The following is a 144,179-nucleotide window of genomic DNA, read 5'->3' as shown; positions in this document are numbered from 1 at the left end:
ACAAATATTGATGGTTTCCTGTGGTGTAATACATCCTTATTCACTGCTTCACAACTCACTTGGAGCTTCATCATTTTCTCTTCACTGCTTCTAAATGGGTGATTTATCCCATACTTCTCGAAATATTAGTCTGTTTACAGTCTTCAGATAGCTAACAGATTGTGCATCATTAAAGCAACAACGTGGAGACTTGCAATGGTAGATTGTTGTGCTATTCACCTTTATTTTCTTTTCTGTGCATCAGAGTTTTAAAGAGGAGAATGAAGGAAACTGCATCAGCTTTGTAGTTAACGGAAACATTTTGACTGTGGATCTCTGTAATGCCTTTTGAATAACTTCAGCATCTCAGAATGCCTCCTACCTTTTGAAAACTATGATTTGTTAGGTGCATAAATCAGAGAAAGAGCACAGGTTTGCAAACCACACGAGGGATGATGGGCCCCAAGTTGTAACCTGAAGTGTAAACCCATATAATGTGGCAACTGTAAAACCGAGTTGCAAGGTTCAAAAGAATGGAGCCCAGTTCAAACGCAGTGAAGCCCAAACACTCCTCACGCTTGATGTATTCAATTCAGAGAACAGCGACACTTTCTCCTATCTTGAGCAGATACCCAAGCCCTACCTCCACACTCCTCAAAGGCAAATACAAAGAGTAATCACCGCAGGAACACTGACTGAAACAGTTACATATGATAAACATTATTTCTAGCCCTTTTCTTTACTCTCAGAATGAGAAACACTCTCATGCATTAAGTATGTAATACTTAGTTTTCATAATGAAATACCTCAAATATTGAAAAATGTAATAAGTATCTTGGCAGAATTTGTAGATGGAATCTTTGTGTATATAAATCGACAGAGTTTCACTATGAACATTCATAAAGTTAGGATCTTATTCATGGGAATTAAATGCCACAGTGGTCACAGTGCAGCTCTGGACTTGCCCAATCCCACAGAAATGGAAACATTCCTAGTTAAGATTTATAACCACTACAAAATGAATTTGAAGATTTTGTACTAATGCTGAGATTTTTTTAAAAACATCTCTCATGTGTTATAGTATTATTAAAATATGAACAAATAAAATGCTAGAATGCTGTAAGTTTTCTGTGCAGAGAGAGTTGTGCTCAAGTAGCACAAGTCTCATGGATTTTGATTACAATTATTTGACAGACTTTATTCCATTGTTTCCACCTTTTTATGTAGAATTGCTTCCAGATTTGAGATTTAATTTCTTGACATTAACACAGAATATAAATTAGAAGTTACTTTATAAAGTAAGCTCAACTGAGAGTTTGGAATCAAACTCTACATGGATCAAAATACTCACAATTTGTTCTGTAGCACTTGAGTTTTACTAAATGGGTTAAATGCTTAAAAAAGTTTCCTCTACCCTTTCAAAACTTAAGACATGAAACCGCCTAATTATCCTAATTATGCTATTTTGTGCTGTATTCTAATACGCCTGTTAAGTTATTCCATGTAACATGTACGATGAATTAAAGGCTGCCGAAAGGTGCAATTTGCTTTTGGGGCATTTTTGGAAGCGATATGTTAGAAAGTGTAATTCACAGTTTGCTTTAAATGAGGGGAAAAAACAGATATATCAATGGAAAGTAAAACTATTCTGCCTAGATTATTGATCAAAGAAAAAGGAACATTTTAATTAAATCTCCCATTTGCAATTTAATACTCCAATTTTGCACGAACAATTACTAGTATGAAATGAAATATGTCTGCAAGAGGCATGCAAATCACACTGCTTGCAAGGGTGGTGCACACATTTGCCTTGTTCACTGTTAATGAAGAAAAGGGCCACTCGTGGCAAAAGGTGGAAGAAACTGGTTCCCTAACGCCTACTTGGAGTTTCATCAGGATTCTCTACCTTGCTTCAAGGGCTGAATGATTTGGTCCACTGAGAAAACTGGAATTAAAGATAGACTTTCTACCCATTATCAACCTTCCCCAAGACAGCAAGGACATCCTCACCAGTATCTCTGCTCTGGCAAGGAGCTCAAAGCACGATTATTTTTCTTCTTCCCTTATTCCAGGTCGCAATAGCTGGTATTTCTGAATGGGTTTCTTGACAGTCCCAGGACATATGTCTTCTGATCCACCCTGAGGAAAACACGTCTCCTGGAATGAGCAATGGGAAGGGAACCTAGCTGCAGTGTTCAGTGTTTTCTGGGTCTGCAGTGGAGACTTGTTGCCAAAACTATAGTACTGTCAAAAGAAAACTGGAGAGCTCTTTTTGTTAATGATATTAATAGCCTGAGGGGAAAATAAAAATTCCCTTACTCATCACTAAAGTAGCCACTGGAGATTGAAGAGCCTTCATGCATTCCCTTATCACGGTGCAAACCCCATTTGTCCCTTTCGGCAGTGCCTGCTGGACTCAGATGCTCCTCTTTGGCTTCGACTTTGGCACCAGTTCGTGCTCCAGCAGCTCTGCTTCTCTGGCAGACATCTCCACAATCACATTGGCAGCTTTCACATCACCTCAGGGCCCGCTGATGGCTTGCTTGGCTGGACAGCATTGCTCTCCTGGATGCCTTTTTAAAATTTTTTGTCAAGAGGAATATTCCAATTTTTATCTATCTGTGACTCTGTGCAAAGCCTTGCTGATACCTCTGATCTCTGTGGAGGTTGTGTTGTAGTAATCCCACATTTCCATGTCTGGTTCAAGCAGAAATCTGCTCTGACGACCTTGAGTCATACACAATATCGTGTGCTGCTTCTGTAAACCAGTTCAGCGGCTTTTTGGCTACTCCTTGACCCGAGGGCCCTTTGCAGTGCGGTTCGACTCGATGGACCATTCTTTCCAATTGCCCAGACTCTCATCTCTAGGAAACCAGACACATTTATATAGCATTGATCTGATCTGTTTTGTGTAGAACTGGGCTCTGGCGTGTCTATCTCAGGTTGACAATTTTATCTTCATCAACATCATAGGCAGGTAAATCTGCTTACAGTAGGTGAATGTCACATGAAAAAGCAATTACTCAGGACACCGAAATTGTATTGAAAAGAAGAAAAATAGCCCAAGAAGCACGTTAAGTGATCAGCAGGGTCATTAGTATTGATATTAGTCATACTCCTAAGTTAACCCAGTGCTGTCTGAAAAGGCAGTGCTCAGGAAATACTGTTTCAGACTTCCTAAAGCCTGGAGAAACTACACAAGCATCTACCCAGATGCATTCTTCATTTGCTTTTTAGAATATGCAGCTAGAGCAGAATTGAGTTGAAACTTGCATTTAAAGCAGTGTGTTTTCATGCTCACATCTACCAAGACTGCATTAATAAATATAATGGGATTGCCAGGAGCCCAAATAACATCCATCAGTGCATCGTCATACCTGCCCTTTGTAAGAGAACCTATTCCCCCCAAATATTTTTGTTGAAGGATTTCTTTACAGCCTTGTTAGCTGACACTCCTGTTGCATGATCTGTTGCAGCAGATTTACTTCAACAAATACCACGTGCCGCCCGAGGAGCACAGTCCATATCCATCGTCTGACCCAGGAATCAATGGACACTTCGGTGTCTGCTTTCACCCTCACCCAGCAAACCACCCAGTACATGAGATGTGGAGGGACAGCTGTACATCATAATAACCAGAAAGTGAACATGCAGTTCAAGCCTTTCCCTGGTCTTCATATCCTGCAGGAAAACCACACAATTCCCGGAAGAGCTGATAACATGAAACTCCTGTGCAATCAAGTTCTTTCTTATTTCACTGAATTATTTCAAGTGGCTGTTCCTCCGTGTGCTTTTCCATTTCTGCATAGCTGTAGATTTCAAGCTTTTCTGTACAGTACTGCAAAACATAATAATCCTACTTCTCTCCATCCAGCATAATAACACCTTGAGATTGGCTAATAAATCTCATTTTTAAAAAATAACACATTCTTGAATCTTTTGATTTGCTTTCTGGTTTTCTAGATTAGATTTCTCCTGCTTTATGCTGCAATTTTTCTTTTCTATATATGGGGGACAGGAAAATAGCTTTTCTCTTTTTTTTTTTTTAATCCAAAACTGAGATTTAGTTGAAAAATCAGGATTTCAATCTTTAAAGAAAAAAATCACTGAAAATCATTAAAGCTATGGTAACATTGCAGTAGTGGATACAGTTTTCAGAAAATCTTTTGATAAAACAGTACTTGAACTCACTTGCAGCATCCATTCAAAGCCCATATCTTTTTTTTCTTCTCTTATCTAAATCATAAACACTTGTGATTAGAATTCATGGATTGAATCTTTGGAAATAAACTATTCAGGTAACTGAGCTCTTTTTCTGCTCATGAATTGCTGTGGTCTGATCAGGACTGGTGCAGATGTATTTATTATGAAATTATATTATTTATTCAATGACGAGTTTGGGCTAGACCTCTCTGCATACGGCTGTTTGCAGCCCATTCACGTCAGTTATTGAATATTCAGTATTTACAGTGTGGAACTGGTCACCTGAGTAACATGGGTTGCTCTTGTTGTCCAATGACAGACACTATAGAAAAATAACTAAACAGTAGGAAACACACTTGTTTACATGGAAACAGAGACATGAAGGAAAAACACCCACACCTCAAAGATGTACAAAAACATATTCACAGAAATGTTTATGAATATGGAATGATTAAAGGACTTCAATATAATCAAAATCAAACTGGTCTCTGGAATTCAAAGGAAGGTGTTCAGAACTTGTTTGCAGCAATCCAAGAGCTACATTAAGAAACTATCTGAGGCTTCTTCAGTGTGTAACATCCCTTGTAAAATTAGTTACCGCATAAGTGTGCTCATGTGCATCCAAAGGAAAGACTGAGTCCTAAGTGAACACCTCTAACTCCCTGATTTACTGTTCTGTGACTTTTGCTAAAGTAATGTCACTTTATCAGCAAGCAACATACCGGTATGAACAAACTCCCACCAACAAGCCCACCGCTTCCCCACTCACCAGCAAGCTCATCCCTGAGCTCTCCTTCTCTCATCTGCTGTGCTGGTGTAAATCAGTGTCATTGCATCTGGCCTCTAGATTTTAAGATTCCACCATATCCCTGTATTTATTGAAAGCTGAACACAGAAATTGCACATCTATTTTGGTCTGATATTACAGCACTGAGCTGGAAGTGAATAGCCTGGAAAGGAGTAAATCTGACCTCAGCTCTGCTGGTATTTTCTCCTGTGGTTGTTTTGGGTCTTCAATACAGTTACACTGCATTAATGCTTGAAAAAACAGATTTGGCTGGGATGTGTTTTCCTCTTTTGGGGAACAGCAGGGAAGCAAGTAAGTGATTATTATAGTAATAGTTGAAAGTTGCTAGAAATTAAAATCGAAAAACTTCCCTCAAAATTGAGGGTTTGAATTTTTCTGAGGTTTACTGGAAGTTCTCATTGACAACAGCGGGTCAGAGGCTGGTTGTGGAAAATGTGTTTTATATCCCCAATGAATAACCGTAGTATCTGGCTCACACTGGGATAAAACCCTAGCAACAGAAGTTGTCAAATATATCTAATCGAAAAGCAGGAAAAACAGTAAATAGCATTCAGGACCTCTGGGAACAATCCCTTCCCATGAACAGCAGAAAAATCTTTACCTAAGCTGCTTTTCAAAAGCAAGTTTTCTGTGGAAACCGATAGGTACAGGAAAATACTACGAGTGCATCTCTGAACCACTGAGCCCAGATCCATACAGCACCTGGGGCTGGGCACTATCACAGGGACAGACCCAAAAGAGTCTGTTACATGGGTGTGACATACCCTACACTTCAATAACTCCAAGCACAGACCTCAACAGTGTTTTTCCATTGATATTTCTTATCAAGATGCTCTATTACTACACAATTCTGCCTTTGTTACATTTCCTACAATACATGTCCTGGGTAGAATGGGAGGAAAAGGGAGGGACAGAATATCGGGTAAAATGGTGCTACTCGTAGCAAAGCTGCGTCCTGCCCATACCCTTCTGCTTAACACTTTATTGGTTTTGACTTGTTTGACATCAAAGTAACACTCAATTTGAAAACCATTATTTATCTAAACTATCACCTCTGTGCAACCCCTCATTGGACTTCAAACTTATCTGATTAGCTGTCTATTTTTTTTTAAATACAGGCCTAAACGTTTCTGGGTCATACACTTGTGTTCATTGACAACACTAAATATGACCTCTATTCTTGAATGCATTTGAATGTGCTAAAATCAATATATCCAAAATCAATACTTTCATTCAAATCTGAGCTTAAGAAATGCAGCTCAAGGTTGTATTAGACCAAAAATTTGTCTGGCTCCTTTTTTAAGTTAGTCCTACCCTGCTGTTATTTTGTTTTGGCTCTGCACAAAAGGCAGATGAACGTCCCAGAGCCCACATCTCACCAGCATCCTTCCACAGCCACGTGCTCCCAAAAAGGATAACAAAATCAGTGGATTTCAGCTTCTAAGAAGTTATATGCAAAAAGTTAAGGGAAACAAATGAATAAAGTGGGTTTTTTCCTCATTCTGAATTACACAGAGCAGAAACAGAGGTGATCCATTTATTATTTTGTGGATGAAATAGAGCTGCCAGCATTATCGAGGCAATACTTAGATAACCCCCATGAGAGATAAGCAATAAAAAGTGCCCTGCAAGCAATATTACCTACTAAAGCACCATGGCCAGATGGATATACAGCTGAATTTCATAGAGCATCAGTGATAAATTACTTCCAATTTCATATGTGATTTATAAATATTCTTTGGAGACCAAAGAAATGTCTTCTCATTTTAATTAACCAGTGTTTCTGTCTTCTCAAAATAAGGTGAAAATCTCAAGTGCATCTGATCCAAACCCTTTCACAAAAATTTTAGCTGTTAGCTCAGAGAAAGTCACAGCTATGCCTCCTTACCTTTCTCAAACTGAATTTGTTCTGGGCAAATTTTTAACAGATGGTTCCCAGTATCTAATGAATACAGCAGACCATTACAAATGGGACATGAGATACACTCAGATAAAGAAAAAGGAGTTTGAAAGAGTGTTTAAAAATACTTCAGAAGTTCAGGAAAATGTAGCTAAATTAGGCTCAGGTGCTTCATAGTAAGTTAATGACTTGAATTAAAACAACAAGACATAAAATGTTTTCCATGTGAAATGAAACCCATTTTGCATACCTAATAAGCCTTCCTCTTGTTTGAGAGCTTTGCTAGGACTCCTGGAGTAACAGAACAGGAGCTAACCCCCTCCCTTCGTTAAATAATTTCTGAAAAACCAGAAGAGTAATTTTTTTTTTTTTTACTAGACTATAAATAGAGGAGAAAAAAGGAAAATTGAGTATTAACATACCATTCTTTAAGAAATACAGAAATAAAAATTTGGGGAAAAAAAAAGTAGCAGAGCTGAGGAGCACTTCACAGTTGCAGAAAAAAAAAGAAGTTTCTGAGCAGATGTTTACAAAATGTCTGTACAGGGCTCCAGGTGCTGATGGTCAAACGTAACAGGACACAAGAGACAAAGGGTGTTCTGGGAAACAGGGAGCTGCTGGCACAGGGTGAAGGGTGGTAACTACTGCTCTGGGAACCTGCTGTTATCATACAGGTAGGGTTTTCTCTAACTTACCCCAAACTCTTTCAATCTCAGCTTAAATATTAGTTGTGAGTACAGCACAAATTAAAAAAAAAAGGCAATTGCAGGTTAAAACTGTGTGTCAAGAGGTTTCTCTTTAGGTACCTTCATAATATGTAGGACTTGCTATTGCAAGGTGACAACAGGATTGCTTGAAAACTCTCTCTTTTTTCACCCTGTGTTAAAAAGACCATTAGAGACTTGATGCTCCCTTACTGTCTTGTGTAATCAGAAAATGGGAAGGAAGCAGAGTTTTGCACCTGCCATAACTAGCACCCTGCTGTGTCCCCTGCAGCTTCAGGGGAGAAACCATTTCTAAGCTAATGACATGTAAACTCCTGAAAGACTTTCCAGCATTTGGAAAGACATCATCAAACTACAGAAACTTCCAAACAGGACTAGTGGATACAGCTCAGTCTCTGTTTGGAGAACACTATGGCAACCTGTGATACACAGAAGAAATCCTTAACATGGTTGGTTGGTTGTTCTGGGGGGATTTGTAAAGCTCTCCTGGTACTGCTGCTAAATGTGGTGGCTCATCAAAGACCAGTCAGCCCTGGGCTGGCCAGACTTGGCTGCTTATTGGGAGCATCAGGTTGAAACTTCAGCAGTGATGCAACCATGGTGATATGAGTACCAAAATCTAAGCAGATAGAAACCCTACTGCTAGGGACTAAACAGGGCTTTGGGAATCAATGTTGCCATATTTAATCATATTGACAATTAACATTGCAAACCTTGATTGATACATCAGGTCTTGGGGAACCACTTCATTTGGTTGGATGAGAAGTTGTTTCCTCGCTCTCATCATAACACAAGGGCTGTGCTGTAAATTGGATCAGCAAATGATCCGAGTTTAAAAAATATAACCTGAAGGTTTGTTGTGCTTGGAGTTTCTTAATCTGGATAATTACATCTGTCCCGCTTACAGCACAGCCCCCGAAACAAGCACGATCTGCACCATGGAGACTGCAAGCTGCAACAGAAGGGTGGGCAGGGAAGGAGACAACGGGGAAAGCTTAAAGCAGCTTTGCTAATGGAGAGAAGCGTTTGTGCAACTTCACCCTGAATTTTGAAGCTACATTAAAGCCCTATGATCAGTGCAATTCTTAATTATTTGCACTTCAGTGCATTATGCATGTAAACTCATCTGCACTTGAGACACTTCTGTCGTCTGCTGACTTGTAAATTTCAGAGTTTTGAAACTGAAGTGGTCTCACACTGAACCCAGTGACTTGTTAACAAGGGGAAGATTTAGTCTCCTCCTAAGGAAATCAGCTGCTATTGTGGTCTTGAATGTTTCTGCAAGTTAGTTGCAAGCTAACTTAAAGTTGCTCAATTCAGATACCCCTTTCCCCATGGGCAGCTTTTCTTTATTTAAAAAAAATAAAACATATGCATCAGTGAAAAATAATATTCCTTAGCAGTCCATGTTATTTCATCAGTAAAATAAGTTCCAGCTTAAGACTTCAGGAAAAAGCAAAAGACTCTCATGATCCTGAAGCTCAATTTTCATCCATACATATGGATTTCAAGTGCCATACAGACTACAGAAGGACACCTTCCCCACTGAATCCTATCCCCCAGAATAACAGAATGGTTAAAGGTTGGAAGGGATCTCTGGAGATCATCTAGTCCAACCCCCTGCCAAAGCAGGTTCACCTAGAGCACATTACACAGGGTCACATCCAGGTGGGTTTTGAATATCTCCAGAGAAGGAGACTCCACAACCTCCCTGGGCAGCCTGTTCCAGTGCTCTAACTTGATCCTCCTCAACCAAGGGAAAGTCTTCCTTTCTCCAGACTTTCTCTTGTACCTCCAGGGTCTGGGATTCTTGAGGGCTGGCCTTAGGAGTAAAGACTGTGGCAAAGAAGGCATTCAGTAACTCCACCTTCTCTGCATCCTCTGTCACCAGGGCACCCTCCTCATTCAGCAGCAGGCCCACATTTTCCCCAGTCTTCCTTTTGCTGCTGATGTACTTGAAGAAGCCCTTCTTGTTGTCTTTGATGTCCCTTGCCAGATTTAATTCCAAGCAGGCCTTGACCTTCCTTGTCACCTCCCTGCATACTCTGACAACCTTCCTATGTTCCTCCCAAGCAGCCTGTCCCTTTTTCCACATTCTATAAATTTCCTTCTTCCATTTCAGTTTTGTCAGAAACTCTTTCTGAGTGGTGTCTTTTAAGGGGTCATGATGCTGATACCACCCGTCTATCTCTGCCTCAGCTCCTCTAATATTGCACAGCCTTCTAACCATTTCCTTCAACTCAGCCACCTCATGTAACAGATCATCAACCCGTGCACACCTTAAGCAGATTCTTACCTTTTTACCAGGGGAAGGGTTGGGGCACCGCCTGTACTGAAGTCTCTTTCCTTCCTGGCTCCTTCTGGGTGAAAGCATCAGACTTCCCAGGGGCCTTCTCTGCAGAAGCGCTGGGTTTGGCTCTGAAATGAGCACACACCGTTGTGGCAGGGGCCTGAAGCACTGCCCGGGATGTGAGCCCACGGGCGGCTTGCAGGGGCCTGAAGCACTGCCCGGGATGGGGGCCCAAGGGCGGCTTGCGGGGCCCACCCTGCCCGTGCGAACTGCCGCCCTCCCCAGGGGCCCTTCAAATCTCCCGCGGTGCCTCCGCCCCCGCCTCGCCTGATTCGTTGCCGGGAACGGCCGGGTCCAGCCGGGAATCGAGGCCGCTGCTCGCAGGGCCTCGGGTATGAAAACCCCCCCCGGTACAGCCCGGCCTCTCCCTCGCCTCGGACCCCCCTCAGTCGCTGTCGCCGCTGCCGCCTCGCCGACTGTAACTCCCACAATAACAAGGTTTGTTAAAACATTTCCTGTAGTGCTGCTCTCTACTGTGGTGTCTCAGGTTACACATGGCCTTGCCCCTTTTCCACTTAAAATCAGCCCAAATGCACCGTCAAAACGAGCCTCTGGTGAAGAAGCGACTCCATCTCGCAGGGTAAAGTGTGGTTATGAACCACATGAAAGTGGTTCTTTTAGGGTTTCTACTAATAGTGCCTGAAATCTTGCAAGACTTCTGCCTACACGGTAATTTTTTGAGAGCTTTTTTGGAATATGCATACTGAGGGGGAGATGAGCAAACCTCGATTTAAAACTGTGATCATGAAGATCACTTTTTATCCCAATTCAGGCAATCGCTGCCAAATAAAAGCTTTCCTATTAGCTCACTGGAAGAGTCCTGTTTAGGAAACATCACTTAAATGTAGCTAGGTAGAAAAGAAAATCTGTCTTAATGGTGATCTACCAGTACTGATCTGGTAGGGTAAGTTGCTTTGTATGAGGATAATTATTTACAATTACAAATAAAAAATAAAAAAAAAGGCAAGACCCATCCTGTACTGTGTTTGTCTCTCTCAACTTATAATTGTTTTTATTGCCAATTTCTTCTTACTTCCCTGGAGTAGCGAGGTTTTTAAGCAAATCTGTCTTTTTTTTTTTTACAAAATGATAATTTAACTGATTAAAACAGTTTCATTGTCAATACACTTTCATCTGAGGTTCTAATCCTACTCACCACACTGGTTTTTTTTTTTCCATCTGAAGACATTTTAGACTGTGTAATGACAAATAGGGCACTATTGGCTTTTTTCCTTTCTTGGATTTCGCAGTCATCTCTTTAGAAAATTACAGCTGTTGTCATTAAAAATGCAATACATCTCCCTCCGATAACTGCTGTCATAATAATAATTTTTCTAAGCAGGTATTATCAGTTTTACAGTATCACTTGCAGATTACACAAACACTTAGTGGTGTATACAGATGGTTTAAGCTCTACCTCAAGCGCTGTATTTAGGGTTTTCCACCAGCTGCCTGGGAGCCCTCAGAGGCACCTCTCCAACATGGTAACACTCCATGCAGGGGCTCGGGCCTTCTGATTTCTCTTACACAAAAAGATTATAATAGAGGGAGAAAGAAGGGGGAAATGCAATGCTCTTCTGCCTTCAGTGGTTGTGTATTGCCTTGCTAGATGCCACCTAAAACCCTTCCTCAACTCTGTCACCAAGACATAGATATTAGGGATAATACTCTTTTGTGTGTGGGGGTTTAGAGTAAAAGAGTAAAATTCCTCAAATATCCAGGTGCTTTCAGACTGAGCCTGTCTTTTAAATGCAATGTGGGTTTTTTGTTTCTAGTTAAGCCTTTCAACACACCTGTGTGCAATGATTCTTAGAGTCCAACTTCTGCCCCTGTGGCAGTAGCAACCTCTGGCAGGATGGAGGAGGGAGTGATGGGTGGGATGGGGGGACCCTTCCTGCTGCACCACAGCCCATATTAAACCAGAATTGGTCCTATGAAAATGTCCTTCTTTTCAGGGCATTCCTGTCATGTGGCTCACAGGAGAGAAAAGCAGCTTTGGATGTCTCTGATTCTTCTGTTTCCAGTTTATTCAAAACCACTGGAGGATTGTTTCAAATAGCTCAGAATGAATAAGTTACCATTCCGGGTGTCTCTTGTTTTTTTGATTACAAATGACTTTGCAGTCCACCTGAAACAGATCAAACATTACTACTGGGAACTGTCAGGGGGGTTTAGGCACTGCTGGAAAACCTGCCACTGTGTGCATAATGAGAGCAAGGTAGCAGAACTGACCTGTGCACTGCAAAACCTGATTGACATTGTTGAACAGAAAGGGAAAAATAGATTATTTTTTAATAAAATTGGAAATGAAAGCTGAAAGAATGCTGCATGTCCCTAGCAGGGAAACAAGCGTGAAGAGAATACCCATAATGACAAAGTATTGAAAGTCCAGAATATTTGCCCTCAAAAATAGAAATGATGAGCTGATTCAAAGACCTGCCTCATCTGGGCTCCCTGTTGATGGATCTGTTTCGTTGCTTTGTTTTACTTTTAACATTTATTATCCCTCTAAATATTGAAGGGGGAGGAGAAATGTTCTGGTGTGTGGTTTGTTTGTGGTTTTTTTTTTAAATTGAAACCTTAGAGTAAGAAGAATGAGTTGTCTTGGCTTGTACAGTTTGGAATAGAGAGTTTCAGAAGACCAAACATGCTTTTTTTTCTGCTATGAAACAACACAAAGATGGAGGAGTTGGGGAAAGAGAAGAGAATTTTCACCACCTCAGTTCTTAATCAAAGCAGCCTCCCCAGCCCCAGTACTGGGACAGTATGTAGTGACACCAGCTTAACCAGTGAAGGGCCTGCCCTTGCTCCCCATCCTCCCAAGTGTCCATCACTGCCACTTCCAAATCTTCCATGCTGCAGCAGTAGTCATTGCTCAACCCAATTCTGTCAAGAAGATCCAGTTAACTTGAGCACTTTTAATAGTAGAGAGTTTTGGTTTCCTTTTTAACCTGGATGATTTTGACAGACTGTGGAAGCGAGTGGGCAGGGGAATGAATTACACTTGGACAGATGGTCCTTTAATTCACTACTTCTATGGCGGTGCTGCGATACTGTAATAAACCTGGTGGCGATCATAGCTCTGTTGCAGTAGGTCCTATACAAACAGAGATGCAAATAAATCCTGACCTGGAAAAACTTACTGCCCTGTCAGATAAATCATCCAGGAGAGGGAGAAGCTGAGGTTACATAGGTGAAATGGTGCATCCCCCTCAGCACCACAAGCAAGTCCAGATCCTGTAGGGAAACCCCAAGGAGAGAAGGAGCTGACAGGTTCTCAGACAGATTCAAGAGATTTATGACCATACTGGCTGCTCTTAAAAGATAATTATAAATTAGGACTCCAGCCACATTCCCGTCTGGGGAGCAATCAGTGCAAACTCAACTTTGGGTGGTAAAACCAGACCAGTCCCATGGTGTGATTCCTTCTCCAAGGGAAGAGAATTACTCAGTGCAGAGTCTGCAGGGTGCAGCAGAGACCCAGCCCGTTGCTTTATGTGCTGTACAGGCACACAGCATGATGAATTACATGGCATGAAGTGCACGCAACCCAAGGAAACAACAAAGGGCTAGAAGGAGGTGTTGTTTTCCCACTTGTACAAAGAGGACAAAAGCACAGGGAAAGAACAAGTTAGATTCTCGCAGGTGAGCGCAACAGGTTGCCAGTTTTAGTTATCTAATAATTAGAGCACCACTGTCTCATGGGAGAATATTTGACAGAATTTTAAATTGACAGAATAAATGCTTCGCAATGCTGTACAGATGACACTTCCCTGAAAACTGGTGAGGGCCGGTTAGTTTTCCCATTATTCTGGAGTATGACAAGGTGCTTTCCCAGGTAATGCTAGGAGACAAGCCTTTTATAGGCTTTCTACATGATGAACCCAAAAAATTGTTCCCTGAATCTCTGCGGTGATGTGTCTATCAGTGGGGGGGGGTATGTTAGGAGGAGAAGTGCTGGGCACTAAAAGTAGTACACCACAGTCTCTGGGCTTTGGAGCCTGCCTCATCCACAGGGCTGGATTGCCCAGTGATTTATCAGACTACAGAATCTACGTGCCATTGAGATACCTTTGGGTTTAAGGATAAAATAATAAGTTTATTTGTAAATAATCATTAGTAGTAATAGAACATTTGCAAAGAGATAGAAAGCCAGCCACGGGAATCAGATAATTTTATGGAAGAGCAACACTAAGCTGTAGCCCCTCTGGTTTCTTCTGCTTTTTGTAGTAGGAACCTGGGGAGCGGCAGCAGGAAGGCTTTTTTGGATGGTTCCCTGTGCTTGTCCCGATGGCAGTGCGGAGGCAGGCACTGCTGATGGGTTCTAGCCTGCAAAACTTAGTCCAGGGCCACATAGTGAACCTCTAACGAGACCAAGGACCGAACTCATTTCTATGTCCATTAACTTAATCACAAAGCCATCGCTTCCTGCAGCCAGCAGAGCTCTTCCAAACCTGGCTAAACTAATTTGATTGTATTAAAGGGATGCAAAAATGTTAATATAATGATAATAATCTAATTATCTTCTTTGTACCACAGAGTTTGTTGGGTTTTTTTTCATTTTCCCCTAGGCTATGTTATCCACTGTATAGAATTACCAGAATGTATAATCCTGTCCTAATTGCTGATTGATCATTTCTTCCTTATTCACAGATTGTCTGACCCTAGAAAATGGCTCTGTGTTATCAGGGGAAGAGGTTAAAACTTTGTTAGATAAGGCCAGGAATTTCTCTGACAAGTACGCGTACCTGGAATACCAATCCAGTCCCATCAATGACTAAAAGGGGAATGGGAATAATCACAACAAATATTGTATCCCAACAGCTTCCTCTGTGTGGTTTCAGCTGTGTTTTTCTTCTTGCACTTATGTTTAATTAAACTAATACTATATGATGCTGTTAGCAGGGTTTCTTATTCTGCCTTTGATAGTCTCAAAGCCAGTAAAATAGGCTGTGGTGGTTGAACAATTATGCAATTAATGGCTCAATGCGGTTGGCAAGTGTGTTGCTAGGGAGATAGTCAAAATGATTTTTTTTTATTAGTGCTGTAATTCAAGGTGGGTCCCAAAGAGTATTGTAGTTTCTGCCTTGTTTGCTGTCATCTCTGCTCTAGATGTCAAAGCAAGAGAGCCTTGTTCGCGTTGTTTTGAGAGCATAAAGGAAGTGGAAGAGAGGACATTTTAGTGTATTGATTTTTCACTTGTTTTTTTTCCATCTTCCTAAAGCATTTTCTGGCCTTTTAAATTTTCTCTATCAATCATGCTCTTTTTCTTATTGTTGGAATTGCAATAAGATGTTCTATATAAATGTCTTTCCCTTATTATATAATGCCCTTACTCAGGCTGTAGTCTATAATTATTTTCTGCTCCTACTTTTGTCTGTAAACCCCAGCATGAGATTTTCTCTTAACTCCTTCACAGTAACATGACTGTGATTTTATTTCCAAGGGGTATCAACTGGGCAGATTTAAACACTCCTACCCAGTATGAGATAGCACTTGTCTGTCCATGACTGTTGGAAAGCTCATCCTTAGGAGAGGTTTAGACACTTGTGGTGGTTCATGCATCAGTGCCTGGTAAAACCAGCAATACCCAGGGCAGCTTTGCTGGTCCTTACCTCCAGGGTTGCAATATCTCTGTGCCCGACAGGCAGATGGACATGCTGCCAGGTCTCTGCACCACAGCCGTGGCCAAACACCTCTCCTTCAGGCAAAGGCTCCACTGACCCCCTCACGCAGCAGAGTGTATGGTTTGAACGGGACAAGTCCAGGGTGTGAATTAAATAAGGCAGGCAAAGACTGTAGATACGTACAGGGGAATACAGGTGATGCCATACTTAAAGGTATCTTAAAACCTGTTCCTACAGCATTGTCCAGGCACTTCTTGGTCAAGATGTACATTGAGGAAGCTGTATCAGGATGCATCTTAAACGTTAACCTTGCAATTTGTGTGCCTTTGTCTTCTGACTGCCGGTATAATAAAAATAGTTAATCCATATGGCTGTAAGAAAAGGTAACAGATATCCTACAAACACTGAGTAATGCCTCTTACACACCCCCCCATCCCAATTAGCACATCATGCTTCACAGCCTCATAAAAATAAACTCTTGGCACCATTATTGGCAAGCCATTTTCGTCTGCAGGGAGATGATGAACACAGGCATGTGGTCCCACAAAAAGATGGTTATCTGCTTGGGTTTCCAGGAAAGGTCTGAAAACTATGGAGGAATCAGCTTCCAAGCAAACAAGTCCCTTTCCATTGACTTGTGCTACATTTGCAATTCCACTCTCAATTAGCAGTGAGCCTCCGGGTGAATGGCATTTATCTTTCAGGCTTTGAGGGACTTGTTTGCTAGACACTGAGGCTCCTGTGCAAGCCATGCTGTGATTCTGTGTTTCAATGACGTGTCAGAGCGATAGCCTGGGGCAAGAGAAATCCATGGACATGGGGATTCTGTGCATTTAATGTTTCCGCAGGATTTAGGGTATTCACAAAGATTTCCTGAAAAATGTGTCATTTTCCAGCATATAAAGTTCTTACTTTTGGAAAATGAAATTTCTGTTCTCCCTCTAGTCCTGGGAGACAGACTAGGAAGTGAAAATGGATGTGTTTGGACTCTGTGACTTGGCAGGATTGAAAAAACAGGTTAATTCCTCAGGAATAATAAAAAAAAAATCAAACCAACATAAATACTATGGGTATGAGCCTGCGGTTTCCCCTCACTCTCTATTCCACAGAAAATGGAAGATGTGGAGGACAACTGGGATTGTTTTGTCAAGGTACCCTGTGAGATCTGTGGCTGTGCTGCCATGCACTCTGACAAACGGATTTATTCTCATTTCAGAGTTTGTACACCCACCAGACCAGCCTCCTGATCCTGCTTTGCTCTTTCCCTGCTTCATCAGTATAAGTTTAAACCTCATCTTTTGGCAAAATCAGTGTGGATGCTGCTGGCCAAAGCACCTCGAGTCCCTGATTTAAAGCACTGCCTGGGGGTCACAGATCTGATGCTGAGCAGATCTTGTGTGATTAAATAGATATTCAGCTGATGAGCAAAACCCTTGTGTGGATGAACATCTCTGTAGGATTGTGTTAATGACGAGTGAGTCATATCATTTAGACTAACCGATCATGCCCTGTGCGTCTGTTTATTAAGCTAAACAGCTTGCTTCTGCTCCTGTGCTGTGTTTGTATAGAAATAAAGTTACAGGAGTTAAAGGAACTGTCTCAATCCACAGAGAAGCGTGGTGGGATAACACCGAAGGGCTAGTCTGGATCTCACGTTTGTTACTTTAAGACAAGCAAACAGCTTGTCTGAGCTACTGAAAAAAGCAGGGCATTATGGCACCTGCTTTTTTTTGCAGGAATTAGGAAGACAATTTTACTGATTGACAGAGATTAATTTGACCAAACTGTACTGGGTAATAACATTGAGGATGCAGTTTGGTTCGACACCTGAATATCCATTGTTGTTCCCCCTCCACTTCAGGGTTTTTCTTTCATTGCTTTTCTTCTTCTAAAGGGATCAGAGAGATCAGACAGAGGAGCATCACTGAAGGACAATTTGGTATTTCACTCACAGGGATCTGGACAATGTGGAGATGACTAATGCAGCTATTTCGGATGTAAGAACATACATCCAGTAGACAGCAAGCAACCTTACCCTTGATTCTTTCTAACAGGGCTCAGTGGAAGCATAGATTGTTGAGTTGTTTGATTTTAAATGGATCTTTTCAAGAGCTGTGAGCAGAACAAGGCCAAATCCTCAGATGATGAACAGAATCCTTGTGTGGATGAGTTTCTCTGCAGCACTGTGTAAATGACAAATGAGTCACATCATTTTGACTAATTGATCTTGTATTGTGTATTTGTTTATTAACATGAAACCACTTACTGCTGTTCCCATTTTGCTTTGGTACAGAAATTAAGGTTGCAAGTAGTTAACAGGTTTCTGTTGAACTATAATGGCAGAGGGTAACCAGGCATTTTCAGGTGGTTTTGTGCTCATCATCTTTCCCAGTGTATGAAATGGTTAAAAAATGTCCACAAGAGGAAAGTAAAATGAAAACTGAGGTGTTCAGCGGTAACTGTAATCCTGTGTGGAGCTCAAGAAGCAGAATGAAGCAATTATATTTAACTGCAGAGGCAGAATTAATCTCAGTACATTTAAACACACATTGACAACTGAATTGGCTATCACAAGCTACTGGAAAAGAAGCTGAGATCAGTTTTCTTTCATGAATTTTTGGACTTTTCTCATCAATTAATAAGTCCAGAGACTTAAAAGCATTACCATAGATTTTGAAGCTAACTGAATTAAAGGGACGTGAACAGTTTGCAAAGAACAAGCTGTACATACTCATTTTCAAATTCATATTTCTTCCATAGATTGTGAATGGGGAAGTGAAATGGACCCTGATGTCAGATCTATAATAAGCCCAGAGAAGAATGCAATGGGAGGAAAGCACAAAGAGCTGTGTCTTGTGCTGATGTGAAATACTGTAGCCCCTGCTCAGGTGGGCTGGTTTGTAACTGGAAAAGGCCAGGCTCGTGAAAGCATTCACAGTGGGTACATGTTGACTGCCAAGGTGTTGCTGTAGCCTTGGAATGGGATCATGCGGCATAAAACAGTATTCAACAGGAAAGGAAATTGTAGAAAAATCTGAGAGAAGTCAGGAAGGCTCAGTCTGAGTCGTTTAAAAATTTAAAGGAGGTATAACATTGAAGAGAATTAGCAGGAACAGAATGTGTCATGTTGCTGATGTAGGACGTAAGAAATGTTTTCACTTTGCTGATTCCTACCTGAGCGCCGCTGTGCTCATTGCCAAGCCCAAGATCAGTTTAAGCACAGGCTCTTTGACACTAACCTTGATTCCTCTTATCACGAAAATGTTCAAAGATATTATTTAACTGAAAAAGGCCAGAGGAATTATTTTCATCTCGATACTCGGTATCACAGGGAACTTTCAATACTAAATGCATTTGAACAGCCTGAGAGGCAGGAGGAGTACGACAGGAGGCAACTATAGTCCATAGCTGTGCTCACGGGGTGATGCTCGCTAATAACTGGAAGATGTACAAAGCTTCTAGTGGAAAACTTCTGTGACACGGCATCTTTGCAGGGGTACGTTATCCACGCTGCCCTTGATGGCCTGCGCTATACCTGGACAGACAACTTACATGATTTTTTTCCCCACTAGTTTTCAATGATTTCTTTGACGCAGAATCCTGGCAGGTGGTTTCCATCCTGCTTCGATATTGGTTTTAGCAACAGCAAGGATTTTACTGTCTAAAATATTAAACAAGTCTTCAAATATTAAACAGTTCACATTCTTCTTTTAGTTGTTGAATTTGTAGTGGAAGCACCTGGAAGCCGTGGTGCAGGCTGTGTACGTGAGCGGGTGCCATCAGAGCTGGCTCTGCCCTGTGGTACATACACAAAAGCAGAACGTGCCTCCTCATCGCTTGCCTCTTACAGCCTCGTGCTCCACACAAAGGGAAGAGTTTTCTTTTCAGAATATGTGACTCTGCTATTGATCTGCTAGCAAACAAATCCATGCCAATGAGCCTAAAGGGCCAGGCTGATCAAAAGAATAATAGGTTGATGCTGAGGGTTTCTTCTTCCCCTTTCTGTTGCAGTTTTAAATAACATGATTCATTAGAATTGGAAGGTAGATAAATGACAAAATCTAGTTTTGGTGATAACTTCTGGGGGCCAAATGCTATCTCTGTTCATCCCCTGTGCTGAAAACAAAGGAGCAAATAAAAGAGCATTGTGAAAGGAGAGCTAATGGTGTTTAGAGGTGAGGTGGCCTCACCCTCCCTCTGTCCCCTCGGCGTTACCCACGTGGGTGTGCAACTGCAATCACTACCACCAGTGAACTGCACGAGCAGTGCAGGATGTCACCCTCCTTCCAGGAAGCGATGGAAAGGGAAGTGTGATGAGTGTTTGCAAACCCAGGCATAGAAATGCTACTGTTTGTCTGAGCCCAGCTGCAGACCCCAGTTTCTCTGGCTCCAGGGCAGTGGTGGTACGGTATGGAAATGCCCCAAAGCTTTGTTGTCAGGCTGCCACCAGGCCACTGAGCTGCAGCAGTTCTGCTGTACTTGGGGTCAAACCTGTCCCCTGAAATGGGATAAGAAAGTAAACACTCAGCTCCAAGTGTCTGTATTTCTAAGGGGGAAATGACATTTCATAAATACTCAACTATGCTGTACTCAACATCTAATTTTCTATATTGGATTCATTTCTCAAATCAGTTCAGAAGACTGAAATGTTCATCTAACAAGTCCTGCAGTTTTATAAGGAGCGTGTAGCTTTTCATTTAATCTGACAGTTGCATTTAAATGACCCTACAGCTTTAGGGCATTGAGGCAACCACCATTTCATTATAACATTTTTGTACAATAATAAATAATTCTATGCATGATAACTCTTGAAAGGAAATAACATGCATATGGTATGGATAGTATCAACTATTGCAAGAATGTGTGCTGCTATGAAAACTTGTCTATGAGCACCACAGGAAACCTCTATTCCCAGAGGCCAGATATCAACTGTGCAGTAAAACTGAGCTGTTCCTCACGATAGTTTACTATTTCCCTCATCCGCAGAGAAGCTGGCTTTTTGACCTCTGCATTGGGACTGCCAGCAAAAAATTCTAGTTAATGACAGTTCTGGTAGATTTTAGCGTTTGCAATTTTGGAGCCAGCTAAGACTTTCTGTTCAGTGCACCGCCGAGCAGTTGTCAGTTGTTAATCAGCCAAAGTCAATTAGTGTTCTTGCTATGGATTTGTTCAGTGTGTGACAGCACTGGATGGCTCTTGGGGACTAGAAAGCAGCTGAAAAATGGAAACGAAACATTTCTGGAAATGGCTTGGTTCTATGCTTCAAATTCAGGACACTTTTGTTAGTTTTCACCACAATTTGTAAATTGAACGTTTTAGCCAGTCTCAATCAGCCACCTTATTGAGCCTGCCAAAGGCACAGGGCAGTTGGTTTGTCCTCAGAACAGTCACCTTTAGTTTGGCGCTCAGGAGTAACCTGCTGGGTAAGGGATCGCCCAGTAGATGAGCACGGGACCACCCCAGTGCTTGCAAAACACCTTTGCCTCAACACACTTTTGGTCTGCTCATCTATTGCCACTGGGCACAGACCAGTCCTGAGTGCTGCTGAGTAACGTGAAGGGAGTCCTGCGTATGGGGAATGGGCAAGAAGGGCAAAAAAAGCCTTCTCTTTGTGAGAACAAAATGCTGTGCAGGGAAGTGTGGGGTAACCTTGCCTGAGCTCTTAGCTGACCTTCTTTGAGCCCAAGGTTGGACTAGAAACCTCCTGGGGTCCCATCCAGCCTCAGTTGTCCTATGCTCCTAAGAAGGTGAGAGGAGAAGGACAACTCATGACTTTGAGACTCTAAGAAGAAACATCGTGTTGAGAGTTAAACAAAATGCAAGTTGTTGTGTTTTGTCATCTCAACTCTCCCCTTCCAGAGCACCACACAACTCAAATCCATTAATTTAATTCCTTCATATTTTTAAGAAATGAGCTTTCATGTTTATAAAAGTTGAAATCTTGGTTTAAAAGTTTTAATTTTGTTTTAAAGTTCAGCCGTGTCTCTCAGGAGATGTATTCCACGGAGCACTGAATATATGCATGTACACGGACAATGGTGATTCATTAACTGGATGAAGTGTGGGATCTTTTGTCTGTTTTGTTGACACTTCCTTTCATATGGAAAATCCAGTGCCGAGTTTTCATCTATTCATGTTGTGTCACCTCTTGTAAAAGTCAATATGTCACTATTTTCTGTATGTCAGCTGAGACTGATGGGAGTGCTGACTTTAAAGACAGGTCAGAAAGGCATTGGGAAAAAAAAGCAACAACCTTTGCTAAAGCAGAGTGATGCTAAATGTCACAGAACAAAGATTTAGATGCAATTTAGAGAGCTGACATGCAAAATGTGTACACTGTGGAGTTCAGGGACTTGGTTAAGATGTAACAAAGTCTGTGATATTATACCCAGATACCTTATTACTTCCTCATTCTCCTCCAAAGCTCCGATATATCTTTTAAGGCACTGAGATCTCCCTTAGCAGTACTGCAGGTCGGCAACACCCAGTGTAACACTCAGTGGCGTTCTGCAGACTGTCGTTCAGCCTTCCCCATCAGTTGGACGTGTCTCTACTTGTATCCATTTTGGGATATTCTTTACTTTTACATTACCCCACTATCCCTGAATGGATTCAGACTAGAAGTTTGGCTTAAAGCTACTTTTGGCTACCCAGACAGTCATCAGAGCAGCCTAAGGAGAGAGCAGAGGCACCAACTGGAAGTGCTTCAGAGCTGGGAACTCTGCGCTGGCGTCAGTCCCATTTCCATTCCCAGTCCCTTGCTATTTCTTAAAATTCATTTCATACACTACCACAGTGGTACAAAGTACTACAGAACTCTGTCCTGCGGCTTGCCTTTAACACGCAAGAAGTTTAGTCTGAGAGCTGAGCTGCAAGAGTCTTATTCATACAAGTAATTGCCATCACAAAGCCCTGTCCTCCCTGCAGTGAATGGGATGGAGGAATTAGGATGCAGATATCTCTGCCTGTCACTCTTTAGAGGTCACTATTTTGGATTGATGAATTGTGAACCAGGGTATCTGTCTGTGTACAGTGAAAGACCTGATTTTTGCCTGTTCTTTCCTGTGACCTCTATTGTTCTGCCCGTATTGTCACTTCAGTGCTGGAAATCAAAGGTAACCACAGACTAAAAATACTGTGAGCAAAAAAAATGAGCTTTAATAACTTGGTCTTGCCTTTGCATTTCAAAGGGTCTGTCACAGCATTCAAAGAGCCACATGTTTTTATAGATAATGCCACCTATACTAGAGACACTATTTTAATCATACCAAAAATTATTGATTCTTTAACTGAATTTGAGTGAAAATACAAGTGAACTAGATATTCTCCATTCCAGTAATGTGCTGCAAAATCCTTCAGTTCCAGGTCACTTGATTTTTTTATATATGTATATATGCATGTATATGCATAAAAGAATACAGCCACGCCTGGAATGACCTAGAAGCATTGCTACCTGGGTGCTCAGTGCCCAGTGTGAAATGAGTTAGCTGCTTTCTGCTGTGCTTGATAGAGACCTGTTCCCATCACAGATCTGTCATCACGAGTGTCGTGAACTGACATCATCTCTGCGGAGAGGCTCGAGGAGAAGACACGCTGGAGCCTCTTGCTTCTCTTGGATGTTCCTCTGGTTTGAACGACTCACACAGAGGACACAAAGCTGGGCTCCCTCCTGGAAACACGCAAGTGGAGATCTTCACCACAGGCCCCAAGGCAGCTGGAGCAGCTTTCTGGGCAGGTATGTCCAGATTTCTCATGCCAAGGTTTCTGACAGATTTTCTTTGCTAACCACTTTCCAGGGCATCTGTTTCTCTGAGTACTCAGGACTTTTCTCAGATTTACTCACATGTTTGTGCGCTCAGAGAGAAAGCGTCATTATTTCACAAAGGTTTCCTGGATATTAATGTACAATTTTATGAGATCTTAAATGAAACAAAAGCAATATTCTGTCATGTCTAGTTCCAAGCTGCACCTTTTTTTTGGAAAGTAAGAAAATAATGTAAACCTGTTAAAACCATTTAAAACTAAAAGATTCTACTTTTAGCTCCTTCTGCTGTTCTAAGCTGCTCCTGGGGAACTTCGAGTATCTTATATTGAAGATTTTAAGGACTTTGATCAGCACAACAGTTTGAATAATTGTGAGTGACAGCCATAATTATTTAAACTATTGCACTGTGTAGCCCCACCTCCCCTTTAATGGTTCAGGGAAGAATATATGTATCATATTAGCATAAATTTAATTTACTGTCTCATATAAAATGCAAATCAATAAGGCTAAACTTTAAGTAGCATTCATTTAGTTTCTAATGCAGGGCAAGGTTTCTTACCAAGGCTGAGGAATAAACAAATCAACATAAATCTACAAGTAATTTGAATTCGTCTGTGAAGATAGAGCACATTCCTTCGAAGTGTCCCCTTTAGGGGTCTGGCTGATGCTGTTTTAGGAATTCTAAACTGCTTGTTCTCTACCTGCTGGTTTTCTCAAATGCGATGTGATGCAGACCCCCTCAAATTCTTTGCTAGAAACCCTTATTCAAATGCATTTCGAGGTCAGCTCTTCAGCAATGCCAGTGAACATTAACTGAGGGTGTGAATTCCCAAAATATTTTCAGTCCAAGACCAAGATCTAGCTCTGCTTTAAGGCTGACTGATATCTTAACTCACCAGTGGATGATCCATTTACTTCCTTGGGACAATAACTCAACAGCAGTTAGCACAGCTCTGGGTGTCAGCAGGCAGCACCATATCAATGTCTCAGAAGTTTGTAGCCTTCCACACTCAAACCACCCCTGTAAAATGCTGTTCACCTGTACACAGAAGCTCCCCTCAGAGCCTTGTTTTCTAGGAAGTGTAGAAAAATAAACAGGCTTTGAAGTATGCCCTGAAAGTCTTTCTAAACTGTAAGTCAAGTGCAACTTTCTACAAGATGACAAGAGTTTAACATGATTCCCATGTTTATATATATATTTTAAGTCAGAGTTCTTTATTTATCATAGGATTTGAGAAACAAAAGTCTCCTGCTTTTGATTGCCTGGGATAAAACATTTTACAGACGCCTCTGTAGAGTTCTAAGGGTTGTTTCAAGTCATCTGCTTTTTTTAAAGATGGAAGTTCAAGGGAAATAGTTTCAAAGAACCTCAGAGGAGAAAAACCGAAGTTGGCAAATCTTTTCATTTGTATATTCTTTAACTCTTATTTGAAAGAAGAAAAAGTCTTGTTGTTTTGTGTAGACAGAAGACCTGAGATGGGAATTGCCAAAAATTTAAATGAGCTCCAAAGGAATGAAGACTTGTTCTATCACCTGCTGAAATCAGTGGCATATTGCCTTTCCTTCATTTCAGAACTGGACCTGGATGTTGATAATGCAAATGAAATTGTAAGCAGAGGTTAAAGGCAGAATATAACGGTTAAACCTCTTAAACCTCATCAGCTCTCTATTAAAGATGCTATTCAAGGCAAGGCATTTGAATAAAATCTCTTTAGGAAACTTCAGCAAGACTAAAATGTTTGTGAAAAAGTGTTCTTTTGTTCATTTTCTTACCAGTTCTAACTACACATTACCATCTGTGTTCAGAGTACCATCCCGTCATTGTTAGCCTTCTTTTGAAGGTGATGTGAATGCCTAATAACAGCCAGGAGATTTTTCTAGAATTGGATGATAATTTCATAGAATCACAGACTGGTTTGGGTTGGAAGGGACCTTAAAGATCATCCAGTTCCAACCCCCCTGCCACGGGCACAGACACTTTCCACTAGACCAGGTTGCTCCAAGCCCCATCCAACCTGGCCTTGAACTCTGCCAGGGAGGGGGCAGCCACAGCTTCTCTGGGCAACCTGGGCCAGTCTTCTCCAGCCTGCACATAAGATCTGTGCTCCTCCATACCTCTTGTCTAACAGCCTGGATCAAGCCAGACCCTCTCTGGATTTAAGTCGTTGAAAGGCAACAGTGGCATGAAGCACCTTTGTCAAACATGCAGTAATTTATTATGATGATTATAATAGCAATTTAAGAATGATACATTTCCAAAGATCATCCTTCATTAGTTTACTGAATAGTATCAGCAGACCAATATCCAAAGAGCATGTTCTTGCTTAGTGTCCTCACTGCTTACTGTCTTTCTGACTCTCGTACTTACCATCTTGCCCTCTTGCATTTGATGTTTGATCAATATTATCAGAAACCTGATCTGGTTGCCATTGAAATGACTGCAAAACTTTCTTTGTTTTGCCTGGAAACATGACCAGGCTCAGATTTTTGTCTTTTAATTAACAAGAGGTTTTAAAGATGAGTCTCATTATATCTGGCTTCATTTGATCTGTGTAGTGACCTTTCCTGGTGCACTCACGGCCACGTTTCAGAGGAGAACACTTTCCATGGGGGCAAAGGGAGCAAAGCAGCAGAAGAATAAAACAGCCAGCTCTGAAAATGTCCAAAGAAGAACAAAGAATATGACTAATTAGATTAGTTTATGGCAGTATTTAATCTTTTCAAATGAACCGAGATCTGTTTTCCATCTCCCTTCCCTGGTGGTTTCTCTGAGCTATACAACATCAGTGTACTCTTTGTAGATGTTGTTCCCAAGACTGAATAAAACCCTGGTGAAAACGTCTAACCGTCAGGCTTTGCTAATCCACTTTTGCAGATTAATGTCGGAACTGAACTGTAGTGTCTGTCCAGCAAGAGGACCTAGCGTTCTCTCTGCTGCTTCCAATACACCTTCATATAATCACCGGTCCCAAAGAAAGGATTAGTCTGTCATTTCTTAAGATTAGTTCATCTTCTTTAAATCCCTTTTCAATAAACCTTTGAAATTAAGACAAATGTTATAAATAAGGGATTTAATCAACAATGTAGTTTTAGTGTTCATTTCCTTTTAGGTTGGCTTTGGTCTCTATGCTTTCTAAAGCCTGTGGAGATTATTCAGTTTCTCTTGCAATCTTTTTATCTCATCTATATGAAATATTTAAACTTTCAGCATTTAATAATGATGACTAAGATCAAGATTGGACCTTACAGCAACTTAAGGAAAAAGCTTTCATTTCAGCCAGTGACGGCCTGAGAGCATTAAAGTTACAAAATCAACATCCTTCTGTTTCCTTTAAGGTGATATTGTTGCTGCCTCTTTATATTGAAATGTAATTTTTTTTATGTTCTTAACATATTACAGACTTGTTGACTAAAAGATCCAAATTTTGCCTGATCAATTTGCATATAAAACATTGTTCTTTAGGTTGTTGTTTCTGAGATCTGAGTTTAGGAGTGACCTCAGGTCTTTTGGCTCCTTAGTTCAGCAGAGGATAGAAGCTCTGTCCTGTTTGCGAGCCCCACGCAGGCTTCCCCATTAAATTATTCAGACGACTACTTAGTGATTGTGAGGAAGGGCTGAACGACAGTGATCAGAGGAAGAACTGAAGTATCTGTCACAAGTGCTTCTCAAATCCTAATCTTTTAAACATATTTTAATGTGCCCAAATCTAAAAGCTTCCTAGTGTCACCATTATTCCTTTTTAGTTTCACCCCTTTCTCCCTGTGACAATTCTGAACTTCCCTAAGACAGGCATACACGTAACTATAAGAAGTGGTGATTCTCTCCTTGTGATTCTTGCATTCAGGTGTATTGTAGTGGATGCTAATAATAGATATTTTAGTTATGGGATGTTCGTTCAAGGTGCATACTTGTCCAAATGACATAAGCAATTTGAAGCTTTCATTTGCTTTCCCCCATACCCCGTACCGAGGATAACACACCCCATCACTCCCAGATGTTTCTGCCTCTTAGGGAAAAATATTAAGTCATCAACAGTTTTAATTTTTGCCCTTTCTTTGACAAAGGCCAGTCCATGGACTTGGTAGTGTTGGACTCGATGATCTTAAGAGTCTTTTCCAACCTAAATGATTCCATGATTCTGTCCCCAGTTTGAAATGGACTAATGGTTGCACCTAACATGAACGGGTTTAAACTCTTCCCTTTTCTCTCTTCTTTCCACTCTTCCTTTCTCCTATTGTCCTGTTGTGCTTGTTCTAGTTCTTCATGAAATACCTGAAAATAGATCGTTATGCCAAGATAAGGCTTCTCTGATTCTTTTTATCACCTCAAAACTTTTTAAACATAAAACACATGTAGGTACTGAAGGTTGTTCCTTTAGAAGAAGCCTTCATGATTTCAGCTCTAAGGCAGAAACATGTCATAGAGTTTACATGCAGTTTTAGTTTCTTGTTTCTTCTGCTTTACTTTCAAATTGGGAATCTAAAAATAGTCAATGTCTTAATTTTGTTTATGCTGATTTCATCATTATGTAGGGCAAACTTCTTCCTGGTTTCATGGCTTCATTTTATATCTTATTCAACATTTTACCATTTGATCTTTTCTGGCCAATAACACAAGTAGCTTTGGTGACAATCTCTCTCTTCCTTACTGTGTGCTATTTGATAGTTGTCATTATGGGGCTTCACTGCAGTTGTCTCTGAAAATATGCCATGGCCAACACACACATCAGAACACCACCACCAAAATGCAGTAATGGGAAGATCCTGGAAGGCATTCCTTGGTGTGGTCCTTGTCCTCCTTCTGCTAAAAGGAGCACAGGAAAAAAAGAAAGACAAAGTGTCTAAAAGTTTCCTTTTTTTTTTCTTTTTTTGGTAAACTTTGTTTCTCCCTGCCTGGCAGGAGGGAGAAGCAGCTAATGTCTCCCTGCTGAAAGCATTAACTGATTGCATTGTTGCTTGAGCACAGCAGCTGTCCTTATACATTTAGACTCCCAGTGACAACAAAATTAAGGCGGCCTCCCCTTCTGTCAGGCAATAAAATGATTTTCTCAACTTCTTTATTTCTTCTGAGAAGTTCTTAGTGCCTGCCTTTCTATGACTGCCGTGAAGCGCTACATTCGAACCGATCATAGTGAAGGGGACCTTTTACTCTGTGTTTTCTGGAAAGGTGAAAGGAAAAACAAAAAATAACCCAGATTCCAGTGTGCCCTGAGGACTGATTACCCCCACTTTCCCATTTGCTTAAGTTCATTAATGTGAGTGGGTGTTTCATCTCATTTACACCACCAATGCTACGCTCAGTAATTGCCCGTTGCTTTCTGGTATCTGATTAAATAGATCTTGCTGTGACACCCATGGTAAAGGAGGAAGGAGGGTGCTCCTGCGTGGCCTTAACTGTTAAATTTTTCAGTCTGTAAGGGACCTAAAGCTTTCTGTTAGATGGTGAAACTAAAGCAATATCCACACATTTCTGGCAAGCTTTCTGTGTGCCAGTGCCTTCAGCCGTACCTTGGCAGGCCAAGGGCTCCCAGTTGAGCGCCGGAGCCAACTGCCATCTGCTCTTACAGTCCTACAGGGCTGCTAACGCCAAGCTGGTAACCACACCTTTGGATGGCCTGCAACCACTGTGCTGGTCTTCTACGGCTGCTCTAGGCGCTGTCAAATCGATCTAATCAGGCAATTCAGGATTCTCTGGTCAGATCTAGAGGAGGCACCTCCCAGCAGCTGCAGTGCCGGCGGTGTCGGGGAGGCAGACCAGGACAGGGCACGTGGGGAGCAGCGCTGGGTGGGCTCAGACTCGTAAGGCAGCTCAACCAGACCCACGGGGCTTTTCTATAATTTTATACCTGTGTTTTTCAAGGCCAAGGGCTCACTCTGCTGACTCACCAGAAGATTTGGGCAATTTTTTTTCCTTTTTGCCCTTTGTATCAGATAATAATGTGACAGTGAGGCCACCTTCAAAAGACACGTAAAAGTCCCACCTAGATTCCCCTGCCAGGATCTTAGGGTGGCATGGAAGCATAACTTACTAAGAAAATAAATTTAAAGTCAGTGTTTTCCTCTTTCAATGGCCTATTTTGGATATTTCTCTTTAAGCAGATATCCCACCTGCAATAAAAGAGCAATAGGAGTTGAAGGTGTATCGCTGCTGCTGAATAGCTGAAGTGTATTTCTATTGTGAAAATACATCTGTATTCTCAGCTTCGGATTTTATATATATTTAAATTTAAATATCTATTGATTTTAATGGGAAAATAACCCTTCAATCTTTTAATAACTTGTTTTGTCCAGTTCTGATTGTGTCTCTTTACGTGCAGTTGCTAGTTCCAGCTCGATACTCTAAAAGCACCAACGCTACTATAACTTATAGATTACAGGGAAAAAAACCCCACAGCACTAGGCTAAATCATCCAAATTTGCCACAGCAGGATCCTTCACCTATTTTCTGAAACATTTAGTTTCATTTTTTCCTCTCAATCTGACCCTTGCAGCGCAGTATTGGTAATTAGCCCCCTGCTTCTTCTGGAGCTACTAAAAACTGGGGAAAAATAAATGTTTCCATTTTAAACCGTTATTGCAAAGGCACAGCCGTGGAACACTGGAGACTCGCTCTTGATGTAAGGGCAATTTTCATAAAATGACACTCAGGCGTTTGGGTTCTAGGCTTCAGAATTAAGAACAGTATATTTTCTTTTTTTGTTTTTAAATGGAAACTTGAGGCAGTGCTATCTCTGTGGTTTCAGAGGATGAACTCGGCTGTTGAAATCTCAGCTTGAGATGCTATTGTCCTAAAATCATCCGATGTGAGATAACAAAAATTAGAATTAATGTAAGCAAAGTGAAAGCCTTTGGGAACGTGATTTCTTCCCCAGTGGCACCCAAAGGAAATGATGTCTATATGGAAGGATGGTGAAGCGATGGATGTTTTTAAAAAAATTGTTATTGCAGGAGATCTGCAAAATGATTTACCATCACACTTAGTCCTAATAGTACTTGAGAGCTTTTCGTAGCAGCTCCCTCAACAAAATATCCTTCCAATTACTGCATCTATGCCACTCAAATCAAAATTAAAGTCAAAAGAATCCAGCAAAAGGTTAGATCAGCTGCTACATGGTTGTGCAGTTCTGAACTTTCTGCAGACAGGTACAATTAGGCAGATATTTCATTAAAGCAGTAAATATCAAAACAAGACAAGAATTTACCAAAACCTCTAAGGAAGTATGGCACCTTGCTAGCTGTGAATCTGCTTCTTGTTCAATCTATGGATTTAAATTTAAATCCTATTTTCCTCTTTCTACAGGGGACGTATTAGGACAGATGTTATTGACTGAGAACCTGATCGTACAATGACACCATGTCCAACTCACCCAATTTTCTTATGAAACTTGATGGTTTTCTTTAAGCTTCAGCTGCTTGTATCAACCGGTTGTGTAAGGAGCTCAGTCTTTCATTCCTTTCAAGAAGTGTATTTCTAACAGGCAGGATTGAGAGTTTGAGGGAGGTTCAGGTTGGACACTAGGAAGAATTTCTTTTCAGAAAGGGTTATTAGACATTGGAAGGGGCTGCCCAGGGAGGTGGTGGAGTCACCATCTCTGGAGGGGTTTAAGAAAAGACTGGACATGGCACTTAGTGCCCTGGTCTAGTTGCCATGGTGGTGTCAGGGCAATGGTTGGACTCGATGATCCCAGAGGCCTCTTCCAACCTGATTGATTCTGTGATTCTGTGAATTCTGTGGAGGCTCAAAAAGCCCCACACATATATCTGTGAAGATTATTGCCTGTTTTGGGTAGCAATTGTGATTTTTTTTAATGCATTCACCCAGAAATAACCAGGTTAATTCAGGGAAGGTGCTGATGCTCGTTGCATGGAGAAACATCCAGAAATAATGTTGCCTTTCTGTGTGTTTTTATTGACTTCCCCTTTTCCTATAAAGGTTTTATCTACTCCACTGTGGACTTGATGCCATTCCGCTTCAGAAATTCTACTCAACTTTGACTTTTCTTGTAGTACAAAGGCAACCTGAGAGCCCTTAAAGACGACATTAAAATTTTTATTGCCAGGCCTTTCAGAGCCCCTGGAAATACATGTTGTATTACATGCCATCATTGTAAACAGCATTTCTCTTAATGCAATAATCTTGCTCTAATCTTCTAGGGGTGTGAATATGCTAGAAGGAAGGCTTAAAGAGGTAGATGCTAAACAAATTAAAATGAGCTAAGGGAAGATGCTTCATAACCCTAGAAATATTGCAAGCATTATTTAAAGTAGTTAATATTTTTACAGCCTGGTGAATGCTAATCTCTGGGAAATCTCATGTAGCAAATATAGTTTTAATTCTCAATTTTAGTTATCACAATCTGGAACTGTAAATTAATTTCAGCACTATAAAAAGTAATAGAGACGTTTATTTTCTTAAGCAATCTGGCTTATTCAACTGCAGACTAAATCTGAATTAACGGTCCTGGTATGCTGAATACAAAATTAGTAAAAATGTGAAATGTACATAATGATAATATCTGCTGGAAGAGTTGTAAGGCCGGGGTCCAACTTTTTCTCATTAAAATATTCCATCCTTACTAAAAAATGATACTGAGCTTTCTATCTGTCACTTGGTGCTTTTCCAGTCACTTCTTTTGCAGTATCACTAGAGCCTGTGTACTTCATTCTTTTGGGGATGCATTAAACGTAGAATTGTGGTGCTTGTTGTATTTGTATAACCAAGAATCAGACTAAGGTAAAACCTTAGAAAAATCACTGGATGTGACATCCAGACTTCAGTTTGATTTAGTCATCAAAAATGGTAACAGTTGGGATCACCAGTGAAACCCCAATGCTAGTCAATAAAAAACCCCTGCTGTTCGAGAGCCATGGGCACTACCCTGTCCCAGAGGAGAAGTTTCTTCGATTATAGATTGAGGGCTTGTGTGGATCTGTGTGTGTGTTTGCAGAAGTGCCGAGAAAAGAGATAAGAAGCAGTCCAGAGGAGTGCATGAGGGGACTGAAAAGATGATCAAGAAAGAAAGTGAAGAGGATCAGAGGCTATACACAGGGAGCTGTGAGAAAAAGTGTCTTCCACTGTTCAATCCTGTTGTGTGCCAGAAACCAGCACTGCTTTTTATATTGTTTTTTTTTTTCTTAAGTGATTGGTTTCTCTCCCTAACAGAAGCACCCCACAAGACTTTCACCGTCCCTTGACTCACTCAGACCAAGTTTATTAATGAAGGAATTTTCCAGCGATAGCCAGACTGTGACGGTGTTCCTCTAAACGTAGCTCTGACAACTGTATTCAACAGAAATCCCCGGGCGCGGTGGGTGGTGTTGGCCCTGTGCAAACCCAGCAGAGGAGGTGGCGTCGGTAGCCCGGTTCCTCTTGCCAAGCCCCCAGAGTGAGCTCAGCCCGTCCGTGCCTCTGCCAGTCCCTTCCTGCTCAAAGGTTATTGGAAAGCCCTTACAACCCAGAGGTGAATCACTCTGTACTTGTGGCATTAAACAAAAGTCAAAGCAAATAGCAAAGCAAGAATGAACTTATTCTCCAGCATTAAAGAGGAACATCTTTGATGTCTGAGCTTGCCAAGAGATCTGTCCTATCCCTGTGGAAGCTCAAGGGCTGTCCTCCTCCCCAAGCCAGACCCTTAATGGAAGGCGCCATCAGAGGGCTGGTGGTTCTTGTTTTGTAACTTGTAAACACGGTGAGAGGGGATGGATTTGCTGCTGATGCATTTGCTCTGGGAGCAGCTGATGCCCCACACGGGTGACCCAGAGCCAGGGAGGGTGCTGGGGGAGGCCGGGCTGGAGGGGAGGGCAGCAGCCGCCTTCTGCTGAGAACATAGCTGCCTCCAAACATCTTTATCCCTCCAGGTGTTTCTGTGGTGAAAGTAAAAGGGTTTGTGTTCAACAGCATTTATTTTGTTTTCTTTACTTTGGGCTAACGAGCCTCAGTCAGGAAACCACGCAGGGAAAATCCGTATGTGTTCCGAATAGTGTGAGCATCAGTTTAAATCTGCAAAGTTGCAGTGGGCTATATAAAGGTTTATTAATCAAAACATTTGCAAAATATTGACTGTGCCCGTATGCTGTTAGGCCTGAGAGATCAGCTGCAAAGCAAAGCTTGAATTAATCACTTCTTCTCATACATTAATCTTTGCAGAATCAAAAGTATGTAGGAGATACTTGTGGATATTTTTCGAGCTGTGTTTTGGTAATTTCATTCCCTAATTTAAAATTATTTCCACTCAACAGTTGTCATGTAGAGGATAGAAACAACAACTCAGGGTAAGCAGCCAAAGTGCTGCTCACAGAACAAATGTTGTTTTGGAGCGAGGCTGGCTGCCGTCCTCTCCCGCCGCCCCCGGGGACGAGCCCCACGCGCGGAGCTCCCGCAGGGGCCAAGCACAGCTGCAGAATAGCACCGAGAGCGTTGTGCTGCCTCTTTTGGCTTAAATAACTCTGGGGAACACAGATCTAGGAAAATCTGGTTAGGAGGATTTGGCAGTGCCTGTTGCCTGTGAAAATAGAGTTGTTTGACAAGAATGAAGCAGAAGAAAATGTCTTACTGATGGAAAAAACCCATATTTTAGTATCCAGCTGAAGAAGTGTTCCATTTTTCTTTTTAAAATTGTGTTTTGTTTAAACAGTCTGTCTTGCATTATCTAAATGCAAAATATTATGCTAAAGCATTAAGTAAAGGTTAAAATAAGAAAACTCTCTTTGCTAAAAAAAAATTAGATTTTTTTTTAGGTCTTGTTCCCAATCATAAACAAAACAAACCTGGAAAGCACCAAAACCCCATTTCTTTGCAGCCCCAATGGGGACTGACATTTTTGACAGCTCTTTAAAACATGAAGGCACCCACATTTCTGTCTGAGAGTCTCTGTAAACTACGTGCAGTGCTTTGGTTACCAGCAAATTGCCTTAATGAAGACTTTGCTTGGACAAGATGTGGGTGTTCTAGTGTACTTCGACCTCAGAAGAAATGCCATAAAAATCAAGTCTCTCTGATAAAGCAGTAGATGATGATGTGTTTCCCAAACTGAAATTCCCAGTTCTGCCAGTGCCTGCTTGGCTGGGAGAGGCTCATGGATAAGCAGACAGCATCCTGGCCACCATGAATGATGATGGAAGCCTTATTAAACACTGGATATTGTACTGATTAAAAACCAAAGGCATCATTTGGCCTGTGCTATTTGATTTTATTAAATGCCAAGGTATGTACCAGCATAGCCCAGAGTGCCTATGAATCAATAAGTGCTGGCAGGCTTATTTTACTTAAAGTTGTGAACTGCCACAAAGCAACAGTACTAGAGTTGATGTCTTTAATTTTAAAAAAAAAGAATTAATTTGTAGGACTGGTGTGATGGTAAGCAAGGACCATGATTTTATTTCATATGTGACTTTTAGTGGTTTTATGAAGATGTTTTATAAACAAAGTTTTAAAGTGCGAGGCATGTTATCGTTTTAGTTTCCCAGAGCAACTAATAAGTGAGAGAGCCAGCAATGTGTTTATAGCAGGATGTATTTATAGAAGAAATCTTCCCGCAGCTGGGCGGTGATGGGGGAGGCACACACGTCCCCTAATGCAGAGAAATGGTTGGGAGCTCAGACTTGTGCCTGTAGTGCCACAGCTAAATTAGACAAATTATTGTGGGCCCTGGATCCCAACGACTGCTGCTATACACCGCCTGCTACTGCAGGACCACTCATGATTTTCCTTCTCAGGGAAAGAGGGAAAATAAAAAATGTATTACTCTTTTCATTACACAGCGCTCTATGTTCTGCTCCTTATATGTGTGTGTGGATATAAAAGCTCACGTAGTTACTTTTATTTCTAATTTTATTTTTGCTAAGTGCACTCAGCTCTGTGCGTGCCAAGGGTGGGTGAGTGCAGCTGCAGGAGATGCTTGTGCTTGTCTTTTGCCAAACAATACAGCAGGCACAGAATACAGTATCTCTCTTCTAAAAGATAATTGTGATAGATACGGGGGAGAGAGGTGTGTGTATGTTAAACAGGAGCAAAAGGATTATTTTATTGTTTAGACTTTAGCAGAAAATTTCAAAATCTTTGCGTGACTCAGTAGCCTGGGAGGATTTCTCTATTAGGGAGTATCTCTGGAACAGTGTTGGTGTTTATAGATGTTCTCTATAGAAGTTATTTCTCAATCTGTAATAATTTTACTTTACATATTTCACTAGATAAAGCATATAGTTAAATATATATTAAAAAATATATATATATAGCAATACTGCCTTGTAAACCTCATACAGAACAGATTACATTAAATAAGAGTAAAAATTTTCCATCCTCTAGAAATTCTGAAATTTCTTACCGCTGTAAATGAGAATGAAAACTGGAACTGTTCAAAAATTTATTCTGAACTGTCCTTTTTGAAAACATTAGAAAGTCCTCTTTAACTACAGTAATGTTGGAGAAAAGTTATTATTTTCTAATGTAACATAAAACTGCGTGTGTTTGTGCTTGTACACATCTGTGCAAGCTGCACTGGGAAGGGGTGTAGTAAACCAGATACATCGGGTTATAAACCAAACAAAACTACTAAGTTTTGTATATAAATATATATACAAAGTATATAAATATAAAAATACTTATATGAAGCAAAACAGTGCATGCATCGTAAGAAAAAAAGTCAGAGAATCAGAGGCATTGAAAAAATGCTCAGTTTAATTCTGAGTCACTGGAAAATATATTTCCTGAAAACATCAAAAATCAGCGTGTTCCTCTTAATGTTTTGCTCTGAAGAAACAGTGTTTTCTGACACGAAGCTGTTTCACAAAATGTTTTCCAACCAGATTTAGCACAAATACTGCCAATTGTCATCATGTGGGAAAGTGAAGGATATATTTTATTTTAGCTTCAATCCCAGCAGTGTGCAGGGAAGCGGCCTCTGAGCCAGAGAAGTGGCGGCGAGGCCTACGGCCCTTAACGAGACAGGAGCCCTGATGGGCCTCTGCCCTTCTCCCGACCCTGAGGAAGCAAAAGTGTTGTCATGAATCCCTGCTCAGTAAAGTGGTGTTTCTTCAGAAAAGCTCATAAAATCAAATAATGATTGAACTGCCAGATTTCTGCATGCTCAGAGCTCATCATTGCTTTCCCATTTTATTTTATTTTCAAAAACAAGCAGGAAAACCTGCCAGCTAGAGCAGAACTTTTCTGCAGCGGCCCACCTTACTCCTTTTCTCTTTTCCTAGGGCTTTAACAATTGCTCTGTCCCACTGATGTTTCTGTATTTTTGCTGTATTTTTCCTGTATTTTTGCTGTATTTTTCCTGTAATTTGGCTGTAATTTGGCTGTAATTTGGCTGTGTCGGCACACCGTTGTTTGAAGTGGCTTCTGGCTCTGAGGGCTCATTGGCAGCTGGCGTGGGGGGAGAGGGACTGTCAAAATTCACGCTGTGTCTTTCACTGCGGAGTTTCAGACAAAGTTTTCTCTTTTTCTTTTCTTATTTATTTCCATATTTTTTCATCTGGCCTTTTGTGGGCCTTTTTTTTCCCCCTGCTCTCTTATGGCTCCCGTGAGCTGCGCAAGATTCTTCAGGAGCGTTAATTCCGTTTGATATTTGTCACCATAAAAGCAGCGTTGAATCCCCAGTGGTGGGCAGGGGAAGTTGCAGTATTTGATGTATGGGTTTGCTTTCTTTGTTTGTTTTAAAATTTTTTAGAAATTCTGCAGGATAGATTGGAATCCTCTTGCTGGAGGAAGGAGGCAGAGATACTAGCACCAGAAACAGCAACAAGCTCTGAAAAAATGCCTTCACCGGTTGAAGTTAGCAGAACAAACTGCAGTTTAATCCTCTTCTTCAAAATTCAAATACCTGCCTGTCTTTTTACCATCCAAGCCTTCCAGCTTGTTGCCTCGCTAAGATTGTGGGCTGGATTTAACCCAACCAAGGTAATATCGTAGGGGTTAAGCCTTGTAACTTGTAACTCCTTTCCTCTGCTCTGCATCAGTGTTTGTCTCCTACTTTTCTCTGCTAGAAGCAGGAATATAAAAAAGTACTTCTAGCTCAGCCAGTGGATGATTTTTATCAGCTCATTTTAGTCAATAAAGAAAGAAGTCAATCACTCCTGGGAAACAGCACTTTCCAGTACTGTATATACCCGGCCAGTACAATCACAGAATAAATCAATAACCACATTAATCAATACGATGTAAACTGCTGATCTCTGTGGATAAATTGTACTGGTATAAGAAGGCTTTCAAATAAATTCTAAACCCACCCAAACTGCACAGGCTTTAAATCTACTAAGGGCAGTGGGACATGTGAAAGATTTGTGCTGTTTCTCTTTAAAAATCTCTGGGATAGCAGGGCTGCAGAATAATGTAATTAAATCAGGCTAGCAGTGCTCACACGCGCTCCCACACAAAGCCTACTTCAACGAGAGCCCCAGAAAATATCACTGAAATCTGCCAGTGATGGGATTTGTGGCATCGTGCAGGAGAAAAGGCCAGGCTGAATAGGAAGGGGAGCACAGAGAAGGGAAGGCTGAGCTGCAGGCTGGTTATTTTACAGCCCCAACAGCTGTAGGAGCATAATAGAGTTACACTGAGCAGGTTTGGGTCATACCAGGCGTTCCTGGCAGAGCAGAAACCAGAGCCATGCGTGGCAGTGTCCAAGCCAGTGCCTTAACTAACCTGGGCCATCTCCCACACCGGCTGTAGGAAGCTGTATTTACTCAAAAATTCTAGAAACTTGAACGTATCTTGTGAAAAACTTGCATGTTATAAGAGGTCTTCTGGTATCCTTTTGTGTTTCAGAATTATTCCAATTCATTCTCTAAGGATGAGAAATATTTGTAGCCATTTTTCAGTACTGAAAGATATTGGCATATATACAATAGGTTAAGTAAAGGAATGATACATAACAGTATTATTAATATGACATTTTAATTGCGACATCAGACATATTTTCAAGCACTAAGTGCTAGGAACTACTAAAAAGAAGTTCATATTTTAAAAAAAAAAAGCTTGAAAGATTGAAGCCATTTAGAGGTCTTTATTGTACCGTGCTGTCAAAATGTCCAACTGACCTTTTCTACATGGTAAATTTCTTCAAGAAGGATTTTATACAAGCTATTTTAATAGCACTGCTTCCACCCCCCCCACCTAATTTTTGGATTAGATAATGGTCAGAGCAAGAGAAATGCCAAATCCTTACACGTAGTCTGAAGATGACCAGGGGCATTATATATATATATTAAGTCTCTGCAACCTTGTTTAAGTTTTTGGATAGACAGATATTTCTGAACGTGTCATTTGCCATTCTTCTGCACTTTCAGTCCGTAACACTCCTGTTAAGGGGCAGCTTGGTAGCAGAAGGCAGCACACAGACGTTGTCCCAGCTCAAGGGCTGCGGTAGGCTGAACCACTCCTCAGCGTAAATAACACAGAATCAATGAGGTTGGAAGAGTCCTCTGGGATCATCGAGTCCAACCATTGCCCTGACACCACCATGTCAACTAGACCATGGCTGCAAGGCGAGGTGTGTTCCCACACTACCTGTGCTTTGAAGAGCTCATCATCCCTGTAGCAATAGCTCAGCAGTCTGCTGCTCGGATTGTCGTACCTCAGGGCACGCTCACTCAAAGGCCATATTATGGCTGCACCTACACAGGCACTTGAAACCTCATGTTTAGGACTGAGATGCAGCAACTCTCTGGCACTTCGAGGGAAATTGTGGGGATGCTGCCTTGGAAATACCAGTGCCGGAGGGGATCGAAGGCATTGGTTTATTCAGAGTAGGACAAGTTCTGCCCTAGCTTTTGCCCAGGGAAAGGCAAAGAGCAGCTGGCCACGTGCTCCCTGAGAAGACAAAAATTTGTGGCGGGGTGTAGGGAGGGAGGCAGGTTCCCCAGACACCGGCCCATGGCAGCCCAGTGCATCCCAAAACCTCGCTGAGCAGGTTGATTCTCTCTTCCACACAGGCTCTGCAAATCATTGGGGGAAATTCTCTGCGACTGCAGTACAGTCAGATATTAATAAAATCTTTTTATGCTTTTACAACATATTTACACATAAGTGTGATTTAGAGCTCTGTGTCAAGTCGTCACCAGGGCTGCATTCCAATGACCTGCAGAAAACACAGGGTGTTTCTGCACTTCAGGATAATGTTGATTTAGGGGCTGGTATAATAGCACACATGGGCTATTTTATTTAGTTTCTTGGCATTCGTATTCAAAAATTGCCCTATAAAGAAGGCAGAAGGCATTAAAAAAGTTTAAATGCTCTTAAATCACAAAGAAGCATTGTGTTTAGAGTGAACGGAAACATTTGAATAGACTCAAAATTGCTTTTTTCATGGAGAAATATTTTGTTGATGTGTTCAATTTAAAATGAAAATCTCTGACTGTGACTGTTCTTCATTTTTTTGGTACTTTGCTTAGGTTATCAAAATAATTGGAATATTACTCTTCCAGCCATTTGAAGACTTTGGCTGGTCTGTGGTTTGATCTGGTGCCTCTCAAATCTGGTAAGACTGGGCCCAAGGTTCCCTGCACTGGGCACCTTTAAGTGGGGTTTTTAATTCAGCTTCCTAGTTGCTAAAAATCAGGAGCATTGCAGAGGTTTTTGTTTTACTTTTTCCATTGTTTTCATTTTGACTTCTGGTTTTAGAGGATTTACACTGTTCCTATTTTCAAACTTCTTCCTGCAACCATGAGTGGCAAAACTAATTTTGGCCCCTTTTTCTTTGATGGAAAGCTGCCAGTCATCCGAACTCTTTCTATTTCACCATCAGGTGCTTTACTAACACTTAGTAGTCTACAGCTACCTGAAGGGAGGTTGTAGCGCAGTGGGAGTCGGCCTCTTCTCCCAGGCAACCAGCGACAGGACAAGAGGACACAGCCTCAAGCTTCGCCAGGGGAGGGTCAGGTTGGACATTAGGAAGCATTTCTTCTCAGCAAGGGTCATTAGACATTGGAAGGGGCTGCCCAGGGAGGTGGTGGAGTCACCATCTCTGGAGGGGTTTAAGAAAAGACTGGACATGGCACTTAGTGCCCTGGTCTAGTTGCCATGGTGGTGTCAGGGCAATGGTTGGACTCGATGATCCCAGTGGGCTCTTCCAACCTGATTGATTCTGTGTGATTCTGTAAGGGAAAAGCTTTACTCATGTTAGTGGTCTTCCTAGGTTGTCCCTGACTTTAAAAGGGGCTGCTCCCATGGGAGCAGAACAGGACTAACGTAGAAATGATGACGTTAAATGCTAGAGACATAAAAAGCCCGATTTTGAAATGTGTCTTCTACAGCAAGAAAAGCACCTTGCAAAGAACATCCCTAATGCATACAGAAATGCAAACAAACCTGAAGCAATGATTCATGTTTAGTTTCACTGCAAAGAAAAATGTTTTTACTTCATTAGGGTATTATCAAGATTTTTAATACCAGATCCACTTCTTTCTAAACAGTTCTCTTCTTTTGAAAGCTGTTTTAGCAACTCTTCCTAATAACTCCTGTGATTAGCATCTTTGTAGAAATCTCAGAAGACAGGCTTCTAAAAGTGGCATTATATTTCTAGAGTCTCCCTGCAATTAAGCACCTATCAGGCCTTCTATTCAGTTGTATAACTGCTCTACAGAAAACCTCTCTTCGCTTGAATAAAAAGAGATGTTTAAACTTAGCAGAAGGATTGCATTTATGTTATGAAATATAAGAATTTTAGATTTATTTTAACTGAAAAAAAAAGTACCCATTGCTCGAAGGACACAAGAAGGTCTGCAAGTGAGCTGCCCTGGCAGAGGGCAGTTCCTGCTGGAGACCTGCTGGGAAGGGATGAAAGCTCTGCCAGAGTTCCACCAAACAGCGGTCAACTCCGTGAAACATTTTGTTGACTTCAGTATGGGGATTGTTAAACATCACCAGGAGTAAGTGATATTTGTTTATCCACAGTAAAGAAAAAAACCCCAAGTTTCTAGAGTCACTTCTCTAGTGAGCCTGCAGCTGCACAGCCGTGAGAACATGAGACACACGCTCTTTTGGCTTTGATAGCGTCAACACAAGATGCAAACATTTAACAGTGAGCACAACCCAAGTGAAACGCCTTGTCCTAGGGACTTCACATCCTTTTCGTCCTCTGAAGTCCTTAGATCAAAGGACATCGCTCTGTAACACGTGCTTTTGCAATGTTTTATTATTTATGATTTGATTTTATGTCAGCGTGTGTGGAGTTCTCCCTGGAAGTCCAGCACGTAAGATCTCTAAGTAATCTCAGTACCAAAGTTTTGGTAGCTTCCTATATGAATTCACAATTTAGACTCTCTTACTGTCAATCTGGCCTCCCAGCCCATGGATAAGAAACGTTTAATATGCTGTTTGAAGGATTATCATGCACAGATGAACCTCTATCCTTTTGCTCATTCATGTGCTTCCACATCACCATCCCCATTTGGACAGGTTTTTTTAAAGTATTGGGGGATATTTGATTCACTTGTAGTTATAAATGGTTACAAAGATGACACAACATGTATTTGACAGTGCTGAAAAGAAAATATACTTGAGAGCAAAGTGGGAAGGATGAAAAGGTCCCCCAGTAATGACTTGAGACCAAAAAAGCCCCCTTTTATCAGATGTTAAAGTTGACACGTGTGACTTCACATTTTGAGCTGTATCTACTGATTGAAAGCCATGCTCACTCTGTTGCTTCATTTGTCATTCTAATAACTCAATAGATTGAAGGGCTTAATTAGATGCTTTTATTTATATCTCAAGATGATGAAAATCAATGTTCTCATTTACCTTCAAACCCAGCCCAAAAATGAATCTACACTTTCAAGCTACAGCAAAGAATAATAATATCAGGTGAGAGCAACCAAACATGCTTGAAGACAGATGTATTTCAATCTCCCTGCAAAAAAGGTATTCAGCATCTCTGCTAGTTTCGTTGATCAGAATAGTCTTTGCATGAAAAAGTCCTTTAAAATGTATTTCAGAATACGTGAGGTATCTCACACTATAAAGGCACTGTCATTCAGATCTGGTTCAAGGCTTGTCAATGCCATTGAAAAGCTTTCTATAGAATTCAGAGGGCTTTGGGTTGGTACATATGAGCCTTTTATTTAAGCTTCCCTTTTCTGAAGAAAATAGTACAGCACACCTCATATAATGCACTGTAACAACACCTGTAATACAAACAAGTGCAAAAAGTAAACAAATAGCTTTTATTTAATTGAAAGTGGGGTTTTTACAGGTTACAGTGAAGGACGTGAGATAAATAAAATCCACATCACAAGCAACTGCAAGTCTCTTCTCTCAGCTATAGCAGCTTGGCACAGGTCTTTCATGTTTGACAAACCATTGGACTGGCTTTTCAGTAACAACTACTGCTTGTAAAAAATTTGAGACCACGCTCCTTACAATCTCATGGTTGGCACCACTCCTTTTAATTAATGCATATACATTTACTCATTAATTTCAAAGCTTATTTTTAAAAATTAATGTAATATTTATACTTAATAGACCACTTCTGCCTCCCTCCCCCATCCCCACTGTTTTTCTTTATCAGGAATGTTGGTCATGGTGAAGTATTAAGATAAAATCTACACATGGTTTGTTTTTAAAAGGCCATGGCTGAGCATTGCTGTAATCATCAGGGAAAAGGGTATATAAGAACAGAACTCAACAGCAGGATCCCAGATGTCAATGTGTGGTTTACCCTTTGGGACAATGTTATTGCTTCAGAGCTTAAACCTGTAAAAATAGAAGCAGACAAAATTTTCTGGCAAAAGTAAATTTGTGTAAGAAAAGAAGTTTTTCTATGCATTCTGGCACGACAGTAATCTTTGTTCTATTCTCAAAAGGAAGCATTATCCACAAATGTTATCTCTATTTATTTATTAAGTTGTAGCAGCAATTCCATGGAGTATGGTTGCAAATCAGCTTCCCACCCTCCCTGTGAATACCTGCTTTTAGGAGGGGTTTGGCTAGTTTGTTGCAAAACTATGCCCCACTTTGCATGAATAATAAGGTACTTATGAGAGCAGAGGCTGGACCCTGGGCAACCCCACCCCAGCCGTGGAGCAGGGCTGAGGTTCTCCGTCGCAGCAGCAGCTCCAGAGCAGATTAAGAGCCGCATTATATGTGAGAGCTGCAGGTCTGACTTTAGCAAGAAAGCTTATTCCTCTGCCCTTCCCTGAGCATTACAGGGCAGGGCTGATGGAGGCCTGCTCTAAAAACAAGGTCACATCTGGGTGTTGTGCAAAACACCTCCTCTGCTAATGAGTGTGAGAGTACCAGAGACTGATCTACCTGCAAAGCGATGGCAGGGAGGCCACCTACGGTAGTGGAAACGTCTGTTAATCTGTTGTACCTCTCAGGGGCACACAGATTTCTTATTATGCAATAACATTCACAGAACAAAAAAAAAATCTCACGTACTTGATATTTTTGGAATCCTAATTTCCTCACTGCTGCTGCCATCCCCTCCGTCACTGACTGTTCTTATTTCTATGAGATAATCTTCTTCAAATGGTACCAGAAGTTCAGCTGAAGTGTTGTTTGTCTCCAGTATATGTGTTTTGCTATGTCTGTTTTGTCTATACAAAATCTAAGTAAAAAGGGATTAGAAAACGAGAGTTATTTATTTTTAAGTTTTAATGGACTTTTTTTTTTTTGGCTGAGAATATCTTCTGTCAAGTGCCAAACTTTTCAGCACACTATCAGCATCCTGCAGAGTATTCAACTCAATTCAAAATGCAGAAATACATTCTGCAGAATTTTGTGATGGAGACCACAGCAGACATCTACTCCAACCTTCAGGAGGGCCTTTGTCTGCCAGAACTCAGCCTCACCTTGAAAGCAGGGTTATGAAATCCTTACCCAACACACTTATGCTCTTCAGTAAATATGGAAGTTAGACACACCTTTAAACAAGACTTCAGCCTGTAACACCTTTTACATCCACAACTAATGTGGCACTTCAGGAACTGAAGTTTTAGGGTTTTTTTTTTAATTTCACCTGTTTGTGGTGAGCATTTATAATCAAATAGAAATATTCATGTTGACTTTCATATAAAATTACCACTTGCTAAAGAAAACACGGGACATTGCATAGCAGTATGGTTTTAAAAAGTTCAAGAAATGGCAGAAATTTGGATAGAAGCATCTGGATTTCCACTTAGGAAGCACATTTCTACAACTAAACATGACAGAGCCAGCGCCTGCTCGCACTTAGGTCCTTTTGCTAATGAATCATTGGGCCAAGGTGCACAGCGGCTTGGGGAAGAACATCTCCCTGCTGAGGAGAGGCTGAGGGAGCTGGGTCTCTTTAGCTTGGAGAAGAGGAGACTGAGGGGTGACCTCATTAATGTTTATAAATATGTAAAGGGCAAGTGTCATGAGGATGGAGCCAGGCTCTTCTCAGTGACATCCCTTGACAGGACAAGGGGCAACGGGTGCAAGCTGGAACACAGGAGGTTCCACATAAATATGAGGAAAAACTTCTTTACAGTGAGCGTGACCGAACACTGGCACAGGCTGCCCAGAGAGGGTGTGGAGTCTCCTTCTCTGGAGACATTCAAAACCCGCCTGGACGCGTTCCTGTGTGATGTGATCTAGGGAATCCTGCTCCGGCAGGGGATTGGACTAGATGATCTTTCGAGGTCCCTTCCAATCCCTGACATTCTGTGATTCTGTAAGTCTAGACAAGGATCCTACAAACTATGATCATTTTTTTTCCTCCAAGAAGCCTTTCTTCCTTGCTAGCACATCAATGACAGTGTCTGACTCCTTTCTCTTGACAATCTTTTGACATATTTATGCTAAGAAAAGCAACTGAAGAGCAAAGGAGAAGGAGAACCAGAGATCATACAATAAATACCGCAGCAAGTACTTGAAGTACTCTTTCCACATCAAAATGTAGGAAGCAGGTGTAGCCTAGAAGCAGCTAGGTTAGACACAAAGGAAAAAAGCTTAATAGTCCAGCGTTAACTTTTCCCCCAGTGTGTGGAGCTACTCAAACCCACTCACCAGGGTGGAAAAGAATATGATCTCAAGAGAGATTGCAAGGTGGGGGGGGGTTGTGTCCTCTGCTCCCTAGGCATAAATAACTCTGTGTAGACACTAAAATGCCTAGCAACATGAGGGTCTTGATCCTGGGAACCTTGCCTCATGTAAGCACGCTCCACCTCGATTTTTACAGTCCTTCAGGAGTAAAAAAGTCTTTCCACAAGTCTTTTGGGGCCAGAGCCGCTGCAAACAAACTTTAAATTTTTCTTTCCTTAAAAAACAGATTTATGGGAGTGCTTTTTTGCTCCATTCACATTGATCTTTAAATGAGTTTCTTCCTGTATCTTCTCAAAGGTACATTTATGAATTGCCAGCCAACCGTCCCAACAACTCCAGAAAAGTCACTGTTCTCCAGGTAATGAACAGTTGCCTTTCAACAAGTCACTGTTTGTACCTCTAATATAAACAACATGTCTAATTAACGAGATAAAGAAATTACTTACTTTGTAGCCTAGCACCTCTGATTCATTCTCCATTGTTTTCACGTGTTCCCAGTTCAAGCAGATTTTGGAATTTGTCAGCTTCCAGGCGATGTTTGCTGGGGGTTGACTCGGTGCTTTAAAAAAAACGGGATGATAATCACAAGATACAACAGAATATTAATTTGCACAGTGTAATTGAATGAGCTGCTGACATGGAAGTAGACAGTGCATGGGTGATTCAAATCTAAAAGAGTAAAAAATATTTTCCAGTCCATCATTGCTCTCGTATTAGTCAGAATAAAGATCTATTCATAGCACAAAACCACTTACCGTGAGAGTTCATTTTCAAAATTAGGAAAAGCCTGACAGTGTCTGACTGTTCAAGTGATATTTGATAGATTTTGTTTAAGACCTGTGTTATTCCTATCTGTATTTTAATGTACTAGCGAATGTTTTGCTGTATGGATTTCACAAAAAGCTAAAACAAGATACAAAAGACAAGATTTTCATCAGCCATGAGGACAGGTTACAAAGAGCCACACATTAAAGTCTCCGTGTGATCCATCATGAAGCATTGTAGGATTTTATAAATTCTCAGCACAATAGGCTGAGAGCAGCTTTTCAAAGGCTTTTTCTGCCTAAGTGCCAGGACTTTGAAAATTTGCCTACAAGTGACTGAAATCGAATCCTGTGTGAACATGTGAAGTTGAAACTGCGCCTTTGAACTGTGTCTCAGTTTCAGAACAACACATTATCTCCTTCTCCATGGTGCATCCTCCTGGACCCTGCCTGGGAGGACGGCACTGGGGTGTTAGAGGAAACAAGGGCTTGAACAGAATTAAGGAAAAGAAGGAGAAATTTGGAGAAATACGTCGTGAGTATCCCAGACCTGACTTTAAAATGCTTAACTTCTGGGATCCTTCTTGTCTCCCTGCAGTTCCTAGATATTGATGATTAATGTAACCTGAAAGGTACTGTTGATTTGATAATACTCCACAATTTCTTTGATTTCCCATGGAGACAGAATAAATTGATGCTGCCTGTCATTTCACATCCATCTGCTTCACGAGTGTGGAGAAGTTTAATCCCTCCCACCAGTAGGGAAAGGAGGTGTTAGTGGACCACCCAGGTGAATATAAGCAGATGTCCTTCCATGAGCCGTACTGTCAGTGCTGGAAAAAGACTCATTTTCTCTTTGAAGGCATTTTACACATTCACATACATAAACCTGCAAATTTACTTAAATGTTGTTTGAACCCTTTTGTTGCTTTCAGCAAATATTTTATATAAGGAATTTGGTAACAAAAAACTCATAAGAGGCAAAGGATGTCAAATACTTCATTGAGTGTGTACTCTGAAAATTCTTGGAAGCACTCAAAAGTGGGCGAATACTGCCTTATTCAAAGCTTTTTAACATAGCGCTTAAAACCATCTTAATTCATAGTCTTTGGGCTGAAAAACCACCCCAGGATGATTTTCAAAACAGAATTATCTAGTTTTGTTCTACAGACAGGAACCAGAGGAGGAGGTAACATAGCACTGCCCAAATCCATAGTAATATCTGCAAGCAAAACCACTGCAAACAGTTCTTCAGATCTAAGATTAGCAGATCATTTTCTCAACTAATTTCTTGCAATAATAGAAATCCCAAGTATATGCTTAAGTTTATTAAGTTAATGATGTTTCTCTCCTGTTTTAGGTAACACTTGGCTTTGTTGCTGTACTAAGTTGTTTATCCTTGCAAAGTATTTCTGATATCTGTATCTGTTGGTGTATATGTTTGTAAAGAAAAATAAAAAGCAAAGAAATTTCTGAAATCTGTGACATGTAAGTGAAGAAACAGAAGAGCTGAGCTCCACAACAGCTCCTAATGGAGCAGTATGTCCATGGAAGGAAGACATCATTGCCACTTTCCTAAGTAGTTTAAACTTAAACCAGGATATCAACTTAGACCTTAAATTGATCTTAGATAAGTATGTTTCAATCAGAATTGCACCTATTTGGCAGAAGGATCATTTCAGTTTTGCTCAGTCTCTACAATAATGGCATGCACAGAACATTGTAGGAATCCTGGACGACAAGGAAGAAGACAGAGCTATTACCTTGAAGCTAAAGCTCCTGATGTAGATGCACATTGTTTATATTCTCTTGACATATTATCTCTACTCATATTGAAAGTGCTTGCATCTTTCAGACACTAGAGCTTAAAAATTTAATACATGTTTTTAAATATTAAAAGGGTTATTTTGACTTTAATTTTTAAATGAACCATTAGCACAATCCTGAATTTGACAGAAGATGAAGTCAATATAAAACAAAAGCAAATTTGTTCCTTATAGGTCGTCACTTGTCTGCCACGTCTTTAACTTGTCTTTCATACGTATGCACCTATGAATATAGAGAATCATTTCCAGAGATGAGCCTCTTTTCCATTAAGATTCACAACCTTGGAGGATGGCCCCATAAAGGCATTGGTTTCACGAAGTTGCTTCTCACCAACAGAATAGCACACGTTTTTGCTTCTACAATTGCAGAAAAATTAAAAAATTAATGACTAAATTGTATTTATATGAATGTATCGCATTTGCTACCTTCTGTAGTGCACAGTTTAGAGGTTTCAACAAAGCAAAGCGCTGCGTTTGGAGCAGTCAACAGTTTTCTTTAAAAAAATAAACTAGTATTTCCACACTCAAATCTATTGTTTGACCCGTGGAACACCTTTCCTTTGTTGCATCTCTTTTGAAATCTCCTGAAAACAAGTGGCATGCTGCTGCAATGCAAAAGGAAATCCTTCCTAACAGCTGCTACACCGTAGGAACACCGATGTTACCTCATTTTGTAGGTGTACAGAATTCCTTTAGCATATAAATAAACAGGGTAAATGAAATAACATGATTTCAGTTGATGAGAATTTTGCCTTCAATTTTATGAAGGAATTTGGGATCCGGTTTTCTTTGACATTGCAGCATTTAGCAGAGCTGGGTCACGGTAAGCTGAAATGTCACTATCACACTTGGGAGTTTGCAACATTTGTTGTACAAATTTGAATACTCACGTGATTTTTTAGTGGTGACATTTACCGGGGTGCTAGAAGGCCCCGTCCCTGCAGTGTTGTAAGCTCGAACTGTTGCGAAATACACTGTGTTAGCTCTTAGTCCTGTGATATTTTTGGCTCTTACATTCCCAGTGACTCTGACTTTACCAGCTGTGCTTTCCTTGGGATCATCAGTCCAATATAAAACCTGAAAAGTGAGAACAAAGACCAGGCAATTCAGTGTTTTCCATCAATTACAGCTGTGTAAGAAGAGGGAGGATCAGCTTTGTTTGTGGAATCAAGCATGAGTCCTTTGATAACAGTCATCACAAATGATTAATCGTGAGGTTTTAATTTACATTACAAAAAGTCTGGGACAGAGCTGCAGTCCTGGTCTGTAAATGCTTGTGTTTATCTCAGGTGAAATGTTGCTAATGAGAGTCGGGTGAAGAGCTCCATTGTCTGTTGACTTGGAGGTAAGGGAGGAGGAACCAGAGTAGAAATGTGGCCAGGACAGGGACATCTGTAAGGTGTCAGGCGCCAGCTGCCTCACCTCGTAGCCCAGCACCCTGCCCGTGTGCCTGTTCCATGCGATGGGCTGCCAGGAGACCTCCACCTCCGCCGCCGAAACGCTCAGTGCCGAAGCCCCCGCTGGTGCGATCTGTGGCTCTGGGTGGTGGGAGAAAACACAGCTGGTGGAACACGTGTGTTACCAAGAGTGTTACGTCAGGAACTGAGGGAGATTCAAGAGGAAAAGATTCTGGGGGGAAGCAGCAGGCAGAGGCTCAGGAAACCTGGCATGAATGGCTAGCTTTGCTACCCAATTGTGGAACATCAGCAAAACCATAAGTTTTCAACATTAGTCATTACCCATAAGCTGGGACAGATTTTCAGAGGGGATCAGCTGCACTGAGTGGTCTGAAAAGCCAGACCTTCTGAGAGCTGCACTTTTGAATGTCTCCTGATTTCCCCAGCCCACCCACTCAGTGGGAGCTCCCTGGGGACAAATAAACATGCTGTCTACCTAAAGCAATTCTGAAAAAGCTGCCCCTTGTTTTTTTTACTTCAATTTCCCATCTTCTTTCTCATGTCTCTTGTCAATCTTCGATGAGCAGCTTTGGGGAGTCTCCTTAGTATCCCTGTGGAGATCTGTCTGGTCATAGCTGCGACCTATTGGTGCTACACAACCATTACTAATAAGAGCAAGAGGCGTTACCGTCTTCTCCCGAGTAGACAATGGATATAGAGCTCAGGGTCCCTTCTCCTTCGTTGTTGTAGACACCAACTTTCACTTCAAAAGGAGAGAGAGGTGTAATGCTTTCGTTCCTATAAACATATTTGCTTGCTTCCACTGAAGCCACCACTGCTTTTGTCCAGGTCGTTGAGCCAAGAGGACGGAGCATAACGATGTAGCCAAAACCTTCCCCATTTTGTAGTTCTTCTGGAACGGGCTGTGGTGACAAGGCAGGCAGTCAATAAGCATCTGCAAGTATACACCGTTTTAATTGAATCTTCATTCTCTGAGTATATTTTAGTGCTATTGATTTAGTTGACTGTGCCTTAGAGAAGATAATAATGTTTGCTCCATCAGTCAATGTAATATTGAAATAACAATCAAAATAATAAATCTATTGAGGCAATCAATTTAGAAACAAAAGATCTGATCAGCTCCATTAAAGTTATTCTCTTTCAGGCACGAAGTTTTCAAAATTAAAAGCATTTTATTCAGCACAGGCTGTAGCTGATTTTTTTTTTCCCAAGGGGTATAGGAATGCTAATTTTAAAGAAATGATTTTTAAAAGGGAAAAAAAAGAGTTGGGAAAGGAGCAAACATATACACAAAAGTGTGCATCAGCTGTACAACTGCCTGCTTATGAATACAGGACTTACAAATTTTTTTTTAGCACAAGTGAAAGTCTCAAGTGCATAAACATATTCAGGTTTGTTCAGAACAGAAATGTTCTTGCAAGTCAACATGGCAAAATTAATGTTTCTATTAATAAAACCTCATGTCAAGATATGTATTAATGGCTCGTACTGAACAGGCAATTACATCAACACTGCATCCAGCATGAACCTTCTTGTTTTCTTGGGATAAAAATACTTCTACGTTGGCTTCTCAAAGCAAGAGAGCGTTTATGAAACAAGAAAAGATCAGTAGTACATGGAGGAAGGAAGCCCTTAAGTGTTTTACAAACATTAATTCTCCAGTATGCCCCCTTCTCTCTCCTACCCAGTCCTGAAAGAGTTAAGTGTGAGGGATGATAGTGCACTGAGGATTTATAAGAGTTCAAGCTACTTTCTAGAGCATTTAATTTGTTTTTGAGGCTTCTGTGACCTCAGATTTAATCAAGATGTTTAGTGAGTTCATCACAGATAGCTGGAGAGCTGTGTTCAGGGTTGTTAGCTTGGCATAATTAGTATGTCTTCTGACTATTTTTCAGGACACACTATGGAGTCCAAGGGATAATTTGATTGAGATCTCTCAGGTTGTTTTCAATTTTCATGTTCTTCTGCTCCCAACGAGTAGATCAGTAGAGAAGATGAAACAAAACAGTGAAAGATGCGTGTGGAGGAAAAGGTAGTTCAGTAAAAGTGAAGTTTCACTCTATTTAGAGCACGGAGAGGGGAAGGTATGGGCAGTATTATTTACCTAGTGAGGATTTTTTTCTTTGACCTCATTTTTTTTTCCTATCACTTCCCTTCCTCCCCCAAAAGGCTGGTGAAATGGCAGAGTTTTTAGCATACAGGAGAACACAGGTAACTCATTCAGCTGATAAATAACATCACTTTTAGTTTAATTTATTCCTTTTCCTTCCTTCAAACTGTATACATCAGCTTGGCTATTTCTTTGGAAGAAGAATGAAGCCAATGGAGAGAGCAGACTGCTTTCCTTGCTTAAGCTGAACTACAAGTCTTTTTTTTTTTTTTCCCCATAAAGAAATGTTTTCCATGACTTACAAAGGGAGCACCAAGTTTTTGGAGGTCCCGTCCCAAATTAGGAACTAACCAGAGGTCATCTTGTCCAGCCTCTGAGCCAGTCACACCTGACAGTAAGATACATGGCAAGGCTGCCTGATGGCATGGGGTAGCTCCTACTTCAGTCAGATGTCCTCAAAGCCAGAGGAAAGATTTTATTAGGCGAGTCACATTAACTTCATAAGTGTTTTTCAGCAGAATGAAAACCCCAGAGGGTGGGAGCTGTGTTTTGGGGAGTTTTTCCACAGGGACTTGAGCCCCAACCAAGCACCTGCCCCATCATCACACGGGCTTTGCAAGATGCTGCCTGCCCTCATCGGGGTGTCCATGGGGAGGCTGCTGGGTGCCGGGAGAAGGACGGCTCCTTCAACCAGCACTTACTTTCTACTCTCTGAAATGACCTGTGCTCACCCGTTGCAACTTGCACTGTGGTATTAACTGTTCTGAAAATGTGTATTCTCTTTTCTCGCTGGAGTGCTGGAGAATTAAAGGGCTCATCTCCTTTAACGCATAATAGGATATGTCTTGTCAGCACAGTGTTCCAGAATGAAAAACATGTAAACAAAAGTATGAAAAATGTTAATGCAGAAAATGGCCAAGCAGATTAGTGTGTTAAGCGCCTCCTGTACAATGCAGATAAGAGGGTTATACAGACTTCCAAACATCTTTATAACATGCCTCTTAAACTGTTTATTTTTATAAATTGTTCGCTATAACACAGAAAACTTGCTGTATATCTTACAGGCTGTTTTCTCTGCAGAGGCAGGATGAAATCCAGGCTCAGCCAAAGCCAATGACCAAAAGCCTTTGGATTTCAGTAGGGCTGTGATTTCACGCGTGGACTCTTCCCCATTAGGCAGCTTAGGTTAATTGAGCTAACAATTACCTCCCATGTGATGACCAGCTCGGAACGGCTCCCTCCTCCTCCGCTGACGTTTGTTGGTGCCACCACAGGAACTGGAGAAGAAAAGATGTTGGTGCTTGCAACTACCCACTGCAACTGCTGGGGGTCTTGTCAACTGGATGATGGAGCTTCTCCGAGCTCACATGCAGCTATTCTGCCTCTCAACACTAGAATAGGGACTATAGTAACAGTACATTTTAAACAAACTGAAATTATGTTTACACATTTTCAAGTTTATAAGGCTGAAGCCACAGATGTATTTGATACACGAGTACCCTGGTTCAAAAAATTAATTAAAGAAGCTGGTAGCATCAAGTATCTGACATTATTATGCCTCATCAACTAATTGGCAAAATGATGTTCCATTCAGACTGTAGCTGCAACACTACTGATTTACTAATTATGCATTTGTTCAGTAAACATGTTGTTGGAGCAATATATTAATTTTTTTAATTGGCTCTATGCTTTTCTTAGGAAATTCAAAACTCTTAATTTGCTTTTCTCCTTCTCCCAACACTGTAAGTGTTCAAAAGTTCTTTGATTAGAGCTTGATGTCCCCAGCGTTGCTCCAGGTGTATGGCACCATAGGTACAGGGTCAAGGCTTTGCAATGTGCTGGTGTTCCAGGCTTAAGGGTCTTCTCATCATTCGAATGGATCTTGGTGGAGAGGCAAGGAAAAGATCAGCATTTCTTGCCTCTTGCTCTGTATTTCCATAAACATGCCCACCCCATTAACCTATGAATATTGACAGTTTTGGGGAACTGGTTTGTGATGCAATGGATGGAATTTAGACAGACCAGCCTTGTTCTTATTGTACAGATCACTATAGATCTACTTGCAAGGATGTCATCATGTTCCTTTTCAGCTGCTGGAGAAGTATCAAAAAGAGGACACTGTGGAACTGACTGAGACAGAAACCCCTATAAAAGGGCATTTGTACTGTTTACCATCTCCAAACCCTTGCTCCTATTTTTAGAAATTTCAAGACTGTTCTGTCCTTCCCTTCATTCAGCTCTCCCTGTCTGATAATTGGATGTCTTCAGACAGGGCTGAGGACAGGGTCAGAAATAGGTGGGACAGATAGATCTCAAGAGCTTTTTCAGAGATTTTGGCAAGTTTTGCTACGTCTGCCTGCCCTTCCCCATGTCTTCTACCCAGCATTAGCCCAGCTCTAGTAAAGGCAATAAAGGCAATAGCCCCTTTAGTTCACAGAAATTTGTGTGAACCCACTATCCCTTCTAGATTCAAGTCCACACATAAATCTCTCTAGAAATGTACAAGTTTCACAGTAATTTTGTTGTGCAGTCATAAAAGTGAGTGCAAGAGCAAACGGACAGGCTCATTTGGAGTTTAGCATAGGTATTCAATTTTGTCACTCACAATCAATGTCTTTGTGCACATCAGAGGCAAATAATTTAAGACTGAAAAGAACTGCATTAAAGGAAAAAAATGACAAAACAGACTCTGAAGCCCAGTGCTTCACTGTTTCATGAACCAGTTGATGCTCAATTAGTTAATGTGTTAAATGTGTTCAGTACTTACTACATTTGCATGGGGAAAAAATTTGTACTACTGCTCAGCAGAGCCTCAACTGGGTCATAGTTGAGAAACAGATGAAAATTTACAGCTGAGTGCACCAACCGAGGCTCAATTAATTCTCAGCTCCATTTTAATGAAATGAACAGTGGCTCATTTGCATCCACAAATCTACTAATGCTCAGATTTCAGCTGGCAAAATAGCTGTTATAACAGCAAAGTCCAAACTCACCCTTTCACGGCCAGCCCTTTGCTGTCCACGCTGTCACACTGTTTTCAGTTTCCTATTCTGATTTAAAAAATAAAGACAAGCTGCTGCTTCTCCCACTGCCCAGCAATGTTTTGAGATAGAATGGTTTACAGCCATGAAAGGGTTAAGCAACTAAAACCTGAAGTGAGTCTTTCTATTCCTTTTGTTAAGCTTCAGACAGTGCTACACTGTGAGGAAATAATGTTCCTTGTTGCCATGATAAATAATATTAATTTGATTGTTTCTTCCTAGCCCTAGCCTTGTGAATCCCTCTAATAAAAACGCTTTAAAAGATGAAAGCTTTCACTGACTGTATAGGTGGTTTTGAATATCACACTTTACAAAGTCCCATGGTGGCAACAGCAAGAAAGACCTCAAGACTAATTTTGACTTCATGATCAATCATGTAATGGAGAACATATATCTGTGATACTCTGCTGGGAGATCTAGAACATCTGGCCTCTTCCTGTCTCCAGCTTTTCTCTAGCCTTCCCTTTTCACATTGCCCCTTACTCCTTGCATGTGAAAGCCTCCTGTGGTTCTTCTGGAGGAAGGGCCACGGACCACTCGGGCATGCATCCCCCAGACAGAATCACAGAATCAACCAGGTTGGAAGAGCCCTCTGGGATCATCGAGTCCAACCATTGCCCTGACACCACCATGTCAACTAGACCAGGGCACTAAGTGCCATGTCCAGGCTTTTCTTAAACCCCTCCAGAGATGGTGACTCCACCACCTCCCTGGGCAGCCCCTTCCAATGGCTAATGACCCTTGCTGAGAAGAAATTCTTCCTAATGTCCAACCTGAACCTCCCCTGAACCTAAGTCCAGGCAGGATCGGTGCATCTTTCCCAGCTGAGGCTCTCGGGCTCTTCCCTTTGCCTGGGAGCAGCCTGCAATCTGCTTTACTCCCACACTGGGCAGGCAGTCCTGACTGCTGCAAAGATTAATTTGATGTCTCTCTGCACCTGGAAAGCTGACAAAATCTATCAAAATTGGTGTTCTAATCATCAAATAGGTTTTTTTTCCTGGCATCAGTACTCAGTATAAACTTTTGCTTCAACAATAGGAAAAAGAACATATTAAACTTAAATCAACTGATTTAATATATTTTAAAGTAATTCTGCCTTGGGACAAATAGTGTAGGTATTCTGATAAACAAAGGGATCCCCTTTCTAAGGATATATGTATTTTCTGCTGTATAATGTTGAATTTTGTCTTGAAATGCAGCTTGCCAAAGTTCAGAGCTTGGCAAATGAGATAAACAGAGAAGAGAAAGTGGACTGTAAAAGCTGCTTCCATTTTCCTGCTTTCTGTCCTATAAATACTGATTTTAGAGGTGGGAGAGAGTTGGTAAGCGGGGGGCTGGGAGAAACATAAAACAAACCAAAGGCTTGGGCTTCAAATAAATTGTACCAAACTGAGTAGGTCAAAGGACTGACGGTGTCAGTTGTCCAAGAATGAGTCTTCTTCCTATGAGGTTCCAAGTCCCAGAAGATAAATGTGTAAAGGTTAGACAGGCAGATAGTAAGGATCCTGTCCTGGAGTCAGTGGAAGCTATTAGTTTCACTGGGCTTTGGATGCTGTAATTTATTTCCTCCAGTTAAAGCCAATATCCTGTCCCCACTGATGCTCAGATATCAAACCTGCTCTGCAGCAAAGGCAGTACACACTTGTGCTAGGATGTGCCAGACAGCTGCTTTATCATTTTCTATGCAAGTCCCTGAGAGGGGTATAAACGCCGTTATAACTGGAAGAAAACAAATGTTGCTCTCCAATTGCTTGAACAAAAGCGTGTGTTCAGGCATGGGGATTAGACATATTTTGGGACATATCAAGGGGAGGAAGCGTGGGCCAGCTCCAGCCTTTATTGCTGGCCCAAGTCATCCCCAAACCAGAGAGCGAAGTGTGTGGTACCTCAACCACGTCCAAGCATCTCTTGTCGGCAGTGCAGGTCTGCTGCCATGAAGCCACAGCAGCCACAGACTGAAGTGCTGGACAGATTTGTAAGTAACTCTGCAGGAGTGAGTGGCTCTGCTGCAGTGAAATTCTCACACTTGGGAGCTGGCAACGTGTCTGTGTGGAAAAAAAAATTGACAGAAACGAGGGACTTACCTGCTGCTTTAGTTTTCAGTAGAGCTGATGGCCTGCTTGGCTCCCCAATTCCGACACTATTGCTGGCGACCACACGAAACTCATACTCAACCCAAGGGCTTAAGTCAATCACTGTTGCCTTGTGAGTCCTACCGTTAACAACTTCAGGAACTAAAGGCAAAATAAACATCTCAATGACAACGTATTTTTGGATTAATTAATGTTATATGCAAAAAACCACAAGGCAACTCTCAAATTGCTCACCTGTTGCAACCGCCTGCCATCCCACTGAGAAAGGAGTTCTCATCTGAATGCTGTAGATCTGGACTGGGCTATTATTATCTGTTCCAGACTTCCAGGATAACACAGCAGTAGTGCTAGAAATATGTTCAACTTTAACATCTTCTGGTGGACCTGGGGGGCCTAATACAATTAGCATTTTCAGATGAAGGTATTAGGAAGAGAATATTCATTGCTGGGTTGGGTTGGGCAGCTCTTACTTTCTCAAGTCAGTGGAATTATTCATGAAGCTGCAGTTTCATAAAAGCAGCACAATCTCTAAATGATGCCTTCATGCCTGTATTACATTTTTCTAATTAATGAGGGGTTTTGAGTCAGGAAAATGAATGTCGTTATGTTACTAATGTGAAAACTACAAACAAGGGAATGATTTTTTTTTTGTCTGACAAAGAAAGTTACCCAATGTGTCATTTATTGAACTATCCAACATTTTCCGAATTCCTGTTGAATTTAATCAAAACTGAGGTTTAGAAACAATGCAAGAAGGTGCATTACACAGATTTCTGATTTCTGCTAGAGTTTAGAGGGTCTGCTCCCACCACAGCATTCCTCTTGCTGCTGGCAGCAAAAAGATTAGTTAGTTGATCATAGAAAATAATTTTTCATATTATCCCCAAATAGTGGAAAGGAACCAGGTCTCTTGGGTTTTTTTCCAGCCTGCAGAGTGACCCAGAGACGCCCAGCAAGGAGCAGGTGACAGCATTCTGCTGAAAGCAGAGGACGTCCCTCTGCCCTGCCATATTGACCTGTGTGGCCAGAAAAGTTTACCTGCCAAAGAGGTACAAGATATATAGCATTTCACTATTGAAATGCTGACTTGATATCCTAGAAATCATTTAAACAACAGCTGATGTTAAGAATTTCTAATTCCTCTAGAAGATATATGTGTCTAGATTCAACAGACATACCTTTCACAATTATATCTACTGTTGCAGACTGACTGTCTAAAGTTGTTTGTACCGTGCACACGTATTTCCCAGAATGATGTAGCTGAATGTTTCTTATCATCAAATCCCCAACAGATTCCTGGAGATACAAAGAAAGTAAACTAATCACTCACAACATGCTTTCCATACTGGACATTTTTATAAATTGCTCAATATTAATAAAAAATTCAGCTTTTAAATTAAAATATTCATAGCTATCATCAGTTTCTTTCATGTGGACATTTTTATTATGGCTTTGAAAATAACTCAAGCGCTTTTATGAAATTTAAGAAAGAAAAACAAATGGCTGCAGCCCTTGTAAAGAAACAGTGATTTGCCATGCATATAAATAGCGATGGAAGAATTATGATAAATATTTGTGTCATCTAAAGACTGTGGCAAATAGTTTCATTAAGCACTAAGGAGTTTAAGAAACTCACTCTCCCAATTCTTTCAAAATTATGTACTCCTCTATTGAAATCAATTCTGCTGCCATTGAATGACCATGTGAACATCACATCAACGGAGGGGTCATGAGACACCTGGCATGGAAGGACTATGCTTTCTCCAACTGTTACATCCATATTAGATGGGGGAATAGTAATTACAGTCCTTTCTGTGGAGACAGGAAAAAAAATCCTTTTTATTCAAATGCTTATAAAAATAGTGGAACTTGAATGAGTTTTGTACCATTTGTGAAATGATTTAAAATGGACCCATATGTTCCATAATAAAGAAAATTATCTCTAATACGGTGATGATTTCAGAACACTCTTACTCTTGTGTAGCCTATTACTTTTGCAGGATCAACGCAACGAGCACGCTGTGTGCTCTGAGAGCGAGCACGTCAGAGGCAACACGCTAAATTACTCATACGTTACTTTGCAAAGCCCATAGTCAACAGAGATGATTTCAGCTCCAAAAGTGCAGACTTCATTATTAAGACTGTTAAAAATAAGCCCACAGTTCTTCAAACATGAATCTCTCTCCTTACAGGAAACTGCAGCACAAGCAGAACTGCTGTTCATCTCCTCTTACTTCATACATTGAGATCCTTAATCTATATTAATGTTAGTGGTGGTTTACTGCACGGTGTTGCTTATGTTACAGCTTCAAAGATACCTTCACAGACAGAGAAACTATTTATGTAATCTTCTTTAACCCCTTACATTGAGAAACAAACTTGCAGCTCTTATTAAGGACATAGCAGCTCGCTGAAGGGGAAAGAAATAGGTTTATATGGCTTCGCTTTTGTTGGTATGACTGGCAGATAGATTAGAGGTAACAACCACTTTGCTGTAAGCAATTCCCTTGAATAAAGCCTTTGTGCACGGAAGTGTTATAAAATGGTGAGAATTTAGAGGCACGTGAATAAAATGAGAGCAGAATCTATTCAACAATATTAATACGTTCTGAAAATAAAGTGAGAGGAGGAGAAGACAATTTGCATGAGCTGTATGAATTCAGGTTCATTCTGGCTTAACCCTACGCGTTAGAAATGTACTTGAAAATTCAGGATTTTGGTTTTACCAAGGCCTTGGTTCCAAAGGGTTGATGCTTGGTAGGGCATCCAGCCCCTCACCTTCAAAAACATTTTCATTCAGGCTGTCGCCATCATTGCAGTAACTGATTAATAGGTAGGTACAGACAGGCAATATGGGCTGGAACTTGAGGGGCTCCTTCCCAGCATCTGAGCCGCACTGGTTGAGGGACTGTTACAGCAGTGGTCAAGCAGAAACAAGGTAGAATGTTGCATTTTTCTGCTAACCTTTTAAAATAAAACTGGATCTCACTAGTTTCAGTGATACACCTGCTGCAGGCATCACGTAACGTTTGCCAAGAGAAAGAACTTGTCTGATTTTTATTGTTATAGACAAATCAGGTGGTTTTTCTTGTATCATTAAGAGCGTCAGAGGTTCTCATCGCGAGTTAGAGCTCAGACTGGGAACACGCTTTCTCAGACTTCTTTGCGTACTCTGATTGCTCTTCACAGCCACGTAAAACTATCACTGTGGCAGCTCCATCAGCTTGGCTGAAGTCAAGGACTGCAAAAATGCGAAGGCCTCAGACGACTGTCTTAGAGATACTCGATCATTAGGTTAGAGAAATCTCTTCCTCTCCCTGGAAGCAGTGTGTCAGATGCAATAAATTCCAGATGATTCAAGGGCCGTATTCTTTGCTGGCACAACTCCACTGATTTCAGCACATGCTGGCAAAGAACTTGGCTCCATAAATCTCAAATGAAGTAATTCCATTGTGAAGTACAGGTAACTTTTATAGAATAACGTTGAAAAGTATCTGGGAACTACAGAGAACCTCCACAAAGTTTTCTTTTCTTGCTTTTCCTCCTGTACTTCTTATTCTCACAGCTGAAATAGAACTGCATGAATAACACTTTGAGGAGAGAAATTTTATTACTTGCAATAATGCTGTATATGTTAAAAGAAGAAAAAAGAAATAATACCCTGGTATACATTAAAAATTGGAAAGTTGCTTTCGTGATAGCTGGAACTTCTCTTTGCCACAGCCACGATCGATCTCAAAGTGGAAATTCTACATTGGTCTGAATTTATGACACACTTTCTCCCTGTTTTTTGTGAAATCTTTAGGCCTCCATCAAAACCAGCTGCTTGTTGGACCGAAAGGGGCCATTAGCTCCAGCTGGTTGTAATGAAACTGGCCAGGAATTTTTTGAAACTTTTCTTTATCAGAAGGTTCCAATAATATTATGGTTGCCTCGTTAGGTCTGTCATGTGATTTTTTGTGTCATTATTTGATCACACTTTCAAAAAGATCAGAAATAAGATGTGCAATTCTGTTACAGAATGTTATTGGAAGGAATAAAAATTCCAGAGATTATTTATCTGTTGAAACATATGGAATGTCTCCTTAGGGAAAAGATAAATATTTGGAAAAAGCAGTATTCCATGGAACCCTCTAGTGAACTGGTGTTTTGGAATATGAGAACATAAAGGTTTCTTCCTGTAACACAACAAATCCCAACAGCTATATGCTGTTAGTATTATAATTAGCCTACTTTCTTGTTGGCATGAACCTATTTGCCTCCACCAAATAAATACTGAAAACTGTCCTTTTGTGGATTATACTGGGTTTGTGTGTGAGGTGTGGTTTTTTAGTACTGTTAGCAAAACACCTCATTTTGTTCTGGTATCACCATCCTCCTGTATCTCTTGTCCTAGTCTGCTCATATCCAGCGACACCACTGAAGTGGTTCACCTGTGTGATATTTTCTGCTTCTTTTATGGGGTTGTCTTTCAGAGTTCCACCTCAAATACTTTTAAAAGCTTCTTAAAAGCTCTTGGTTCTACAGTATCTATCTATCTTGCTTAGCAACTGCAGACATGCATTACATGGCAAATCCCATTCCAGAGGAGAAAACAGATAAGATGTTGTGAATGCTGGAGGTATAATAAAGACTTCTCACACAAAGAATAAACAAGTCAATGAGCAGCAATAAACTTAATTTGCACATTAGATATGCTTTTCCAAGTTCTGACATTTCAGTTGAAAATAATGCTGAAGCAATGAGGCCTATAATTGAACAGCCAAAACTTCTCCAGAGGGGAAACAAAAACAAATGTTCCCTGCAAACAAGATCATTTTTATACCACGTTGTTACTCAGTGTTTTAATAAACTTCATAAATGCCAACAAAATATTTTTTTTCATGTTTTAATGTGATTTTCCCATATTGCTCCATTAGGATATATGTATGCGATGTGTGCAATGGTATATAACCTTAACGAAGTCAGAGCTGCCTGAACCCTCCCATTCTTGGGTTATTCATTGCTAGCTGTGCTGTAACTTCATCTCAGATCACATGTTGCGCTGCATCAATACTAATTGCTCTTTCATAATATGAGGATGAAAAAGATTTTTCCCAGATGCAGTAGGTTAGGGAGGAGGTCATGCCTGCAGGCTACAGTAACTATTCTGAAGTCATTGCAGAAAAAAAGAGAGAGTTACAAATTACATTTAATAATGTGCTCTTCTTGCAACTACAGGCGTTATTACTGTTGGCTGTTTTGCAAAACTGATTAATATACTTACTATAATATCAGAAGTCCCACTTTTTAACTTGTTCTCATTTAAAATCAACAAATACGAATACTTTTATGAGAAAATGTCTGTATTGAAAAGATCGTGGGGGAGTAAAGAGAAAACAACACACTAAGTTTGCCTCAGTTTTCCTTTTTTTTTCTGCCAGTGATCAAAGACCAGAGGATACAGAGCACAGCCATTTCATATGTTGCTCATATGCAATATAGTCTATGCAAAATACCTCTTTTCATCATGCTTAACTAGGTAGTTGCACGATGGCACATCTCATCAGAGCCCATCAGTCATTTTGCCTTAGAGGATGTACGATTTGGCTTCTTACAATGATCCTGATGGGACAAGTTCGTAGTGCCTCTCAAAGAGGCAAGTCACTTTCTTTTTAAGGAGAGAATTAAAATTTTATCTCATATACATAATGGAGAATAAAATAATGGTAATGTGAGAGGAGGATGTTCCTCATTCTCCCTTCAGAAAAAGATCTGTTTAGTTACAGTAACCCGTAGTTAATGGTTGAAATGGTTTAATTAAACCAAAATCTAAGGTAAGAAAAGGTAAGCAAAAAAATCAAATGCTTTCAGACAAAGGTGTGTCCTCTGAAATGAAGTGTCTTAGTATTAATATCCAGGGAAACAAAATAGTCTGAAAGTGTAGAAGATATCCTAACAGATCCCTTGTTTTATTATTAATGCAGCAATTAGACTGGGGGAGGGCTGTGGAGCATGGCCTCTTTAATATTCAGAATCAAAAGGCATGTGAAGGGCCAAAGGAGAGTTTTTACTTGGCTCTGGTTTGTTTTGGCATCTAAATGGCACTGCAGTGCAAATATCAGTATTAATGTTACTACCTGTTTCTGTGGTTATCTTGGGAGGCCTCCCTGACAAACAAATTGATCATCGGAGTGGTGTGGTGATGAGGTTTTCTCTGCTGCAGGCAGTGGAGAGCTCAGTTTCAGCTTTAAACAGCAAGTAGAAACCTGTCAATACCAGCACTAATTGGCACAGACTTGGGCATCCCAATCAAAAAAAAAGCACATACTTCCTAATATTCACAAAGCACAAAAGCAAATACTAAATTACCTTTCACAATCAGGTTCCCTGAATTCCTGGCAACTCCGAACTGATTTGTTGCTATACAAGTGTACACCCCGGCGTCTGATTTGGTGATGTTATAGAGTCTGAGACTGCCATCCTCCAGTAAGATGACCCTGGGGAAAAAATAAACAAATAAAGAAGAAGAAAAAAAGACTGCTGTCACAGGAACTGTAATAGAAATGCAATGTAAAAGAAATTCTAATATTTAAATGCTTCCATTATACTTTTTCTCTTTTACAGCAAGCTGAATATGTATCAACCAATGTTCACCTCTGCTTATTATTGATTTCTCTATTAGGAATGTTATATTGACACACTGGAGCTGACCATTAACTTACCTCGCTTTCTGGCAGCAAAATTTGAAGTCTCAAGAGAAAGAAGGAAGATCCAACTTGTTACCTAATTGTGCTATATTTTACCATGGGGAGCTTTATTTTTCAGATCCCAATGCTCCTATGCCATCCTAATGTTGTGCTTGAGCCCAGCTGCCTGTGCAATTTTGTCAGGATTATTAAAAGATATTAGCAGAGTAGCTGAGATGCTGAAATGCCATCTCACAAGCCAAGGAGCCAAATCAAATACATCGCTGTCTCATAGGGCCCTCAAATCACCTTATTAGTCGCTATGTTGTTTACAACAGTTTGCAGAGTATTGGGTAAATTGCATTTAATAATAATTTCAGGACCGCTCCTGGGTTTTATGGACAAAATTAATTTCTAAGCTTGTTCATATGCTTCTTCGTGTCAATGAGATACTTTAGGATGTAAGTCAGTACAGAGTTTGGCATATGTTCTCCTTAGGTAAGCTGTCACCACATGCCTGGCACCTTTTTGCTGTTACATACAAGGACCGTACTTCAGGGGGTTGGGATTTTCTGCACAAATATACAGAACACATATCTACCAAAGGCAGAGAATTTCAAAATGAAAACTGAGTTAGGTAAGTGGTGGAGGTTTGGACAGAAAATAATATTATCCTCTAACGGTTTGTTAATTTTATGTCAGTTCTTCCATCCGTCTGTTGCACCTGGTAGATGTTGAAGTTCTCAACCAATTTTTTCTGAGTTTAGAAGGACACTGGGCTGAAAGACATGAAGTTCCTGGAAGTTTTATGAAAATGGGGTCAGGGTCTCTATGTGCAGCCCCTCTTGCCAGTAAGGCCACTGCATGAACATGCTCCTTAGTAGGCATCAGAGAATCTGCACCCAACCTGGGAAGAGCTGCACTCAAATGCCACACTTCCTCACCTCTGACAAAACCCACAGGAAACCAGGCTTCATTCATTCCAGCGCTCACAGAAGTACTGTATTATTTTTTTATATTCCTCTTTTAATTGACATTTAAATCTAATACAAAAATCCTTTCATAAAAAGAAAAGATGTAATTCATGCATCACAGCTTGGGTATTTAATATTTATTACTAACAACATAAGATTGGGTGATGTAATGAATTATTAAAGGAAACGAACAATATCAAGAGCCGAAGTTGAAGCTGGCAGTAGTATCATAGCCATTAAACACACAAAAACCATCACAGTGTCTTGCTGCGTTCCGCTCTGGCATTTAGACACTTGTAGCTATATGTGTAACACACATTAGTCCTTGTTCTGCTTCCCCGTACACGCTTCCAGCCTCTCAGTTGATGAAGGCAAGCACTAGACTTGTGTTTCTGGTGGTCTTCTCACTTACATCCCCCCAGTTTCACATCTCCCACTCTTGTCTGACCTTACCCTGCTGAAAGATCTGCCCCCGAGCAGGGCAGGGGGGGATTTAGGAATGAGAAAAGCTGAGATGTCCCTGTGGTGCTGGGCACTCTGTCACTGGGCTGTGGAGCTGAGAGGGGAAGGGATTCAGGCTTGAATGAAAAATCTTTGTTTCCTTGGCAATAATCACCAGGTACTGCAGCAGCTGTTTGCGTGCAATTTGTAGTACGATGAGAAAATAAGTTTGGGTTTAATAATCCATCATGTATCCATATTAAACTGGAGGGAAGCAAAATATGAAGCGACAAAGTACGCTCTTCAATGTAATGATGTATCAACTAAATGGCATTTTTCGGATAAGGAAGGATGAATAAGCGTGAAAGAGCTGAGCCTTTGTGCTGGCTTCAAAATGAGAGGCTACGGGTGCCTCTCCCTCTCAGTATGGGGACACACCTGACAACGGTATTTCAAAGGCAGGTTTAAATATGAAGAAATGTTTGCAAGTATTCCCCTTCTGCCTCTGCAATTTTCTTTGCATTAATGATGCATTTCTTCACATCAGTTTGCGCCAGCCACAAGAAAACACCCTCATTAGAAACTGCTGGTGATAAAATAGTTGATTCGATTGACTGCTTAGCTAACATATGGCAGCTTCATCAAACTGTATCAAAAGAGATTCAAGTGTGAATCAGCAAATGTTCATAAATTGGATACCTGAATAATAAGTTATAACAAGCCACCGTAGCATCTTTCTCACCATCAAATATTGATGCCCTGTTATTTTTACTGCAGTTGCACCTAAAAGCTCTAGGTACAAACTGGAATCCAGAAGCAGGCACGAGGCAAAAAAAGAAAGGCAATCTCAGTCCCCAAAAGCTTCCAGTGTAGGTAAATACACAGGAAAATACAGTCTGTAAAATACAGAATAATAAAGGGGCGAATATTTGACCGCACAGGCTCAGCCCCCCAGGGATTCCTGGCTAGGGCTTTTTCACTGAAGTTTAGTCCCGTCTCGTTAAAATTTTTCTCCTGTGTTCTTCATCAGGAATTGAGGCCTGAATAACTCCCAGCTTCCTGGTTTATCCACTAAGAAGGGTCTGTACCCACTCAAGAGCTGATGAGGTAATGTTTGATCTGAAGAAACGCTGTTCTGAAACAACATTTCAAGGGCTGGGCAGGCTGAGGATGGGACGGCTCTTTCAGCGGATCAAAGCGGAGCTTAGCCAAGAGAAACCATGAGCAAATAAAAGCTTCAGAGCTGTTTGAAACAGAGGTCACACTACCTAAAGACAATTAGGGAGCTAGCAGTAAATAAGATACTTGGGCAGAATTTATGTAAAAGCACAAAGGACTCCAGAGTAATTAGTTAGCGGGGAAGGGAATTAAAGAAAAACCAAAAAGTGAGTAATTTCCAGCTGTACTGAGGTCTGTGTCAGGAGAGGGGTGAGAAAGCAGAGCACAGCAGAAAATCAAGATGATGCATTTCAAATGCAAGGAAAAAAAAAAAGGCAATGTGAAATACTGACCCAGTTGCCACGAACAACAAAGTTGCCATAAACTTCCTCAGAGCCATGACTTTACGCCGTGGGTGGGTTCAGAGGGGCTGCACTATGTCCTCTTCCATTTGTCTTTCAAATAATGGAGCTGTGATTCTGAAGGCAATGGGAATATTTCCTGTAATGGGCTCCAGATGAAGCTCTAACAAACAATTCAAAGAGAAGCTGTGAAACACATCTCACCTGCTGAAAACCGTTACTTTTCACAACATTTTAGACTGTGTGAAGGCTATAGATAATAATTCTTAGCATTTGCATCAGAAGACAAGGTAATTCCAAGTACTGCGACAAGACCGAGAAGTTTAACTTGTCCAATATAATGCAAGTGGAATATTTTGTCTGCCAGGAGAACTGGACTTCTCTCTACAAGCAAATGAGTGCCTGTCGAGGGACAAAAAGCAGAAGATCTGAAGCAGATCTGATAAATTCATCCCTCGAAAGGAGGAGAAGGAAGAATGAAATGAGCTACTCGGGACACAGCTGTTCATAAAGCCCTGTTGTGGCAAGGGATTGCTTAAGCATGAGCCGAACTCTAAACTGGCACCTCTGACTTACAAAATGCTTAAATTCTTCTCAGCCTAGTGCTGACGCCTGTGCTCCTGCCTGAATTACACAGGTGCTACCTCTGGGTAAACAGCTCAATTAAGCAAAGTTGCTATGAGGAAAAGAGATGACATTCCAGTTATATAAATCACACAAAGTTCCTGCGCGCAAGGGCTGATTAGAAATACCCAGAAAGATCGTTCCATATGTAACAAGCCTTGGAACTTACCCTGAAAAAAGATGGATATGTGGGATGCAGTTCATTTCACGTGGATCACAGCAACACAGGACTGCTCTGAAAGCCCAGCTCAGAGACACGTCCAGCCACCTTCCATCCGCAGGGTGCCCGAGGCAGGGGGCGAGGGCAGGGTAAGGATGCAGCAGCAGGTCCCACAGTCCTTTCCCAGCACCAAGTGACCTGTAACCCCAGGTTTGGATGTAGAGACAGTGCCTTTCTATACAGGATGAAACCTGTCTTCAGGAATGAACCCAAAGCCCTTTGAGCCTCTTCAAACTTTTAGTCCCACAACAGTTTGTGGGAAGTTTTGCCCTGGTTTATTTAAGCATAGCATAAGCGACACCCTTTTGTTTGTTCTTAACCTACTCCTTCCTTTGGATTGACCCATGTCCTTGTCCTCCCTGAGTGACCCCGTCGGTATACAAGATAAACATTATATGCAGAAAGGGAAAACAGCCTACCCAAGATCTGCTGAAGTCAAAACTCTGCATCATTTCAAAAAGAATAGTTTGCAACGTTTCTGCAGAAGACATGAGGCTGGGAAGAAGTGAGAGCTCATTAAAATCATCACACATACTTTTTAAGTAAAGAACTTGAGAAATCAAGCAGGGATGATAGATACAGCTTTTAATTAACCAGGCCAAACAAACCATCTCTGAAAGTGTTGTCTCATGTGAACAAAAGATTGTTGATGGCTATTTGCTTTGATCTTAAGAGCATGAAAGAATAATATGTATTTAACAAGGCTGATAGAAAAATAAAATCTGAGAAAAGAAAGAGGTGTCAACTCATTAGATTTTAAAGTGCAGCAGAGGTAATTTTTGTGCACTTCTGTATTGTTCAGCCAATCTGTTTCAGAGAGAGAGAGATGCGATTTTAATTCAGGGATGTGAATTGCATTAATTCAATACAGCAAATGTCTTTGAAATCCCCCTCAAAATTGGTTGAGCTGGATTGGTGTAAAACTGGGGGAGAATCAAGCCTGCTTCTGCAGGTTGCAGCACTGCCAGGAGGGCAGCTGTCTCTTCAAGGGCATAAAAGAATTCCTTTCAAAATAAAGTAACCCTGATACTTAATGTAAAGATTCACTCTTCTGTCTGCCTCTAACATCAAGTGTCTGACACCTCATAATGTTATTGAAGTCATCATCATAGCACTGTGCAGATAAAAAGGCACAGTGGATCTGATGAAATCAGAGGCAAAGTAATTTTTATTATCTGAGAAATCCTATTTGGAACCATGTCTTCTCAGTCTCACTTTACTGCTCAAGAGCAAAAACACTCTTGCTTTCATAGTCTATGAAAAGATATATTGTTTATAAATTCCTTCAGATAGGTGAGCAGACACTGAGGCAATAACTGACTTTTCTGATTTTACAAAGATTGAGAAGCGTGAGAGAGGCTGAATTAAAAAGCACAAGGGGCAGAAACATGAGCACAGCTCTCAAGTGACTCAGAATTACTAGTGATTTATGCAGATGTAAATGTGAGTAAAGTTTGAGTGAGTGAATGAATTGTACCTGCTGATGGCAGCTCTGGTATTTTTGAAAAGGTCCCACTGAGTCCCACCTGAGATCCGACTGTCTGTGCTATATGTTAATGATCTTTGTACCTGTTTATCCTATTCTGAGCGTAATTTCTATGCTAATAGTGTTGCCATTTAATAAACGATGCTTAAAAGAAGATTTTCCTTATCTGCATGCTGATACAAATAAGCTTCAGAGTTGACTGACAATTAACTGGAAATAAAACAAACACCATTAACTATTTGGATCAAAACAAAATTACACAATCTAGCTGAACAGTCATTAAAATACTTTAGAAAAGAATACTATTAGCAATGAGAGAAGGTGACACTATAACACTGTTCCTTGCTATTTCCTAAAATTCCCCTCTGTTCCTAAAAAGGAAAATTATTTTTGCACAGAATCTCTGCAATTTGGGAGCACAAATATCTATTTTATGTAAATATATGCAGACATCTGAACCGAGTTATGCTCCATCATAGAGCTTTCAGACAATATACAGTATTTCCAGGAGATGATACTCCCTTTAACCTAAAATAGCAAAAGTTGTTTTGCCCTGTCTTTAACATACTTAAGTACTAAATGTGGAGCAGACGTTCTTGTGTGATGACCAAAGAAAAAAGTTACAAAAATACCTTGTCTGTAGACACATGTCTAAATCTATGGTAGCAACATGTCTCGGAACTGATTGGTTATTAGTCTACCTTGTGCACAGGACATAATGAAACGTCATATTTATGTAGCCATATGTTGATTAGTCTGAACATTCATAGCAGAAAAAAAATATAGTGATGAAGTAGTACACTGAGAGGAAAGGATCAGGAACCAGCCTGCAAAATTCCCTAGTGAGAATCCAGGTAAAAAATGAACTGTGTTGCCAGAGAAAAACGTTGCTTTTTTTTCTATTTGCCAACAAGTTCTGCTGTTTTCATGAAATCTTTACAACTCTGGTAGATCAGAGAAAAGTTCTTTCAGCACAGGATGGTGTGCCCACACTACTACTGTTCAATCTAATCCCACCATTAATCATTACTTTTATGATTCAGACATCATTAGGAGCTCAGACACAGCCATTCCTACAACCAAATTCACTCCAGATGTAAAACAAAACCCTTAATATGGGACTTAAGTAGAATTTAAACAGTACATAAGGCCCTGAATTACCCTCTGCGTGGGAGTTTAATTCACTTACAGGAATCTTCTTCCCTATCTGCTTGTCAGAATGTATTTCAAAAATAAAAGTACAATAAAACCTGCTGTTAACTTTAAAGGATTCTGTATATACAACAAGTAACTGACACCACGTACACAGCGTGGTACTGGCTGGCTTTCAGAAATGCTAGACAGCAGGTTCATGTGCACACACACACATAATAAATATACAGAATTGGAGATGCTCTTGCACTAGGTACGTTCTAACGTTGAACTGATTAATTTTTAACAACCAAATCAGGAAAGGGATTTTGGAATGAATAGTTCAAAATTCCTCACTCAGGTAAATAATTTCTAGGACAGAAAAAAGCCAAAGGACCAAAATCCCTCTCTTCTTGCGCTGAGGAGCTGGCTGGACCACCTGTTGGCTTAAAGGAAACCCCGAGGCAATCCTCGCTGGGCTACAGAATTTATGCTTAATTTGAGCGATATTGGCAGGGACTGCGTGTGGTTCGCTGAAGCCTTAGTCCTGCACCCTCGCCCAAAATAACACAAAGCGTAGAAATTGTATGTCCTTTTAACGTGTAATATTCCACTACTTGTGTGTGTCCCTTAAGTTGAATCCTCCTTTCACTGAAAATCCGAAAAGATTTTTACTTCTCATAGAAAAGCAGCACTGAACTAGCAGTATTTCTTTGTAATAAAATCCTATGGCTAGACCAGAGGTGTTAGTATCCTCCTACAAACCCTTCACGTTGGCCAAGCATTAGACACATTCTCAAGGTGCTGTTTCTATGCTGTCACTCACATAACCCTTCACTCTCTGTTCATCACACCTACACCATGACTGGCAACAGTCCATTTGCCTGTCACGTTAATCAATATATTTTTGCTCCTTTTTACATCACCTCCCCAACATATCCTGATCTATCTGTTACCTCTAATGTTACTCTTCCGTTGAAAACTGTTGGGACCAGGAACTCTCATATTTGCTGTTTGTGCAGCATGTTTTTCATGCAATACTAGTATTTTTGTATGCTACAGCAATACGCCCCAGAACAGTGCAATGCTAATGATGTGCGTGGCAGTACAACTTGGACTAGAAGAGAAGCACAGAAGGTTGCATTCTCTCATTATTTTTTGTGCAAACTCCTAATTAGCAACCTTGATGCAAAGCCTGCTGAAGTCCGTGGAAAAGCTCCAATGAGATTAGCTGGCTTTGGATCAAATACCGAACATCAATCGGAATATGTGCATGAAGCAGGGATAGAGCATGAAGGGAGAGAGGGCACAACACTGACATTCACTGGGGTTTAGTTTATTGCAACTCCATATGACACGGAAGAGTGACAGATTGCTTGGGACATCTCGGCATGTAGGACAGCCCCTCAGAAAGGCTCACCTTAACAAGGTTCCCAGGAGTTGAGCAGGAACAATTTAAAATTGTATTAGAGAGGTGTCATACAGGAGGGAAATTGTAATAAACCCAGCATCACGCAGGTTGTCATTCTTTCTTAGACGTGAGAACATATGGTTCATTTGCTTACTTGATGCTCACGCTATCTGATGTGCTAAACACTATTGCATTAAGTAGTCAGTAATACATGATGAAATTAGGTTTATTGGCTTGTTCCGTTATGAAACTCTCTAAGGAGAGAGTAAAGAAAGGAAAAGCCCTTTTCTTATGTCTTCCACTGCACTAATATCCTCTGTCTGCTGCCTGCAAGTGTTTCATTGGGTCAAGTAGCAACGGGGGTCCCCTTCTGCCTTCTCATTACTCTGCACTGCATTGACTTCAAATGGAAAGGTAACAGAGAAAGAAGAAAGGGGAAAAACAAAGCAAAATAAGATTAAGAAAAAAAATTGGTTTTTTTCTTCCCCTCATCTGTGCTCCTCCTTCTTTCTCCTTGTATCTCTCTCCTCACCTTTCACTCACATGCTTTCCACTCCCCTGCCTTCCCTCTCAGCTTGGGGGAGAAGACAGAAATAACTGGAGATGTGGAGAACATAAAGAAGGAAAGACTGAAGGTACTTCAGAGGTCAGTCTGAGGCATTTTCTGGCATTCCTTTGGTTGTAAAACTTTTCTTATGCCAACATCAGTGTTGCCAGATCACCAAACATTTCTGCTCCCGTGTACTCACTCTTCAGTGAGCGCTGAGATGTTTTATGTTCCTCCTAGATTCAGTGACATTACAGAATCACAGAATCAATCAGGTTGGAAGAGACCTCTGGGATCATCGAGTCCAACCATTGCCCTGACACCACCATGCCAACTAGACCATGGCACTAAGTGCCATGTCCAGTCTTTTCTTAAACCCCTCCAGAGATGGTGACTCCACCACCTCCCTGGGCAGCCCCTTCCAATGGCTAATGACCCTTGCTGAGAAGAAATGCTTCCTAATGTCCAACCTGAACCTCCCCTGGCGAAGCTTGAGACTGTGTCCCCTTGTCCTATCACTAGTTGCCTGGGAGAACAGGCTGACTCCCACTCCACTACAACCTCCCTTCAGGTAGTTATTCAGAAGGAAGCAAGAACAACTGCTTGCACACTTACGCCTACAACCAACACTGAAAACAGAAAAATACCACTGCTGTTAGCAAATAAATAAATATTCAAGAAATATATTATAGCTGCCTCCCCTAGTCTTTTGCAATACCCTCTTCTCTGCTACCTTTCATACAGAAACCCAGACCATTGCAATCCGAGCACAAGATATTTTTAGCTAGAACATAGAATACTCCTTGCAGCACTCAGCATTCTCTTGGGAAAGGTGTAATGATGGGGTTTGTCTGGTTAGCACTGAATATGTAGTAGTAGTGTGGCCTGAGAGATGAAAAAACAAAGCGATTCCATACAGCAAACTGGTTTTGTAGGAGTTTTCATGTCTTAATACGTAAGTTCAGACCAAGCACTGAAAGCAGGCAGGCAAATCCATGCCTTTGATTTCTGTCAATCTAATTGTTAGCAAGGAATGGAACTGAAGTGATTAATCAAATTTAGCAGATGTGGAATCAATTCCATTGGATACCCAAGCAAAATTAGAATTTCATCAAGAGATAAGCTTAATCTGTATTCATGTTAACTTACAGCAATGGTGTCTAAGGTATCTGGAATTGCTCTGATTGCTGATGCCCACACTTCAAGTGCTCTATTTAAAAACTAAAATAGGAAATGAACTTCTTTACAAGCACACGGACACCGATAAGATAGAAGGGTTAAGGCATATCATCAAAGCTGTGCAAAGCTTCTTGTGGCAGAAAAGCAACAAGGATAAAAATGGAGATACACTTAATCCAGACTTCAAAAACCAGACTCAAAGAATAAAATAATAGTAATATTAATATCCCATTGCTATTCACCTAGCTGCATTGCTGTAGAAAGCTGGGAATAGAATGGTAAGTGCTGGAATAGCGTAAGAAAATATGTTCTATATGAAACTTGCTGCCAGCATACAAATGTCTACACCACCTTTATCTGCAAACAGCGGGTACATAAAGCACGGTGGTTCATGGCACTAAGCAGCATGACAAGCAGAGATCCTCTTTGCCTGTTCTACTCATCAGGTCTGACTTCAATATAGGTAGGGATTTTTTCAGATGCTGTGGGTAAGTTTCATTCCCCCAGTTTTGCTCATCTGAAAGTTAGGCATCTCATTTGAGATGGAGGTGCCTGCCAAGAAAAAGTAAATAACTACCTTAGACTGCATATTGACTTCAGCTAAATAAAAGTTAAGTGACATCAATCTCCTCCTTTGTTAGTAGAGTAGTGCAAATTTTGGGCTTTTCAATCCATTTTGTCTTGATTCCTCCCCAAGCAGAATGGTTTTTTTTTTTTTTTTTTTTAAAGATAATGGATATTCTGGAAGGTTTCAGTACAAGCTAAACAAACAGCGTTGACATTCTGGTAATTGAAATGTTTCATTGAAGTTTGTTGAACTACCCTGACACATTTCTTCTCAAATTGGTTCAAGCTGAAATGCTATATCACAGTACAGTATGTTTTGTATGTTGTATTTGATCGGTGGCTTGAGGACTTCTCCTGTTTACCAATTAATTGCCTTTATTTTTTTAACTTCCTATTTCTCTAAACCCAACAACAGTCACAAGACAGACTTTTCCCAAGTAACAAAAAAGTTTAAAATGTGTTAAAATGTTCATGGGTTTGGAATCTGACTTTGGACAGTGGAGCAGCAGAAGAAAGGCAGAAGCAGATGGTGGCCACGAGTGTTCAGAAGGTTGTAGGAGAACCGTCCTGCCCAGGAGACTGATAGAGCAATTCAGATGCAGCACACAACCATGAGCAGATCCAGCCCTTTAGTTAATGAAGCCTGCTTGGTCCTTGCATTTCACATGGGAGCAGGAGAATCCCCTTGATTTTGGGGCTCCAAGGGGCAGCTGTAAGACCTCAGCAATTACCAGATAATTCCTCCCACCCATAGTGTTGGGAGTCTCCAGTCACAACATCTGCTCAGTTTTCTCTGCCATAAGGTTGTTGAAAGACAGCTTTTCATTTTGGTGCTCAATCATTCCCCCATGTTTCCTTTGAGAAATGGCAATAACTTGAGTGAAAACACCAAAGAAGTGTGTCATGGGAGAGAGAATTTACCACACAGAGCAGCTTATTTATGGCAGAGAATCAATTACCATCCTTCAACAGAGATGGGACTGAACCGTGTCCTACAAGCAAGTCTAGGAGCCAACAAGTATTGAGCATGTTTTATTGACCCCTAAACATACTTCTTGTCCAGGCCCCAGAAAAGGATTTAAATTATGAATATTTGCTTATTACTGATTATTAATGCATGCAGAGTGCTGTATATGACTAATGCATTCTTTCAGCCTACCTCATTTCTCAGTTTTCCCTCAGCTATCCTCATTTAAATTCTGAGTGGAGTGAATCACATATGTTTATACGCATTCACTGCTGTGTTTGGGGATCCTCAATTCATGGTGAGGGAATAGCACCTCTCTCTGGTAAAGCAGAAGGGGTTCCAACTCCCATTTATTAAAATGCTTCAATCAAAAAGAATTTTTATAAAATAAGTTTTCCATGAGGGTTCTGATCCTGAATCCACTAAAGGCAATAAACAAGACATACATTTGTGATGAGATCAGTGTCTAGACTTGCAAATTTGCTTCATTTAATATATGAAGTGTTCCCTTCTACTCTTTCTTTTCCACTTTTCCTCAGTGGACACAAGAAATTATAGAAGTGAGAAGCAAGATGAAGAAAACTCCCATTGCACTTACTGAGAATATATGACATACATGAAAATAGCTCATATCTGTGCCAAACTGCACAGGGTGGGAGTTCAGAGCACGAAGCTGCTGCTGCTGCTTTGTTACATTCCATTTCTACACTGAGCTAAAATCCACAGCACATACCAGGAAAAAGTTGTGCATTCAGCAAAGGGCAAACAAAATCTTTTCTAACAGTTGCCCACTGAAAAAGAGGTATTGCTCCCGAAAGCCCATTTCTCAAGACTTTGATCCAAAGAAGGAGGTTAATTGCCCAAAAGAAAACCTGAAGCTGTACTGCTAGATGATCCAGAGAAGCTGATCGGGGGATCACGCAAAGAGAGGAGGTAAAACCAGCTAGGATTAGCCAACTGCGGAATTTCTTTTTGTTTCCTGCAGCTGATAACCTTGAATTCCCTCTCTAAGGTGGCCAGCAGCACGAACCAAGATAAATCTCACTCCTCAGGGGGTGAGCCATATGAACGAGGGAGGAATTTAGCTCTTTCTGAAAGTTTTGAAGTAGAATACTCAATGCAGAGGGGACAGTAAGACTGGGAACAGTGAGCAGACCTGGTACAGGTATTTACCATCTAGTGTAAAAACTTATCAATTCAGGAATTTTTTGAAGGACTTACGTGTATGCTCTAAATGCAATAAAGTATTCTACATGAATCAGAACATACAAGCTGCCAAAGATCTGGGCAACGATGTGTTTGAGTAGCAGAGAAGATAGGAGAGGAGCGGGGCTGGGGGAAACTGTCTCTGCCCTCAAAAGGGGACTCCGAGGGCTGAGGACCTTCACTGCTGGACTGTGGCAGGAGATTCAGAAGATGACGCTTCAGACTCAGGAAATGTTAAGATATTTTTCAAATAGCAGGGGCCCAAATACTGCAGCTTGGTTAACTTAAAAAGGCTTGATAAAAAACCCTCAGAAGAAATAAAATAAAAATATTTCATGGTGCTTTAATTAATAGGGATAGTCTGTTAATTAGCTCTTCCTAGTTAGCACACTTCTCTTTACATACTTATAAACTAACACTAATACAAAGCAGTGTTATCTTGTCATACTAAGAGCTCAGATGGTCAGGGAGAGCAATGACCATGCATGCATGGCTATCAGCAATAAACTATTACATAAGTGAAAGAAAGAAGGTAAAAAAGAAAGACCATCCTTTCCCCTTAGAGAGGAATAGGTTTAGTTGCATTATTTCTGTAACAAAAGATTGAATCATTCTGGAGAACCTGCGTGATCTGACTTATTTAGCAACATGTCCATCACAGTTTTGCTGTCAGAACCATAAGGGATTGGGATTCCTTTTTTTCCCAGCATTTATAACCCAACCAAATATTAAAAAAAAAGCTAGTAAAGGAGTCCAGAGAGATTATAAATGCTGCACAATATAATGGGAGCAGAAATAAGGAAAGTTTTAGTTAAAATAATTAATCTGTATGTGACAGCCACATATAATGATATATTGAGAAAGGCAGAGCAGATTTATTCTCTCCTTTATGAGCAAAGATACGTATGATTTTAGTACTTTAATTAGCTGTGTACTTTAATTACAGCCATACAAATCCTTCCTTCATTTTCTGTTTCCTGTCACAAAGATCTCTGAAAAAATACTGTACAGCTGAGTTATTTTCTCTTCTTTAAAACTGGGGCATCAGCTATTTTGTCATTTAATAATCAAAAATCCTCATAAGTTTTACTTTGCACCAGTGGACACACTGGTAATAATGTTTTGCACATGGAGAGTTGAAACGTTCTCTCCCTTTGCCTCAGTGTAAACCCTGCTCCTGTTGTTTACTCCTGCTAAGCAGCAGAAGGCCTTCTGGGATGCTCAAAAATAACAGCGTGCTTATAATTATTGTTAGTAAATTAATACAGAAGCACAAGTAAATACTGTACGCAGTATGTAAATATTTTTTATAAGCAAATCAGATGGGGAATATCAGGGTACTAGAACCTCAAGATCTAGGCTTAATGCAATTATTTCAATTGTAAGTTTTAAACAATGCTCTCCTTGCTCCTGTTCTCATCAACATCAGAAAATCCAGATGTTACCTCAGGCAAACTGTATACTGAGCGTGTTTGCTACATACTGTAGGGATAGGCTGCATCTAATAGGGATGAACAGGCATTTTTTTGTTGAATAGACCTTACAGGTAAAATGCAAGTAAAGATCTGATCGAACCCTAGGTAGAAAAATATTTCTCATCATAAGCCGAGCAGTTAAACAGAAAATAAAACTGCCATTAGTGAAACGGGGGGGGAATAATTGGAAAGTTCTCTCTGCCCCGGGGCATGGATTGCTTACCCAAATTTTTCTGTTTCCTATGTGAAATACTTCCCAGGTTTGAATTTTCTTTCACATACACTTGTTCGATTTACTTTAATCTGTATTGTACGTTACCACAGTGTAGGACGGGGAAATATTTCTTGGTATCACAGTTTTGGATAACGTTGTTTTAATTATTTTAAGTCTTATGTGACCCAAACTAACCTCCTTGAGCAACTGTGCCTGTGTGCAAAATCTGGTGTTCAATTTCCAGAGCTTTATGAATTACTGATTCTGTTTTCAGTCTCTGAAAAAAATAATGTGATAAAACAATGTTGCTGTTATATTTGTGAACTGAAAGAGATGCTGAGAAAGATGACAGTTCTTACACACTGTTGCCCATTTCATCTTCCATTTGTATATGGAAATATCATCATGGGTGTAATATTGCGTGTACTATTCACAACTTACTCGAGTCAATAAGTTGCTTTTCATTTTAACGCTTTACCACTTAATTGACGTTAGCATGTAATAATAACGTAGATGGTTTGTGGCAACTCACAAATAAGCTATTAGCCATCACAGACAAAATGCCAGTAAAGCCCTGCTGAAGACTATGCAACGCCACACTGGTTGGTGAGGGAGTGTACCAGTATGCTGGTCCAGTGGCTAAATCCTGCCTGAACAGGAAACAGAGAAAACAGAGGCTGATTCAGCTATAGGTTGTTGTACAACATGTACAGCTGTGAAGCAATTATGCCCAGCCTGGGGGTATATTCCACCTCCCTGAAGCCTCCACTGATGTGTCCTACATGAAGCTGATTCACTCAAGCTTTGCATGTGGTAAGCAGTCAGCTCCGATAGCGCTGCAGCAAATTAACTGCTGATGAACACAAGCATATGTATCATACAATTACCCGTGTGTATTTGGGTTGGCTTTGTTCTCAGCCAGTTTTATATCTGCAGAACTGTATGGCCACTGCTGAAGGCAAATAGGCCTCTGGCATCAAAGTTTTCCATCAATGAGCTGTCAAAAGCAATACTAAGCCAGCTGTGTTTCAGTGATGTTTAAATGATATTATTAAAACAGAGAACACCCAACAATCCAGCAACTGGTTTATAACAGTACCTTTTGTTCTGGTGCAGAACCTCTGAGCCCTTTCTCCAGTTAATAACTGCTCTGGGAGAAGCACTTGGTTTACAACCAATTGTAACTTCACCTCCAACTTGAACAATGGACAACTTTTTCACAGGATTTTTGGAAAAATCAGGTGCTGCAGCTAAAAATAAAGCAGAAGAAAGAAGAACAGAACAGTGTGCAGCTGACAAGTTACTAAAGGAACTTGCTAAATTCTTCTCTTCAAGTTACATAGTAAGTGAGTCCAATAACGGACTTCTGAGGTTTCTGCAAAAGCAGATATATCAAACATGAAAAATGTATTTAAGTACCAAAGAATGGAATTCATTGTATTTTATTTATGCTGTTCCTAAACTGTCTACCTAGAAACCGTCTGCTCTGACAATCTTTCCTTAGGATGATCTCCAAACTGGGAGAATGGGTCTATCTGCGATGAGGAATGAGGCTCCTGGGCAGAGCGATGTCAGCAGGATAAACATCACACTCCTGATCCCAGCCACAGGTATTCATCTGCAGAGTTTAGAGTATTCAATTACAAATACAGTTTTTCAGTGGCTTTCTGTTCATAAACCAACAGTGTTTTCTGAAAATGTGTTTATTTGTCCAGTAATTTATGTGCAAATTCACTCTTGGAGAAGGAGAAAAGACCTGTACAACAGTTAGGTGATCTTAAAGTCTGTGTTTTACTGGTTTCACTAGCATTTGGCTGTTAAACTTTATATTTGGATATCTATAACAGAATACTTTTTATAATATACGAACAAATTCAATTTTATGTGCATCTCTGGTAATCGTTAATGAGATTATTTGCTGTTATTTGTTTTTATATACATATTTGCTATATGCTTTTTGTTTAGAGTTAAAACTATTTTTCCCACTTTCTGAAACTGACTTTTTAAAACTGCAGAATAATTAATAACTCGTAATACTAAGTGAGAAACAGCATTCATTAAAACTGTATGTGATAAAAAAAGACCTCACATAGGATTAGAATTTTCCTCCACACCACTCACAAAATGAAAAAAAAACCCATTCACACACAGGTAATGAAGAGCAAGCAGCAAACAAATATCACCAGACTTGAACAGCCAGGTGGAAATGAATCTACTCATTTCTTAATTTCAAGTTCTTTAACTGAGTGTCCTGTTACACTCAGTACCTGCTCATTTTAGTGGCATTTACTCACCTATCACCCGCAACTCAGCATTGGCATAAATAGTATCGTACTTGTTTTCTGCCACACACTGATAGAGGCCAGAGTCTGACATATTCAGCACAGGTATGATAAGAGTTCCATTTTCTATTTGAATTCTTTCCTGATAAAAGAAAAACAAGCAAAAAAACATTGACAGAGCCAATGAATGTGCAATCCCAAAGTTTTTTTGGTATCACAGTGATGCACCTGATTGTAATGCAGAAGCAGAAATGTTATTTTCTCAGAAGCAATGGGAATGAATGCATCAGAAATGCAATGTATACCTTGGCTCAGAGATGGTGGTTATGTTTTCAGACCTCTTAGCTCTTCAAATTTTTCCAGAACTCAAGGCATGCGTTGCAGGATCATTGCCTTGCGCAGGTTTGCCCAGATGTTCCAGCTGTGGCCTGTGTTTCTCTGCATTGCTGAGCTGTGAATCCATGGGTATGCTTCACCATGAAGCAGCCACAGCAGTAGCTGCTGCAGGGCCGGTACAGCTGCTCCATGCTGGGAGCATCTTCCATACGGCTCCTGAGGAGCAGCACCTGCAGCCCAGTCCAGGAGCACAGGGAGGCATGGCCCACCCCCCCATCTGATTAGATTAATCTGATTATGATAATCTAAGATGATCAGAAAAGCTCCACAGGAGACAGAGGTGATCAAATAATGGAAAAATTTCAAATGTCATCAGATCACAAGTCACAGAAAAATGATCCACTGAAGCAGCCCTACTGAGAGCCAACACTTTTAAATTCTTATTGGAAACCCACAGGCAGCTGCTGGATCAGAGGGAGGGCACGCTCCTCACGGCTAGAATTTCTATACACACTAAGTTTCTTCAGTGCATTTCTCCTAGTGTGCAGTTTCCTGTATTCCAGGTAAATCTGGACCAGAGCTTAGGTTTTGGTGTATTAAAAGGAGTTTTAATTTTACATGACATTACTTATCCACTGTTAAATTTTTTGACGCTCTCGCTACAGATATCTTTGCATACTTAGTTTTACCCTCAGGCTGTTTGCTATCGTCTCCATGCATTCTATTTTTACAAACAGCCTTTGAATATAAAACCCCCTTCTGAAGCGACACTCGTGTTCCGTACACATGCCGAGTTCCCCACCATTCTCTGCTGGCTCTTTTGAGCTGCGCAGACAAAGAGAAGAATAAGGCACACCATGTACACGAGCGGGAATAATGCAGGGATGACCAACTAGGTGGTCAGGGAGAAAGGTTTGACAAAGAGTAGACAATATGCTCAGAATCAGCCCCAGGGTGGAAAGCATCTGGAAGGTATTCTTCCTGTGATATTTCCAACAAGCAGGGTGCTGTGACAGGCTGAATATTTTATTACACTTCCCTTGTACTTTCACCTCCAAACTATCCATTTTGTCCATTGAGCAATAACATTCAGCATTGTTGCCTGAAGTATTCCATTTACAATAGACTAAGTACTGTGAAAATGTTGGTTAAAAATATGTCTGTAGAGTAGTTTATTCTTTTTTATTGAAACTACACAATTGAAGAGTGACAGATTCTAAATATCGCTGTCTTCAAAGAGAAACTATAGTCTTGCTAAGGAAGAGGTGACAATGAATAGCATGATCAGGTTCAGAAAAATTGCAATCTAAATTCTGGCTAGCCTTCTCAGATGCTAGGTGGGCTCTATTTAGGACTGATCCAGTAGAAAATCATATGGAAGATTGGACCTCCCTCCAACTGCTTCAAATAAGTACTAAGTCAAACAAGTGCTGGTTCTTCAACCCAGCAGGTGCTCATTTGCCCCATATTTTTTGGAAATGATTCTGTATCTGTTCTTGCTAGACAGAAATTAATCACAGTAGTACTTTTTTTCCAACCAAGTAAGAATGCATTACAGATAAGCCGTGCCATTTTATGACCAATAGATGCTGAACAGATGCTTAGTAAGAAGGAAAGCTTGGCCTCAGCAGAATGCAAATGCAGCAGTTCTTGACACAGAAGTCATTCTCCAGGAGGTCATCAGCAACTGAAGACTGGAAGATGGACATGCCAAAGCTTGGCCAGCACAGAAGTATAATTATACTGCCCAGAAAGAGACAAATCTGGGTTCTCACAGACCCGTCCTACATCAGGTCTCTTAAATGTTTGAGCTCCAGCTGGTTTCCCCTCTCCTCCTGAACTCCTACCACTTCACTACTTCCCTTTCTACTTGGTCCTTCTTTTTCCTTTAAGTGAGATTTTTTCATCTATTCACCTTTTCCTTATAACTTTATATGGTTTTCTTTAGTCTATTATTCCTCTACAACACCCCAGAAAAGTATTAACCTCAATATTAACTTATTTTCATAGCTGACTGCTTAATTCAGTTAAAGGATTACCATAGCATAAGAATGGCCATACTGCATGAGGCCAAAGGTCCATCCAGCCTACAGATTGAGAACAGAAGAAAAGCCCAAGTTCACAGCTGATCAGTGTGCAATGCCAGCTCTGAAACACTCTTCCACACACAGACAGTTGGCATCCAACCAGTTTCTGAAATTACAGATTATGTCTACAAATGTGTTTAGTGTTTCTGGACAGACCCTTCTTTCCCTAACTATAATGGTTATTTTTAAACCCATCCATACCTACTGCCATATCTCGTAGCAATTACATGCTCTAAGATAAATCATATGAAGAAATTGTGTATCTATATATATATAAACTGGCAATACCATACACTTTTCAATAAAGAGGAACTCCAAGAACTGAGGCATTGTGTTGCAAAGAGTTTGTACTATTATATTTATTTTGATAGACTTTAATAAAATTTCTGAAAAAAGGTAATGCACTGTAAAAGGAATGTTGTGACTAAATCACATGAAGACAAAAGACAAGCAAGAAAGCAAACAAGACAACAGGAACCTTACCTCTGATGTGAGTGGCTGGCCATTTTTTAACCAACTGTAGGAAGGGCTTGGTTTTCCTTTTGCCTTACATTCCCAAATTAAACTGTCATACAGAGATAGAAAGGCATTTTGGATTTTTTTATCCCATTCTAGGAGTGCTGAAAAGAATATGCAAACCATTTTAAGGAGAAAAAAAAATTATTTCACTGGAGGTATGCTGGCATTAATTAATGAACTGAGCAAGGCTAGGATTTGACCAACACATTCTTATTATATTGCAAGTGAATTCTGCAAAACACTTCCCTGGCATTAAACTTCAGGACTAACTTGAAAAATTGTCAGAGATCAAGTGGCTAGTGGGTACGAAGTTCAGTTTAGATATTATTCATTTTTATGGCCAAAGTTTGCACAAGCAGTGATTTTAGATGCCTGAAATTCTGGACATGCTCTCTGAAAGCACCAAGACCCCTACTTTCTGAAAAGCAGCCCTCCTCTCAAGGTACTTGGATCTGTGTACCAAAAATAGAAGTACCAAAATCATTAGTCAGTAGCTAATAAAAATCATGGATTGTAAATATTACCCCCTTTTGCCTGGGTTATTAAACCATAATGCTGAACTTTCCGTATGTATATAAATATATATACACATACATGTAGTTCTTACACAGAGCAATTTAATTTTAGGAAGAGAATCGTTATCCTTTGAGAACAAGCTACTGAAAAGCCTCCCTCTACAGCATGTCCCTGTGGGTAGCCCATGGCTCTGCCCCAATATAGTACCTCGAGATTGCCCAACATGAGATTAACACGATGCCAATGAGCTGCTTCCCAGAATGGGAAAGCATCTGGGGTACAGCTCACCGTGCTTAAAAGTGGTTCTAATTACATGTCATTTTTATTGCTCTCTGAGACTAAGGCATGGGATCTCGGCATCCTACACAAAGCAGCAGACAGTGGCCAGGAAAGAAACCCTATTTCCTAGACACAAGCTGCCTACAGAATAAAAACACTGCAGCGCACACATTAAGCATGAGAAAGTAAATTATGTGGATGATAAACCAGCCCACTCCCAATATAAAAAAAAATCTTGTGCAAAAGCTTCATGAGTGCTGTTTATATATTTCACTATGAACAGCTATTAATTAATTTACAAAGCACATTTAATAATACAATCTAAAACAATGTGCTTAACTAATCACAATTTTGTATTTGCCTATACTGTTATCAATCATGCCCAGGTAATCTACAGAACTTAATTTTAATAGAACCGTTTGATTGATGTTCTGCAAAAATTAGTGGGCGATGAGAACAAAAATAACTCCCTAAAAGCAAAGAAATAATTAAATATTCAAAACAGCTGCAGACTGCTCTATTCCTGGCATATATCTTGATATTAGCCATGGCTGCAGGAGACTGGTAGCTTATCAGCAAAGCCTGCATCTCTTCATTAGAAGAGATTTACTTTAAAAAAAAGTAAAAATACTTGCCAAAGTCTTCTCAACAGATGTTAACTGGAGGCTCACTCTAGCTTTCTGTAATTTTTTTTCACTGTTATGTTCTATTTTTTTCCCTTTTCTTTTGAAAGATTTATGAGGTAAAGAAAAGATCTCCCTTCTTATTCATGTCAAAAGATGTTGCTTTGCCTGGGTATTAACAATGGGACTAAGGAGCATGTAATGCACCTCAGCTATGAGGAACCGTCATGTGTGACTTGGATCACAGGAGATAAATGCACACAGGAAGGGAAAAGGAAAGGGAGGACAGTTTCACAGAAATATTATTCTCCACTTTTAGACAAGGAGAGGGAGGCAGTGGAATGAGTTTCCCCTGCTTTGCCCTCATCTGTTTATGGAGCAACACAGTTCAGCTAGGATAGGAGGTGAAATAATCTTACACTCACATGAACCAAAACCTCATGAATCCTTCCCTGATCTGCATCTGGGGCAGCACAGCTTTATGCTCCTGTGAGCTATTGAGAGTAAATCTTTTGGCCTGCCCTTAATATTTCATGTAAACGTACCAGGGATTTCTTTCTGCCTCATATTAACCTTTACAACTTCATCATGGCACAGCCCGCATTTTCACTCTGAGTTTTAATGCAAAATATCTTTATTTGCTGAGGATGTAATTCAGTGAAGGTCACTGCAGACCTCCAATCATTTTTTAATCAGCTTAACCTGAACTACATTTCATACCTCCAGTAAGGGGCTAATAGACTTCATCTACAAAATGCATCTGAACACCATCATGCTCTCTTAAAAAAAAATAAATGAAGGAATTAATCACTCTGCTTACCATAGACAAATAATTGACCTCTTGCAATGTTTCTTCCTCGAATGTTTCCTGCAATGCACTCATAAGAGCCTTCATCTTCTTGCTGAACGTCTGGGATTTCCAGAACTCCTTTGGTTTTGTTGCGTTCAATTTTCTTTGTCAATGAGTTTCCATCAGACCTCTTCCAGCTAATACTAGGGACAGGACTAAATAATTATAGCTCATTAGAGAAAAAGAGAGAGCATTTGTATAGCAGAGAAAAGATAATGTGAAATCCTTTCATAAGAGTAATAATATTTAAAAAATGAAATCATTTCTGTTTCTAAGCGTGACATACAGAGGTTTATAAGACTGAGATTTTATAACCTGTCCAATTTATTTAGGGGCACAAGTCCAACAGTGGGATGAAGTCCTCAGTCAATTGTATGATTGCTTCTTAGGCCAATTTGGATTTTCCCTGCTTTTAAACACTGTGACACTGAAGGAATGACTTTGGAAGTCCAAATAAACCCCATAGAAGCACTGAGTTATTGACTGGTTTTCAGAGCAAACAAATTCCCTGTAGCATTAGAGGTATTTTCACACCTCAAAATAGGAAATATTGGACAAGAATTCAAAGGACCTAAAAATACCAATAAATCTAGTCATAAAAAATAGGAGCCATGGTAGAGGATGGCAGCGAGAGGAGCGAGAAAGTGGAAAGCATAAGACATTGAGGCTGAAAGGAGATAGAGACAAAAGAGAACATTTCTTGCTTCATGTTTTTGTAGCTTTCTATCATTTTCATTTATATTTGGATCAATGTATTCTATACAATAAAAAATAGTCAAGTGTGAAGGTGGCTATAAATACTTCTTGGATTTCTGGTAATATCACAAACCACACAGGCCTCACTTTCATGATCTGTTATGTCACCAAAACACTTTGAAATATTAATAGTCTTGGATTTCACAGTTGCTTTCTGTTTCTGCAACCTAAAGCAAGCTGCTTTTTTCCAAGCAGACAAGCAGTCATGCTTTGAACAGCTTTTCACAGAGGCTGTGGCTAAATGCTGACTTCTCCATCAGAAGTAACATTAACAGTAAACACTCGGTACTGAACTTGCAAACATAACTTTCATGGCAATTAGAAGTGGACATTGTCCTTGTCTGCCCGTCCCCAAGGTCTCTGGCCTGCAGTGCTGATTTAGAAAGTATTTATTCCTTTTTCACATAGGCTATAACTGCTCATACCTTAAATTATTTAGGTGCCTGGTTCAAATCCCTGCTTATTGACCAAAGAAATCGGGTCACAAACACAGAATGGACAAGTTACTTAACACAGGTGGGTTTAGACCTAATTTCTGCATTTTGAGCCTGTGATGTTTGTAAGTTCACCCAAAGCCAGCAGAGCCAGGACCCAGGAGAAGTGTGAGTATTCAGCAAATTACATGGATTGAACAGCTGGGCAGGTGTTAACACAGTAACTACAAACAAAATCAACAGAATTAGACTATGTACAGGACAATTTACAGCTCGACCACTCTAACATACAATGAATAACAACCCCATAAATTTGCTTAGCTCTACATTTAAGCTTGAAAGACAGGACGGGCACACTGGGAGTCTGTAAATGTTTTCCTCGTGCTGGTGGGAGTTCAGCTGGGCAAGACAGCCTCCAAGCTGCTCTTCCCTCTGCGCAGTAAACCAGAAAATCATAGTCCTGAGACCACAAATTTAACCAAGAGATCTCTAAGAGCTCCTTAAGCAGCATAATAATTTCTCTAGCTACCTTACATTTTCCACCATAACTGAGCTGCCTGTGAAAATAGTTTGGAACTATAAGCAATTTGCTCCAGAATTTGGTGTTAGCTCTGCACTGGTACATATATATGGATAACTCATCTATACATACACATAAGTTCTATGAATGAGAGAGACTGTGACATGCCAGACATCATTAACCAGTGAAAGAGCTGGAAAGAACAGCTGAGATTTTATTCTTCTATTTCCCACTTTGGTTTAAGACTGTCGTTTAAATTGATGACAAATGTAGTTGTCATCACCACCTTTATTAACTGCCTTTCACTATGAGACCAAAATCTATTTCAGACACAAACTTGTTTAATAACATTATTACTAGGATAATAATAATATTATTACTGTTACTATTATTACCAGGATAATAATAATATTATTATTGCTAGGGACTTTAAAAGGGCTTGTCTGTTTTTCTCAAATGCACTGGTTGGTCTGTTAAAAGGTGCTGCTTCCTCCACAAATCTGGCATGACACTATTCATGCAGAATTTCTGTAAACCAAGTTACTTTTAGTTATTCAAAAGAAACACAGCCCTAGTGCAGAAGAGGTCTGTCCCAGAATTGCTGTGCTCTAGTGAGGAAAACAGCCAGAGGTATTTTGCAGTCTCACAGTAGATTGATACAGACTGTTGGCGACACGAAGGAGAGCATGGCTGGCTTTTAAAGTGCTATTGCATATTAAACAGGGGGTGAATAGCTACTGTATAACGGAAGCATATAGTGCATTGAAAGCCAGAAGCATTTAACTACTTACTTTAAAGGCATCTCTTCTGGACATTTTTTTTGGAACAGAGATTAAAGGAAACTAACAGCCATATGGGAGAAGAAAAACAACGATTAGATGCATTCATTCATGCTCTGCTAGCTGAAAGTGCTTCATCTAAATATTTTCTATTCTATTAGCGGTTTCCTCGGTACTGACTGTTCATGAATAAGGAAAGTCAGCACTGACACCAAGGCCAGAGGCAGGGCGCTGCGGAAAAGGGCCCCTTCTGTCAACTTGTCAAGTTTACCAAGGTCTGTCCCGCTTTCCTTATCCACACCACATACTTTAATGACATCCTTGGGGAGGTTTCAAGGCAAACTTGACTCATTTTTGGCCAAACATAAGGGTGTTTGAAATGCATTCCCTCTGATGTTAACCGTAGCAGGATGACAAAAACCTCAGAATTTGTTTCATCAGCTTTGCTGTGTTTAAATGTGTAATTGCAGTAAATAGTTAACAGCACTTTGTTCTGCCAGGGTTCCTCACACCAAGTGGCCTAGTTTTATCAGCAGAGAGAATTCATTTGTCAGGACAGCAGCTCCTCGTCAGCCTGAGGTATAAGTTACACAAGCAGACTGCAGGAGGACCCACAGCTCAGCCATGTGCCATCAGCCATAGGCAGGACCTTCGTTATCACACCAGCTTGAGAAGATCTGCATTTCTTCATTGACCTGCTGACACCTCATTATCATAGGCTTTCCAGCACCTTCAGGCACTATATTATGCAGAAGGTGGGGTTTTGGATGGCTTCACCTTCTTCTGATGTTAGTTTACATTTTTATAACCAAATCTCTTAACAGCAACTATTATTACAGGTCATATGAAATCTTTCAAGGTAAAAAAACCCCTTGCATTTAAATTTAAAATTTACTTTAATGAATTGCTTTTTGTTACAAATTATCTATTTCACAAGTTGATGCTTTAAGAAGTGAAACTTCCTTTAGGTATAGGTAAATGTATACAAAACCTAGGTTAATAAATACAGCCTTGTGAATTTTTGTAGGCTTATATTGCATAATCACACCCTACTGAAGGACAGAATCTGGCATTGCTACACAGACTAGTACCTTCCCATGCAGACTTGGGACTGTCCTGCAACTGGTGGGTCGCCTTTTTCATTTAGTCACTCCCAATAACCAGACTACAATAGATAACTGCTTGGGGCTAAAAAGTTTTGGAATATATAAAGAAACAAGTACACTTTTCAAATTTATTACACTTCATAGACAAAGACTTGCTTTCACCCAAGTAAATAAGAAAACAGTGCATAAATATGAGAGCATCTTTGTACATAAATCTGCAGTTTATTTGAAGCCTTCAGAGCATCTAGTAGTACTAATTTAATTTATATTCTACCATACAGGCTGCAGAATCACAAAACCATAAGTTACTAAATCAGAAAGAAAAGGTGATGGAAAATATTTTTTGGTTGGTGACAAGTCTTGTCACACTGAACATGAAATTAATTTGTCTGCAGCATTACAGCCTGCACCAAGATGAAGGTTCCACCTTTTTGCAGCAAAGACTCAGCAGCCAGATGATGCATTGCATCTGTGCCCCATCTTTCCTCCTATGCATCCGAGGGCACTTCACAATAAAATTAAATCTACAGCTTCAGTAATGAAGACCAGGCCTAGTTAAACAAATGAGACAAAGCTGAGGTCTGAAAGCTGCTATCATGTCTGCATCAACTGCTGACACAAGGAAGAATTAGGATCCAAGGGGCATGATAATTAAAGCACTCAGGCTTCTCATCATCCTGATGTATTACTTGGGAAAACAGCACAGAAGCAAAGTTTTCTGAAACCTGGCATTGTGTCTCATTCTCCTGCAGTCACAAGCCACCCACCTTAACTAATGTAAGAGAGGATCTTCCAGAGCTGCTTGCTCATCCCTTAAAGTACAAATCTTAAGGTACCAGATATATATATATATATATATATATATGAATGACTTCTGCCACCAAAAGTGATTTTAGAATCCCATAATTGATCCTTTTATAGCCTCCCACCTAAACTCCTTGAGAATATACTAGAATAGCCATCTAATGAAGTTAAGCCTGGTATTTCTATGTAAGTTTAGTAAAGATGTTTATTTGGAACCCCCTTGTAGCCATGTGATTATCTACTTATGCTAACAGCCTCAAGAAAAACCCTTCCATGAATACATTTACAGGAATATGTGGGGTCTTCCCATGAAAAATGAATATTCTGGGTTGAAAGAAATCCTGTTTTATATTATTCACATATGCTCTTTACAACCTCAGCTGGCAGTGGCCCATCTGCAGGGATTCTGAACAGATTATTTCCCTATCTTCGAGAAGAGAATGAAGAAAAATGTAAAACACAGACATGGTTCAATAAATGTGTGCACCAGACATGGAAACTACTTCGCTTATTTTCATTCCAGAAACTATCCTTATTTGTACAACAGAAAAAAGTTATTTTGGAAGAAATCTGGAGAAAGTAGCACAGTAACTCAACTGAACGTAACTCTTTCTGTGGTACTCAATCCCCTCAAAGACATAATGAACAATAATTTAGATGTATGGCATGATTAATATAACTTGATCCAAAACGTGACTTTTAATACTGGCATAGTATTAAACACTGTCAACATAATGAATATTAGTGCAGAACACAAAGCCTCATCTCTTCTATTAAACTGCCACAGGCTGCAGTATTTGAAATACTCAAGCTACTATTTCATATTTCAGTTCTCCCTCTTTTAAAGAATTAAGCATAAAGTACATTTTTTTGCCTGTTTAGATTCCCTCTGCCAATCATCAGATAGTTCCATGCTACTTACATTCCTTTTTTGCCCAATTGTATTTCCATCACAGCAAAGATTAATTTACTTTTCAAAATCTTCTCTATTATTCATGGTCTCTGTTCTACAAAACAGGATTCAGAGTCAAGAGCTGGCCCAAGGACTTTTGTCCATTCGGAATCCATCCCTCCAAACTCTCTTCCCAGGAAGAAATACTGACTCTTGAGGAAAATAAATATAAGGGGGCCAAAACTAAGCAGTTTATGACTGGGCTAGAAGACCATTTGTGAGAGCCAGTCATTATATTTTAATGTAAAATACAAAAAAAGCAGCTTTGCACTAGAGCTATGTGGAATATACCCACCTCTGGGTGTCCCACAGCCTGGCTGAAGGAGAACTTCTTAGGTGGCTTTGAGTTCCCCCAGGTAAAAAGGCAGCTTAAAACTCAGCTATAAGCCTGGCCTCTTGCACTTGCATTTTAAATGGGGAAGTCCTTTTTGAGCAAGGTCCAATAGGTATGATTTGCTGTTCAATATAGAAAAAGAGATGCTATTTCACTAAATACCATGAAAGTACTTTCATTTAAGACTTTTGGAGACCAAAACCCCAGCAGGTTGCCTATAATCTGCCTTAGATGTGAAAGGTTTCTGTTATTCATAGAGCAGAGGTAGTAGGTGCTGACAGCATTGTCTGAACCGGTGGACTAACAGTATGAATATAGAAAATTATGGATAATGGGAAAGCATTGCTGAAATCCAAGAGAGATAATAACCGTTAGTGCTCGTGGCAGATCAGAGGTATAGCTCAACAAACGTTGAGCTGAATTGATTTTAACGTAAACAGACAATAGTAGGGGCTAGAGTTTTAGTGGAATTTAGGCATCTAAAGGTGCAGATGGCCACACTGCTGCATTTATATGTACCTAACTACAATTGTAAACAGCTGGAGGTAGGAAACTTTGAGCTTTTACCACCACCACTAATCACCTACATACCTTTAGAAATCTGGCCTTATCTAATAAGTTAAGAGTATTTCACCTGCAATCTGTTTCTCTTGCTTTATTCACATATAAATGCCAGCTCTGAAAAAAAGCTTTTTCACTGATTGACACATTAGCAAAAACATGGTTCAAGGCTCTGTTCAGAGAGAAAAAAGCAGTCTGAAAACAGGACAGTTCTGTATGAGACATCTAATCTACCAAAAAAAAAATCTAGAGAGGAAAAATTCTCCAGCAACACCACTAAAGAGCCTTCACTCACAAGCAGCACATCTCAAACACATGCACTAAACTAGATGCACATTAGCAGTATGATATAAAATAAATTGTGAAGAATGGATTTCTGCCTGTGGATCACTGGTATTTACACAGCACAACTGCAGGGAAGTGGGGCAGCACAGGTTTCAGCTGCAGTCCTGTATATGAAGAAAATGTATATTAAAGCTGGATTAACCCTCTCAGCCATTCCATTTTCTAAGCACAGCATAGAAGGTTGTCTTGGTTTGGCCTAAACTGTGGGGGATTTCATTATCTATGTCATTTCAGTCCACCTTTTTTTTTTTCCTCCATAAGATGTTCTTAAAATGGCAAAACCTGTGTGCCACACTAACATGACCCATCCTTACCCCTTCAGTAAGAAGGCAGTGTTTTGTACATATTTACTCTGTTTTTGAAAGGCTTTTCTGCAGTCCATGTATCATTGTTAAATGCTTTCCATGCAACAGATGGAAATATGAAATGACAACTTGAAATGTAAAGCCTGCACTGACTCACACACAATTAAGGAGGTATTTAAAGAGAAGTAGCTTGACAGTATTTGGAAAGGAAAATCAGCTTTAGCAGAACTATTCCAGTCTGGTACTTTTTTTGGGCCAAAAAAAATGCACATGCCTTTGAATATGGCTCTGTAGAAATATTCTTCATCCTTAAATAAAAATTAGCCCTAAGATTAGTTTATATAAGAATCTCATCTGAAAGTGAATGCCATTTCCCATCTTATTAACTTTTTATTTGCTTTATTTTTCTACTTCCCAGTGTAGGTTCCAGAGGAACATTTGATTAATTTGTGCTGTCTGCAAGTCAGGCTTTTAACCTCTGGGAAAGCTCTAAACACTTTAAAAGCTTGCAGACTTAAAATGGATTGTCAAAGTGAACTTAAACTAAATAGAGGTCAACAACCTAAGGTTATTTTAGCTTTTTCCAAGGAAAACGGATGCTTATTGGAAAGACTAGTTTTTGTAGGCTGGTTACACTTAATCAGTTAACCATCTGCTCTTTGAATACAGAGCACCCCTTGCTGTTTGCATGCGCTGCTTCTGTAAATGAATACAGCGGTGTAAGCAACCTAGGAAAAATACAGGCTACCTCAAACCTATAGATGTGTAGATTTTAGCAGGAAGAGCTACTGCTAGGGCTTCCCATGGCTCCTCAGCGTGGCTTTGGAGAAGAGGGTGCTGACAGCCATGTGAGTCTGTTAGGTCCATCCTAAACAGTCTATGTGCTCTTGAAACACAGCCTGTTTCCCCAAGTTTAATTCTTAACAACGATGCCACGCAGAAAAAACATTCCTGTTTTGACGCAGATTGGATGTGAATGTGCAGTTACAGCGAATGCTGTAACCTGAAGTCAGGTCTCATCTCAGAGTTAAAACTACTTAAGGAATATAGTCTTTGTCCTGGTTTTCCCCTCCCCACACTTCCTCCCTCCTGCTTCAAGCTGCAACCAAATGAGCTTCAGTTATGGTATCGTTTTCTTTCTCATTTCCTTGTGAACACATTGCACAGAAACCAAGATAAGGTTTAAAAAAAAAAAGTTTTACAAATTCACATTCAGACCAAAAAAACCTGTGCTGTGCAACTAGAAAGAGCCGTTGTTTCTCACTGTAGAACAATGTTAGAACCCACGTTTTAATAGAAGACAAAAATCTTACTTTCCAAGGGCAAAGCATTCCAGTTTAACAGACGAGCCCTTCGCTGCATATGTTGTTTCTGGAAAACGTACTTCAATCTTTGGTTCATACTCCCCCATCACACCTGTTGAACATCAAAACAGCTAGCACTCCAGTTGAGCCTCAGACCTGTCTAGTACAACAGAATTTCAGTGTAAAAGAAAGGATGGCATTATTAATGCTAGAGCATGTTCCACCCATGGCGATCAACACATGAAGTCTATGCAGCAGACTTAACCTGTTGGGTGAAATTCAACTCTGTGCTGAAAGCTTATGTGAAATCTAAGTTCTATGTGTTGGAGAGTTGAAGAGCATGACTTCGTGCAAGTTCTACCTGTACAAGTATGTTGTGCAATAAGGTTTTAGAGGTAATTTAGGGTTCACACCTCTTGTTGAGAGGTTTTAACAAGCAATGCCTTTGACATTGGTCACTTCTCAGGACACTGGATAGATTCTGGGTGCAAGAGAGAATTGTGGAATTCAGTGTCCAAAACACTTATATCTTCTTTAAAACATCCAGATGTGAGCTCCAGACTTGAGAAAGGCTGATGTAATTAGATGTAATTATCACTTTTGATAATGTGGCTGATCATCTGATAAACCACAGGTAATCCAGTATCAGTTTAGTGCATTTAGTTGTGCAGCAGGTTTAGGATTGCTGCAGCAAACTAAACTTTTAGCTGAACTACTTATATGTGTGTGCATCTTTCAGTGTACCTCATTGCAACAGTAATGATGAACATGAATCAGATCTTTTCCTGCACATGGCATCTTTGCCCAGATCCCACACCGAAAAGGAGCCAATTCTTTTATATTTAACAAGGATCTGGCTAATTTTACACGTACAATTTGCACCGTTGCCTTAGAGGCTGCCTGTTTAGGAGCCAATCCAGAGGCCATCAAACTGAACGGGAGAAAATAAAGAGACCGATAGAACAAATCGGAGAAAAGGAATAAAGTAGAGTGATGAAAAGGAAGAAAATAGTCAGAAGATCTTCAGCATTTACAATCACAGTTTGTACCAAATTACTAATTTTTGATCTGTGGAACTATACCTTTGTTTTGGGTGTTCTGATTATGTTATAAAGCACCACAGTCTCATAGGGGAAGTCTTATTCTATAATGCACAGTTGAGTTTTGTTTATCCTAGAAACCTAACTCTATACAGACTCTTGTTACTGACTGTTGCTGCTGCTTTGCAAACAGTACAAGGATATTGAAATTGAGGTGAGCAAACTTACAGAACAAATTTTGTGTAAAGATTTCCCACGTATATATTTCTCACTGTCAACATTTAATTAGAAGTGTTGCCAGAAAGGTATTTGTATATGTGCAGGTGAGTTTCTCACCTCAATGACTCATTTTGAAACAGCTTTCTAGATTTGATATTTGAGCTGTACCTAGACTGTAAATTTAGAAAGCTTTGCTGGATTTAAACCTCCACACAGGCATCCATAAGATGAAAATATCAACATACTATTTGACATTCTCTTGCCATTTTTCAATTATATTGAGCACTGCTTTCTTTGCATATGTAGATCTTTTCTTTGCATATGTAGATCTCATCATCCCTGGCCTGACAGTTCAAATCTCATTTCAATCCAGTAGAAACTGTGGGAACATGTCCCACTGCACAACTTTTTCGTGGAAGCCTTTTACCTCCATGAGGATGTACAGTGGTATCAACTTCCAGTCACTGGAGATGCACCAGTTGGCATCGTGCTGCATGTTTTAGCCAAGCGTGCCCAGATAACTTACCATCGCTGCGGAGAGTGAGAGGAGTGGGTGGCCCCTGCACACTTTGCTCAGCTTTGGAGTTGGTTACAACACAGGTGTAATTGCCCACATCTGATGGCTCTACTTTGGCAATGCACAGATTTCCCGTTTCTTGTGAAACAAAGCGGCGACTATCTTCCTGAACATACAGGGTATTATTGTTGAAGATCCAGGTATAGGACAAGCCTAGAAAACACCAGATACATGTCATGCATCCTTTCCAGCATAATCTGCTTCCCATTATCACTTAAGTGCAATATTGCCAGTTGAAAGACAAGTCAGCAACAAGGCAAACCACTGGGGATGCACAAATTAGCAAAGGCAAGGTAGGCATTGCTTTAGTTTGAAACTCATTCCAAGCCACTTCAGAAGGTCACAAAAGTTTGTCCTCTGCTACTTTTCATTTTCCTGCTTAGCTTATTTTTAAGTAGGAATGGCAGTGCTGCAATTTGGGTACACCCGAGGTGTCCTGCCAGCCCCACGCTGCGGTGCTCTGCATCCCTGCCAGCACCCAACAGTGGTAACAGGACTGAAATTATGTCTTCAATAAGACAGTAAATCAGAAGTTTCAAAATCTACCAGTTTAGGTTTCCTTAATTAAATGTATAATTCATAAGCTAACAGTGTTCTGCCAACAGCTTCATTTTAACACATTTCCCCCATCAACAACCCCATTTGAAAAAGATTATTTACGTTTCTTTTCCCCCCTCAGTTACAACACGGGTACAGTATGGTAATAAGTCTGCAAACTCCAGTAGTTTCGTGGAGTTTTATGTTATCATCTTCTAACATTTTAGGACTCTCATTAGAAATGATGCATCTCCAGGGAGCAATCAATGACACTTCCTATACTTGGCTAAATCCTGCAATAGGCTCTGTTTTACTACAGCTTAATGCTGAACTTTTTTTCTGGTGTACAATAAGCCTAGAAGATGCAGCAGTTCCTAAAAGAGTGTAACAGAACACGTGTGTGTACATATACATGTGCATACACACAAGATAAAAGCACCACGTTTACACATTTTCATGCCCATGTACTTTTAGGTACCTGATTCTATTTACAGAAGGAAATCTGTAGATGGGTGGGTTTTTTCCCCACAGGGAGGATCAACCTATAGCTAGATATAAGTGATGTAGCCATGACCTGATACGTCTTCCAGCAACATACTATATACAGACCACGGTCCTGTCTCAAGCACAAAGTTTGATGACTGTAGTGTGGCTGGAAAAACAGACCAAAGTGACTGGTGTGGGCAAGACTCTGCTTTCAACTCATTTTTTGAAAATCTCTGACCTGAAGGTTAGGGACTTAAAGAAAATGCTGAAGATTTGCAGAGTAAATACTTCAATCTACATTCAATTAAATAGTATGTTGTAAACCTGGGATTTCTGTGGAAGAAACACCTTGGATCTGCAATCTCCTCAGATTTCACAAGAACACCTGCAGGCTGGTGCCCTGATGTCCCCTTCACAACACCTGGAACCTGTGCTTTCCTCCTCACACATACCCACACAAAGGCACATATGGGCTTATGTGCAACAAAACTGCTCTGGAAGGTTGAACCATTGATATCTGGACACACAGACTTTCATGAAAGGTTAGTGTATCTAATGATAAACTGGAAGTAGTTTAAAAACAGAGATAAATAGGAAAAATTGGTTTGGAGGTTCCCTTCCCAAGTCTAGTTCTGGTGCTGGCAATTATGCCTGAGGAAAGCACTGACCCACTCTAACAGGGCACCGTCATACCTGCTAAGACACCAAATGGATGTCTGTGAAGGCCCTTCAAACCATCTCATAGCACGCAACCAAAAACCAGATTCCTGCTGCAGGGCCTGGTGACGCAACTACATTTTCTGTGTAGGCTAGATTAGACGAACCCTAATAAAATCCCATTAAAACCAACTTTATGCTAAACAGACATTAATCATGCTGTGAGTCTGTGAATTAATTAATCAGAAAAGAGAGCCAGTCCTTGTCTGTCCTGATTTCAATTCTCGGGGGTTCCAGTTGACTATCTTCTGAAGTTTCTGTTACTCTCTCCCTGTCTGTACTCCACCATTGCCTTAGGGCCTATTGATGAATTTTCCCATTAACCAGGAACAAGCGCAGGTGCCTCCTTTTCATATTTAAATCCTTTTTCCCCCCAGTATGACAGATATAAACACTACTGCTCTTCTAACTGCAGGTTCATCATCACCAATCTGCAGGCCATACTTGCCTAGAGCCTCACTGAGCTCCACTAAATTCTGCAGAAACCTTTATTTTAATTGCCTTCAATGGGAGTTGGATGAAATCTCAAGAGAAAGTAACAAAATTTTGGAGATCAAACTTTTTTCTATTCTAAGACATATTGCCAGCAGTCCACTCCCTTAGACAATACCTTTTCTTAGAAATTTAAGTGACAACATCAACAGGTGTAATAGGCTAGAAAATCTAACATTGCATTATGAAAGTAGCTACTATTACTTAAACATTTCCATTTTGGGTCACTTGGAATAAATCAGACCTGGAGCAGACCCATTGAATGAGCAAAAGAAAGTAGTAAAAGGCCCATGCCATCAATTTTAGGTTTACATTCATTTGCATGGGTAAATCAGCAGCTGGGAAGAGTCTGGTGAAGGCAACACTGAACAGAAGGTAGTAGAGGGAAATTATAAAGAGATAGTAACCTGCTAATGAAGTCTAGCTAAAATGAACTTGCAAATTGCTGCTGCCAGCTATTTTATGGAAGAACAAATAAAGTTACAATAATTTCATTTTTTTGTTTTCCATTTAACCATAGGATTTCTGAAACAGAGAGCAGTTGGGATCACACTTCAACAAACCTGTGAGCCTCAGAATTACTGAATTTCAGAGACCATTAGGAAGGGGCTTCAGCATAAAAGAAAAATGAACATATGAGGTAAAATTATGTAGTGGGGCAGAAGGGAAAGAAGAGGTTGGGGAAGGGAACCCTTCCAGAGAAATGTTTACTGGTCACAGGGTGCCACTGTATGTGGTAAGAAGCAAGCTGGAGTAATTTCAGGCGAGTCCTTACTACAGTCCATTTATATATGGACTAAATAAGTAGAATTTGGTTTGTGGGATTTTTTTCTCCATAAACTTTTGAAGGAAATTGCTTACAGTAAAAATTGAGCTTGTTCCAAAGACAGATAGAAACTATGATCTACTAGGTTACAAAAAAATTCTGCTAACCTGATCGAGTTTTAAACCCAGAGAGAAACTCTCCGATATCTAGACCCACAAATAATGACAATATAAAATTCAGAGCGCTATGAAAGTTTCAGGATTTAGTTCACAAAAACTGATACTAAAATATTATTCACATAACTTCTACCCTCAATTTTTTTATTTAACACCTATTTGTTAAGGTGCTTGTTAAGACAAGCTTCAAAAACACTAATCACCTTCAAGTAATTAATTTTTTTTAATTCTGTCTAGCTATGGCATAACAAATATCACAGTACAACTCCTTTTCACAGGTACAGCTGATTAGTCTCAGCTCAAATTAATATATTTGAGCACTGAACAATATTTTTTCTCAAAAGACAGTGATCCGAATGCTGCTATTGACTCTGTGAGAAGGCACCTTGGAGTGCGCAGAACTGCCTTTACTTCCAAGGGGCTACACATCAGCAGAGGGATAATTACAGCGTTGTAGACTTCATTATGCATTTGCCAGAGCATGAGCTACTTTATTAGTGCTGTAATCCTAGGGTGGGTTTAGGGTTTTTTTTAATCCAAGGCAGGTGACTATGTGATGCCAGTCTCCCTTCTCATCCCAGAGGCCCCAGAAGCACGTTAATTCCAGCTCCCCTTCCAGCCAAGCCCTGCCTGGTGGGCAAGTCCTGAGCTTGGCCAGGCAGCAGAGCATTGCCTACGCCTGTCAGCTGCCAGCACTTTCTTTCAGAGCACAGCTAGGAAAGAAGAGCAGCTGATAATCACCCCTGATATACTAGTCTAGGGAATATAACATTTCAGTGCTTTCCTCAGCCTGAGCAAATTCAAATCAATATTGCTCAGTCTGCAGGAGAACAGCTACAGGCTGGTCTCAGGGAAGAGACTCTCCCCCTCCCGCCAGAGCTGGCAGGAAAAGATTAAAGATTCATGGGAGCATTGAGAAACAGGAGCAGAGAGAAAGGGACTCTATACCCATGACTAAGGCACTCAGCTTTATAAAGGCAGATATACTTCAAGCCATCACTTTAAGGTTATGCATTTTGTCAAGTGACTCATATAAAATGCAAAAAATCAGCTTGATGGAGAAGTCAAAGACCCTTTTACACAAGGCAACACTGCTTGTCTCACACCATCCTCTCCACACACTCTGTTTCCCATCACCTGCTTTCATGTGCAGCTTCCCCACCCTTCTGCTGGCTGAGGATTTAGCATATTCCCCCACTATTGCAAGTCTACAGGGTTCCTACTTCCTTAAAAGTATTTTATTTCTGCATTTGTTTTTTTTTCTTAATGTAGCCTTAGTATAGTTATGTCAGTAGAGAGAAAAGCCTACAGACTCAGCATCCCAGCTTCAAACCCTGGCAGCTCTTATGCACAAGTACATGCAAATGCATGAGTGATCCTGCTGCTCCTAACAAGATTAGCAACTTCCTTAAAGCTCTGCAGGGACCCAGCTTGAAGGAAACAGGCCTTACATCAGACACTTCTAAGAAAATAAATGAACAACAGTCCACCTCACAGTCTTGTGTCAAGTATTACCACTCAGGCACCAGCTTCTTAATCATAGTCAGGTCAAGCTCATATATAGCTACAGAAATGAAAGCTTCTTCAAACTTCCTCCTCCCAACATGCTTTTTGCTACTTCCTAGGTTAATATAAAGTGCTATTTTTACATAATAAAATAATACTATATGTTGATTACATAGGGGGGGAAAAAAGCTGACCTAGAGAACTTCAGCTAGAGAAGAGACACTTCCTAGAGAAAGAAATACAGCTTACCTTCCCAGCCCTGTCCTCTAGAGCCTCACTAACAAGCCGAGGGGAGTCACATGCTGAACTTTATAAGGTGTGTTAATGAGCCTCATAAATAACAACAGCTGAGGCTGGAGAGGGGCCGGTGCATAAATAGGCAAGGAGGGGCTGGAGGAGGAAATGAAGGACTGAGGCTGGGTCAGGTAACAGAGGGCAGGTTTGATCTTTATTTCAAAAGCTAATTATGGGTTTTTTGTTCATTAACTGTAGCAAATTTTTAACGTCTTACTTGGTCTAAGATATAAGCTCTGTCTTTAGAAGGTAGGTCTGTTTTCTTTTTCGTGTTTGATTTTTACTGAAAGTGCTAATGCTTGTTCATAGCACTACAGAGTAGGTTCTCTTCTCATGTTAAAGGTTTCAGTATGGATTTAACAGCAACTCTATAAAGCTTTTGTTTTCTGAGAGTTAGTTTAAGGAATAAAGCTGGTGTGAAAGCTGTTGAAGTAACCCTGCTGAACTTTTTCCTTGTTTTTTATCACTTAGCTGCCTAATATATACTCTATCCACTGCTGGAGTGGAATAACTTATTTTTCTTGTACAAGTTAAAAAAAGCTCTTGGTACACTCTCAGTTAAGAAGCATGTATACAAAGCAAGCAGTAGTATAGCTGTTCTTGTCAGAAAACTAGGTTTGGTTTAACTTAAGCTTTAAATGTTTTAAGTACTTTGAATGTAGAAAAACATTTACAGTGTACAACAAACAGCTGAGTGATCAAATGATAACTGCAGAGCTTGCTTTCCTGTGAGCCTAGCAGAAAATTTAACTTTGGACTGTGGCAGAGGGCTAGATAAGCTTGGCAATGTATTGGTCTCTGTAGTGAGACATAAAAAGAAGTGAACTGTTTTTCTAGATAACATGGGTGGAAGAAATATTTCTAGAGCTCTAATTCTGTCTACCTGTTCCTACTTAATGTTGTATGGGAAGAAACTTAAAGAGTTAAACCTCTGTTTCCATATAAATGCTTGTACTAGCATAAGGTCTGCATTGGTTATAGGCTGTATCTACTAAGTTGCATAGGAAATTCTATGAGCAATTTTGTTTCCCAGTGTATAGGACGCATTATACAGCTTGTATTCTCTTACTCATGTTAATATTATAGGAAAGGCAATTCTTTTCCTGCTGGTATGGTATATCTTCCAAATTCCTCTCACATTTAAGGTACTGTACAGAACACTTGCAATGGGAGCTGTATGTAAGGCTAGTAATCCTTTCTCCTGTAGGTATTGAGAGTCAGAAGCAAGGGTTTCAATTAGAAAAGAACTAAATATACAGTCCTTTTCAATAAAAACAATTTCCTAAGCATCCTGAGATAGTGTACAACTTATCAGTTCACACCATGCACTTCATCGCCATGGCATATAATTTTGGATCACAAATACAGTGCTTATGGATGACAAAAGAACTGAGTTTCTGTTCTCTAGAGACTTGTTATTTCAGATAATGTATTTTTCAGGCCTATTGGTCAACAGCTCACATCTCCAGCTTAAGAAACACTGTGGCAAAGGCTTTGTTTGTGGATACTGTTTTGTCAGTTTAATTAATCTGGGGTGAGCTCACTTGTTAACTATTTATTTGTTCTGAATGTTTTCTTCTACTGGTTCCTATTTGTCAAATCATAATTTTAGCCTATAGCAAGAGGAAAATGTACAGCTTAGTGACTCAAGGATGGATGTGTTGTCTTTCTGTCTGTCCCATTGATACATCTCAGGAACTCTTTTGAGCTTTTTCTGCCCTTAAGGACAAGGTTTCACTTCATTTCCTTCATTATATACTTTCATATGGCTGTAAACACTAAGCGAACTGACATTTCCCCTCTGTTCAAGGCTTGCGGGCTTTAAATTGATTGATGGGTTTCTCTACATCTCTGATATACTGCATCCTCTTTACAGATCACTATTTACCTTCTCATGGGAATTTGTCTTATAACTCTGTTTCTTTAAGAAGGATTGAGGAAACATCACTGAGAGCAGGACGCTGGTGTTAGCACACAGAAAACTGCAGTGCCTGTGGATGTGTGGTCACTCCTGCTGAAAGCAGGACACGAGTCATCTAAAAACTGCTGATTCTTTCACTCCAGAACAAGACAATTTGGTAACTATGCTATTGATATTTCCCCCTTTCAATACACATTTGCTTTTCCAGAGTAAAATTTCCAATCGTCTTCAGCTGGTTATGTTAGGAAACCATAGCTCTTACTCCAGACTTCAAAAGAGTTGAAGCAGTTTTGACCTGGGTTCTAGCATCCCTGAAGGAGATTTGTGAATGTATATGGCTCAAAACTTGCAAGAGTCAATGTTGGGGGCTAAAAACAAACGTCAAAAGATCACTCAAGATCTGCTCACTTCTGGAAGGTACAAAGTGTTAAGAAAATGTCAGCAGCAGTGTACATACATGTTCAAGCCTTTGTATTGCTTTGTAAATGCTGATGTTGCACACAACATAGGGCTATTCATCATACCTCCGTAATGTGGTGGAGTGCCACAGAGCAGAACCACTCCTTGTCCTTCTCTCACTGACACTGTGCTTCTTGTTCTTGTTTCAAAACTTTCAAGATCTTGAGAGAGAAGGAGAAAAAAAGACCCAGTTATTACTGGTCAGGTTTATACCTAACTGTACCCCAAGCTATGCAATGCTTATGTAACTCAAGAACATATTCACATATTCAATAACATAATATAATCTCAGTATGTGAACTGCCACACTGTATGGAAAAACAGCTCATCCATCCTAAGTTGTGGAAGTATTTTTATCAATCTCATTCCCTTTAAATAATAATTCAGTTACAAAACCTGACACAGGAGATGTACTTTAAAAACTCATTATTTACTTTTTGATTCTGTTCTCATCCTAATGAGAAGACTTTCTACTTTTGTCAGAGTCCTTTGGGAAATGATTTCTTAAAACACATTCAAAATATGTTTCAATATAACAAATAATATCAGCTTCCCCTTAAAAATCTTTATTCCATAGTGTCGTATACTGCTTGCCTTAAACTTATTTACCTTGCTGCAGATTCTTGTTTCAAACAATTGTTCCCTTTTTCATCAGCTGAACAACTACCTGATCCAGAGTTCAATAGAGAGAAACAGTTCTTGTTGGTCAAAGCAATAATGATTACTACCTGTACAGGCTCAGCTCTTCATGTCAATATATCAATTTTCTCCCCTCAGTTGAACTTTACACAGTTAATTTTTCTTTTCCTCCTCTTCATCTTCTGTATATTGGTCTCCTATGAAGACATTGTCTGCTCAGAGGTGACTGAATTGAATTAGGCAGCTGTAGCACCTCCTTGTGCTGTCATAGCCACAATAGATGGTACCTGTCAATAGGCTGCAAAAGTGTTTTAAACTCTGATGTTCTTTTAATTGCCTGCTGCCTAGATCTCTGCCTTGCAGTCTGGGTAGTCCAGGGGGACAAAAAAAGCCAAGAAAGACAAAAAAAAAAGTTTTATTTAGCTAGTTTTATTCCATCCTGTAATACTTATTGGAAAAGAAAACAGTGGATGGATGCAGTATGACTAACTGGAGTTCAGATTCGTACTAGAAGGTCCTTACTGGTCTAATCTCCAAATGTGTGGGTTTATTGTTCTGAAAAATCAGTCTGAGAAAATTAATCAGCTTTCTCCTTTTTTTTTTTTCTTTCCTGTGGGTTAAGCATTTTCTGAGAAGGCAAAGGCCAGCCCAAAATATCTGTGTGGAAAACTGGCCCCTGGGTCAGCTCTCAAGGTATCACACAGGGATTTGCTTGGGTTGGCTGCCCCGAGGCTTTGTGCTCTGGGAGAAGGGCCCAGCTTTGTATGCAAAAAAAAAAAAAAATAAAGACCCTCAGATTTTCCTATTTATTATGTTAAATAGAAAAAAAGATTGAAAAGGTGCAAAACATTCAGATGTTTCAGGATTCAGGCACTAGGAACAAAAGTAGTCACGTTTCCTTGAGCTGCTAACACAATGCAGATTGTGCAGTTTCTACATAAAAATGGAGTTTAAAAAAAACCAACCCAAAACTCTTGGGCTGTATGGAAAACATGTAGTCTAACTAATGGTTTCCAATGTTTTCTGCCATGGTAAATCAAGCCTATTTTTATGCTAAGGACAAAATTTCACTTGTTATGAGACACTTGAGAAAGGAGGGGAAAAAAAAAAAGCAAGTGCAGTGCAGCAGCTGCAAAAGGTTTTCATGACAATTGGAAATTAACTATGTAATACTTTACTCAAATTGGAATAGACTTTGGAAAGGAATAAATTGCTGGTAGCAATTCTTAGATTAATGACATGATGTGTCATGGTATCATTTTTACTCTAATTTTAGAATCTGTATCACCTGTCTGTGTTTCTCCATTAAACCAAGACAAGTATTCCTACTTTAAATATCAGCAAAGCAGTAGTACTAGGTGTCTCATGGCATCCACTATTTTGTAATTAGCAGGGCTACTTTTGATTATATGTAAGGAAAAAGTTGACTTTGCCTTTTTAATCTAAACTTCTCAACCATAAGCTGAGTATCAAAATCTGTATGTAGGAGTCCTGCCTCTTTGATATCATGTTTATAGTTCGGTCATACAAAGCAGCTCAGCTTTTCCCAATGCTGAAGAGATTTTAATCCCATTATGCTTAGTAGTGAATCACAGGGAAAAAAGTAGATATGGGGGCACATAAATGGTCATTTAATCTATTCCTCTGGCCCATGACAGGTACAAGTATGTTATGCTCTTCCTAACATACTTATTTAACCCATTTTTGAAGACCTCTATGGACATTTTCTTTAGACAGTCCATTCTAGTGCTTGACTCTGAGGTCTTCATCACACTGCATCTTTCAGCAATCCCACCCCTCAAAATTTAGTAGGCCTAAACAGGAATGATCTTTTTTTCCCCCTCTGAAGTTGATTTTGATAGATAATCGTACAAAATGAATTTATTCAGTGTCTCTCTCTGTAATAAAGAATAATTGCATATTTTAAAAAACACCCTGAAAGAGCAAAACAAAGCAAAATGAGTAAAAATAACTCATTAGGGGAGTCGGTCTTACTTCTGTCATCATCTTTATTGGACCCTTTTTCCAGGCAGGCAGCATCTCTTGTGAAATATCATGACACCGCATTCAGATGGGATTCCATAATGAGCTATAAAATTGTCTGTTATGTAGCCCAGGGTGATAAACAGAGGAATGAGGTGGACCATCAGGAATAACGTTTCTCCTTGCTGGAAGCAGTCCTTTTGCCCAAAAGGTTTTTGCATCCATTTTTCCCCATACAGAGGTGTGTGTATTTTCAATGATTAATAGCAATCTAAAATGTGTTAAATATAAAAAATATAACCTGAATATAAATGTAGATATTCTACTTTGCTCTTGTTATTTTGAAAATCTGGCCACTTCTCAAAACCATTTCTCTTTGCCCTGAGTGGGCATTGACACCAACAGAGCCCAACAACTCCGTTCTCCCAGTTACTGTTACCTAGCACAGCTTTATAACATAACATGACATCAATTAATAAGGCATAATGTTGCTTGTCAAAAGAGTATCAAAGAAGATCACTAAGATCAGGTGTTTGGCACACATTGAGATCGCTAATATGCACTCAGGAATAGTATGACTATTTAACAGATGGTATATTTGCTAACTTCAGTGTTTCTGCAGAGATCTATAAATAAATTATCACCTAGTTTCTACATAATTCCTTCCATTCTTTGTCTGTATTTATCTCACTTCATGAACGAGTTCCCTCGCACTGCATTGCTCTCAGCTGCAAGTTTTAACAAAAACCCCACTTTTTTTCTAGCACTGTGCACGTTGGCAGATTACTATTGGTACAGCACAATTAATCAGTTGGATGTGATAATGAGGTCGTGTAGGCTAAGCAAAATGCTCAGGTGAACAAGTGATTCTTCACAGTGAAGAGCAGAAATGTATGGACTCAGCTGTGTGTGGCAAGAAGTCATCATCTGCGGCTGGGAACATTTGCAGACCTAAGCAAGAAAGGTACGTGCTCAGAACAAGTAGAACATATGGCATTTTGTGGGAACTGAATTAGAGAATGACAGGGCTTTCTCTGATGGAAGTGCGAATGCTTGAGGTGAAGGAGGCTTTCAGCTCCTCGCCAGGTATGAAGGGGGTGTGGGGCGAAGAATGGGCCAGAGCTTTCTTCAGCTGGTGTAAGTCAATAGCACCCCAGTGGGGTCAAGGAGATCATGCTGATTTATGGCAGCAAAGGATGTGGCCTGCAAGTCGGTGATGTAGATATTGAATTACAATAAAAAGAGAAGGTGGGCAGAGCAGTGTTGGTGGATGAGGATGACCATTGGTGTAGCTTTGAGCGCAGAGCTGCCATCGAGAAGGAAGCAAACCCACAAGGGTGGGTGAGGTGTTTACTTGAAGTGATGGTCTATGGAGATAGATACAAATGTAACTGGTATACACAACTATTTCCTGATTAAGTTTAATTAATAGGCTAATTAATAGCTTCAGCCACACAGTATTTTTTCTTCAGTGTTTTAAAGCTCAGCACTGACATAATCGCTGATTGTATCACGAATATATATCTTCTAATTTCCCCACCACGATTACCCACACATCTGTTTGGTGTTTTTTAAATACAAAGCTGCCTTAAAAGCGTTACAGTGGTAGCTTTAACTTGCACAACAGAATGTGTGAAGACATGGTCAGTTTTCCTGGGATTAGGGAACTACTTAAATATGTCTGATAGGAACAAAAACCTAATCACAAGTAGCAACTCATTAATTTCAACCTCCCAATCATGTGTTTGAAATTCCTTAAACTGCTCAGGGATAGGTGTAGCACTTCCAAACCAGTCCATTTTAAGAACAACCATAGGACATTTCTGAATACCGAATGGCAAAGAAGAAATGGGGTATCTTAATATATGAAATTGTTACAATTAGAGAAAGTCCAATTTATCACCTTGCATAATTACTAACAGTTCATCTGAATTAATATAATTTCATGCTTTCTTGAACTTTTGATTTTTTTATAAATGTTTTATCATTACATAATCCCAGATATTACATAGTTGTAATTACTTGTTATTGAAATGTGCAATGAATGTTAAGGCATTAGTGGTAAGAGCACTTTACAAATTAGCTATGCTCCTGAGGACAAATCAATAACATTTTTCACATTTCCATGTGGCTGTGTCAAATTGTGATGTACCACATCTGTTCCAGTTTCTTCTCTTTCTCTTATTGGTGATGATATATTGCAATATGATCGGTGTTACTGGATGTGATGTATCACAAGAGAAACTTTCTCGCAGGGAAATGGAGTAAAAATTACAACCTCAGCAGTTGTAAAAGAAGCTCATCGGTATGATTTGCTATAAGCATTTCTAACACCTGTGTTACGAGCTGAACAATTCGTTACCTTCACTTGCCTGTGACTGTAATGAATTAGGGGACCCATTGGTAAGTCTGAATTCAACGCCTGTTTCCGAGGAATCAGGTCTGTTATAGCTGCAAATAGAAAAATTGGAACTTATTGGATCTTTGAAATTATCTCAGATTCTGGGAGGTCCCATAGTTGGCCAAATTTTGGGTTTATTTTTTCTTTCACATATAGGAAGTCCTAAACTTTTGTTGGGCTGAACCACTTTTAGATACAGATGGTGCCTGTTGCAGAAGGTTGTGATCATCTGTTCAGACCACTCCAGAAGACCTCCTGCGCATCTAGCCATGCCTCTTGCTTCTCCTCTGTATTGTTGTACTGAATCGCCTTGTAGGAGACTAGCCCAGCCTCTTGCAGCTTGGTTACCAGTGGGGTGTGTTATGGAAATATCTTTCTCCAAATATCTCCCAAAGGAATGGCTAGTCTCATTTCCTACAACTTTTTCTGGAAAGTAAACTCTTCTTTCAGCTTTCAGAACTGTAGTAAACTAGCTAAACAAACCTTCTGACAGTTCCTTTGTCTTGATAATACTGTCAATACATTAATCTTTTCCCCTTGCCATCTAATCTCAATTTTTTAAAATGTTCTAATTGATTTTCTATGAATTCAATTCTGAGATTAAGAGCAGGGTTATCTCTAATTAAGGTGTCTGAAAGCTGCTTAGCATTTCCCATTTCCTGATTTTTAAATACTTGCGTTTTCCATTAAACACCTGCTGAGTTCTTCTGCTCCTTCCCCGTTTGAAGTACACGTGAGCCTCGCTTTGTCAGTGCTGTCACGTCACAGGGTCTGTAGGACTTGAAGCTGCTTCGGCCAGGATGAGCCTGGGCAACACCAGAGTGTCTCCTTTCACCATGACAGGTTAAAAATCAACTGTAATTCTCACTTTTGTTCTAGCTTTCCACCTGAGGTGAACGCTGTATCCCAGACTGGTTAGAAGGCAAAGTTGCCCTCTCCTTCCCCCCTGAAGAAGGTCTCCAGGAGAGCCCTGCTGCCACTCTCACCCCAAAGCCCTGCTCCTCTCTGCCCTGACAGAGAGTTCTGCCAAACCGAGGGGGGAAAGCACAGTTGCTGGGTCTTGTCCTTCTCCAAAGCTGAATAATCAACCAAGGACCTTCATCAGTGCTCCTTTATTTCCTTAAATTGCTTTGGAGCTTCTAAGGGGAGAGGAACTGTAATTTACACATTAGGATGCACGCAGGCCCCAGGTCTTCAGCTTAAATGGTATGAATAGCCAATCCAGGCACTAATTTTCAAGGTGGGGAACAATAATTTCTGCCACAGACTGATTGTCTTTTTCAATTAAAGAGTGAAAATGCCCTTTACAAAGTAATATCAAGCTTCTCTAGGGGAAAAAATGGAAGGTCACAATTAAATTAAACTGGGAGAGTGAGGGCAGGGGGGAAATCCTTAGCTGACTTGATTTTTTTTATTCATGCACCAAGAAACCCAGTGCAATGAAACATGTCCCATGAAGCTGTAGCGCTGGTCTACATCTGTTTTTTATTTTTTTTTGCCTTTTACAGAGTTAGCAGCATAAAATATTAAAGCTCTCTTCTGAACAGAACACAGGACTTGCACCGAGCAGTAAGTGTTGATGCAGCCTTAGGGCTTATACTCTAAACCCCATCTGCAGGCTAGAGGCACATCCGAGGATCTGACCCTCTCAAAGGGAGTGGGACATAAGAAATATATTTTTAATATTTTATATTCCTGAACAGTTTTCTTACTTGTCACGGCAGAATTCATTTGTCACCTGTCATCACAGAGTCACTTTGCCGTCTGCATGAGTTTTCTCCAGATTGGAGTGCTCTTAAAAACAGATTTCTCTCCCCAGTCTGAATCTCACAGGTCAGATTTATCCCTGCCAGAACCAGGCTGGTTTGACTGACCTACACCGGAGATGGCCCTGGCCCCCTGTGTCAAACTACCTCCTGGCAGGGGTGTTAACTCTTCCCCAAAACTGGCTTCTTTGATTTGTATTTGCCCATGCTCCCACAGAGACCTGGTTTCCCAGGATGTGTGGAGATGGTTTGTGAACTTGCCCCTTCCCTTGGACCTTGACCTTCTTGTTGGCAGTGAGCAGCTGTAGCCCATGTCCTGCAGATTTACCTCTGTGGCCAGGGTCCTGCTGAGTACCTCCTGCTAAACACCCCACAGGCCCACTTCAGGCTATTAACATCTTCTTATAATCCTTCTATCAAGAAGATAATCTACGCTTGTAATACATACAATAAAAAAATGGCAAGGAAGAGGGGCCTCTCATGCACTGCTCAAAGTGTGTAACAAGCACGTCCATGAATATTTCAGCCCTTCCCAAATTCCTGCCCAGCCCTTCGGAGATCTCGATCCAGCACAGAATTAGCTCTTGCAGAATTACTTTGGGTTGTGCCCAGACACCACTGCTTTATCTCGTTAATTCCAGCTGCAAAGCCATCAAAGACTTCCTTCCAACAGGAATTTCGATATTTACCTGAGTGATTGATGTAAAGGATTTTTGAATGTGAATCTTCTAAGTGGGATTTCAGGTGTGGTGTATGTTCTTAGTTGTTCTTTCAGTAGTGCTTAGAAATGATCTACAGCTTAGTGCATTCTCTGTACCAGACATGCTTTGCCTATTGAGAAAAGCTATGCCTGTGGTCTTACTCCTTCGCACCATGCGAAGTACCAACGACACAGACTGTTCTTCCTTCTTAAAAATAAGCTACAGAATAGAGAAGTTTATCTTTAAGATAAAGTTTATCTTTAAGTACTTTAAGAGCTTTGTATAGACAGAATCGACCTTCACTGCAAAATAACTAATGAATTAATTTCATTATTTTTATTCAAAAAAGCCAGTCATTTATTCCAAAGAATTTAATTCCGGTTTTTGTTTTGTTTTTTTTCCTGGCAAGCCTCCACCTGTAACATTTTTTCGGTCATGCCAAAGAATGAAGAAGCTCATGTGGACATTATGGATATTTCATTCAGTAATTTATTGGAATCTAAGTCATATCGTCTGCAATGAAAGCAGGGCAGATAAAAAGAAAATCACCCAGACTGCAAATACAGACTGGTTTTATCCTTCAAAAATATTAAATTTTATCAATCAGAATCTCGTAGCTCTGGGACATGTAGCTGCTTTGTTACCTACCATATCTCAATCACATATATTGCTTTTCCAATACAACTTGCAATGGGCTGATTTAGGATAAACACTTTCAGAGGAACTACAAAATAGTAAGTAATATATAACTAAAAGATAATCTGCAAATACTTATCCATCCCCTATTACTACTTTATCTGACTAGCTCCCTGCCTGTGATGCTCCTTACAACATCTCTGTATGTCTCTATTTCATAGATACAGGATTCCTGTACAAGATGAGTGAGAGCCTCCTTTTATAATAGAAGTTTAAGCAACTAACTTAATGGAATGAAACAGCTTTAACAAAGTGTCCTGACACAGCACAGCCTTAAACACTGTGGTTGGATACTCTGAGATGCTTAAAACCTTTTGAGAGAGGAAAATACGCAACTTGGGTTTCTGATGCTGCTTGGTCTGCTATGACGTTAAATAAAAGGGGAGTGTTGCCACCATCAGCTCCAGTTTGTGTGTTTAACAAGAGAGAGGAGGTCATGACTGCATTTGGTGTTGATGGACATCAAATGGGCTCTGAGAACACAGAGCGGACTCAAACCTTTAGGGAATGATGGGGAAAGCAAAACCCCTTTATTATGTAGACATTCCCATATCTTCTGGTTCTAAGATTTAAGCTGTTCTTTCCATCTTTGGGAATGTCTGGATATTTCCATAACCTATTCTTGTAGTATCTGAGCTTTAAAATAGAAATGCTGTTATCACCCTCCCCTGTCCAGTCAGCAAGCAGGTGAAACCCTTCGAGGCTTCCTGCTTCCTCACTGTTGAATGGTGGTTGATGGCTCCTGCTTTTCCTTAAGCCTGTGAGAGCCTGTGTGTGCCCAGACTTCTGCAAAGAAATAAAATATTGGAAAGCCCAACAGAGATACAGAAAGATGAGCTGAACACAGCGAGGTCTTGCAGCATTTTTGCTCTGAGTGACTAAACTGTATTGCTTATAGTCTGTTCCCTCCATACTCTGCTCAAAGTAGCCTTGAAGGAAACACAGTGCCCCACTTCAGAGTGGCTAGAGCGGCATACAGATCCCTTACAGCAACGCGTATCAGGTTCTCACCATGTTTTTTCTACTTTTGTGTGGAAGCATTGTGAAGAAATGTAAAAGAAAAAAAAGATGCCTGAGGCTGCTGGGTCTGCTCCATGGAGAGCATCCATTAAGCAAAGACCTTCATGTAGACTCCCACCACAGGGAACTGCTGCAGAGAGTGTTGGAGCATTGGCACAAAGTGTCCATAGCAATCAGAGTTGATGAATTAAAGTTCAGTTTCTTTTTACTCCAGGCAAAGTTTTGACAAAATATATTTCCAAGTAATAAACTAAATTCTTGCTATATTTACTGTAACTCATTCTATTGAGAAGCTTGCACACCACCTACCCATACCCAGGGAGAGGTACGTGCTGCTGCTGTAGTTATATTGGATTCTTTAACGGTGGCTAAAAGTCCAAAAGGCAATTTTGATCTGTAAGCGCATTTAGTGTCACAAGGAGAGATGACAGCAGTATTTCCATCCTTCAGACAGGATCGATCTGCGGGGAGCGTTGCTACTGCAGGTTGCATTTTTTTCCTCACCTGCTCAGGGGAAGAGGCAGAGTGTGAGGTGTTGCCAGGATGATCAGAAGGGCTGGGCAGGGCCTGGAAAGGACGCTGCTCTAGATCTGATTCCTCACATATCTGCAAGCTGAGATATGTTTCTGCATCATACATAAGGAAACCCTTTCAAAACAGGGGCACAGGCTTAGTGCATTACTTTGCATCTATAGGTTATAAAATGAATAGAGGCAAGTCTGTGACTTTACCTGAAGTGTCCCTATAAAGGATAAGGGAATGTAGCAACTTAAGTAAAACTTTGGGGGATGTATCTTTGATGGTGACCTGCTTCTGCCACTGGAAAGCTGAGCTCTTCCTCCTGTTTGCTCTTCAGTTATCAGCTGGCCATCCCTGAGTGCCTACTGAGCGCTAAATTGAGAAGCATATACCTTCTTCTGAAAAAGAAAGAAGCTGCAGCGTTCATTCTTTCAATATAAGCTGCCAGGGAGCCTGATCAGTATGCCAGCCCTTGCATGCAGTGATGAATTAACAATCAGTTTAAAGACCCAGCAAGATTTACTCAAGGTGGTAGTTACCACATCTAGCACACCTTTTAATCAAATACAATTATTATAGAGGGATTTCTGGACACACACAGTACCACAATACCACCAGTCCAGAAGTGGATGTGCCATTTAGACTAAAATTCCTGCATGTCCAGACTTTGCAAATTCAGACTATCTGATCTAAGTGTATTGATTTTTCCATCTTCTGTTCCAAAGCATATACTACAAGTAAAAAGGGTTATGACATTTTGAGGCATGCTGTATTGCTTTGTGATGTTTGTGTAATTTGTGTGCAGTGAAAGGTAAATAACATGATGAAGTAATCAGATGAAAAGTGGGCTTTCGTGTTAGCTGAGCATCTCACAGACAGTCACTCTAACAGGGCTTTGCAAACGCTCAGACTGTTGTGATCCAGTAAAGACTAAATGGACTTGATTGCTTCTAATATATTTCCCCTGAAACAGTTAAATGGTGATGATGGACTATTATTTTATGTTTCAAAATGGAAAAACCCTGTCCAGGAGGAATTGTTGCCTCTTTAATTTGTTATTTCAGCAAAACTGTGTCGTCTTCTGTCTATCTGACAAGAAGCACGTGAGAGCACTTGGGAGCTGCAGATTTTATTCCACGTGCTCCAGGACTATCACTCTCATCCACGCTGCTATGAGCACCTTGTCTCTGGCCAAGAGGAGGGAGGATGTGCGTATTTAGAAAAAAGGTTATTGAGAGTAAGCACCAAGCAAAACCCCTGAGCACCCCTTTGAAAAATGTGAGAATATGGTTGCAGCCCAAAAATGCCAAGGAAAAATCCTTCCCTGGTCTGTAGCACCGGGGGGAACTTTTAAATAAGGTGGTCTAATGTCTCCACTGTGTGCCCTCCTGTGTGGCTCAGGACAAAATGACTAATCCTGTTCATGAATTTAAATTGTTGTCATTGTTTCTCAGAATTCATGATTAATAATGGGGGCCTGAGGTCTGAGAAAGCCGCAATCATCACGACTGTCTATCAGTGATGGCAGAACAATTTGACTGAGAATCTCATTTAAGATCCCTAGGCAACTGGATGTTTTCAATTAATACTGATTTTTCTGGGCTTATGCCCTGAATAGTTATGAATTAGATTCACACTTGATTCCTTTTCATAGTGGAGTACTTTTTTTTCTAGTTTGTTTAATTGTATTTCTTATTTCTCCTATGTATCTGTTAATGTCTCTGTTATAGACATGTACGAGAACTAAAAGAACTAGTAACAGGCCTGGACAGAGTGTTTTACTGCAGCTAGTTATGGGGATTTCCCTCAAGACCAGTTGTTTACACACAGTTACTTTTACTTAAAACTGATGAAATAATTAAAACAAATCCCTGTGTGCCTCGGGATAGAGTTCTGCTTGAAGCTGTATTTAAGCAGTTCTTTATAACAGGTTTTTTGTTTGGCTTTTTTAAGGCACGAAATGCAATTTAGATGCTCTTCATTAATAAAAATAGATTTTTGCAAAACACCTCATTAATATGCACGTGAATGCATCTTGGCACCACAGAATAGGAGAAATGCCAGTTTTACTGATCAAAATACTTCTTTAAACCTGGATGCTTTTTTCTTTTGTGAGTTTGGAACGTGACTGTGGTCCTGCTCTCTCTGGCTCAGCAGCGATTGCTGCTGTGTTTGTGCCTGGTCAGGCTCCGCGGTGTCCTCGGGAGGTGGCTCTGCTGGTGGCAGAGCTGGGGCAGCTGCTTCATCAGAGGTGTCTGCTCCGATGTGCACGCAGGAGAAGCAAAACCTGTGCACAAGCATCTTCATTGCGGTTTGGCAGCTAAGTTGTGTAAAACCTGAAGGAAAACCTTCCATGTCCCCATCTCCTCCTTCAAGCTGACTCTCTTGCGTAGTTCACAAAGGTGAACTCCCCACGGAGTTGCCTCTGACCTTCCCTTTACGTAGAGCTGAAGCGTTGCTGGTGACCTTGCGCTGGATGTCAATGCTGAACTTAGAGGTGGGCAGGGGGGCAAGTACCGTGGGGGCGGCAGGTTGTGACTCGGGAGCAAAGCTCAAAACCCCAATCTGCCTGAGGACCCCTCGTCTGTGGCAGGCTCTAGCCACACACACTCAGGCAAAACACGTGTTAGCTTTTCAAAATGTACCGCTTGCTGGGTAGTGAGAGATGCACAGGATTTATAGGGAGCTTTCAACTGTATTTATGACAAAACCTTTGCCAGGAAGTACGAATAACACAGGGCTGCCAGCCTATGTATCCCGCTAATGCATTTACGTGCTCGTGCTCTGCTCTCTCTCACTGATGCTGTCTCTCATTTTCAGCCTGTACCTTTAATAATCTATGCCACTTCCTTCTGTACAATATTCCTCCTGCAGCTTTCATTTGACAGCTCTGTTTTTAATAGAGGATAAGCATGAAACTCCAGCTGAATCTGAAGACATATTTCTAATCTCATACTGCATTTATTTTGCTACTTGGAGAGCTCGCTATCTTGAACAGAGGAAAAAGTATTTTTCACATATTAAGTTGAGATGTACAATAGGTTTCCCGAGGTATCATTAATTCAAATTCAAACTCAGAGTTAGTTACCTTGTAATCAAAAGACAAATATGCATAATCCCTGTTACCTGGATAATAGGTTTGATTCAATTATTTATCTAGGTGATTGCAATAATATGCCAGGCAGTCCAATTCAGGACAGAGTCCCATTTTGTTAGGTATTGAATGAAAGTGTCACAGTATCACCATGCCTGCCTGCCTGGATTTTAAGATATAGCCTGAAGTATTGGTTGAAACAAAGCAGTAAATTGGATGGCAACATGAAAATAAGAAATAAGAAAATGTTAACTGTGAAATAACTGCTTCAAGGTAATTTGTTCCACTATTCTCATCAGGTCATTATAACATTTTCCATGTACTGTGTTTTTTTCTATTGTAAGACAAGTCAGAACTCGTAGTTTCACAGTGATGCCGCTAAATTGAAGCATCTCCCTGTATGTTTGTGTTTGCCAATGTAAATGACAACCTTCAATTTCTCTGTCCTCTCTCTTTTGTGTGGGAAAGGATGTAAATGTCTGTCACTGCTAATGAAAAAGTAGTTTGCTTGTTGAATATGGGATACATCTACCATTATGTGGTTGCTGTTAAGAACTAGAGGATTAAAGCAGGATGGCAGCTGCTGCGGACAAATGAGACCTGACTTTGCTGTGACCTGCTCCCTGCAGTAACTTTGGGAAGCGTCTTGGTGCGGGTATGAAGCTTAAGTAAAAGAACTGCTTGATATTTAGCCCATTTTGATTGTCGTATATTGACATGAGACTTTGAGCTATTAGTGAGTTAAGTGCTTCAGAGGGAATGCTTCACCAGCACGGAGTATTAACGAAGTGGTGTTTAACAGCTGAAAATACTTAATGCCTTCTACTGAGTCCATTTTCTGGCAGACAGGCCCTCTAGCTGCTAAGCAGCATCAGCTGCATCACACTGGGGTGGGCTTTGCCTCAGACAGGCCAGAAATCACAGGTGATTTCTTTCAGGTTTGCATGTCTGAGAGCAGATTCCTGTCCTGCAGCCGCACCAGGAGTGGGGGAATGGCAAGAGGGCTCTGCAGAGCCACTTTGCTCTCTGTTGGAAGGTGCACACCCACGTTTAGATCCTTAGTAAACTCAGTCTCATGAAGAAAAGTGTGCACTGTGGTGTATGGTTTCTCTTTTCCACTAGGGAAGACTTCCAAAGGATCACATTTCCAACAAGAGCTTGAAAATGAGTCGCTTCTGTGCCAACCAGCACCTTTCATTCCCCTGAAGACTATCAGGGATGCATTTGTGAATGTAGGGACAAACATGGACCAGCGTTCTGAGAAAGGACTTTTCTCCTCTGCCTTCCTTACCAGCGAGGCTTTCCCCATAAGCTTTCTCTCCCTTCTTTCATTCTTTCAGCTTTCTCCAAACCCTTCTCCTTGCAAGGAGTAAAAAAAAGACAATTTTCCAGAGCTAGCTTTGGTCCTGCACAGGGTTATGAAATGGCGACAGGTAAAAGTGAACATAGAAACCTGTAGGAAGGAAGTGCAATTAAATACTCTGCAAAGGAGCACTGGCCAGAAGAGCTGCTTACATACCCCAAGAGCTGGTGCACCAAGCCAGTGTGAGCCCCTGTGGGTTGGGAGGGCAGTCAATGGGAAACCAAGTGCTTCCAGGAATTGGAATCAGGGATAGAATTTTCCAGAAAAAGATTAAATAATTGAGTAATGTAATATGCTGAACAATCATCAGAGCCTTCTTTCTTTCATAGATATTCCCATTTTTCCTTTTTTCCCCTCTTTTTTATTTTTTATACCTCCTTTGTGCCTTTGTTTGAGGGTATCCCTTTTCTTTAGGTCTTTTCCCAGCTCCATTCCTGGTTCCTTGGGGATTACAGATTCCATACACAATTTTGAGGTGGCCACCTATTCTTGCTTCTTTCTAAAATGGGATTTGTTCTGTCACTAAATAATTTTCATCTCCAGATCTTGAAATAATTTCCCATACAGGAAGGCTGGCTTGCAAAGATGTTTCAGAAAAAGTTGGAAAATAATGAATCAAAATTTTTTTTTCCATTTGACCTGCTCTTGGGAATCAAAAGCTCTTTGAGAAATTCAGGGTAAAACATTATTAAATGAGATACTAGAGATATACCGTTGGACCAGCTCTACTAAAAGAGAGTCTGTGAACCATCCTGACCTCTGTGTCTCCTTTGTATAACCCCTGTGACATGAGATTTGCTATGAGAAATGGAACAAGATTAATAATTAATATGTTTGCTGGTGTCTGAAATAGCGACACAAGGTTGGCTTTAGACACATATTTTATTAATGAGGTTTGAAAACAATTGCTTTCTCCCAGCAACAGACAGCTCAGACCTTTACACTCAAGAAAAAGTAATGGAGGTAATATCTGGGTTTTTTGTTGTTGTTCCCCCGTCGGGGCATTAACAGAACTCAGTCACCACAAATAAATGTTGTGAAAAAGATTGTGAAGTTGTGAAGAAGTGAAATGGGGAGCAAGCCTAAAATAAATTTTAAATCGTCTCAGGGCAGCATATGTGCTTTACCCAATCGAGCTGAATTATGGAACATTTCAGAGCATTGCTCATCATTTTGCACACTGTGTAAGGAAAAAGTGTTCCTTGCTCTGTTAATATAACAAAATGTCAGCGTGGCAATTAGGGGTACAATGTTTTTATGATTCAGTTAGACCTCACTACCCTATAGAAAACAGAAACCCTAACTTTTTGCAACATTCCCCCCTCTCAATTGTAACTACCTGCGATACAGCAAAGCAAGCACTGTCTTAAAACATGAAAACACCTTTATTAAGTGAAAATAATTGCGCTCATCTTCCTTGACCTTTCAATTTTCTGAAAGTTATTCTTGTTCCTGAGGGCCAGCAGCCATCAGATGTCTGGTTTTGTTATTAATATTTACTAGGAATGATTTTTTTTTAAGAATAAGCACTGCTGAAGTAAGCCAAACCTTTTGAACAGAATCATCGATGATACTTTAATTATCCAATAAATTACAGTCCATGTGCAGAATTAATCGGAAAATAACGCTCTAATAAATAAGATCTTTCCAACTTACATGCAAATTGAAGCTTTGCCTTCCTGCTCAGAATTGTTCCAAATGAATTTGTGGCCAAACACTGGTATGTTCCAATATCCTGTTTTTTATGTGGGTTATTGATTGCCAAGCTGCCTCCAACCAACCTGTAGTGATAACTCATGGTAAGATCAATATCTGTGCCATTTTGCTTCCACCTTTGAGGGGAAAAAAATCAAATTATGCTTATAATTTACAGAGCCTATTCACATCTATCTAAAATAGCGTGCTGTAGCATACCTGTAATGATAAAAATGTAGTTAAATATCACTAAATTATATCATTTTTCACACAAGACTGCTTCTTATATCAATCTTAATGATATCAATAATTCTGTTCTTTGAAAAATCTTTACTGCTTTTATGCTAGTCACCAGTGTTCATCCAAACGTCTACAAAAAGTAATTATAACTTATTCATACAAACTAAGTTATCCATCCAATTAGGAGTACGGTATACACCTTGACTGCAGCTACCTTATTTTTTATAATATAAACGGTACCTGAATGCACTTTACAGTCCTTGCAAATGATGTCATAAATTTGGTTACAAAAATGATTTGGAGATATAAATCAGGAAGGATTACGCTTCAGAGGACAGAAGGAAGCAGGGAGAGAAGTTTTTATCCAGTAAGTTTGAGATTGATAATTTAATGATGAGAATGCTGCTATTTTAAAACATGATTTGTCCCTGATAGTCCACTAAGTAGAAAATGGATTGTGTCTGCAACATTACACAGCTATTTATAAATGTCAAAAGAAAATTTATATTTCAAAGAAAATAAATATTATCTGTTTTAAGATGGGAAATTTTGTGGCTTTACCATTAGTCACGTAAGGGTTGAATTTTTATTGTCCACATGAGGCCCAAAGGAAGAATAAAGGACCTCAGTCACTGATGTCTGCAAGCTTTGGGCTTGTTTATGCCACACTTTAGGCTGTCAGCTATCCAAAAACTACATAACCCCATATTTTCTTCTCCTAATTTTATACCACGACCACCTCTTTGGCCTGTATAATTTCTGCTGACCTATGTGGGTGTGGTGCCCACCCCTCCATAGGATGCAAAGACCACACAAGAGTTGCTAATGGCTCACTTTGGCTTTGCAGAAGGCTTTATGCAGTCCGTGAAACAAGGGCAATTGTCTCCTTGTTAATTATCTGAAGGATCACAGCACAGAAATTTTCTATTTCTTGTTATTTGCAAAGATGAACTTGCTGACAGTGATGATGGTTTCCATAGTTAATAAACTGAAGCAAACTTGCACCATAACTATATTCCTGGACGATCTGACCTGGATACACAGCCCAATGCTTTACTGCTATCACCCACAGACCCTTCTCTACATGGTCACACTGCACAGGTGGTTGTTCTTTTGGAGGAAGATCTTCAAACTGTGCTGTGAAATGCAATTCTGTCTTCCAAGGGAAATCTTGACAAATACATACAGAGGAAGAGAGGTTCCTGACCTTTTAAGTGGGCACTTGTTATTTTTAAAGATTAATAATGAATGATTAAAATATCAAATCAATTGAATTCTGTGAACAAAATCTAGTAATATTAAATAATTTATCTGTCTGCCAATCGCTGCTTCCTCTTCCATGAATGCATCAACATTAAGAAACTGAGACAGAACAGAGGACCATCAGTAATTCTTTCTATCGATTGCAGTTGATTTTTGACCTTTCCATACCTCTGCTCTATTCCTTTTTTCTGTTTTGCTTTAGTTGGTCTAGGGTTTTGCTGTTGTTTTGGTGTATTTTGGCATTTTTTTTTCCAAAGAGGAGCAAAATCTTAGCCAGTGCCCATCCATGCGCCTGTTCTATGAAGCAGCAGTCTGTATCAGTGTTAGGATTTTGCCATAATTCAGGATTTACATATGGTACATGCTGTCTAAATCTTTCAATTTTCTAATACAGGATATTGTGGTATTTAGTTTGCCAGTTCTCTTTAATTTTGGAATCAATCATTGAAATAACTGCTGTCATCATTACATGGCTCCCAATTAAGCTCTGTAATTGTTTTTCAAAACAAATGCAAAGTTGTTGGCTTAGCTGCCGCAAATGAATTCTTCACAGTATCCCCATAATCATTCTAATCACTGTGGTACAATGATTATTAAACTTTGCATATAGATCAGAGCTTCATCTCCTGGTGTGGGCTTTTTCCTAATTAATATGTTTACATCACTGAAGGAAGCGAATTAATGAATTCATGTGATAGACAATGATTTAATGACTTTGTGTGTTCTGCAGTATACTGCCTAATACACAGAAGTCTTTGAAGAATTATTTTAAGAAAATTTGAATATAAGCCCGTTAAGGCAAGGATCAGCTACATATTTTCATGAACTTCTTCATGCAACCATTGGAAAACACTTTTCATCATTTATAGGAAATGCAACCTGGACCAAGTGTTTCAGAATCTAAATTTTAAAAGAAATATGCTCTATTCTGATGCTGAAGTCAGTAGTTCCCTAGGAATGTAAGACTTCTCAAATGATCTTGACATGACTTAAAAAAACACAACTGTGATTTATGAATTCATAGAACAAGTGATCATACTCTAAAGTGATCATACTCTATTTGCTTCAAAATTTAACTTTTTATAGAACACCAGTTATAAAATGTTCCCAACAAATTCTTCATGAACTTAAAGACTTTCAGAACATATAGATATGGGACCTCGCTCCCTTCCCATCTTGATTTAAAGATCTCAGGCAAGAGGTAGTCTATTCTCTCTTGTTCTCTTTTCTTAAATTGTTACCAATTTATCCTAACATTCAAATATAGCAATATAGCAGTATTCTTCCAAGCCACTGTATTATGTTAAATCTTTGATGTTGGACTCACTGGGAACTTCCTTCTAAAGTACACTGCAGTCAAACCACTGATATAAGGATAAACTTGTAATATATGATGATTTCCTCTGATTTATACTGCTTGATCAATACTCGTGATTTGCTATTCAAATAGTCTCCATCTCCAAGCAAATAAAAATGGGGAGGAGTAGAATTTATTAATGAACATGAATATGTGAGTAATGCGTGTTTACAATGCAACTGCAAATTATGCAATCTGTCTTTGGGGTAATAACTTATAAAAGAATGGTGGAAAAAAATAATGAATTTCTATCATGTTTTCACACTGAAAAAATATTGATCTAGCTAAAAATGTTCAAAGAACAGAGAAGCACATACAACTTATAAAAATGGTGAAATATTAGAGATCTTTGCAGAATACAAATATTCTTCAGACTGGTTTGAGAAATGTCAATGTGTTTCGTTATACACAAGCTGACTGCTAAGCTGCACAGCCAGAGGTTTCTCTGGTGTTCACACTTCCCTCATCCTCTCTGAGCAGAATTTCTTCCGGGCCATGTATCTACTGACACCACGATCCCGACACCTCTCCCTACACCCTGACCCATGTTCAGGTAAATCCAGCAGAGCTGAGGAGACAAAACCCTCAGCCTGGAGCTGCCACTTTCTACAAAAAACACAGGCTCGAGCATCTGGCTTGCAACCCAACACTTACACAGGCTGATAATGAGCGTCAGAGCAAGAAGTTTGTTTCAGGGAGATAAAAATGCTGTTTGGTCACCTACAATCTCTGATACTTTGGTAAGGAAAATTTTAACTTCTGACATAAGATTATGATTTTTGATAAGTGGGTAATTAACCAGGAAATTTCTGATCACATCTCTAAGGATACTATACAGTGCTAGGTAATGTCGAAGTAGCTATAATTAAATGAGTCCCATTTCTATGATTAATGAATCTGGAAAAGAGTATCGTTCCATAGAAACTATTTCTAAAAAGGAAACATTTTCTTTCAGAAGATGTGACTTCTTTTTGGAAATGAAATGTGAAGGTGTATCAATTTCACTGAAACTATCAATGTATGAATGTTGAAGCAATTAAGTTACTAGTAAAAGACTCCACTTAGGCAATGTGCAAATATTTTGGATAAATTCTATGGAATATTTCAATAATCTGTTTTACTTGCTTTAAAAAAAAAAGATACATTTAGGACTATTAGAATTTCCTGCTGAAAGAGAAATGCTTTCTCCAGCTCCACAAGTAAAATCCTGTAAGTATTACGAAGCACGCGTGGCTGCATCATGATTTTGTACCAAAGTTATAGCTAGAAACTCTTACTTGTATGTATCTTTCCCTAAATTGAACTGCCTTCTGCTTGGATATAAGTATACATGATTCTGTGAATTATCTTTTCAGTGTACTGCTCTAATAAAAATACATGTGTTTTAAGTCTTCATTGTGTTCTATGTTTCTTAGACTACTTGCATTCAAATGGAAATGTCCTGCCAAGTCACCCGAGACTTTCTTGTAATGGGGAAAAAGCCTCGCCAAGCCCTCTAGTGTACAGTATTTCCATAGAGGAAGAAAACAGAAAGTCTAAAAACTATTGACTGTGAACAAGCCAACAGAGGTTGAAGGCATTTTTAGTTCTACTCCACTTTTGAAGCAGAATCTGCAATGAGTCAAGGGACAGCATTTTAGTGAACAAGTACACTTATAGCAGGGTTGTCATTTGTTTTTCAAGGGTATGAATAAGATAAATATATTTTGGGGGTTACTGGGAATCATTCTAGTTTATGAAATTATTATAAACACATTTTATGTCATTTGCAATCACTGCAGACTTTGTGCTTCCGTTCCTTTCAATTTATTTGTCTGTTACAGTTATCTTCTGTGTTACTTTGATTTGGATTGAATTTGAATCTTTTTATTTTATTTTACCTCATCATTCTAAGTTATGCTGAAATATTAAAATATTGCTATAATGAATAATGCTTATGCTGTCCTTGGACTTGTTATTTATTTGTTCAATTGACTGTTCTCTGTGAAGATTATTGGGGGAAAAAAAACCACCTCAATTTCAAACTTGCACGAAAATGCTAGATTACGTGATTACTCTGGATACAGAATGTAAATTCAGAAAAAGTGTGATGAGTTAGAACTAAGCACCTGAGATCAAACAGGAAAAGTCAAAATACTGCAGAAAACGCTTGGCAGGCTCTAGGTGACTTCTTTCTGTTTTTTTTCAGTGTGGAGGAAACCTAGCTGTAATAAACTGAACTACTTAATGGAAGGAAACTGTGGAACTGTGGTATGTTCATGGATAAGCTGTAAGTAGAAAAAGAAGTAAAATTTATTACTTAGTTGATGCTAATCCTTCAATCAACTGTAATAGAAAAGCTTAAGTGCAAAAAATTGTAAATATATTTTGAAAGGTTATGTTTATTTACCACCGACCTCACACAGGGAAAGAGTTGAAATAATGTACCTGACATTATAAACAATTTTTACTTTATAGAAAAAGACAAAATAGATAAAATGGTATTTATCAGGATATTTATATAGATTTCCTAACACATGTGCTGATTTTAGAGGTACTTCAATCCATACTTTTGTCTCCATTGTAATTAGACCTATGTTCTCTGTTACTCCCAACGGTGTCCAAAAGGAAATCAGTGTCTCTCATTTTTTATTACTTAGCCCTTATTTCTACTTCAATTCTATACAATTCTTGCATTGTGGTTGTTAGACACACAGGATTTTGAAATTAAGTTGCAAAAAGTTACTACTATATTCGCTGAGTCTATAAGACTAATATATAATAAAATAAAAATTTTAGGAAATGCTAAGTATTTTTTCTTTAAAGAAAAGCTATTAGTCAGCATATTTATTTATGTAAAAGGTGCTAAACAGCAAATTAGTTTGGATATAACTTTATTCCTATTGTAGTGGTTCTGTATTTCTGAATCAAAGAAAAACCTTGCAGTAGTCCTTGCAGTTCTTTTCCACCACTCAATAAAGGATATGATTAAAATTTCGTACTGTGCTTGATTTATCTAAAGCTGTTGGAGCTTTAAATACATGGGCTCAACCCTTATCTGACAAAACTGGCATTAGCTCTCGTGAAATCAAAGGAAAGTGCCGAAGACTCCCCGTTCCTTTCAAGTCATGGTGAAAAGCTCCCAGGTTGTAATAGCAGCAGTGATGATAGTCTGATAACTTCTAATTGACCTAGATGGTTCATGATCCATCCCCAGATGTTGATCTCGTCTTACTAGAGAGTAACTGAGGCTTTGCAAAATGTCCTTACCGTGCAAAGAAAATGATGAATCTAATTAATGGATGGGTAGGAAAAAAGTGAAAGAGAAAATATGAATATCAGATGTATGATGGGAGGAGACTTCATAGCTCTCCTGCCTCATGAAACCTGCTGTCTCTACTATTTGTGCATGTGAGGAGTCCATGGTTGGAATACAAGAGTCAGTGATTTTTATAGGTCTCTGAGGAAACTGCCTGTATAAACGGATATGAAGCAGATGGATGGATGAACTGGAAAGACTTGAAATTCATGACATGAACCCGTAGATGTTCCAAGTTGAAAACGGGAAGAACAAATGGGATGGGAAATGGGTGAGCATTTCTACTCATAGGAAGAGAAGTTACACTGTGAAAAGGAGATAAAGTATTCCTTTACTAGCACAATATTTGGAAACAAATACATACATGAAATACAAAAGCCAAATTGATAACTAGTAGTGGTACTTTACAGAGGAAACTGTTGTGTGAGCAATTAAAAGCTATTGAATAACTACTGTCTAAGTATTTGGTAGAGCACAATTTTCTTTCTTGTCTTCCATGAATGATTTCTTTTTTTTTTTTTAAATTTCCCTTTTCCCAGACCATTATTTTCCCCATTCTTTTCTGAAGAAAGCACACTGTCAATTTTTTCCATATTTCCAGCTTTTCCTCTTATTAGACTCCAGTTTCCAGATCCTTGATACAACAAGCTACGTTTTAAAAGATGAGTCTATAGCTATTGAATAAACAAACAATCCTATGTACCAAGGTTTTATTAAGTGAGTCTACAGAGTATTGTAAGCTAGATATCAGAGCTGTGCCTTGCTGTTTCTCTAAATAAACACAATATATATACATGAAATGTTAGAATTAGAAATGGGCAAGGATGTTGCTCTTTTGCTTTCCAAGCATTTATTGATGTATGGAAAGTTTTATCAAATACAGATGCACAGTATTTCCATCTTTCCATTTTTCACAGCTGTTCTGTGGATTCAGAAGTAATTTTGTATGCTTTATAATACTTTGGGGACAATTTTCAATGATGTGTTTTCTTTTCCTAGATGTGCTCTTCTCAACAGTAGACTAGCAAAAATACTTTCCTTCATTCCTCAAATTTATTATACCTATGTATACTCGCACTGTGGGTGCTTGACACATTTTGAGGTGTGTATGACAGTGTACCACTGATCAAAACATAGTTACAAGATTTACAGTGAAACAATACTTTTCCAAAGTTAACTTCACCTGTAGTATGGGAGTGGATATCCTTTAGCTGTACAGTTCAGTAGGATTTCTGGATTTGCTGAGCCCATGGAATAAGTGATATCATATGGCTCTTGGATAAAAACAGGACCATGAAGGGTTTCTTCCCCTGTGAAAGAAAAACAATAATTTAAGATTAGACATTGTTAGCGTGTCCTTACACATAAAAGCGTCCTTTGGTGTCCTTTGCTTTCGGTCAAAAGTTAAGGTCTGCTATTACATTCAGCAGAGAATCCACCTCCAGACATTTGGCTATTAAGAAGGAAATATTTCAAGCCTGATTGATAATAAAATCACATATCCCAGGTGCTGGAGATTTATTTTGCAAGTGACAGTAGAGACCAGCTTCTTTGCATATTTCCTATGGAAGCTACATGGCTGGAAGGAGGAAAGGATGAAGTTGTGGCCTTCTGTGTTTGGCGCTTCTACCTCCCTGCTCGCCTGGTGAAGTGGATGTGCCAACCTCATGTCACCCTTTGAAAGACAGGCAGCTCACTGACTGGGGCCAAACTCTGGCAACACAGATATTTTGCTACAGTCTATGAGAGTGGATACCATGGGAGAGGGAGGACCTCTAGCAGAGCAGCAAATAGCTTCTGCATCAGGAGGTACGTCCTGGTGAGGTGGTGGTCCTGGGCTTTCCTTTCCTCTGCCATTTGGCCTCTCTTTCTGGTGGTGAGGTCCAGAGGTCACATCACAGTCTAAGTCATTTCCTTCTCCTCTAACCCTTCACATCTTTTGATATATTACTTTTGTATAATTTAGCTGCCCTGGTTTCAGGGTTTGGTTTGGGGTTTTGTTTGTTTTTTCTTTCCCCCTCATTGGGCCCTTTTAAAACAGAAGTAGCATTAAATAAAGGTTGATTATTCATCATTTTCACTAGAACCTGTATCCTCCCGGTGACCCACAGAGTCTAATTACAGCATGTAAACACAAGGGGACAACAGACATGTGGGCTGGGGTAAGACCCATTTGCTTCCTCAAAATCTCAGAGGAAAACTTTCATGGACATTAAGTGATGTTTTCACAGCTATAACCAAATACTAGTGACAGAACAAATAAACAATCCCAGATTCTTGAATAAAGCTTAGTGACTGGACCATCCTCTAGTTCTCAGATGTCTTACGTGAGTCCAAGAAACCCAGAAAGTTTGCAGTACAGTTACATAGCTGGGAAGAAGAGGTATTAACCCAAAAACCTAGTTGCTCTACAGTTGTATTCTGGAAGCAACATAAATGTTGGCAGTAATCATGCCTGATTTTATTCACCTATTTTATCTGCTTGGTGGTAACGAGAGAGAGAAGGTACAGCCCACTTCCCAAAGGCCACTGCTTCACTGCTTCAAGTGTGTCATCACTTCAGTCCCCAGGCTGCCAAGTGCGATCCACTTGCTCTACAGCTCTGTAACTCCTAGAGGAGTTTCTCAGCTGCTACAAATAGGTCTCGCTCTACTGACCCCAGCAGAGTCTCCTCCTGCATCCCCAAAGAGGATCAGCTGTCCTGACGCGTTAACTCAGCGCGCACCCCCAGGCACCCCCAAGCTTCACCCCGGCCAGGTCAGCTCCGGCTGCTGGCACCCTGTCAACCCAAGCACCTTCTGCAGGGCCGTAACCAACTGCACAGAGTGCATGTCAAAAATCAGATCATCTGCATCTGCTACCACCTGAATACATATTCATCTCCCTTTGTACTTTTCAACCACCTCAATCTATTTCCTCTAAATTTTAAAAAAGCCAGATCACAATTGTTGTCAGCTTTCATCTTTTTTGTGACACTTGCTGTTTTTCTGAGAGTCCTAATCCTGGAATTGTATGAATAATTTTTATCTGAAATAAATAGAATATAATATTTATTTTTTAAATATCATTGATTTTAAATCTTTATTTCATATATGAAATATTTTAAATAAACCAGAAAAGTTAACAACCTCATCTTTCTAGGACTAAAATTGGGTTTTACTGATGAATGTAGTCAGACTTTTCTACTTCATTGGATCTAAAGCAAAAAACATCTGGCAAAACTCCAGAGAGAGATGAACAAATTAAAATGCTTTATACTTAAGCTTTTTTAACCAGAAGCCTTTTTAAGGATGACATCTGATAATCACAATGTTTTCCACATATCTTAATCGAGATGCCCATTCCTATGTGTCTGTTAGCCCGATTTAACACTGTATATCCTTTGGAAACTCAGAAAGTCAGCTCAGCTGTGAGTGTATTTTCACGAGCAGTACCTGTGAGAAATAGCCTTCAAGAGAATTGGAGTAAAATTCAAACTAGCAGTCAAAAAACATTGATTTGTTTTATACCACAATAGCTGTTTGGGTTGACACATCTCATTTTAAGACTATCTCGTGTTATAAAGGAGATGGTGTGGGCATACTAGAAAGAAAAAATGCATCCTCTCAGTTCAGGATATAAAGTAATTCAGTCTAGCAAAACAGCTGAGATGAGCTAGCGGTTTGAAGACAAAATATTAAACTTGGCTGAATGTTATACATGATGTTTTAAGTGACATAACCGACCATAAAATGCAGTAAATCACACAAAAAGTATAAATTTCCATAACTTTTTCATTCTGATAAACTTTGCAGACTATATGTGAACTTAGAATAGACTCCAAATATTTCATGACTCATCCATAACTAATGGACACAGGTGAAAATCTCAGAAAATATGAAGCAAACCCAATGAAAGAATCTGTCACTCAACTACATTCAAGACATGATAGGGCCTTGCTGTTTGCTTTTGGTGGGGTTACCCAAACACCTAAAGATAAGTGTTCATTTCAGCCTTTACTTCTGTCTAGAGCTTAAATTAATGTTTTTTTTAATCTTTATATTGTGGTTCTTCCAGGGGTCTTTAGTCATAGAGCAAGATGCTGTAGGAAAAATAAATAACTCATTATCTTACAGTTCCAGCTTTCTGATCAGAAAGATCACACATCCCCCAATATTGACCTAAGGCCCTAAATTATTTTTATTTCATATTTTCTGAATGAAACAATTGTAAAGTAAACTGGAACTATTTCTGTACATGGCAGAGTGCTGGTAGCAGCAGAGGGGCTGCAGGGGTGGCTCCTGTGAGAAGCTCCTAGAAGCTTCTCTGGCTCCAAGTCAGACCCGCTGCTGGCCAAGGCCAAGCCCAAGCCCATCAGCCATGGTGGTTGCTGAGAACACATTTAAGAATGGAAAAAAAGAAAAAAACCTGCAAAAATACCTGCAGCGGAGCGAGGAGTGGGATGGGAAACACCTCTACAGGCATCAAGGTCAGTGAAGAAGGAGGGGGAGCAGAGATCCCCTGCAGCCTGTGGTGAGACAGCAGGCTGTCCCGCTACAGCCCGGGGAGGCCCACGGTGGAGCAGATATGGACCTGAAGCCCAGGGAGGACCATGGTGGCGCAGCCATGGCCCTGCAGCCCAGGGAGGACCATGGTGGAGCAGCCACGGTCCTGCAGCCCGGGGCGGACCCCACGCCAGGGCAGGCGGTTGCGGCCGCGGAAGCGCGGGAAGCGCGCGCTGGCGCCGTCTGCCGCTGAGGGACTGCGCCCCGCGCGCGGTTCCCGCCCTGGGGCAGCGCGCGAGGCGCCGCAGCGCGCGGGGAGCGCTCACGTCGGAGCAGTCGGCGGAGGAGCGTCTCCCGTGGGAGGAGCCCCGCGCCGGAGCAGGGGAGGAGCGTGAGGAGCCGCCCCCGGAGGAGGTACGAGCTGCAGAGGCAGCGCGCAGTGAAGTGGCCGCAGGCGCCCTTTCCCGTGCGCCGCCGGGGGAGGAGGGAGTGAAATCCGGAGTAAAGTATCGCCCAGAAAGAAGGGAGGGGTGAGGGAAGGTGTTTTTAAGATCTGCGTTTTTTCCCCCCTCATTATCCTAATCTGTTTCGATTGGTAACACATTAAATTGATTTTTTTTCCTGCCGCCCGGGCCTGCACCGCGGTGGGGTTCCTCATGGAGGGGTTCCTCACGGCGGGGTCTCGCCCCGTGGGGAGCAGGGGGGAAGGCAATTTGTTCAGCCAGGCAGGGTGGCTTTCAGAGGTGGTGGCTGGATGTAATGAAAAAACCTTTGTTTCTTTTCCTGCTACTCTTCTATTTTTAATCCCTTGACAAATTTTAAGACTTTTTTTCACTGTTTCTACAATTGATCCTTTGACTTGCCCTTTCTTTGGTAGGAATTTTCTTCTGTCTGGGTTAATTTACTGTTGGTCATTCTCGTTACCTTCCCAGAACTGCCGATGAAAAGCTTTCCTAAAGCACCAAAATGACCCAGGGATTGTTGTTCCATTTTTTAAATCAGTGTAGCTGGGTGGGCCTGAAATTAACAATGGTGAGTTACCTGATGTACATAAACACGCCTGGTTTAGCTGATAAGAGTATAAATGTTTTGGTAAATCTGCAATGAAATTTACGTGATGAGTTCTAAATGGAATTTAGATTCATTTGGCATTGGCAGACTTCTGAACATCTGAGTTCTTGTATCCCCTTTCAGTGTCCTTAATACAGCAGACTCTTATTGTGTCAAATAAGGACACAATAATTTACACATACCCTAACAGCTGCTTTACAGTAGACACATTGCAGTCCCTATCACAAAAATATTGTCCATGAATTTTAGTAAAGGTAGCTTCACGATATCATTTTGTTTTCTCTTTAATATCCTTTTCTTGCTGTCTGAGAATAACACCAAATTTGTGAGAAATGATGTGCACTTTCAGAGCCAATGTTGTGCTATGAGTCCATCTCTTATTTATAGAAAAGGTCAGACTGGTCATTTCTAATTTCCTGATGCATCCTTTTGCGTTTCGTATAGAGAATAGCCATATATTTCTCCCGCGTTCTCCAGGTTCAATACCAGTCACCATGATTTCTCCAGAGATACATATGACATGAATCTTTGTAGGACTGTTTACTTTTGTTAAGATTTAAATTCAGATTTTTCTGATCTATTGGAATACGAATATTTGATTAAATGCGTCATTTTTATACATAAAACTTGTGTGTGAATCCTCAGCATGGTGCTTGAAAGCAAATACAAACTCTTGTTAATGCAATGCTTTATAAGTTAAAATGTATTTCTTTATGATACCCAATCCGTTTGATCTCCATAAAGACCATAATTATGCTAGTCTGAATTCAAATCTAGAGTATGAAAATGAATCAACATTCCTTTATTCATTATATGATATTGTCTTCAGCCAATATAGAGATTAACACAGTGCAAATGGAAGAGGAGGAAGCCTATTTTTTCCATAATTATATATCAGGAGAGGATATCACAGTGCTTTCCTCTCATTGCTTTGTGGGCAACAGTTAGTTATATTGGGCTATGATATTCATGTCAAATATAGTCAAAGAGTTTTTGGTTAGTCACAATAAATATTTAAATATTTATGCACCGTCTCATCCAGACAAGAATGAAACACAAATCTGGAGCCCACACTTGATCAACTTAATTTCCAGCCAAATCCTACTCCCTGCTCTTTCCTGTTGTCTGACTCTGGCTGGCTTCATGTTTAGCTCCTTAAGAGGTGTCTGCTCAACTGGAAACACTAGGCAGTACAGCCTGAGAGCGATTCAGGCTGGCCAAGCCATACAGCCTGAGAGGAACTGAGGCTGCCAAGACCCAGTCTGTAACATACGTACAGATAACTTAGTAGACCAATATTGCAAACGAGCTTTTTTTTATCCGTTTCCTACCACAAATTTTCCGTCCCATGATTTTTTTGCAAAGTGGAGTTTTTCTTGCTATTACTCGGAAGTGATCAGTAATATCAGATAAATTCTGTTTGGTGAAACTGAAAGTGTCCTAGAAACACCATGGTCGGTTTACAGAGAAAGACCATACAAGGTTTGCCTGTGTGAATCAGCTCCAAGTAGACAAGCTCAAGGGAATTCATTGCTCAAGGATCAGAAACGTACAGTTCTGGTAGTCTGAGAGCTCCGAAGTCTGCAGTATTTGCAGCTTCTGTGGTTATTTCTGTTGACACGGTGTTTTGTGGAGCAGCTCAGAGATCAGGAGTCCTTTGTGCTGTGTGCTGTAGAACAAGTAGCTAGAGGTCTTGCATTGAAGAATCCCAAGTAAGTGATGGTCTAGGGCTGTTCTTTCTTGGAAAGTCCTTGCTTGGACTCGTGCAGTAGGCATAGAGAGGTTGTGCTACTGCCTAGGCAGGTATATATGTAGCATATCACTGTATCCTTACTGAAGATTGTAAGAATAAAGAGGCCAGAATAATAGGAAAACCTGTACTCTAAAAAGCTTCTAAATGCAAAACTGCTATAATTCACATAAGCAAACCAGATAAGGAGGAATTTATCCAGGCTGTTATGTTCCAAGAAAGCTGTAAATTCCAGAGGTAGTGAGTTTCTAATGAATCTTCCTTAATGTGCCTAAGATAGAGCCTCATATCTGATCCAAAACATTAATATGACTTTATGAGCCAAAGCTGACACCTGATTAAGAGGCCTCTTTTAAATCAGCTTGATAGTAAAACACCTGTCAGTTCTAGCAAAAAGGATGGGACAGGTGAGTTAGAGACTTGCTCTTTATGACAGCATGGGTAGAAAAAATGTGAAAAATCCAAATGGCTTCAAAGTCTGTTTAATTTTCTTCATAGCTGAAGACATTGGTAAGTTTTAATTGGAAGAGGAGGAATTTATAGGGCCCACAGATTTTTAAACATAATGGAGTCTTTTCCTGTAAATAACATTGAGGCTTTTGATTGAATCTTGTCAGAAGCAGAACAGAATGATTATTTTCCTCATCAAAAGCCTGGATCAGGTAGCTCAAGGACTTTAAAAGGAGCATGACAGATGCAAAACGAGAGGTAGTGGATGAGACACTGTTTGCTAACAGGAAAGTGTAAAGTAACAGACATCAGTTCGAGGAATCGGATATTAACGCTGAAAGAGAAGATGGGAAAGGAAGAAGCAGAAAAGGGCCATGAAAGCATTCTGTAAAACGAAAAACAACTTGTCAGTACTACAGGCAACAGGAGGCAGGCTTCTCTCCTCTCCCTCTCCATGACATTCAGTTTTCAATCAGAGTGAAGCAGGAGACATATACAGAGAAAGGAAGATTAGAAGAGATGTTCTAGGTTTGAGCAGGCAGAAGCCACCTAAGACCTGTAGGATTTTCCCAAAGGGCCTTCAACTTTCATGTGTTTTCTCCCTTTAGACATTGATGTACAGAGCTCCAGAGGCACAGGGCTCCTTTCAAGTTTCAGCTTCTATTGAAAAAGTCAAATTGGTAGTAGTGGTGAAATTCCACATTGTCTCTGTTATCAGACACCAAAACCAGAAAGACACTTAGCTAACTCTGATGTGGGGAGAAAGGGAGGCGTCGAGGAGGCACGCAGGGTGAAGTCCTGGCCTTACTGAAGTCAGCGAAACTCTCGGTAATGAATTGAAGCTTGGCGCTCAAGCCCAGGTTTTATATACGAAGCTGTCTATAAAATGACAGTCAACAGTGCAAGGCATGCCTTTCATCTGGGACACAGTGGGCTGGCGATACCCCTTCCTCGCAGATTTGAAAAATAGGGAGAGTAAGTCGATGAAAGGAGGCGTAGCTGTGAACCTGCGATTTTGCAGCAGCAGGCTTGGCGCCGTCACCCCAAGCGCCTGCCTGGCTTTGTCCCCTCTTCCCATGCGTGGAGGTTGCCTGCGGCTCACCCGGAGAACCACAGCCTGGGTTTGAGTTCGGAGATGTAACTTTCAAGACTGGAATAGTTAGGGCTCCTCCAGCCTTGGCAAATGGCACAGAAGTGTTAAATGTCTTCAATGAAAACAATTCTGTATCCCCTAAATTTTATTCCTTGAAAAATTATTCAAATATCCCAATATTTTTCCTGATATTTAAACATAACCTGTATGGTGGTGTAGGTAGAGTGATCTGAGGCTAATGTGCAGGGTATATACTAACTGCACATTTTTCTGAAGTACTTGGGTGTGAAAACAAACAATAAAAGTACAAAATATGACTTTAATTACTAATATAACCAGCTGTCAGGTTTGCCACAATCTAGCATGCAAAATTAGGGTGTAACATATTACAGGTAATAATTAAGGAACTATATGCAAAAATGACCATGTTCTTGAATTATGAGCTTTTTTCAATTAAATATGTATATTTACAAAAGATTTTGTCAAAATCTGATGCTTCAAACATTTTTTAACAGTTCTAGTCTGATAACCAGCATTGCTTCAACACCTTGAGCTAACTTTCTGTGAATATAATTGGGTATCAGCGAATTTATTACCCATCTGCATTTTGGTCTAACAGATACACACGTTCTAATGCCAAAATAATTAATGATGGATCTCTAAATGCCAAAATGTGATGTTTCTTATAATATCATACTGAGTACAGCAATCAAACTCTTACTTCAGATTTACATGATGCAACTGCATTCGATACAAAAAATATTCCCTAAAGATTTCAGACCAGAAGTTCAAGCTACAGTGAAGGAAAATTGCTCATAATTGATGCATTTTGGATAGCATTCAGTGGAGCTTCACTAATTTACACTTCTGACTACAGATGAACACAGATTTATGAACAATTCACTGTGGAGATATGTGTAAAGGTATGATAGCCTGAATAGGTATAGGGGCACTAAATACACCAGTGTGTGAATGGTATTAATGTAATATTTTATTAAAAAAAAAATGTGTGAGTAACAATGCTAGAATTACTAACTGTGCATGACTTCATTGGCTTTATGGAATGATTATCTGAAGATTTTGTGCTGTTGTGCAAGATGTAGACAAGGTAAAGGAAGCCTTTTCATTTGTGCAGGTGATTTGTTTTATGTCGTGAACTTGGTCGTGTGCTTCAGGTACAGAACTATTGTGGAACAGCCATCTAATTACAGAGACAAACATCCACAGTGAAGTTAGAGGGATGTGTCTTTATGATGTATAGTAATCCTGACGTGCACTCTTCTCAATGAAATTTCATTAATTTTTGTGTTACTAGGCAAGATGAATAAATAATAATGAACCTTTTCCAATCTACTGCACAAGCATTTTGTTCACTGTAATTTCAGTTATAAGTGAGACCTAGACTCGATGACAGATACTGTTTGCTGCATTGTACTGCTGTAATATTCATTTGGCACTGTTGCCAAACTGACTGAAGGCTTAATTCAATAATTTACAATACAGGAAAAGATAACAGCTATATCATTTAATATCCTGCCAGTTAAATAAATCCAGCACTTTGTTTCTCTGTAACTTTTTTAATGCAAAATATAACTGTGCTTTACTGTCATAGGAGGATGGTGATTAATTAAGCTCAGATAATTTTTGCCACTGCTAGTGTTGATCAGCTCTGGGTTTTTGTGTGATGACTTCAAAACTCCATTGCAACTATTGATAGATGCTCTGTAGAAAGGGGGAGAGAGTGAAACACTAACTTGAATAAGCATATAACAACATGGCAAGCTACAGTTCTGCTTATACTCAAAATGGGGAAAAAAAAATATATTTGTGAAAACTTCTTCCAGCCTTTAAGCTCCATTTCAGACTCATTTCAGTCTTTTCATTAAGCATCTTGCCTTACAGCCCTACGCTCCCATCCAGAGACTCTGGAGGCAGAAGGAGACAAAAGGGAATTGCTCCGTCGCCTCCTTCCTCTAGATCCTGAGCAAGCCTAGGGGGAGGAATAGTCTCTCTTTTCTCCCTTTTTCTGTGTTAGGATAAACCATCTGAGTGGTTTCAAGGAGTTACACTGAAATGCCTTATTCCTCCGCCCCGCTGTTCTTGGCTAGCCTGAGGTATCTGGGACAACCAAGCCTTGTACTTTCCAAGTTCATTTACACAAATCTTTACCATCTTTCATGGCACCCCTCTTCCTGCCCCATGGCAGAAAGACTTGGGGAATCTGTTGGAAAAATACTGATCAAATACAACTGAATTTATTAGGATACTTCCTTTTTTCCCCAGTGTGACTGTAAGTTCAGTATAGAAAATATGTAGCAACCTGATGAATGCTAAGTTTGGCTAACATTTTTATAGCTGGTAGTAGCTACAGTTTCATGGTTCATCAATTTTTTTTCTTTTTCTGTGTAAAGAGTATAAGCCAAAGTGCTTCAAAGTCAGTGAAATCCTTTCATAAACTTCAATGGACAATGGATCAGCCCCTACTGAACCAAAGTATAAGCAACTTATACTCCATTTTTTTCTTAGTCTTCCCTGTATGCGAAACACTGTACTATGTAACGTATGTAAACACTCATGTTTATATAAATGGATGGTATATATGCATCCTTACAAGCAAATGCACACATACACACACACAAACACTGGGGAAAGAGGGAGGAGATCTGCTAAGAGTATCTCTTTGCTCTTCTGTTTATATTGACTGCATACTATGTAGTAAATGATAATTGGTTTACTAAATACTTTGGTGTTTGAAAACTGTACCAATTCAGTGTACAATAGCTAGTGGATATTGATGACAGCTGCATTATTTTCAAGCAGATAGTAGCAAAAAACCAGCCACATTCGAATGAAAAAGAAATTATGAAAAATACTAGTTTGCAAACTGTTTAAATATACTAGAGCAAACAACGATTCCTCTTTTGTTTACAGAGGGTACACTTTGTAATTCCCATTTATGTTGAATAGGAAACATGTCATAATGTGAAGTAGTATTTTGGTTTTTGCGGTGTTATGAGTGCCAGACCTTGTAGAAAGCAAGATACAATCACCATTATAGGGGACTTAAATTGCAGGTGGATGCTTAAGCTCTGTGTACATGTTATTTAAATTTTGCTTATTTACTTTGAATAACTGGAACGAAATGGCTGCTTCATAGATGCTTGCTTTTCCAACTTGGGCTTAAATAACAGGCATGAATAAAGCTAGTCAGGAACTAGCTGTAAGAACTTGACATCAGAAATGATTTTGTATATAGATAGAAAGGTTTATATTCTGGAATAACACTTAGAAATAATAGAGATCATGAAGATAATAGAAAAACATGTAGAGAGATTTTATTTTTGTAATCCAAATTACTACCACGGCAAAAATCCTTAGGACATGGGAAGATCTGATGTAGAAATTTCAGGCTGCCACCTTCTTCTTGCTTTCAGATGATTGATAACTTGGGAATAAAATCTTGGAAAATAAATCATCTTAAGCAATTAAGGTAATGTCAAACCAGGCAAGATTAAAAGGGTCTTTATTTTCTTACATATAATTGAAGAGGAAAGCAAGAGATATTTATAACATTTTAAACCCAAGGCAGATCCTGATTTAAATTAGATTAATCAAGCAGGATATTATAGAAATATTTGTCATATTGACTGATTTACATATGCTTGTTGTCAGAGTATTGATGCTCATTTAGTAGATTGAAACTAAATTTGGAACTGAAAAACAGACTCAAACAAAAAACATGGTCTTTCTTGACCAAAAAGTCAGGTGCAGCCTATTGCAGAATTGACTATCGGCCAGTGAAGAAACTCAGGCAGGAATGTCTCCTCGCTTTCCCTTTTAGCCCTTTGTGTCGCCATACCAACAGAGAACTGCTGCCTGGTGTGCGGTGTACGCACACTTCTCTGCTCCCAGGGGATTGTGCTTAATTGTGTCTGCTGTCCTGACCAGAATAATCATCCCAGTTCAACTCTGCTTTGGGCATTGCATGCACTATAAAGTAGAGGAATATGCAATATAGTATTCAAGCTATATGCCATCTCTGCTTCTTGGTCTTCTTTAGGTGTCTGCTTTTGGCTGACTGTCACGTAATCAGCTGGATGCACCTTTATTTTAAGCCAGTATGGCTGTTTTGATGAGATGTACTTCATTGTGCAGCATCACCTGCAGATCTGCCTCATCCTTAGAATATTTGTGTTTAATTATTATCTTGGCATCCTGGCCAAAAAATTCACTACTATCATAAGCAGCAGAAGGGAAATAGTGATTTAAACAGTGTCTGTATCACAGAAGAATCTGGTTGGGATTTCATGGAACATAACTTTACCATTAGACACCTATTGCATTTCAGAAACCTCCTGAAAATAGTGAGGTGCAATAGCTCCCCATGAAAGGGCATCGTAATCCTCTAATGAGGAAAATATTAGGCAACCTAAATATAATTAGCATTGTATATTTTGTTACTGTGTCAAGCACTGAAAGCTCCCAGGCACTTTTAAAATAAATAGAATAAACGGAGATAAATGAAACTGAACTCTGTTAAATATCATCAACTAAGATCTGCTTTATTACTGGCAATTAAACAGTGAAAGTCAAAACACAAGCTATCATTATCACTCATTGATTAAAAACCAGTTAGAACATTGCATTTCACACTAACCTACCGCTTTGCTCGTTATGCATTTCAGCATGAGCAACAGCACAATATTTCAGAAATAATTAGGAACACAGCATAAGCGATCAGTGCTAATGTTCCTGAATAAAATTGCCACAGCAAATTATTATAGATCAGCCAAAAGACACTATTTGAAGCCATCATCTTTTGTGACTATTTAATATCTTCTTGATGATCTTTTTCTGAGCAAACACAAACGAAGTTAAAGTCTTTTCAGTAATGACATCCTAAAATTTAGCAGAAGCCACAAACATAACTTTGTAAATGCTCATGTTTAGGAAAGTAACTGCTAGCAATTGAGTTGCTTGGGTAATTTTTGTCTCTAGTTTCTGTTTTAAAGGAGCTAATATCAACATTTCTGACATACGGCAAGCTGGGAATGTCTCACTGTCAAATTACTCTCCCATTCAAGCAAAAAATGACCTTTATCCAATCTATTCTCAAAAAAATGACAGCATAAATAGCAAAACAAAACCCAACTGAAAGGAGAAAAAAAAATCCAGGCTGATGGGGCTGCACTGAAATTCTACTGTGGAGCAGAGACAGAAGGGGAAGGGTTCAGCAGGCAGGGCTAGCCTGATCACAGCGGGGCTTGGGGCTGGGTGGACGTGAAGTGGAAACGTTGCTCGCCATGTCAGCAGGCTGAAAAACCTGGGGAAAATTGGAAAGATGGAGAGACCTGCCATTATACCTTTAAGGCAGTCCTTATACCTTTCCCATTCTGATGTTTGACATCATTTCAACACGATACTGTTATAAACAGCAGTAAAGTACAGTTGTCCTTAGGAATCCCTGTTAATTCTTCCTGAGGCACTCACTCCAGAGAAGAGCCTGTAGAGCGTAGGATGGTATGCCACTTGGGGAGGTTTTGTCTGATTTGTCCTCCTGTGTCTTTTGTGCATACATTTCCAGAGGGAAACCAGAACCAGAAATGCTTTTCATAAGCAGATACAAAAAATCCCACATCTCTGCTACCTGCTCGATCACCAGTGCCAGTTTAGCTGGCTGGCATCTCATTACCCTCTTAGCTGCTTCCCTTTATCTCTGCTTTCATTATTTGTTGTAATCTGGCAATTTGGAGAAACAGGAATAATTTATTAATAAAAAAAATATTTATTTTCATGCAGATGTTAAAAGCTATAATTTCAAATCAAGTCTTTGCCTTTGGGATCATCAAAATTATTCTGCAAAACAATTTTTCCAGCTGGGGTTTACACTGATCCCTCTGTGCTACTGTACTTAATGCTTAGGGCACACTTTGGTTTCTACCCTTGCCCATTATTTTGTTTAAACTCCCTGTTCTTTAAGCAGCTCACAAAAACTAATCTAAGCCTTATGCCTTCTCCTCACCTGGAAACCTTACAGAAAGGACAGTATGGGTGCAGGCAGAACTGAGTCCTGGCTTAGGACCTCCTTACACTTATCTCAGTCCATGGAGTTCTCTGCAATTTTGTACTATTTCACTGCTTGGGCTGGAAAGAGAAATAGAGATCAGGCAATCTACATTCTGAATAGCCGGGTGGGAGCTTTAGTGCGGCGACAATAATGAAATGCAGGGAAAACATTTCATATGTATTACTTTTCAGTAATTTTTCTCTAATCCAAAAATCACAAAAATGCTGTAATTCTGCAGAAATCTTGCATACTTGGTTTGCGTATTTTTCCTGGCTACTGGAGGAACTGATAACAGGCTGCTAAATTACTGCTTAATAAACCACTAAACGAGTGCCATCTAAGATAACAGGGCATTAAATGACGACTATTCAGGGAAAAAGTAGAAGTGCAGAAAGAACTGCACGAGGACTCTGCATAGAGGGAAATTGGTTTAGTCATCTCATCTGTGCAGTGGTGGAATCCAAACTGAAGGAGATTTGAAATAAAGGAAAGTGGTTTGATGCCGTAGTGTGCCAAAGGAAGAAGTACACTCAACACGGGAGCCACTTCTCATCGCAGCAAACTTGAGCTGGAGTAGAGAGTATTTCAGTTACAGGGATAATGTGAGCAGTAAAATGTAATAAATGCAAAGACAAAATAAAATGCAAAGGCAAAATCCAAAAAGCATTAAATAATGTAAAGATGATATTATAAATAAAAATAAATCACAAGAGATAGAGGTGGTGGAGAACTTCAGGTTGTAAAGACAAAAGGCCAGGTGTTACTTGAATTCTGGCTCTTAATCCCCTGATGTCAATGGGGTTTAGGTATTTAAGTACCTGTCCTTCCCATAAGGGTTAGGGACCTGATCAAAACCGGGGGAAAGGCACGACAAAGATCTATGAGGAACTGCGTCGTTTCAGTCCATACATCACAGTCTGGTGTCATCCATCTACAGGAAAGGTTGTCCCAGAAGGCTGAGAACATATTTGCTTGTAGTAGTTGGAAAATTGTATCATCTTGACTGATGCTTAATGTGTCTGCTGTGTAGTATCACCAGCAGAGTTATGACAAACCGTCTGAAGGCCGTATTTCTGGGGAATGACATAATCAATGACAGACACTGCTCTAATTTAGGTAGGTTTAGAATGTGGAGTTTTAAAGGAAAGAAAGTAGGGTGTTACATGTTTCCTCACCACAGTAATTGTATCCGGCTGAATTTACAACACGTCTTGTTGTAACGCATTAATTTTCTGCATGCCGGTATTTTCACGTCTCTATTATCTTGAAAACTATATGGACATTTTAGTCAAATGTCAGTGCAATAGAACATTTTGTTGTTTTATTATTTTGACTTGCAGTGAATGTCCGAGTTTGGGCTGACAAAAGTGTTCTTTTCTCAACTTCTCCCTGTAAATTTACTTATGTATATGCACAGTGCGGTATTTTATACATATCAGAGTGTGACATAAAATCTTGAATCAGGTTAGCTTTCCTTCAAATATATATGAATTTCAGTTGATTTTTCAAATCATGTGGTTTAGATTTTTAGCCAAAACTGTAAAACCAAGTTATTTTAAGGCATAAAATGTGAATCAGGCTGGATTCTGTTCACAGGATTTCATTCTTTTCCATACAAATATTAGATGCTTGCCTTTCAGGTCAGTCTTGATCTGTAAAACACAGTAACGTTCAAAAAAAATTAAAGACCTGGGCATTTAACTTTTGAAGGAATTAAATTCAAATCTTCAAAACTTTTCATCTGCAGCTATCTGTCCCGGGAGGTGTTAAAAATTGTAGACATGCAGGTTATTTATGTGAAAGCTTACCCAGGTCCTAAAGTTGTACTTCAGTACATCTCCAGCAATTATTGATTTAAACATTATGTCATAGAAAGTCTTGAAAATAGATATGGAAACAAAAATGAGCCTGGAATCCAGATAAACTTCATGTGGCTTGTGATTTTATAAGGGGTGCTTATTTACGATTTGTTATAAAAGAAAACTTCCAGGAGCAATAATAAAACTGTACTTTCTGTACTTTGAAATGTGTTTTAATAATGCGGAGATATTCCTGGTGCCTAGATCTCACAGCACGCTTTTGGTGTAATGTGATTATTATTGGACTCTCTGAAGAGATGTTGTTACTGGTCAGTAAGCCCTGCAAGCCAGTGGCATCATTGGGAATAAAAGCTATTTCAATTTGTAATTAGATTGATATGATATTAAGGAGATGTACCTTTCTTTAAGGCAACTTTGTGATGCACCAGCATTTGAATTGCAACACCACACACAATTTGGTATACTGTCAGCTTATCTTCAGGAGAGGCTGGGGGTTAATTTAGTGAAAAAAATAAATTTAGACTAATTAGAAGATGACAGGTTATAGCTGATAAGGTCACTTGTCAGGCAAATATGAATTCAATATCTGTTGCATAAATGACTACATTTTCTCTGGCCTAGAGCAAACTATTTGTGTTTTGCAAAACCACAAATGTTTATAAGAAAGACACAGAGAAAATTCTTTTATTTCTACTACATTCAGTGTAAAGCAGAATAAATCTAATTAGAAACAGTAGTTGGAGGTATAATGTTATATTCTGATTTAAGTTGCATTATATCATCAGTGATTTCAGTAGCTTTAGACTAATATGACTGAAATATGAATCTGATTAATGCTCAACAAGACGTTACGAGAGATTAACCCCTGCAGTTTTTTTCACATTGCTTGTACTGTTACACATTTTTTTATAAGCTGTAGGAAAAGTAATCAATCATCAAAGTCTATTGGCATAAGTGAGACAATATTAGAGGATGAAGAAATTGCATTCCATAAATCACTTTCGTGTTGGTGGGAAGGCCATCTAAGCACGTGAGTCAAAGTTGGGATAGATTTTACTCTAAACTGCAAAGCCATTTTCCAGGGTGAGTTCAGGGCTGGAGACAATGCTGTGGTTTGGGGGGAATGGCAGCCTGCATGTGTGTTGGGGTAATGAAACAGTATAAACCATAATCTGTCCAAGAGCACGCAGCAATTCAGCAAAGGGGAAGCCGGTTCCAAAGGACAGTGTTTCTTCTCTGATTTTGTAACATGCTCCTGATTTCCAAGACAATTCTCCCAAATGATAATGAGCTTTGCATCTGCTTTTAAGGAAATTAAATATAATAATTTATAATATTATATATTATAATATTATAATACATATAATAATAAAAAATAAAAAAATAAGGGAGGTGGTGGAGTCACCGTCTCTGCATGTGTTTAAGAAAAGACTGGACATGGCACTTAGTGCCATGGTCTAGTTGCCATGGTGGTGTCAGGGCAATGGTTGGACTTGATGATCCCAGAGGGCTCTTCCAGCCTGATTGATTCTGGGATTCTGTGATTCTGTGAAATCCAGTGGCAGACAATATACCCATTCATGAGATCAATGCATACAAATAACCTGCTGTGCAACAAAGCTTTGTGATGATGCTGATGTATCATCAGATACACGGCTGCTGATTGATAGAGCTGGGAAGGGATAGGAAAGAGAACTTCTCCCATATGGGTTGGATAAAAGAAAGGTGAAGCTGCTAACAGAGAGAGCCACCCTTTGCTTTTGAGCCCTTCTTTCCCTCTCCTGCTGCTAGCCTGCCCCTGAGCAGCCCTCTCCGTGAGCACTGGCAGCAAAACAAGGGGCTCAGGGGGACATTTGCAGCAGGTGAGATGTGAGTCCAGTCCAGTCTGTTTACGCTTGTAACACACCTTTTCACGATCCACTAAAATGACTACAGAATGAATTGCACAGAAATAAACACGATTTTCCTGGATCTGTGTAAAATGTTTGGAATATACAGAATATGTCAGGTATCCTGTCACCAAAAGAGAATTATGCTCACTCCAGACATGCCACCAATGTGAGTTTTCACTAATGACTCAAGAGTGACCTTTCTGTATCTTCTGTATGTTTGGGAGCAAAAGTGAATGATGTTCCCAGGCAAATAATGAAGTGTTGTTGCTTATTTAGAGAAAATATTATCCCAAGAAATAGTATGACAGATCTGATCTTATAGACAAGTGTTTTGTGAAGTGAAGACATTTTAAAGCCATGGTGACTTTCCTTGCTGATATCTTCAATAGTTGGATTACTTCAGTAATCTTCCACTTTTCCCTCAAAGCCCTCCTTTTGTGCCCAGTTTGAAACCATCAAGCACAATTATTCTGTTTCCAAGGACTTCCAGGGCTGCAGTGAAAGGTGCGTTTGTCATTATAAAAATATCTTTGTCCATGAGAACTTTTCGTTCCTACCAACAGCAGCTCACACCACGGCAAAGCTCACAGCACGGCAAAGCTCACAGGAGTCTTGATTAAAAGACCTGACTTACATAAGTAGAAATGAATGATTTACAGGTAATTATAGTAGGCTGAAAAGCAGGAGCATGATGTTTGGAGCTAAACAATGTCACAGATACTGCCTTAATTAGCAGCAAAAGTGATTTAGCAGAGTAATATTGTAATACCAATTCAATTGCTACAAATTATTAATAACAATAAGCACAGAATAACCAAGATCCACTAACAGTGAGATGCAATATCTGTCAGAGGAAAACATAGTGCCCCTTTAATAATGAGATTGTAATTAGAATAGAACAATAAAGCATATATTAATATTGAACAAAGGACAAAATACCATGGTATTATGCGATACAGAGGGAAAAAATGCTATTCCAAAATTCTAAAAAAGACTAAAAATCAAACATACAAAAGTAAAGGCATGAAGATGAGGATTACAGTCTATGAATTTACCTCTTGCTGCAAAGCTGGTAGGACTTTAGACAGCTTTCTCCTTAAACTGCCCTACCAGGACAAGGATTGTCACCTCCAGGTGGACCTTGCGCAGATGGAGGGAAGCAGAGACCCAGAGAAGTGGGAGCTGCACTCTCCTGTGTGTCTGGTGTCTGAAGCCTACCTCCACATTCAAAAGTTCTCCTCTTACTTGCTCCCTTCTTAACTCCTGCCGAAGAAGCTGTAGAGAGCCTTATCTCTGTCTGGATGCTAATTGTGATAACTATGCCATCAACTAGAGGAATGACTAACATCAATCCTGGAATGGTAGGTGTGAGTTTGTTCTCCAGTTCCTG

At 40.0% G+C, this 144,179-nt stretch overlaps 1 protein-coding gene across 1 annotated transcript; it reads right to left on the bottom strand.

Moving 5' to 3' along the window:
* Nucleotides 1-42,949: 42,949 nt before the first annotated feature.
* On the bottom strand, nt 42,950-125,464 carry CNTN6 (contactin 6). Its single transcript, XM_068408412.1, has 21 exons — nt 125,346-125,464; nt 117,966-118,141; nt 102,193-102,288; nt 94,723-94,926; nt 92,947-93,049; nt 84,708-84,892; nt 82,434-82,570; nt 79,540-79,669; nt 78,345-78,495; nt 62,967-63,094; nt 58,252-58,427; nt 57,794-57,911; nt 56,850-57,008; nt 56,607-56,756; nt 52,688-52,758; nt 50,039-50,273; nt 49,376-49,491; nt 48,844-49,030; nt 45,810-45,922; nt 43,738-43,906; nt 42,950-43,050 (listed from the first exon to the last, which is right to left on the bottom strand). The coding sequence occupies exons 1-21, from the start codon at nt 125,411-125,413 to the stop codon at nt 42,950-42,952; spliced, it is 2,973 nt and encodes a 990-aa protein (XP_068264513.1). The 5' UTR covers nt 125,414-125,464.
* Between the last annotated feature and the right edge of the window lie 18,715 nt (nt 125,465-144,179).

Source organism: Nyctibius grandis, chromosome 10, assembly GCF_013368605.1.
Source record: "Nyctibius grandis isolate bNycGra1 chromosome 10, bNycGra1.pri, whole genome shotgun sequence".
NCBI classification, from domain to species: Eukaryota; Metazoa; Chordata; class Aves; order Nyctibiiformes; family Nyctibiidae; genus Nyctibius; species Nyctibius grandis.
This window is presented reverse-complemented; position numbering and strand designations above follow the sequence as displayed.

Excerpts from the sequence above, each read along its gene's own strand:
- CNTN6 (XM_068408412.1), bottom strand. The coding sequence starts at position 125,413 with ATGGGCTCAGCAAATCCAGAAATCCTACTGAACTGTACAGCTAAAGGA. Across the intron at positions 84,893-92,946 it reads GAATGCTTTGCCCTTGGAAA|TCCTGTCCCTAGTATTAGCT; the intron begins GTAAGATTTTTG and ends ATAATTATTTAG. Across the intron at positions 57,912-58,251 it reads ATTTTGAAAGAATTGGGAGA|GAATCTGTTGGGGATTTGAT; the intron begins GTGAGTTTCTTA and ends TTGTATCTCCAG.